Source organism: Pelobates fuscus, chromosome 3 (assembly GCF_036172605.1).
Source record: "Pelobates fuscus isolate aPelFus1 chromosome 3, aPelFus1.pri, whole genome shotgun sequence".
Classification (NCBI taxonomy): Eukaryota; Metazoa; Chordata; class Amphibia; order Anura; family Pelobatidae; genus Pelobates; species Pelobates fuscus.
In genome coordinates this window covers 334,248,884-334,367,100 of record NC_086319.1, presented here as the reverse complement: position 1 = coordinate 334,367,100, position 118,217 = coordinate 334,248,884, and the positions used below count along the sequence as shown (strand labels likewise).

The 118,217-nt window shown below is 41.6% G+C and overlaps 1 protein-coding gene across 2 annotated transcripts; it reads left to right on the top strand.

Moving 5' to 3' along the window:
- Window positions 1–19,987: 19,987 nt before the first annotated feature.
- Window positions 19,988–101,525, top strand: LOC134603254 (tropomodulin-2-like). Of its 2 annotated transcripts, XM_063449044.1 has the most exons (10): window positions 19,988–20,049; window positions 39,728–39,888; window positions 51,287–51,443; window positions 86,238–86,360; window positions 88,680–88,766; window positions 91,200–91,330; window positions 91,765–91,872; window positions 94,762–94,905; window positions 94,989–95,133; window positions 100,426–100,540. In XM_063449044.1, the coding sequence occupies exons 2-10, from the start codon at window positions 39,769–39,771 to the stop codon at window positions 100,458–100,460; spliced, it is 1,050 nt and encodes a 349-aa protein (XP_063305114.1). In that variant the 5' UTR covers window positions 19,988–20,049; window positions 39,728–39,768; the 3' UTR covers window positions 100,461–100,540. The 2 variants fall into 2 exon arrangements, with proteins under 2 accessions (XP_063305114.1, XP_063305115.1); XM_063449045.1 differs by lacking the exons at window positions 94,762–94,905; window positions 94,989–95,133 and having other exon boundaries at window positions 100,426–101,525.
- The last annotated feature ends 16,692 nt before the right edge of the window (window positions 101,526–118,217 follow it).

The following is a 118,217-nucleotide window of genomic DNA, read 5'->3' as shown; positions in this document are numbered from 1 at the left end:
TCATGCTTGGGGCAAGGTCTGAGCACATACCCACTCAAACAGCAAAACAGAAAAATAAGCTTGTGACACTAGTCACCTCAGCTGGCACCATATAAACTCTGCCCTTCTCTTTGGCAGCTATTTTAGTAAAGGTTGGCCTCCATTTTCCCCCAGAGTTGCACCACCTTGGTCTAGGTAGATTTTGAGCGGAGAGGTAGCTTGGGAACCTTAAAGTTTTGTTCTGCAGGTCCCCTAGACAGCTTCCTCTCAGTTACAGGAAGTACGGAGTGCCGCCAGGCACAGACGCCGCTGATTGACTTAGAGCGGTCAGTAGCCTGTGTAAATAAGATACCTTGTTCTTGTTCTAAATTACATTTTAGTTGTATAAATTGTTATTCGTGAAGCACCTAAACTATCTCAGAATAGCCCCGTCCCTGGTCACATCCCCACTCACACCCTTAAAATAAAAGTGTCCCTCTTTGTTTATGTAAAATGTTGTGATGTATGACAATCCATGGAAGCGGCAGGCAGCAAACTAATTTTTTTTATTGTAATTTTCTACGAGGTACACTTTAGCTGCATTACCGAGAGAGAGGCCCCACGGCAGTAGTCTGTTATGGTAAGCAGTCATCAAGGTTCTAATCTAAGTAACGTCCCCATAGCTCACATGGTAGTGAATGTAATCACATATCATTAAACCTCTAGCTGCTGGGATCTGTGCTGTTTAAAACACACTCTACCTGCGGCTGTGATCGCCTCCTAGATGTTGGCAGCAGATCTGTTACGGAAAGCCTCAGCATGTCTACACCCCTCTTAGGTCTGGCATTTCAGGTGGAGCACAGTGGCTGCCCTGTTACTCCCACCATGAATCCAAGTAACAATGATGTTATGGATACAAGAAAACAAACTGATATCTTCCCTGCTTTCTTAACTAAAGCTCAATAGTTTTTTGTTTGTTTTTTGCGAGATACTATAAATATTTTGAAAACTGATTAAATAAAAGATATTCCGTATATAAAAAAAAATAAAAAAAAAAGAGTAAAGAAGAAAAGTTGCTCAACAAATATGTGCTTACATTAAAGGAACACTCTACAGCTGACTGAAATGCTTTGTGTGACTGGAGTCTGTCACATTTGTGACTGTTTGTAAAAATGCCATTTTCAATAGATATGGGCACTATTATAAATGGGGCGAGAAACACCTCCCTGGCTGGTACTCAGATAGACAGGAAAATTTTCTTCTGCTAACGGAAGCAGCAGCTGCGCTGGGCTAAGATGCACTTGCCATCCCCCCGTTCTCAATTAGCTGTGCTACTGGTCATTGAGAAGCATAGAAAAGCACGCTGGTGGCTCCATCACCGAGGCTTCTCAATTTGAAGCATCTGATTGGAGTTTAGACTAAAAGACTGCAGACAGTGTTAAACTAGAGTCAACGTAGGCGCGCCCCCCTCCCCTTTTCCTTTACCCTCTGATCTCTCTGTACAGCCCACCTGACAAGATTTGTAAATAGTTCTCATCTCCCTTTTTCCTTATAGTCATCCCCACACCACCGTGCCTAACACCCATGACTCCTCCCCCCAAAAATAACCAACACCATGGAAGCATACCCAACATGATTTCTAATTCTCAAGATCTCAGCCATACTAGACCAACTATTCTTATTCTACAATCTCTACATTAAGAGGGTCAACCTTGCCAAATTCCAAACTACCGACGATAGCTCAGAGCACAAAAACACTCTAATTGATATCTTACATAGGCTTTCATTTTAGGTGATTATGACACAAGTTACGATAACTTAGCTAGAATAGTTAATGGGGGAAATATTTTGATATTGACTGATGCTGTGTTCCCTTTTCCCTTATTGTAACACCTTCTTTGTTGATCTATAATTGTATTTGCTTGTATGCAACATACGAAAAAAATGAATAAAATTAAAAAAAATGTCAGCAAATATAATACATTTAGAATTATTTACATATAGACACCCACGGGTGATTGACATTACAGAATTGTTTATTGCAATACGAATAGATTAGGTGATACACAATAATAACAAAATAAATCAGCCTCCTACCACAAAACATCTGTGAGTGATGTATGAAAAATATTTTGGGTGTGGGACTAATAAAGTCAGGATGTGTCTTGAGGCAAAGTCTACAATAAACTTTAAATTTGTAGAGGATTTTAAGAAATTTGGAGTGCTTGTTTTTCCAAGTATTTCTCGTTTGTTTGCACAAATTTAAGAACAAAACCAGATCACAGTGCTGATCATTTTCTACAGTTCATTCTATTTATTACACACTTTATGGTCAATGAAACATAAGAATTGTTTTTAAATGCAATATAATGGATTCTCTGTAGGTGCTTTTGGAACTGAAGGATAATTTCCAGTCTTTTCAATAAAAATAAAAATAATAAAAAGTAAGGATCAAGACACCCATTCTGTATATTGTTAATTTCTCTCAAATACATCCTATGTGCAGTTGGGGCCTTTTGGACCGTATCATCCTTTGTTAGGTTTTACTGGTAATGTGGATTGCTTAGCAGAGCTCAGTGGAATGCCCATAATGAACCCATTTAATTTAAATACAAATTATGGTGTGTATTTTCTGCAGTGAGCAGATTCTAAAGGGGAAATGAAAATGATAAAATACTCTTTCACCATCAGTGCCACCATCTTCTTTCTTTCAAGAGATGTCAGTTTTGTATTTATAAATATTAGAGTTTACAACAGAGAACACTGAAAAATCCCCCAAATCAAAAGGCCCTTCTACAGAAGCACTTGCACATAGATATCCATTGCACATCTATATCACCTGCAACAGGCTGGTTCTGATATGCCTTAACATGTCCCTCATTGCCCCAAAGGCATTTATAAGAACTGAATAGAAGAAATCCCAATGAATAGTATAGCCAGTTTTCAAAAAGATTCTATTATAATTAATTTTGAACATGTTTAAGCATGACTCACAACCTTTCAAACAGCCAAATAAATCTAGGTTTTAATAGGGTGTAACTTGGTCGTGATCAAGAGCAGGGCTATTCTGGACAATTTAGGTAAATGCATAACCTACCCTGATAATCATGTGGAATTTTATCATTACAATTCAGAGGATGATGTCTTTGGTATGTTATGCCCAAAAAGGGAAGTAATCCATTGCTTTAACATCACCTGAAGCAACTTAAGTGGAGTTGGATCATGTGGCAGAGTATTATTTAGCCTTAAAAGGACCTGCCAGAGTGTAAATGTTCACCTTACCTAGAGGATACTATCTTGATCTGATATGTATGATTATTGAGTCAAAGCTTGAGTCAGCAGTATTGACTTGACAAATTATGGTATGCTATGTGCAAACAACAGTCAAACCTGTACAGATACCTTTTTAAGTATTGAGTTTTGCACATGCTTAAAGGAACACTATAGTCACCTAAACAACTTTAGCTTAATGAAGCAGTTTTGGGTGTAGATCATGCCTCTCAGGTTTCATGCTCAATTCAATGCCAATTAGGAGTTAAGTTACTTTCTTTCTGTTTATGCAGCCCTTGTCAGACGCCCCCTGGCTCTGATTGACACAGTCTGCATGAACAAAAAAAACTGGTTTCACTTTCAATCAGATGTAATTTACCTTTTATTATTATTATTATCGCCATTTATATAGCGCCAACAGATTCCGTAGCGCTTTACAATATTATGAGAGGGGGGATTTAACTATAAATAGGACAATTACAAGAAAACTTATAGGAACGATAGGTTGAAGAGGACCCTGCTCAAACGAGCTTACATTCTATAGTTAATCAATTGTATCTCTTTCTCTGTAAATTGAACTTTAATCACATACAGGGGCCTCTTGCAGGGTCTAGCAAGCTATTAACTTAGCAGGATAAGAAAATCTAAATTCAACAGAACTTGCAATAAAGGAAGGATAAACTGTAGATTTCTTTTTACAGGAAGTGTTTAAGGAGGCTGTGCAAGTCTCATGCAAGGAGGTGTGACTACTAGGGTTAATAAACAAAGTGATTTAACTCCTAATGACAGAGAATTGAGCAGTGAGACTTCAGGGGCATGATCTATATACCAAAACTGCTTCATTAAGCTAAAGTTGTTTTGGTGACTATAGTCTCATTTAATGGTAGACTCCACATGTGTGAATAAAATAGTATGTGTAAACCTTCAGTGAAGTGAATGTTTCGGTCACAGCAATGACAAGCAATGCATAGATATCATTGAAGAAACATAATGGATAAAAACAAACAGCTTGATACATGTATCATGTACAGGGCAAGCATACCTATTCTCTTCTATTCTGTCAATTGAGCAGAAACTGCACAAACACCTGGTGATTAGTTCAGGCATATAGAAAACATGCTAGTATGATCTCGTTAAACTGGGTGCATCAGGAGGTAGAAATTGCATGTAAGTGTATAACATTTCTTGAGGGTGTCTGTTTTATGTTACATGGGTGTTGCACATTATGGAGGTGCTGTGACTGTCATATGTTTTCTCTTTGTGAAGTGGCTGTCAAATAGTGTATAATTTTGCTTAGCTCTGTGGGTATAGAATGTGAAGTGGACTCTGAGTAGGTGTTGGATGTGATATAAGATGCGTGCTGTATGACACATGAGCGCTGTATTTTTCAGTATTATGAAACACTTAGCTTTTTTTTTTTTTTTTTTAATAAAAACTGTTGCTTTCAGACAAACACCTTTCTCAGATCTGCCCCAGCAATCGGTGGCTTGGCTACTATTTAAAAAAAATAAAAAAATAAAGGAAACAAAACCCCCATGGACAGAGAACATACAAACAATACACTGAAAGAAAAGTCTTTATCTCAGTTCTAAACGCAGCTGCACATTCCTTTGTATATTGTATCTTCCACACCTACACCCACTCCTCCAGACAACCCATCTGCTGAACCTGCACAACTAATAGCAAGAACAAGCCAAGATACAAGGCAACGTCAGGTCCTCCTTATAGTTCTAATACTACTGTAAGGAAATATTGTATATATTTACCGTACTTATCTAGCCCTAAAAAAATCATATGTGCCTAGTTCTTTGCAATCGAACGCATAAACATTATTTGCAGTTTATATTTTGCAAAACATTGGAATCTAAAGTTATGAAAAGAACACACATTGGCCAGTCACTTTACGCTAAATGAGAAAACCGAGAACTGTGGAGGAACGTAGAGAAAAGATAGGTTGTCTATGAAAGTTGTACATAGAGGTGCAGGAGCATGTACACTAAGTGCAATAAAGGAACACTCCCAGACCCATTAACGTAAGGGACAACTGTCACCTCAATACTAGTTTTATTATAATAATCCTTTCATTACGTTTTCTTTATTTACTTAAGTATATGTAAAAACTAATAAATGAGAAACACTCATCCCTACCTTTATTATATGACAGGCTCCTTTAGCCGTATACAGAGACAGTTAATCTCTATGGTTTTCCCAGCTTCCTTCCCTGTACAGAAGCATGGAAAACCATAGAGACTGACTGTCGGTTTTCAAACACAGTCTAACCCAAGGTGCATGTACACTGATCAGCCACAACATTAAAACCACTGACATTTTAAGTGAATAACATTATTTTGTAACAATGGCACCTGTCAAGGGGTGGGATATACTAGACAGCAAGTGAACAGTCAGTTCTTGAATTTCATATGTTGGAAGCAGAAAATATGGGCAAGCAAAGAGATATGAGTGACTTTGATAAGGGCCAAATAGTGGCTAGATGACTGGATTAGATCATCTCCAAAACCACAAGTCTTGTGAGGTGTTCCTGGCATGCAGTGGTCATTACTTGACAAAAGTGGTATAAGGAAGAACAACCGGTGAACTGGCATTAGGTTCACAGGCGCCTAAGGCTTCTCACACGTGGAAAGCGAGGGCTAATCCATCTGGTCTGATCACACAGAAGAGCTTCTGTAGCTCAAATTGATGAAAAACTTAATGCGGTCCATGATAGAAATGTGTTAGAACACACAGTGCATCTCAGTTTTCTGTTTATGGAGCTGCACAGCTGCAGAACGGTCAGAATACCCATGATGACCCCTATTCACCGCCAAAAGCACCTTCAATGGGGACGTTTGCATCAGAACTGGACCATGGGGGAATGGAAGAATATTGCTTGGTCTGATGAATCACATTTTCTTTTGGATTAGGTGGATCGCAGGTGCGTGTCTGTCATTTACCTTGGGAAGAGATGGCAGCAGGATGCACTATTTAAAGAAGGCAGGCCGGAAGAGGCAGTGTTATGCACTGGGTAATGTCCTGCTGGGAAACCTTGGAATCTGGCATTCATGTGGATGTTACTTTGACACATATCACCTACCTAGAGATTGTTGCAGGCCATGTACATCCCTTGGTGTTCCCTGATACCAGTGGCCTCTTTCAGCAGTATAACCCACCCTGCCACACTGAAAAGAAATGTTCAGGAATTATTTGAGGAACATAACAAAGAGGTCAAGGTTTTGCCTTGGCCTCCAAATTCCCAAGATCTTAATTCGATTGTGCATCTGTGGGATGTGGTGGAAACACAAATCAAATCCATGGAGTCCCCACTTGCAGGACTTAAAGGATCTTCTGATAAGGTCTTGGTGTACGATACCACAGAACACGTTCAGGGGTCTTGTGGAGTCCATGCCTCAACTCATCAGAGCTCTTTTGGCAGCATGAGGGGGACCTACATGAGATTAGGCAGATGGTTTCAATGTTTTGGCTGATCAGGTAGATGGCTACAGGATCCAGTCATATACTAAAGATAGAAATTGATTTTTCTCTTCTTTCCTCTCCGCACTATGAGGATGAGTGAACCGTATGTCTGGTGATAGGGTCTCAGCCTATAAATGGTTGCTTATATATATATATTTATATTAATATAACTATCAATACTAAAATAGTACTATTTCTAGATATATAAATGAAAGTATAAATAATTAAAAGACCCAGGTTTTTTTTAATTGTCAATAAAAACACAGGCACTTGGTAATTCTGCATGCTCTATTGGCTATTATGTCTAAGGGTGCCTTTGCTAAACTATAATATGGTAAAAACCTGTTTGATCAAGGCCCTCATTGCCTGGTCTTCCTCCCTACCTACAGAGAAACAATGAGGTAAAAATGACTACCTATTTTTCATACATTATAAAGTCAATGCATTAAAAATAATGCAAACATTTTTTTTCAATATTTACAGTCCAATATCCTTAAACAGCACAAGAGATAGGCTCCAGCTCCAGGCAGCACAGTCCCTCACCAGGAAGAGGCTGCATCAATTAGGAGCCTCTCTTATTTGACTATGGGGTTTAGTATCGAATAGCAGCACCATACGGGAAGGGTGGAATTGCTCAAACTGATACATTCATCCCAAGACTATCGATTTATGCCTAGCTCAGTTTGTGAACGAGGCTGTGTGGAAGATTGGCTGCACTTACAGCTGTGCATGCACACAGTCCTGGCTCATCCCTCCAGTAGGGAAGAAGAGATCAGTTCAATTTATGCATGCAACTTGGACACAACTGACACAGGCAGCCCAGAAAATAAAATTCCGGCTGCCTAATAGCTCTGGGGGCTGGATTATAGATGCAGATTTTTTAACAAATTCTAAAAAAACAAAAAATGAAAGTGTAGGTACACTGAAAACAGAGATGGGTCTGTTAGTCAATGAAGACCAGGAAAAGGCAGAAATGTTAAATAACAATTTTTCTTCGGTGTATATTAATGAGGATCCTATGGCAAGAGATATGCATATGATTGCTGCAACAAACTTGTAGATAACTTGTGATTGGATAACTCGAGACAAGGTGCTACAGCTATTAAATAAAATTAATGTAAATAAAGTTCCGGGGCCTGACGGTATCCACCCACGAGTACTTAAGGAGCTAAGTGGGGAAATAAGTGAACCTCTGTATTTAATTTTTCAAGATTCTTTTGTTTCAGGTATTGTACCGGAGGATTGGAGGAAGGCAGATGTTGTTCCTATATTTAAAAAGGGTTCAAAATCCTTGCCTGGAAATTATAGACCTGTGAGCTTAACTTCTGTGACTGGGAAATTATTTGAACGGCTATTAAGGGATAATATTCAGGAATTCATTGGGAAGAACTGTGTTAATAGCAATAATCAGCATGGTTTTATGAAACATAGGTCATGTCAAACTAACCTAATTGCATTCTACGAAGAAGTAAGTAGAAATATAGATCAGGGTGTTGCAGTGGATGTGATCTACTTGGATTTTGCCAAGGCACTTGATACGGTTCCTCATAATAGGTTAGTCTTCAAACTAAAAGAAATTGGTCTAGATGAATATTCTTGTTCTTGGGTAGAACATTGGCTTAAGGATAGAGTACAGCGAGTTGTCATAAATGGTAAATTTTCAAGCTGGACAAAAGTGGTAAGTGGTGTCCCTCAGGGTTCTGTTTTGGGACCGCTTCTATTTAACATATTTATAAATGATCTTGAAATGGGCATTGAAAGCCATGTATCAGTGTTTGCAGATGACACAAAACTTTGTAAAGTAATAAAATGTGAGCAGGATATTGCCTTGCTGCGGAGGGATTTGGATAGATTGGGGGACTGGGCACTAAAATGGCAGATGAAATTTAACGTAGAAAAATGCAAAGTTATGCACTTCGGGGTTAAGAATGCACAAGCAATTTACACCCTAAATGGTAGTGAACTAGGGATAACCACACACGAGAAGGATTTGGGAATTGTTATAGACAACAAATTAGGTAGCAATATGTCAATCTGCCGTTGCTAAGGCCAGTAAGGTTTTGTCATGTATAAATAGGGGCATAAATTCTCGAGATGAAAATATAATTTTGCCTCTTTATAAATCGCTGGTAAGACCACACCTTGAATATGCTGTGCAATTTTGGGCACCTGTTCTAAAGAAGGATATCATGGCACTAGAAAAAGTGCAGAGACGAGCTACAAAATTGATAAAAGGAATGGAGCATTTTAGTTATGAAGAAAGGTTAAAAAATTTAAATCTCTTCAGTTTGGAAAAACGGTGCCTTAGAGGGGATATGATAACATTATACAAATATATTCGGGGCCAGTACAAACCATTATCTGGAAATCTATTCATAAACAGGGCTATACATAGGACACGAGGTCACACATTTAGGCTTGAAGAAAGGAGATTTCATCTAAGGCAAAGAAAAGGTTTTTTTACAGTAAGAGCAATAAGGATATGGAATTCATTGCCGGAAGAGGTGGTTTTGTCAGAGTCTATACAGATGTTTAAATTGCAATTGGATAAATACTTGCAAAAACATATACAGGGATACAATTTCGAATTAGTGGGCTAATAGCTGCTTGATCCAAGGAGACATCTAACTGCTATTTTGGGGTCAAGAAGGATTTTTTTCCTAGTTTGTTGCAAAATTGGAAGCGCTTCAGACTGGGTTTTTTGCCTTATTTTGGATCAACAGCAAAAGCATATGTGAGGAAGGCTGAACTTGATGGACGCAAGTCTCTTTTCAGCTATGTAACTATGTAACTATGTAACTATGTAACTGAAGTTATAAGTCATTCTCAGAACTAAGAGGGATACAGTATACTCTTTCCATTGACTTTGAAATAATACAAAGTTTCTCTGGTGGTTCAAATGAATCTTTAAAGGATACTGTGAGCACCATAACAACTTTATCACAATTATGTAGTTGTGGTGCGAGGAGGCCCCCGGTGCTGTCTTTCAGGTTAGATAGTCAACGAAAGGTTTATCCACAGAATCTGGAAGATGGTGTTTGATCGCTCTGCCCCTTCACTTCCTCAGGGGCCGCTAATTTTGTAGGACAAAGAATTGATCATTCATGGTAATTCAGTAGGCACCCAGTGGCTGTAACAGGCCACCACAGGCCACCTTCAGAGTTAGTAGAGGAAGAGCGAACCAGTGCCGCTTACAGACTTTGGTGTTAAACCATTATATCGCAGTCCTCCTGGTTTTTGTCAAAATGCTTGAGTAGTTCTCAAATTGTCACCTCAGCTTCCAATGTGATAATGTGAATGTATGGAACTGTGCCACATTCTCAGCCAGGCTCTTCCACTTCTCATGCTGTCAGATCCCCTACCACACTCTCAGCCACACTCCCTCACTTTTCATACTGTTAGTTCTCCCACACTGCTGGTTTCACTCCCAGACTCTCAGCCACACTCCCTCACTTTTCATACTGTTAGTTCTCCCACACTGCTGGTTTCACTCCCAGACTCTCAGCCACACTCCCTCACTTTTCATACTGTTAGTTCTCCCACACGGCTGGTTTCACTCCCAGACTCTCAGCCACACTCCCTCACTTTTCATACTGTTAGTTCTCCCACACTGCTGGTTTCACTCCCAGACTCTCAGCCACACTCCCTCACTTTTCATACTGTTAGTTCTCCCACACTGCTGGTTTCACTTCCAGACTCTCAGCCACACTCCCTCACTTTTCATACTGTTAGTTCTCCCACACTGCTGGTTTCACTCCCAGACTCTCAGCCACACTCCCTCATTTTTCATACTGTTAGATCTCCCACACTGCTGGTTTCACTCCCAGACTCTCAGCCACACTCCCTCACTTTTCATACTGCTTGTTCTCTCACATGGATGGTTTCTCTCCCATACTCTCAGCCATGCACCCTCCCTCGCTCCTCATGCTGCCTGTTTTACTACCTCTCTCTCTGTCAGGATTACTGTTTGATCCAGCACGTAGAACTGTATAGCACGGATGACAAATAAGTAACGTATTACCGGTCCTAGAATGGCCGGATTTAACGTACAAAGAATAGTCAAAAATACTAGCCGAGGTCAGGGAACACAGAAAGGGACACAGCGATGAGGAAAGCCAGGAGTCAGGATACCAGAATATAGAGAAGTCAATAAACAAAGCCAAAGTAAAAAAACAGGTAGAAAACTATAAACAGGCACGCGCTCTCGGACAACCACAAGGGAAACCTCGACAGAGCACTGAGCAGGATGAGAACTGGGCCTAAATACCCCTCCTCTAGATCTGATAGGCTGTAACCGGCCTTTGATCCCAAATTCAGTTACCAGGTTTCATTTGCATAATTGCTGTTTAGCATTAACCCTTCTGTGGATTAGGTTGCTGCTCGGCACAACTTTTCCTGTGTGGACAGTAAATGTCATTAACCATATTTTTATAAGCGGATGAATACGTGACATTACCCCCCATCTGAAAAACGCCCACCGGGCGGGCAGGACCAGGCTTGAGAGGAAATTTGGCGTGAAAAGCGCGGATCTTGCGGCCCGCATGCAGGTCAGGAGCCGAAACCCAAGAACGATCAGCAGGATCGTAACCTTTCCAAACAACCAAGTACTGTAAAGTGCCCCGAGAAAAACTAGAATCCACGATAGAAGATACCTCATACTCCTCCTGACTACCCACCACCACCGGAGGGGGAGGAACACAAGGAACAGTATATCTATTGCAGACAAGAGGTTTGAATAAGGACACATGAAAAGTGTTGGGAACCCCTAAAGATGCAGGAAGAGCCAGAGAGTAAGACACTGGATTGATCCTACGAAGCACTCTATAGGGACCAAGGAATCTGGGGGCAAACTTCATGCTAGGGACCTTAAGCTTGATGTTGCGAGATGACAACCAAACCCGGTCCCCCACTTGGTACACCGGGTTGGCACTCCTACGCTTATCAGCAAAATGTTTGAAGCGTTCAGCAGCAGCCCCTAGAGCAGTTTGAACCTTAACCCAGGTATCCCGAATGGAGGCCAGACGCTCATCCAGAGCAGGAATGGCAGTATCAGAAAATACCGCAGGGAGAACCATAGGATGCCTACCATTATTGACAAAAAATGGACTGTGCCCAGAGGAGTCATGAACAGCATTGTTTCTAGCTAACTCGGCCCACGGGAGTAGTTCGGACCAATTGTTCTGTGTGCTATTAATAAAACAACGCAAATAAACTTCTAATGACTGGTTAGCCCTCTCAGCTGTACCATTGGTCTGTGGATGGTAGGAGGAGGAGAAGGAGAGATCAATCCCCAATTGTTTACTGAACGCCCTCCAGAACCTGGACACAAACTGAGAGCCCCTATCAGACACAACATTGTGAGGGATGCAATGCAAACGGACAATGTCACGGATGAAAATTAGGACCAATTCTTGCGAAGATGGCAACTTCTTGAGAGGAATGAAGTGAGCCATCTTAGAAAATCGGTCTACAACCATGAGAATAGTAGTGAACCCAGCAGAGCTAGGAAGCTCAACAATAAAGTCCATGGATAAGTGGACCATGGAATCTCAGGAACAGGAAGAGGCTGCAACAGGCCACAAGGAAGTGCATAAGTCACCTTAGAAACTGCACACACAGAACATGCCTGCACATACTCCTTTACATCTTTCATGAGTGAATCCCACCAAAATGATTTAGTGATCGCGGCAGTGGACTTATTGATGCCCGGGTGTCCAGCAGTTATATTGTCATGGAACACTTTCATGATATTAACCATTTCACATAGGGGAACGAACAGTTTATCACACGGTTTACCACTGGGCGCCTGAGGCTGGGCCTCCAGTATGGTGCCAAGCAGTGGAGAAGACAGTGAGAGGACAGTAGTATCAATAATACACTCTGGTGGAATAATAGGAAATGTCACCTGTTCTGGAGCTGACTCATTATCAAATTGCCTGGACAAGGCATCAGCCTTGGTATTTTTAGAACCAGGTCTATAAGTAATGAGGAAGTTAAAACGTGAAAGGAACAGTGGCCATCTAGCCTGTCTGGAAGACAAACGTTTGGCATCCCCTATATATGCCAGATTTTTGTGGTCAGTTATGATCAACAGGGGGTCCTTGGAACACTCCAAAATATGTCGCCACTCCTTGAGGGCAAGAATAATGGCCAGCAGTTCTCTATTGCCAATATCGTAGTTGCGCTCAGCAGGAGACATCTTTCTGGAGAAGTAGCCACAAGGATGCAAAGGTGTTCCCTGGCTTTCTCTCTGAGAAACCCCTGTCTCGGATGCATCAACCTCCAATATAAAAGGTTTACTGGTGTCGGGATGTTTTAGTATGTCCGCAGAGGCAAATCGTTGTTTAAGGGTCTCAAAAGCATTCACAGCCTCTTTGGACCATACCGTGCTACTGACCTTGCGAGTCATATTAATGATGGGGGCTATTACAGAAGAAAATCCCTTGATGAATCTTCTGTAATAGTTGGAAAAACCAATAAACCTTTGAATGGCTTTTAAACCAGAGGGTAATGGCCAGTGTAGTACAGCCTCTAGTTTTTTAGGATCCATTTGAAATCCCGATGCAGAGATGTTGTAACCCAAAAAGTGGACTTCAGGCTGGTCAAATATGCACTTTTCTAATTTACAATAAAGTTTATTTTTCAACAACGTCTGCAGAACCTGTTTCACATGGGAGTGGTGAGTTTGAAGATCAGGGGAATACACCAAAATATCGTCCAAATAAACCAAGACAAATAAGTAAATGAATTCCCTGAGTACATCATTTATAAAGTCTTGGAATACGGCTGGGTCGTTGCATAACCCAAATGGCATTACCAGATATTTATAGTGTCCACTACGGGTATTAAATGCCGTCTTCCACTCATGATTCTCTTTAATTCTAACCAAATTGTAAGCGCTCCTAAGGTCAAGCTTAGTAAATACTTTAGCTCCCTGAAGTCTATCGAACAATTCGGAAATGAGTGGGATAGGGTATGCATTTTTTACAGTGATTTTATTAAGTGCCCTGTAGTCTACGCAAGGGCGTAACTCACCACCCTTTTTCTCAACAAAAAAGAATCTTGCACCAGCTGGTGAGGATGACTTTCTTGTGTGCCTTTTGCTCAAGGATTCTGTGATGTATTCCTCCATTATTTTACTCTCCTGGGGAGATAAGGCATAAACTGCCCCCTTAGGTGGCATAGCGCCTGGAAACAGGTTTATAGCACAGTCATATGCTCTGTGGGGAGGCAATACATCGGACTGAGCCTTGTTAAACACCTCCTGAAGTTCTCGGTATTGTATGGGAACTCCAGGAGTTTGGGGAGTGGTAGTCGGAAGGTCAATAGTACCCAATCTCTTTAGTACTGGTTTTATACATCTCCCCATACACTCTTTACCCCATTCTAATATCTCCCCATTAGTCCAGTCAATATAGGGATTGTGCTTACTCAGCCACGGAAACCCTAATATGATAGGACATGATGGAGAAGCAATAACCTGAAACGAGGCCCCATTAGAGATTGTAATAGGGACAGTTTTGTAGGTTATAAGCGGTTGTGTGAGTGGTCTACCATCAATAGCCTCTACAGCTAGCGGCGTAGGTCTCTCCCTGACCGGTATCTCATTACCCCTAATAAAGTGGACATCAATAAAATTTCCAGCAGCACCTGAGTCCATTAGGGCACTGCAAGAACACTTCTTGTTATCAAGGGAAATAGATACCTCAAGGAGGAATCTACTTTTGTTTTTGTTAGAGGACAACTCCATCACACCTAAGATCTGTCCCCTTAAGGTTCTTAGGTGCGGAAGTTTTCCGGACGCACTGGGCAATTAGTTATCATATGTCCCTTTCTACCGCAATATAGGCATAACCCCTCCCTTCTCCTATACTGTTTTTCGGCCTCCGACAGTCTAGTGACCCCCAACTGCATAGGTTCGGGTTCGGACTGTACAGGGAGGTTAGACAAAACAGGTTTAGAGAATCGAGGTGCTAGGGACATAGCCGTACATCTGGTCTTGCTTCTGGTGACATATTTTTTACTAAGACCCTGAAGAAGTTCCTATACTGGAATGAAACGCGTAGGACTTAAAGTTGTATTTTTTACCTTTTAATTTATTGGAAATAAAATAGCTTTTTTTTACCACCTTCCTGATTCCTGCTCAATTTCTATGCTGAATTACGCTGCAAGGAGGATCTCTCTGAGCCCCCCATTGTTATCAGGGAGGCACCCTACAGGCACATATTATCCTGATATCCCGTGAGTGTACTATATTGGCGTGTCACTAAGTGTTTCAAAGGATACTACACTATGTTATTTTGTTTGTATTATACTTTTAGGTTTACAGCTGTATCCCAGTTTTTTTCTACATTCTATATACATATCTATTAGTGACCCATTCGGAAGGGTCACTCTGGGAAAGCTGCCAATTAACTAATGAAGTATTTTTTTTTTCTGTCTCCCACTCTTAACGCTGCTAGTTCTACGCTCAGCCATCCTCTCCCACTCCTCATGCTGCTGGTTCCACTCTCACACTCTCAGCCATCCTCTCCCACTCCTCATGCTGCTGGTTCCACTCTCACACTCTCAGCCATCCTCTCCCACTCCTCATGCTGCTGGTTCCACTCTCACACTCCCAGCCATCCTCTCCTACTCCTCATGCTGCTGGTTCCACTCTCACACTCTCAGCCATCCTTTCCCACTCCTCATGCTGCTGGTTCCACTCTCAAACTCTCAGCCATCCTCTCCCACTCCTCATGCTGATGGTTCCACTCCCACACTCTCAGCTATCTATTTCCACTCCTCATGCTGCTGGTTCCACTCTCACACTCTCAGCCATCCTCTCCCACTCCTCATGCTGCTGGTTCCACTCTCACACTCTCAGCCATCCTCTCCCACTCATCATGCTGCTGGTTCCACTCTCACACTATCATCCATCCTCTCCCACTCCTAATGCTGCTGGTTCCACTCTCACACTCTTAGCCATCCTCTCCCACTAATCATGGTGCTGGTTCCACTACCACACTCTCAGCCATCCTCTCCTACTCCTCATGCTGCTGGTTTCACTCTCAGCCATCCTCTCCCACTCCTCATGCTGCTGGTTCCACTCTCACACTCTTAGCCATCCTCTCCCACTCATCATGCTGCTGGTTCCACTCCCACACTATCATCCATCCTCTCCCACTCCTAATGCTGCTTGTTCCACTCCCACACTCTCAGCCATCCTCTCCCACACCTCATGCTGCTGGTTCCACTACCACACTCTCAGCCATCCTCTCCTACTCCTCATGCTGCTGGTTCCACTCTCACACTCTCAGCCATCCTTTCCCAATCCTCATGCTGATGGTTCCACTCTCAAACTCTCAGCCATCCTCTCCCACTCCTCATGCTGCTGGTTCCACTCTCACACTCTCAGCCATCCACTCCCACTCCTCATGCTGATGGTTCCACTCCCACACTCTCAGCCATCCACTCCCACTCCTCATGCTGCTTGGTCCACTCTCACACTCTCAGCCATCCTCTCCCACTCCTCATGCTGCTGGTTCCACTCTCGCACTCTCAGCCATCCTCTCCCACTCCTCATGCTGCTGGTTCCACTCCCACACTCTCAGCCATCCTCTCCCACTCCTCATGCTGCTGGTTCCACTCACACTCTCAGCCATCCTCTCCCACTCCTCATTCTGCTGGTTCCACTACCACACTCTCAGCCATCCTTTCCCACTCCTCATGCTGATGGTTCCACTCCCACACTCTCAGCCATCCTCTCCCACTCCACATGCTGCTGGTTCCACTCTCACACTCTCAGCCATCCTCTCTCACTCCTCATGCTGCTGGTTCCACTCTCAGCCATCCTCTCCCACTCCTCATGCTGCTGGTTCCACTCTCACACTCTTAGCCATCCTCTCCCACTCCTCATGCTGCTAGTTCCACTCCCACACTATCATCCATCCTCTCCCACTCCTAATGCTGCTGGTCCACTACCACACTCTCAGCCATCCTCTCCCACTTCTCATGCTGCTGGTTCCACTCTCACACTCTCAGCCATCCTTTCCCACTCCTCATGCTGATGGTTCCACTCCCACACTCTCAGCCATCCTCTCCCACTCCTCATGCTGCTGGTTCCACTCTCACACTCTCAGCCATCCTCTCTCACTCCTCATGCTGCTGGTTCCACTCTCAGCCATCCTCTCCCACTCCTCATGCTGCTGGTTCCACTCCCACACTCTCAGCCATCCTCTCCCACTCCTCATGCTGCTGGTTCCACTCTCAAACTCTCAGCCATCCTCTCCCACTCCTCATGCTGCTGGTTCCACTCTCACACTCCCAGCCATCCTCTCCTACTCCTCATGCTGATGGTTCCACTCTCACACTCTCAGCCATCCTTTCCCACTCCTCATGCTGCTGGTTCCACTCTCAAACTCTCAGCCATCCTCTCCCACTCCTCATGCTGCTGGTTCCACTCTCACACTCTCAGCCATCCTTTCCCACTCCTCATGCTGATGGTTCCACTCCCACACTCTCAGCCATCCTCTCCCACTCCTCATGCTGCTGGTTCCACTCTCACACTCTCAGCCATCCTCTCTCACTCCTCATGCTGCTGGTTCCACTCTCAGCCATCCTCTCCCACTCCTCATGCTGCTGGTTCCACTCCCACACTCTCAGCCATCCTCTCCCACTCCTCATGCTGCTGGTTCCACTCTCAAACTCTCAGCCATCCTCTCCCACTCCTCATGCTGCTGGTTCCACTCTCACACTCCCAGCCATCCTCTCCTACTCCTCATGCTGATGGTTCCACTCTCACACTCTCAGCCATCCTTTCCCACTCCTCATGCTGCTGGTTCCACTCTCAAACTCTCAGCCATCCTCTCCCACTCCTCATGCTGCTGGTTCCACTCTCACACTCTCAGCCATCCTTTCCCACTCCTCATGCTGATGGTTCCACTCCCACACTCTCAGCCATCCTCTCCCACTCCTCATGCTGCTGGTTCCACTCTCACACTCTCAGCCATCCTCTCTCACTCCTCATGCTGCTGGTTCCACTCTCAGCCATCCTCTCCCACTCCTCATGCTGCTGGTTCCACTCCCACACTCTCAGCCATCCTCTCCCACTCCTCATGCTGCTGGTTCCACTCTCAAACTCTCAACCATCCTCTCCCACTCCTCATGCTGCTGGTTCCACTCTCACACTCCCAGCCATCCTCTCCTACTCCTCATGCTGATGGTTCCACTCTCACACTCTCAGCCATCCTTTCCCACTCCTCATGCTGCTGGTTCCACTCTCAAACTCTCAGCCATCCTCTCCCACTCCTCATGCTGATGGTTCCACTCCCACACTCTCAGCTATCTATTTCCACTCCTCATGCTGCTGGTTCCACTCTCACACTCTCAGCCATCCTCTCCCACTCCTCATGCTGCTGGTTCCACTCTCACACTCTCAGCCATCCTCTCCCACTCATCATGCTGCTGGTTCCACTCTCACACTCTTAGCCATCCTCTCCCACTCATCATGCTGCTGGTTCCACTCCCACACTATCATCCATCCTCTCCCACTCCTAATGCTGCTGGTTCCACTCTCACACTCTTAGCCATCCTCTCCAACTCATCATGCTGCTGGTTCCACTCCCACACTCTCAGCCATCCTCTCCTACTCCTCATGCTGCTGGTTTCACTCTCAGCCATCCTCTCCCACTCCTCATGCTGCTGGTTCCACTCTCACACTCTTAGCAATCCTCTCCCACTCATCATGCTGCTGGTTCCACTCCCACACTATCATCCATCCTCTCCCACTCCTAATGCTGCTTGTTCCACTCCCACACTCTCAGCCATCCTCTCCCACACCTCATGCTGCTGGTTCCACTACCACACTCTCAGCCATCCTCTCCTACTCCTCATGCTGATGGTTCCACTCTCACACTCTCAGCCATCCTTTCCCAATCCTCATGCTGATGGTTCCACTCTCAAACTCTCAGCCATCCTCTCCCACTCCTCATGCTGCTGGTTCCACTCTCACACTCTCAGCCATCCACTCCCACTCCTCATGCTGATGGTTCCACTCCCACACTCTCAGCCATCCACTCCCACTCCTCATGCTGCTGGTTCCACTCTCGCACTCTCAGCCATCCTCTCCCACTCCTCATGCTGCTGGTTCCACTCCCACACTCTCAGCCCTCCTCTCCCACTCCTCATGCTGCTGGTTCCACTCTCACCCATCCTCTCCCACTCCTCATGCTGCTGGTTCCACTCTCACACTCTCAGCCATCCTCTCCCACTCCTCATTCTGCTGGTTCCACTACCACACTCTCAGCCATCCTTTCCCACTCCTCATGCTGATGGTTCCACTCCCACACTCTCAGCCATCCTCTCCTACTCCACATGCTGCTGGTTCCACTCTCACACTCTCAGCCACCCTCTCTCACTCCTCATGCTGCTGGTTCCACTCCCACGCTATCATCCATCCTCTCCCACTCCTAATGCTGCTGGTTCCACTACCACACTCTCAGCCATCCTCTCCCACTCCTCATGCTGCTGGTTCCACTCTCACACTCTCAGCCATCCTTTCCCACTCCTCATGCTGATGGTTCCACTCCCACACTCTCAGCCATCCTCTCCCACTCCTCATGCTGCTGGTTCCACTCTCACACTCTCAGCCATCCTCTCTCACTCCTCATGCTGCTGGTCCCACTCTCAGCCATCCTCTCCCACTCCTCATGCTGCTGGTTCCACTCCCACACTCTCAGCCATCCTCTCCCACTCCTCATGCTGCTGGTTCCACTACCACACTCTCAGCCATCCTCTCCCACTCCTCATGCTGCTGGTTCCACTCTCACACTCTAGGTCATTTGTTTGTTTTTATTTGCCTGGGTTGGGAATGATAGCAGTGGAACACCACAAACATCCATTGACATGGCTTTTAAACTACACCTCCCATCATACAGTTCACACTAACCAATCATACGACGCCTACCCCTCCGGTGAGCTGTCCCGCTATTAACATAATCTATGAGCCGTACGTCACTCCAGTCTGAATCCTCGGCAGCCATTTTTACCTCTGGCCAACCAGCATTATCCTGTTACGCATATCTAACAACAAAAGAATAGCAACAACCATAGTTACACAGGCAAGACTTATATGTTTACAAAAGTGTAAATAAAATGCAAACATGTACTGGCTAGAGTGCTATTTTCCTAGACTTACAGCCTCTTGCCCTCAACAAAGATGGCGGATAAATCCTTCCAGTCTCTTAGGCAAGCCTCCTCATTGTGCTGTGTGAGGGTAGAGCACCCCCTACCGGCAGGCGGGGCGGATTCGGTACCCTGACTGCGGGACATCACATATAGAAAGAAGATCTGAGGAGGGACACCAGCAGGGTAAGAACCACGATGCCTTAATGTGATTTCACACTGTTGGGGGGCTGATGGCTTGGGGTGAGGGTCAGTGTTTTTAAATCCTACCCTGGCACCCAGGGGGGGGGTCTCTCCCTGTTTACCCCTGAATGCAGGAACCACCTGTATTAAAGGGGGATCAACTGGCCATGGTGCTGCAGGACTGGGCTATTGGTGATGGCTGGTAGAATCAGTGCAGGCTCAGGGTTAAAGGGTTTAAAGAGACCCCATGCCCTGGGTTTGTCTCCCAGCTGGGATTGTGCAGCTGCATGGATACAGATAAGGGATTTAAAGGAGGGATCCTAGTGCAATGCGAAAACTGGGTGTGTTGTGATCATCATCCCTGACTGCCATACACTATATGCACCATCACTACCCTGCTTTATAAACCACACATACAGCCACTATCTTTACATTTCTTAGATCTATGCAAGACAAATAAAATGGTATTTGCATTATATATATATATATATATATATATATATAATGGGTTAATCATTTTTAGAAACTCAATCTTAATCCTGAGCACAATTTCCCAAAAATATATTTTCTATTTGGATACTTTGTAATCTTTCAGTTGAAACTCACTACAGCTCTTTTTTTTAAGATGACTTTGATGTTTAGTATAGCTATATATGTTTAAATGCACTGCAATGCCCAGTGATTGTCAAAGATGAATGTACACAATTATATATAATACATGCACAGCTGGGAGGCTTTTGATGACTTCTTCATGTAAGCACAATTAGTTTATTAAAGTCACCATGTATGTATAATGATGGTTGTTTTAACTAACTATCACCTGTGGATCTGCTCATTAAGACAGTGCTTCATTAGGATCCAGAACTGGACATTTGTGATAATTCAGTGTGCCCCCAATGGTTGTAACAGGCATCATTTGATCAGCCCCCCACCCCCACCCTCCAAACTGCCTGCAGTAAATTAGTTACCTCACTGCCTGGGAGCCCCTCTGACACTGGGAAAAGTTTAATGAAGATGTTTTGCAGAATTAATTTTGTTGCATTATGCATAAGAGTTTAAGAACAGGCCCTAAATGAATTTTAATTAAAATAATGAGTTGTCTAGCTAGTGTCCTATGCAACATGGGGTTTAAATGTTGCAATCTTAATGATACATAATATAAATAAACACAAACAACGTATTTTAGCAAATTGTTTATTTAATAACTTCAATAGTACACTTTGGAGAATGGCTCTGAACCTATTACAGATTTCACAATTCCAATTAAACATCAACAACCATAATAATAATAATAATAATAATAATAAAACCATAACTTTGAACCAAACCAACATATTAACCATAACCACTTTCCAAGGCTCTGCCCCCCCCCCCCCCCCAAAGCCAGAAGCCATAAATATATCTTAAACCAAATACACCCTCCTGTTATGACCAGGAGGGCGACTTATATCCAATAATAGGGTCACAACATAGGTTACTAATGCCTCGTTTCCACTGAGCGGATCGGTTCGGTACGGTACGGTTCGCTATTTTGGGTGTTTCCATTATGAAAGTGGTCCATATAAGCGAACCTTACCGATCCATTCAGGGTCCTGCTTCAGATGTAGGGCCATAGAAAATGGAACGGTTCGGTGAGGGCGGAGCTACTATACAATCCATTGATTGGTGGACAGGAAGAGCATTTTTTCTAAACCCCGCATGGCCCTGAAAGTCTGACTTGCAGTGGAAACGCTCACCAGAATGGGCTGGTCCATTCTAAGCCTTCCAAGCTGTACCGACCCGAACCGATCCGCTCAGTGGAAACGAGGCATAAATGAAAGGGAGGGTGGGTGGGAGCAGCAGCTCAAATATTTTAAACCACCAACCTTCAGATATGTCTGGCACAAGCTGAGGTGCCTTTAAATTTATACTCCCGAGTTTCCCTCCACTGTGAACCTCGTGCAGCGAACTACCATTCAGGGCTCTTGCCCTGGGCGCGAGCTGCCCTGCACCTAAACCCTAGCGTGCGCTGCCCTTACTTACCGACGAACTCCGCTCCATCAAACCTCATGAGGATGCTCCTTATTCAGTACGCATGCCTGACATTTCGAAGCCATGTAACAAAAAGCAAACAAAAACACCTGTGATGTGTGAATTGAGAAGGGACATGCCAAGTTTAGACAAAGAAATTTGACAATATCCCAAACTCGATTGTTGACTCATTTCACTATTTAGTGAAAAGAAAAAAAATATTTTAATGTATTAACTCCAATCTATGCACTTTGATAAGGATGATTAAAACCGCTGCATTATTTTATGATCCTCTGTCATTAAATTCTTTTACTGTCTACGTTCTGCTAGCCTTGTTCGACCAAGGGACCTGCACCACTTTTCAATGCAATGATTTTCTACATGTCATGGGGTTACACTCAGGTGAGGTTGTGGTATAGGACAAGTCATTTTATTTGCTTTATATAACTATAACCTCATGCTCATTTGGGTACCTGAAATTATAAGGGAAAAAAGTTCCTAATCACAGTTTATATTTATATATTTAAATTGTACCTGTCACACCTAACAAGATTTAATCGATGATCCATCTCCGCTCTATTCTTAAAATAGTTTTTATTTTTGCCATTCATATTTTAATTCACTACAGCTAGTTGTTTTATTTTACTGAATAAACAGTTTGTTGCCACTTTAAGGGATGTAGAATTTTATCTGTACATTATGCTAACCAATTTGCTAGTAAAAGTATACATGGAAAGTTACATAGTGTTTTATCATTTGGATCTTGATGTTCCTGCCGTGCCATAGGAACATCTTCCATTAAGCAAAAAGTCTGCCTCACTGTACGTCAAATGGGCAACCAAGGGCGTGTGGGTGGGGAGTTGTTCAGGGGCGAGACTGTCTTGGGACTTTTGGCTGACTTCTTGACCTGGTGACAGGCATCTATGTAATTTTAAAAGTCATTTAGAACAATGCTCAAATATTTATCGCAAATTCATTTATTATGCTTTAAAGGCATATTACTGAGACTTATTGTGTTCTGGGGGGATTTGGTTCCAAATGTAGACTGTTGGTAGGTGTGATAAAGCATAAAATATAGTCTGGTGATAGTCTGCATTGCAAGCAGACTCCTGAGCTTTGTTGCACCTATATAAAGATTGACAGGGATTGGTCAGGACAAGTAAAATACAAGGGGTATCAGAGGGGGATGCAGGGCCGGGGATGCATGAGCAAGTTAAAAAGCTTGTCTAGACTAGAGCACTAAGAACATTGTGGCAAGTCTCATCCTCACATACAAAATGGTATTCATTGATTATGGCTACTACATTACTTCAGTAGTTTTGCAATGTCCCTGCTTCAGTAGGTAGTGTTTGTAAAATATATTTGCATTTATGTATTTGTAACGGATCACCTGGCACCCCGACTTGGTACCTCCGTTAATGGATGCTCCTAGTGCTTCCTGAGGACTCCAAGCACTCTGGCAGACACCACAATCACCGAATCCGAGAAACCTTTAAATTCTCCCAAGCATATGAATGCTGTAGACCATTGAATAGGAACCATACGAATAGGCTTGTACTTCTAGCAGTCAACTGGAACAGCATGCAATAAATCCTTCCCCCAATAATGAGACGACACATCACTTTGAGGGTAAAACAGGAACAACAGACTGGCTCATCCAGCCTGGCTTTTATTACAAACAAGTACATACAGGACACTCCCAGGGGGAGGATGAAATTAACCAATCACAGGGATGTACCTCCCACACATTTCCTCCCCTTAGATTAGCACTTAATATAATTATACCGTACACCCTTTTCCCCAATTCCTGGATGTACCCCAAATACATGTGCTACACCTCCAAAACAGGTATCCCCTGATAGCCCTTATTCAGGGGGACAACATATGCAAGAATCAGGTCATTCGGATGAATGGTTCGGGAGATATGAGGTTCCAAAGATTTGACCGACCGCATGGGTAAAGTATCCGAAAACAGTTCCATGCATTTTGGCCCTGCGGTCGGTCACAAACAAGGGAATGAAAACAGACGAATTGCCTGTGTTATAGAGCCTGGAGAGGGTTTGAATGAATTCCCTTGTTTGTGGGGTTCTTTCTACCGAACGGCGGGTCATTCGGTAGTTTCTATACGAATTTCTGGAAGTATGGAGGTCTCAGCGGTGTTTGCCTAGTCAAGTGTCCGATTTTAGTTCCAGACACTCGACGGCAAAACACCGCTGTTCGGTAGTTTAAGATGGCCGCCGCCACGTGTTTGTTTCCCGAATGGCGGCCACCCAGAGGACAAAGACCACACTACACTGATTGCCAATTACCCGTTTGCAACATTGTTGCAAACGGTAATTGGAGGCACACTTAGTCCTGGGTGGTCTGGTTGTTCGGTAGTTTCCTCAATACAATGAATGGAGTGATTCTACCGAACAATCAGATGAATGCTGCATATATATATAACCCAGGTTAACTGCATACAAAAATACATACATGACATTAAAGTATTACAGGCAGGATTACTGTACTACGCTCCACAGTCTTAAAGGTACAGTATCCCAAAAGTCCCCATAGATCCACGGATGGCCCTTAAAGGCCCAGTAGCAGTAATATACATTATTACATGCCCAAATATAGTTTTTCCAGTACAATATGTCCAGGGGCCATAGTCGCAGGGCAGGAGGCTAGCAACCAGGCTTCTCCAGTTCACAGTGGCGAAGTTGGTTTCGCCACAGTATTTAACCCCTTAAGGACACATGACATTTGTGACATGTCATGATTCCCTTTTTCTCCAGAAGTTTGGTCCTTAAGGAGTTAAAGGACCACTATAGTGCCAGGAAAACAAACTTGTTTTCCTGGCACTATAGTATTAATAGGTCCCCCCCACCCTCATGGGCCCCCTCCCGCCAGGCTGAATGGAGAGGAAGGACTCTCTTCCTCCTTTGGTCATCATCGGCTGAATGCGCATGCGCGTTGAGAATGCTTTCCTATGGAAGCTGGTGTCTTCTCACTGTGAAAATCACAGTGAGAAGCGCGGAAGGGCCTCTAGCAGCTGTCAATGAGACAGTCACTAGAGGCTGGGTAAACCCATATGTAAGGCAGGGTTAACCCTAGATGGATCTGGTACCCAGACCACTTCATTAAGCTGAAGTGGTCTGGGTGCCTATAGTGGTCCTTTAAATATGTACAGGTTTGATTAGTTATTTATTAGTTATCACAGTAGTATCAGCAGTATTTTGTATGCGGATTGGTTTCTCAAAGAAAAAAAAATCATCACGTTGATAAAGGGACACACAAGGCTGAAGTGATCGCTCTATTTTCATTTTCAATATACAGAAAATAAATTTAAAAGAAAAATATGCCTTTGCATGTCCATTGTTTGCTGTAAATCCTCAGATCTGCATAAACCAGATCTGCATAAACTGCAAATGTTGGGTGTTAAAAATGTCTGTAAACATGTCAAATAACCTGTAAGATGCTGTGATGTATATATGTTAAAGAGCAACAACAAACAATATACCCCTAACACTGAAACGTAACGTTTACATGGTAACTTATTGGTTATTAATGAGCCTTAAATTTCCCTTTTTTTGTTGATCATTTTTTATTAGTGGTGACAGTAAAGTAGTTTTTTTTTTTTTTTATAAACAACTAAACTTTAACAAAAATCGTCACAAATTTTTTTTTTTGTTCTACTGATAAGCAAACCTATATTATAATATGGTCAAATGTCACACTCTGTATCCCTGACTAGTTAAAGGAAAACTCTATGTCCAAAAATATATAAAACATTTTAATGTATATAATTAATTAATCACTGCAAAAATACAGTATTTTTTGCTCCATAAGACGCACCTGACCATAAGACGCACCTAGTTTTTAGAGGAGGAAAACAAGAAAAAAATATTCTGAATCAAATGGTGTACTAAACTATTTAATAAACTATATCAGAATAATATTTCAACCATGTAAAGTGAACAGCAGTCAACAGTGGCATTAAGAACACTGGTACAATTTACAAACAGATACACACACACACACAGATACACACTGACACTCACAACTACACACACAGATACACACACACACACAGATACACACTGACACTCACAACTACACACACAGATACACACTGACACTCACAACTACACACACAGATACACACACACACACACAGATACACACTGACACTCACAACTACACACACAGATACACACACACACACACAGAGATACACACTGACTCTCACAACTACACACACCGATACACACACACACACACACACACAGATACACACTGACACTCCCAACTACACACACACAGATACGCACTGACACTCCCAACTACACACACACACACAGATACACACTGACACTCCCAACTACACACACAGATACACACTGACACTCCCAACTACACACACACTCCCAACTACACACACATACACACTGACACTCCCAACTATACACACACAGAAACACACTAACACTCCCAACTACACACACAGAGATACACACTGACACTCACAACTACACACACAGATATATACACACACACAGATACACACTGACACTCACAACTGCATACACAGATACACACACACACTGACACAACTACACACACACATAGATACACATACCTACACATATATACACACACTCACATACTAGCACATAGATACAGACACGCATACATACACATTGGCATACACACACACACACACACACAGATACACATACCTAAACATACGCACTGTCACACAGTCACGCAGTTGACATATTATTTACCAACCCCTGTTTCCATACCTTTTGCTGCAGGGAGGTAAATTCCTGGGGCTGGCTGAGGCTGATGGGGTGGGAGTCTGCCTGCAGAGGTCTTTCTCCTCCCTCCTCCTCTCTCAGCGTGCCTTCAGTCCTCCCAGCGGTCAGTAAGCTGGGAGGAAGTAACAGATAGTCACTTCCTCCCAGCACTCTCTGCTCTGGAGGGGCTCGGTATCAGCTCTCTGCAACCTTCCCTCCTCCATGCCGCACAATCTCAGTATGCATTCGCTCCATAAGACACACATACATTTCCCTTTACTTTTAAGGAGGAAAAAAGTGTGTCTTATGGAGCGAAAAATACGGTATATGCATTTATTAACATATGCACAAATGTTTCCTAACCTAGCTTTGACACTATGTGTATCTCATCTAGCTGTGGACAATAACAAGGTCGTTCCTTTAATCGCTACACCAAAAAATGGCCAACATGAAAAATTTGAATGTATAACATAGACAATGTCTATTGGAAGATATCCTATACGTTAATAAAGGGAAGCAAAGCAATATCTCCAGATGGTAATAGTGCTTTAACCCCTTAAGGACACATGACATGTGTGACATGTCATGATTCCCTTTTATTGCAGAAGTTTGGTCCTTAAGGGGTTAAAGACCTTGCTAATGCATAACGGATGCGTCAAAGAACTAATGCATTATTACTATTTTAGGAAAATCAATATCTATATGTCAAAGCCTTTCTGACATGGCTACGTTATCCCAGCATGAGCAGCATTTAAAGAATCAATATGATTATATATTGATATAGAACATGTGCACAGCACATTTTTTGACTAATCAGTTGGAAGTAAAAAAACTCCATGTGTAAATGGTACCTACAGATTACAATCTGTTTTAAATAATTACCTTTTGAAAAGGATATGTGTTGTTCTGCGAGAAAGCAGCGTGATTGCGTTTATTGACATTCATTTGAGCTATTTGTGTTTGCAGACTGTAGGAATTGCAATGCAAGCTTTTATAAGATAAAAATGCAAAAATGTACTCTGCTGTATCTATATTGGTAACAGACTTACTGATAGGATTGTTACTAAACTCAGTAGAGAGAGTTTGTAATCATTATAGAAGTATTTGATGACCCTGGAAGAAGAATGCTGTGATTGTTCCTAAAATTGGTTGCAAACTTGCAATTATACAAAATAACTGTTTCACATTTGGCATTGATAAAGCGTTTGATACAGAGCAGTATTCCTAACACTAAATTGTTCATTGACTCCCCAACTCCCCTTTGTCCCCCCACCCGCAAATAAAGGGTTAAAATCCCGTTTTACACTTACCAAATTCCAGCACCGGGGTCCCTTGAAATATCAGTGCTGAAAGTGAACCTAATGGCCAATGCTGTTAGTATGTATTGTACTTATATTCAGTGATTATTATTGAATAACTAGACAATAAACCCCTAAATTGATATGGTTATTTTAATTGGGTTCTTTGAAAAGCAACATAACAAATACATAGTTATTTACCAAAGGGGAAATTGTCAGGAATTCAAATTGAAATTCAAATTTAAAGGAACACTATAGTGTCAGGAATACAAACATATTCCTGACAATATAGACCTGATGTGGCATTTTAGGTAACCAGCCGGCCCCAATCGCACTGAAAAGATTATTTTTCTCACCTTTTATTCTATGCCGTGCCGGTCTCACTGCGGCTGACCCCGCCTGGCTCTGCCTCCAATCTTGATGATTTCAACCAATTCAGTTCTTTCACCTAGGAATGCTACACTGCGCCAGTCAGCATCTCCTAATTGTTATGCTTTGAATCGATGCATCTCTATGGGAAGCTGAGCATGAGTGCTGCACGCTGTGAGTGACTGCCACTAAAACTGTTTGCATTGAAAAGCCTGGATGGACAGGGTATAGTCACCAGAACACTGCATTAAGCTGTACTGGTTCTGGTTACTATAGTGTCCCTTTAAGGCCAAAGAAGCTGTACTGGAAACTTATTTAAGTCAGGTTTAATTCAAGTTTGGCTTCTTTGACTTTAAATTTAAAGGGACGCTATAGTCACCAGAATCATTACAGCTTAATGTAGTGGATCTGGTGTCTATAACATTTCCCTGCAGGCTTTTTAATATAAAAATAAAGGCAGTGTATACATTGGTGCCTGTAGTGGCAGTCACTAAGGAGGCCGCTTGAGGTGCTTCCTAGTCCAGTGTTGCACAGTGTGCTGCACAGGGCTGGCCTTAGTCCATTAGGCGCCCTGTGCGAAAAGTATTCACAGCCCTCCTCCCCCGTTTCCTGTATTAAGTCACACACACAGGTACAGGCAGACAGTCACACAAACAGTTACAAGCAGACAGTTAGACATATTTAGTTACAAGCAGACAGTCAGACACACACACAGTTACAGGCAGACAGTCAGTCACACATGCTCAGTTACAGGCAGTCACAGAGACAAACACACAGATATAGGTAGACAGTCACACACAGTTACAGGCACACAATCACAAACAATTACAGGCACGCAGACCATTATAGGCAGAAAGTCACACACACAGTCACAAGCAGACAGTCACCCATACTCCGTTACAAGCAGTCACACACACTCGGTTACAGGCAGGCAGACACTCTCGCACGCTGATAGGCACACAGACACTCCGTTAAAGGCAGATAGTCACACACACAGTTGCAGTCACACATACAGTCACAGATACACACAGTTACAGTCACACACTTAGGCAGAAAGTCACACTCACACACACACACACACATAGGCAGAAAGTCACACACACACACACACACACACACACACACACAGGCAGGCAGTCACACACAGGCAGGCAGTCACACACAGGCAGGCAGTCACACACAGGCAGGCAGTCACACACAGGCAGGCAGACAGACAGTCACACACAGGCAGGCAGTCACACACACAATCACACACAAACACTAACCTATTTCCATTATAGCTGGAACAGGGAGTGAAGGCAGTTGGTTGTTGGGGAAGCAGGGATTCCTTCCTGCTTCCGCCTTCCTGTGCAGCAGTTACCAGGGGCTTCTGATAGGTATTAGCCCCACCTCCGCTGCCATTTTACCCCACCTCTGCCTCGCGATAAGCACCGCCCTGCTGCTCGGTAAGCCCCGTCCCCGCTGCCTCAATATTTTTTTTCATAGACCCAGGTGGAGAATAATGAGCTTTAGCTCCCCTGCACTCCTGTCACCCAGCCATGTGTAAGCTGTGTCGGCCACATGATGGCGTCCCCTTCTCCATGGCGCCCCGTGTGGCCGCACAGCTTGCACACCCCTAAGGCCGTCCCTTGTGCAGCATCTATGTTCAGCATTCAGTATTTCCTAATAGAGACGCAGTGAATCAATGCATATCTATGGGGAACGCTCAGCACATTCATGCAGAGCATGGAGGCACTGAATGTTCCCCATAGAGATGAATTGATTCAATGCATCTCTATGAGGAGATGCTGATTGGCGCCCAGATTTATTGCATGCGCAATAGCCTCCGAATACTTTCCTTTGGGAAAGCATTGGATTAGCTGAGAGCATCAAGATTGATGTCAGCCATGGCAAGACCTACGAGCCGTGGAACAAAAGGTAAGCAAAACCACCTTTTCAATGCATTTAGAGTGGTGCTGGTCACCTAAAATGCCACATAAGGACTATAGTTTTAGGCCTAACACCAGGGCCGGTGCGTCCATAAGGCGGCACAGGCGCCGCCTTAGGGCGCACCGGCTCTGGGGGCGCAAAAGTGGAAGTGCTCCCTCCTGCCAGGTCACCTCCTGGATCCCCGGAGCGGTGCAGCGTGCGACTGAATTGGATTCCGAGGTGGCGAGGGAGCTCTGATCTCTCTGATCTGCTCCCTCACGTGCCTTTTGCTGATGCTGCGGGAGCCGGAATATGACGTCATATTCCGGCTCCCGCGGCATAAGTAAACAGCCTGTGTGTGTGTCTGTCAGTGTGTGTTTGTCAATGAGTCTGTCAGTATTTGTGTGTCTGTCAATGAATGAGTGTGTCAGATAACGTCTGTGTGTTTGTCATTGAGTGTGTGTGACTGTCAGTGTTTATACACCCCTGACTGTAGCGTGGCCAAGCGGAGTGTACCGTGGTACAGGAACTTCTGTTTCCTGTACCTGGCAGGACTGACAGGAAAAGCTCACTGTACCGGGATTTGCTCCACTCAGCCATGCTACAAGAAAGGTAGGAGGCACACCAGGAAGGGGAGGGGACCACTATGGGGGTGGGTGGTGCACCAAGGGACAGGGAGAGGAGGGGAGAGATACCCTGAGGTACAGGAAAAGGAGGGAAGGGGGAGAGGAACACTAAGCGACAGGGAACAGAGGGGGGAGGGGAGAGGAACACTAAGGGACAGGGAAAGGAGGAGAGTGGGGAGAGGAACAGTAAGGGTCAGAGAAGGGAGGGGACCATTAAGGGACGGGGAGAGGGGCTGGATGTGAAAGAAACACACAGCGGGGCTTGAGAAGGAAAGAGACACACACAAAGGAGCTGGGAAGAGTAAAAGACACAAAGGGGCTGGGAGTAAAGGAGTCACACAAAGGGTCTGGGAGGAGTAAGACACAAAATGTGGGAGGTTGTAAGAGTCATACAAAGAGGAGAGATAGAAGACACACAAAGGCAAAAATAGGAGATAAAATACACTAAAGGGAGTCAGATATTTAAAGACGGGATAAGAAACACAAAAGGGAGGTTAAGAGGCACACAGGTGAAGATAGTTTTGGAGGGGCGGAAAAATGCATCTTCGCCTATGTACCCAAAATTCTTTGCACTGGCCCTGCCTGACACTATAATGTTCGTTTAAAATTTACTTTAAAAATCACAACGGTCCCGATTTAGACAGGACAGTACCTAATTAGTTACATGGTGTCCAGCATCCATATACAGCCAAATACAGTCAGATTCAGTCGTTCTGAACGAATCTGCTGGAATTGCCCATATGCATTCAGTGTCTGGACTAAAAATAGTGCTTTTCACATCCAAACCCTGTACAAAGTATAGGATTCGCAAGATTAACAAAGCACCTTTTTACAAACATGCCTTCGGCAGGATGCACATGTGCAAATTATCATTCACTTGCTTTTTGCAAGTGAATGATCATTTAAAGTACTACTTGCCCTCTTAGAGGAGGGAGAGGAGGGAGGTTCATGCCAGTAAGGGTTACTGTAACCGAAAACAATTTTATTATTGGTTTTTCGTAAACCATTAGGTATAAATTTGACTAGCACATTATATATTTAAAACATTTTCTAAGTCCACCGTACAATTTGGCCTAAAATTATCAATTAACTTTCTCTACATTCCTGGTTTAGTGAATAACTCCATACAAAGAGACACACAGAAGGCTGTAGGTACAAAGAGACAGACCGGGGGGCTGGGGAGACAAAGAGACACACACAGGGTCTGGGGACACACAGAGATACACAGAAGGAGTGTGGGGGACAAAGACATACAGGGCTGGGGGGGGGACAAACAGACATACAGAGGGCTGGGAGGAAAAGGAGACACATAGAGGGCCTGGGAGCACAAAGAGACATAAAAAGGGTTTGGTGGAGAAATACATGCAAAAAGAGGTTGGAAAGAGAGAGAGACACACACAAAAATACAAAGGAGTTAGGGAAGAAAGAGACACACAAAGGCAATGGGGCAGTAGGAGAAAGAGAAACACAAATATGACAATTTTGTTTGGGATGGTGCAAGTAGCTGGTCTTGCTTTGGGCACAAAATAGTCTAGCACCGGCCCTGCCTCTGTGAATTCATATTTCGAAATATTAAAGCAAGTGCATGGATTACCTATGGGGGTCACAGAAGGTTGTAATAAATCTCTTAATCCATGTCTGTCTTTGAAGAAAAGAGTAGGTGGTATTAACAAGGATTTCATTGCTCTGTATTGTACATGTCACACTAAACGCATTGTCTTGTATGGTTAATATGACAAACTATTTCTTAAATATTAGCCAAAAAACTAATAAAAGAAAATACTCTACCTCAGCTAAATTTCCAACTTGGCTATGCTGACCAAATATTTTCTGTTCTCTTCAATTCTCAGTATTCTGTGTTTAGTGAATAAATTCCTATTTATCAAATACTCTTGAATTGAGAAGCACTGCAATATCAAGTTTTCTTTTTTAGAATAGCCCCTTGTTTTGGTCCCAAATCCTTTTTTTAGGACCTGCAAAATTTTAATGTGTATAAATACATGGCAGAGCTCCACAGCAATAAAACTTACGTTAATGTGTATTTAAACTAAAATACATTTGTTCATAAAACAGTAAGATACATTGGCCTTCTAAATGTTATTTTATAGAAATAGCTCTAAATGGGTTGCAAAATGTTTCAATTAGCCACACCCAAGCTGTACCCCCTTAAAGGAAAATACCCCTCTTTAGCAATCTGCAAGGCTAGAATTTATTTATTGAGGCCCTAACAGCCAGTGACTTTTCCAATAGTTGGACTTTATGGCTGTTTGCCTGTGGGATCTATGGACAGTGATTGTACAAAATGCGCTGTTTATAGCCCAAGACATTGATTGCTAAAGTTTTATATGTGTCGTATAATTTGGAGTTCTAGAAATGTCAATGCATGCTGGGAAGTTGTCTAATAGCCAAGCAAGTGACATTCAAATATTGTCTTCTGTTCCACTAACAGAAACAGAATTGTCCTATTTTAAGTAGGAAACACAAAGGGCGTACTTGACTATTTTACTGACATGGCTGATGTGTCTGATGATGTATAACAACATGTGTTGTGTTTATCTCAGTCCTCATTACATTTTCTGTTCTCTTATATATGATAATAAACCACTTAAATGTGCAGCTTTCTCATGACATATGCATAGTCGCCTTCTTGGCATATGCTTTACAAAACCCCCTAAGAATACTTGGACACCTTATTTTGGGGAAATTATCACAGGTTTAATAATGTAAATAAACACATAACATTTGAAGGTCATTGACAACATACATTAAACATTACATATTAGCAAGGAGGGTAAATCTGACTCTGTTTGCAGCATTAGGACAGCAGCGGCAAATAACTTCTGCAGTTGCTTGAGAAATCACTTTAAATAGTCCAATAGTCCAACAGAACACTGTGATTCAGACATAGTGTAAACTGATAGCAGCTGGCTTCTATTGGCTTATGGAGACGTTTAGCTCATCCTATGTAAGGGATAGAATTGCAGCTGGATTAAAATCACTTCTCCCATAAACTCTGCTGGACTGGACATTATGGGATGATAATAAACCCCATAGACCAGAGTCAAAGAGGAGTTGCGTAGCTGCTGACACTGTACATATGTCGCAAACATATTATTTTAATATATGAAAGACGGTTGCCAGTCTTACTTATCATGTCCCTTTAATTGAGAGCCATATAGGTTAGATGTTACAAACTTTTCTGTTTTGTTTTTTTCAGTCATAGTAACAAACATTGATTTTCCACTAGATGAAATAATACCTACTCGACTTTGCAGTAGAAAATTCATTAATTTCAAAAAGATGTGGGCACAAAACCAGATACAGTCTATTTTAAAGAGACACTCAGAGCTGGGGCGCAAAAAAATATCTATATGTAATTTCTGAAAAGAGACTACTTTCAAAGCTAATAGGAGATGCAGCTTTGTAATCTCTTAATTGAAGTGATGCCCTGAATAAAGCTGTGTGTGTGTGTGTGTGTATGTGTATGTATCAGGATCTCTTAGGTAGTTATAAGAGGGTTGAAACATTATGTAGGACCTGTTAGATGTGCTCAACTTGTACAAGATAAAACCTAACATAACTTCCCCCTGTGATGTCACAAAATATGGGGTGGGCTTTATAACTGCGGAGATTTTTGCTACAGCTACATTGAACCAAATTAAAGGAGACCGGGACAGTGAAACCTCATAACCTGCCAAATACACACAGTTAGTTATAGTGTATGCACTGGGTATTTAAGTCTGGCAGATTTACAACAAATTGCTATGTGAGTAATATCTGTGTAAACATCCAATATCCAAAGCATGAACGCGAGCTTCCAGTTTCCTTCCAGTCGGATTAGATATGATGTATTGATAACTCCAATGAAAGGCCTGCTTTGTTCATAACAGGTCTCCTGTCACACAGATCAAAGTATTGCCATGATCACACACTGGTACTCTTGTTTCTACCCATTTATTAGTGCCTTGGATAGAAATACGTTGGTAGTTCAAATATAAAGGAAAATAATGTATGATGTATTACTTATTTAAATATTGTAACACATTAATTTAAAATACTTTAAACAGTATTTTTGTACTCAATGCTATAAACCGACAACCACAGTTGGGCAATAAAGACAAATGGCTCCATTAAACACGATGGGCTATTGTAATCCTGCCAACCAGCCATGGGAAGAGTAACATTTTCTTGAAATAGTCCATTCACCATGGTTACTCTAAACGAAAAAAGGCTTCGACAAATGGCCTTCTATTCCTGAAATAATGTGTGATTTACTTTAAGAATTGCTTAGTGTACATGCTGACAATCTAATTCTATTGCTTTAACTCTCAGCCAGTTCACTATTAGGTGCTGCTTTCATATATGTAGAAAATAAGCAACACATTGTATTTTGGAATTGCCGATACAATTGCTGAATTTGTGTTTATCCAAATTGTGAATAGTATGTGTCATTTCCAATGTTATCTGTTAATGCAGACCAAAAATCTAAATGCGAATTAACTACTGAAACAGTTAAAATGACAAATTGTCATTATTAAAGGGACACTTCAAGTTTCACAGTCAGTAATGTGTCTGTCTCCATCCAAGTCAACGGCGCTACTATCACCTCTACCTCGCAGGCTCGCTGCCAAGGGGTTCATTTTGATTCTGACCTCTCTTTTACTCCCCATGTCCAATCGATAGTCAAATCCTGTCGCTTCCAACTCAAGAACATATCGCGCATCCGCCCATATCTAACGCCGGACGCGGCTAAGGTACTGGTTCATGCTGTTGTTCTCTCTCTCGCCTCGACTACTGCAATCCCCTTCTCACCAGTCTTACATGTTCCCAGCTTGCACCGCTCCAATCTATAATGAATGCGGCTGCGAGGCTTATTTTCCTGTCCGGTTGCACCTCCCATGCCTCCACGCTCTGTCAGTCCCTGCATTGGCTTCCAGTTAGATATAGGGCTCAATTCAAAATTCTGGCGCTTGCTTACAAATCCCTATATAATGCTGCTCCAACATACCTATCCTCCCTCATGCACAAGTATGTCCCGTCGAGCATAGGCGTGCGCACGGGGTGTGCCGGGTGTGCCTGGGCACACCCTAATCACACCTCCGTGCTGCACTGCCTCTGGGCAGACTGACATGTCGGGTCCTCGGTCTATGACCGAGGACCCGACACAGGAGGGGGCCCGGCGGCTTGCCCACAATGCCGCCGGGTGAGAGGCCCCTCCTGTCCGTCTGCCCTGATGGAGATTCAGCCTCAGTCTGCAGCTCCGCCGGGAGTGAGCTGCAGACTGAGGTGTCTCGCGATCTCCAGCCTGTCAGAGCGTTGCCGCGGCAACGCTCTGCCTGGAGATCGCGAGACTCACCGTGTGGTCTGCAGCTCACTCAGGGCGGAGCTGCAGACTGAAGAGAGAGGGCGCCCACTGGACCACCAGGGCAGGTATTTAAACCCCCTCTGTCCCCTGTCACTCACTGCCCCCCCACCCTGCCTCTGCCCCCATACCCCCCCTAACCCCTGTCCCTAGCCCTCTAAGCCCTGTCACTACCCCCCTAACCCCTGTCACTACCCCTCTAACCCCTGTCACTACCCCTCTAACCCCCTAACCCCTGTCACTACCCCCTAACCCCTGTCACTACCCCCCTAACCCCTGTCACTACCCCCCTAACCCCTGTCACTACCCCTCTAACCCCTGTCACTACCCCCCTAACCCCTGTCATTACCCCTCTAACCCCTGTCACTACCCCTCTAACCCCCTAACCCCTGTCACTACCCCCTAACCCCTGTCACTACCCCCTAACCCCTGTCACTACACCCTAACCCCTGTCACTACACCCTAACCCCTGTCACTACACCCTAACCCCTGTCACTACACCCTAACCCCTGTCACTACCCCCCTAACCCCTGTCACTACCCCCCTAACCCCTGTCACTACCCCCCTAACCCCTGTCACTACCCCCCTAACCCCTGTCACTACCCCCCTAACCCCTGTCACTACCCCTCAACCCCCCTAACCCCTCTCACTGCCCCTCTACACCCTAACCCATGTCACTGCCTCTCCACCCCCCAACCCCTGTCACTGCCTCTCCACTCCCCCCCACCCCCTGTCACTGCCCCTCTACCACCCTAACTCCTGTCACTACCCCCCTAACCCCTGTCACTACCCCTCTATCCCCTGTCACTACCCCTCTACCCCTAACACCTGTCACTGCCCCTCTACCTCCCTAACCCATGTCACTGCCTCTCCACCCCCTTAACCCGTTACTGCCCTTCCACTCCCCCACCCCCTGTCACTACCCCTCTATCCCCCTAACCCCTGTCACTACTCCTCTATCCCCCTAACCCGTTACTCCCCCTCTACCCCCTAACCCCTGTCACTAACCGTCTACTCCCGCTACCTCCTGTCACTGCCTCTCCACCCCCCTACCTCCTGTCCCTCTACCCCCAACCCCTGTCTTTGCCCCTCCACCCTCCTAACCCCTGTCGCCCACACAGTGCACCCCTCACAATCATACACACTGTACCCCACACACACTGAATCCCTCACAATTACACAAACTGTACCCCTTACAATTACATACACTGTACCCCTCACAATCACACACTGCACCCTTCACAATTACACCACACTGTACTCCTCGCAATCACACACACTGCACCCCTTACACGCTGCACCGCTCACAATCACACACTGCACCTATGTATATTTGTATATATATATATATATATATATATATATATATAAATATATATATATATATATATGTGTGTGTGTGTATGTATGAATGAATGTATGTGTGTGTGTATGTGTATATAAAAATACATATACACGCGGCGTGTGTGTTTGTGCTTTATGGTGCACACCCTAATGCAACAGGCTGCGCACGCCTATGCTGTCGAGACTCCTGCGCTCAGCCCAAGACCTACACCTATCCTCTGCCCGGATCCCCACGTCTGATGCTTGCCTTCAAGACTTCTCCAGGGCTGCACCTATTCTGTGGAACTCCCTTCCCTCCTCAATCAGACTTTAACCCAGCCTCCACTCCTTCAAAAAATCTTTGAAAACTCACTTCTTCATTAAAGCGTATCAATTAAACTGTCAGCAGGTTTCTCATCCCCCACCCCATGACTCCTTTCCTGCAACTGTCAAAAATGACCTACCAAGCACTCAATAAACCCTTCTCTAACAAACTATTTAATTCCCCTACTTTAACCCTTTGTGTCACTATACCCTACTCCCTCTAGCATGTAAGCTCATTGAGCAGGGCCCTCAACCCCCTCTGTTCCTGTACGTCCAGTGGTCTGATCTCAATTATGTGTCTGTTAGTCCACCTATTGTACAGCGCTACAGAATTTGTTGGCGCTATATAAATAATAAAATAATAATAATAATATTCCCTGTGTAACAAACAATGAGACAATTACTATCGGCTACACTGAAGAGAACTGAGCTGCATGAAAGTGATTTCCTGTAACAAATTTGCACTTTAATGAATAGACGTACATTGCAACATACATATTAGTTTACTTTAATGTACGTATGTGGTTATGGTGACTGGAGACTCCTAATGCCACCCCACTTTTCAATGTTAAACCATTTTTAAATGCTTAACAAGGTCAATGCCATTTCTTTGTATAAAACAGTGTCTTTGCATCACTTCGCACATGTGCCCTCCTTCTTGCCAACTGTCTATTTTGCAGTGAATAGGAGTCTGAGCGTCTCCTGCTGTGCGTGAGAAGTATATGCATTTGCCCGTACACAAAAAGTGTACTAACTGTTAAGAGAATGTTTGATTATTTTTTTTATTCCACCAATACAAAAAAATTGGCAGCAGAGCCGTATCAATAATGATCCATTTTATTTGCCCTTTCTGTTATTTTCCACTTCAATAAACCGTATCATTGAACCAAAGCTGCTTGCTCACTGAAGCATCCTGGATGTAATAATTATTAAAGTGCATATCTTACAGTGTAGTAGATATGGATTTCAACTTGCATGTGAGAGAAGAAACATTAATTTTTGCACATGGATCCTACAATCAGTTTACATGTAATCTGAACCCATGTCAGTGAACTATTTGAAATAGGAAAGTGTATGTTCGGTCTATGCCTTATTATATTGTGATCAATGGTGATTGATAAAGTTTAAGGATGGTGGGCAGCTAGACTGCACCTCTAGAATTGGCTCTGCTCCCTGACTTGTTCAGAACTGCCCATTTAACCCCATGTACCAAACCCCTAACCTAAAGAGAGGCCATGCCCTGTAAACATATAGAACCACTTAATTGATAAACAGCAACCACTTTAAAGAGGTCATATTCCACTCTTATTGCTATTACTCAAAGACAACCCTAGAACACAGGACAATACAAAAGCATGTCTTTTAGGACGTCCACCATCCAATGGCCCAAAGGGGTGACATAAAAAAATTCTGTTAAAGCAGACTAACAACCATGTCTGAAGGGTCTATACTTAAAGAATGGGGACACAACAATGTTGTTTTTTTCATGCACAATGTTATCATTTTTAACACACCAATTGAGTTGATTTTTATTGCAACAAAACCCGAGGGCCACAATGTGACCTGTCCGTATGGACCATCATCCATTGCTTGTTATAAAGTGACAATTCTTCTATAAATAAAACTAAACATTGTCCTTCCATTCTAAATATACACTACTTGCTTTTTACACATTAACAGGGGCTCGCAGAGTGGAACCGGGTATCAAGGATTTTCAAATCATGTCATTTCGAAAGGAATTTGATAAGTACAAGAATATAAATGAAGATGAAATTCTTAGCAAACTCTCGGAAGATGAATTAAAACAGCTGGAGAACGTTCTAGAGGAGCTTGATCCTGAAGTAAGTTTAATGAAGAGTCATTTTCAGTATTGTTTAGAAACCACAAACATTTAACATCCTTCAGCCATTTAAGTAATCTCTGTTTAGTGTTCTGGCTTCAGGGTGCTGTTCTATCAGAATTCTGGAACAATTAAAGATTCAAGTAAAATACACATTTTCCTAAAAGCTTTGTCTGTTTAATTAATATACATATATATGTACAGTGAGGGGAAAAAGTATTTAAACGTTTGCCCACTGACAAAGAAATGATCAGTCTATAATTTTAGTGAGAGACAGAATAACAACAAACTAAATCCAGAAAAATGCATGTCAAAACACCTACCATTAAAATTATAGACTGATCATTTCTTTGTCAGTGGGCAAACGTTCAAAATCAGTAGAGGACCGAATACTTTTTCCCCTCACTGTATATACTCTAGTACAGAAGTAAACAACCTTCAGCACTCCAGATGTTGTGGACTACATCCCCCATAATGCTCTTACACACATAATGCTGGCAAAGCATCATGGGTGGTGTAGTCCAAAACATCTGGAGTGCCGAAGGTTGCCTACGCCTGATCTAGTGCAATACAATATAATCTGATGTACTCAGTAGTACAGTCCAATATAAAAGCAGAAAAGTCCTCCCATCAAATAAAAGACCTTGTAAAAATGTGTAATTTGCTCACATATAGGGATAACTTACAAAAAGAAGAAGGAGGGGGGATTAAAAAAACAATGACGTGTGAAATGATAAAAAGCTAAAATGTTTATTTTAAATATATTAAAACTTGAATAACAATTATAACAACATACTCATAAGAGTTAAAAAGGTTAAAAAGTACCCACATATAGAAGTGCAGCAAGTATAAGCTCAGGGACTGTGTCTCTCTGGTGAGTGAATTAGAGGCAGCCAAGCACAGAAAGAGGTTTTTTTTTTTTTTTTTTTTTTTTTTTATATATTGGACTGAACTGAGTACATTGGACTATATTTTATTGCACTAGCTTATATATATATTGGGATTTTATCTTTCATTATTGTCATGTGGCTTTAAGGAGCTATTTTAGGTCTATTTATACAATTTGTTCTGCTTGATTTTCATCCTTTTTTTTTTATATTATTTCAAATATTTCAAATATTTTTTCAAATATTTTCCCTGATTGTGCAGCCTCACTATATTACTATTTTGTCGGCAAATATCAAGTAGGTTTAAGGTTATTTCCTACAGACGACTGCTGCCTCCATAGGGAGTATAATATATACTACGCATGAAATATATATATATATATATTGATCGTTATTTGAAAATTTGGAAATAAAATACTAATGGACTTTTTATGAAGACCGGAGAGTGCTTCCCTTATTTTTGCATATATATCTTCTACACGTGGGATAGCACCAAGGCATCTATAACTTGATTTTTGAGATAGGGTGAGTGCCAAGCATATTTGTTTTTTGTATATATATATATATATATATATATATTTTTTTTTTTTAAATTTTCTTTCCCTCTCTGCTTTGCGCTCTAACCCCATTCTTTTACTTGCATATAAGTTATTTTGTTTTAAACTTTGCCATCTTTAGCTGTAGTTAAAAGCACCACTTACCCAGAGTTCATTTAAGAGGTACCCTGTAAATTATGTCAGGATATGTGAATTCAGATGAGTTATTGCTTACCTGCACAGGTTATGGTCAAACTTACTGGAGCACTATCGAGTTAAGAATACAAATGGTATTCATAAAGCTATAGTGCCCTTGTCATCCTTTAGGTGACTGAGCCTTACTTCCTGATTTAAAATAGTGAGTTTTACTTACCTTTTCTCTCTTGCAACACAGGTCTCCAGTGTTCCATTCTACCTCTTTGGCTGAGATCATCGAGATCGATGATCTCAGTCAAACCAATGATTTTCCATAGGAAAGCATTGGGAGGCTAGTGGACATGCGTGGCAAAATGCAGGCCTGCACCAATCAAATGGTCTCCATGAGGCTATCTGACTGAAATAGTTTTAGTCCACTATTTCACAGAAGTGCTTCTAGTGGCTGTCAGTATGATAGTGTCAAGATTACTGTTTGATCCAGCACGTAGAACTGTATAGCACGGATAACAAATAAGTAACGTATTACCGGTCCTTAGAATGGCCGGATTTAACGTACATAGAATAGTCAAAAATACTGTCCGAGGTCAGGGAAAATAGAAAGGGACGCAGCGATGAGGAAAGCCAGGAGTCAGGATACCAGAATATAGAGACGTCAATAATCAAAGCCAAAGTCAAAAAACAGGTAGAAAACTAATAACAGGAACGCGCTCTCGGACAACCACAAGGGAAACCACGACAGGGCACTGAGCAGGATGAGAACTGGGCCTAAATACCCCTCCTCTAGATCTGATAGGCTGTAACTGGCCTTTGACCCCAAATTCAGTTACCATGCTTCATTTGCATAATTGCTGCTCAGCATTAACCCTTCTGTGGATTAGGTTGCTGCTCGGCACAACTTTTCCAGTGTGGACAGTAAATGTCATTAACCACATTTCTATAAGCGGATGAATACGTGACACCAGGTTTTATTTGCATAATTGCTGCTCAGCATTAACCCTTCTGTGGATTAGGTTGCTGCTCGGCACAACTTTTCCTGTGTGGACAGTAAATGTCATTAACCACATTTCTATAAGCGGATGAATACATGACACCAGGTTTTATTTGCATAATTGCTGCTCAGCATTAACCCTTCTGTGGATTAGGTTGCTGCTCGGCACAACTTTTCCTGTGTGGACAGTAAATGTCATTAACCACATTTCTATAAGCGGATGAATACATGACAGCCACTAGAGGCAGGTTAACTCTGCACTGCAAACATTGCCGTTCATGCAGAAAGGCAATGTTTTCAGCTGCAGGGTCAAAAGAGGGGGAACATGGCACCTAGACCATGTCATTGATATGACGTAGACTGGGTGCCTATAGAGTCCCTTTAATGGGACACTGTAGGCACTGTAACCTCTTCCTCTCGTGAAGTCGTTGTAGTGTCTGAAGTCTCCTGGCACTGTCGCTCAAATCAACATTCAACCATTTTTAATGCTAAACAAAATTCCCCTGCAACCCATTTCCTCTGTGCTGCTTGGGTTAATGAAAGAAGCATTGCCTGAGTAGCAATGGAAGGCAGTGCTTGGATGAGTGTCAGCTGACCATTTTCAGCCTATCACAGCACCCATTGTATAGTATGAATTGGTATGGTTAGAATGAAGTACCTCGAGTGGGACTCTGGAGGAACTTGGTAGGTGGCCCGGGACTCTTATTTAGTGTTAAACTGCTCAGAAATTGTATAACATTGAATGGAGTGACAGTGCTAGTGGACTGTATGCAGTATAACCAATCAACCAATAACCATGCCCCTTTTAGTAATGGCTGTTTCCACAGAGCAAGGGTATGAAATAATATGAACAAAAAAATAAGGTATTTAGTTATATATATGCATTACAAAATAATATACATATAGACTGTAATGCACGTCATCTAACATATTAAATTATAATAATTTCCCTAAAGATTGCTTTCATCATTGACCTGTATATTAACAGAGGGAACTAATACCACAGATAGATAAAAACAAAGCACAGCATTGTTTTCAACCTCAATTATCTGCATGGCACAAGAGAGTCGGAGAGTACATGATCTCATTATGACTCAAAGAACAAAGGATGATTTTACTGCTAATAACCTTGTTATAACCCTACTATCAGACATTTATTTCAATAATGTGAACTCTTTGCAAATTGCCTTTGCAATCGTAGAGTTATAGAGCACCAGTAAACACCACTAACGCACTTCATTCAAAGAGCCCAGTGGAGGTATGACTTACCACTGCAGCACTTACAAATGCAGGCAATGTCATGTAAAATAATTATTTCATGTAAAATAATTTGTCCTCATTCTAGTAAAATTACTCACTTTCATTATAAAATGTAACAATCAGACATGTAAATTTCTTATTTAAAAACAAAAACAAAAAACCTTCAGATTTATTCTACTTAAAGAAAAGAAAATTATGTTTATACGTCATAAATCGATGGCCTTCTTCTTTCAGTGCAGTATGATTAATTTGCCCTAATGGCACCCGTGAGCATGGTACCTTGCAAACTATCTCTCTATCTCTATCTCTATCTCTATCCAAAAAAAAAAACTGTTTTCCTGGCACTATAGACTCTTGGAGTGCCCCCCTCCCTCGGCTGTGAAGGGGTTAAAACCCCGTCAGCCACTTACCTTAATCCAGCACCGGGCGAGCGCATTCAAACCCGCCCATAGGAAAGCATTACTCAATTTGCATATGCCCACCCAGAATCCTATGCGGTAGAAACATCACTGCAGATTTGTGATTTCTGTGGGAAAAGCAAGTCTTATGGCTTAACTGATGTGCAGATTTTTGTTTAACATTGTAATACCTATCCACAGACTTCAGGTGGAAGGGGTTTTCAATCACAATTTTTTCCCTACCATAACTTATAGCTTGGTTGCTTCGTCTAAGTGTTGCTTCTAAGTGTGTGTGGTTGGAGATATTCTGGAGAGTTTTACAGAAGCTTCAACTGTCTAAGGTTTGTGCTAAGAGCTTTCTTTTTTACTGTTACAGGTAAGATTCATCTGTAGGAAAATGTTACTGATTGCACAAGGTTTGATTTCCTGTTGGTAATTATAAGGCATTTGATTAGTTAGCTACTTGCTATTGATTGCTGTTTAAATTAGCTATTGTTTGCAAATAAGCAGAGGCCTACCCAGGTGTTAAACATTCCTAGTGGGTGGTGATTTTAGGAGTATATAAGGGTTGTTGTCATTAGCTTGGCTGATATAGCTTGGTTGCTTAATCTAAGTGTTGCTTCTAAGTGTGTGTGGTTGGAGATATTCTGGAGAGTTTTACAGAAGCTTCAACTGTCTCAGAGTTGTGCTAAGAGTTTTCTTTTTTACTGTTACAGGTAAGATTCATCTGTAGGAAAATGTTACTGATTGCACAAGGTTTGATTTCCTGTTGGTAATTATAAGGCATTTGATTAGTCAGCTACTTGCTATTGATTGCTGTTTAAATTAGCTATTGTTTGCAAAAAAGCAGAGGACTACCCAGTTAAACATTCCTAGTGGGTGGTGATTTTAGGAGTATATAAGGGTTGTTGTCATTAGCTTGGCTAATATAGCTTGGTTGCTTCATATAAGTGTTGCTTCTAAGTGTGTGTGGTTGGAGATATTCTGGAGAGTGTTGCTTCTAAGTGTGTGTGTGGTTGGAGATATTCTGGAGAGTGTTGCTTCTAAGTGTGTTCTCTATCTTGCGGCAGGAGATTGTATTTTTGAAGTCTGAGATTTGTACATTTTCTGGTAAACAAACTCAGGCTGGAACTGCTGCAAAGCCACTGCCGCAGAGACATACTAGGAATGGCAGATGGATCACTGTAGGATCTGGTAGACTTAGAGTTGTGGATAAAAGGCATATTGCAAAGTCTGTTGCTCTACATAATTCATTTTCTGCACTTTCAGAGTGTAATGGTGTTATGGAGACAGGCACTGAGGCTAGTGGTGTTGTGGAGAGAGGAACTGAGGCTAGTGGTGTTGTGGAGAGAGGCACTGAGGCTAGTGGTGTTGTGGAGAGAGGCACTGAGGCTAGTGGTGTTGTGGAGAGAGGCACTGAGGCTAGTGGTGTTGTGGAGAGAGGCACTGAGGCTAGTGGTGTTGTGGAGAGAGGCTTGGAGACTATGGTGAGGCCTAATAGAAAGCAGTTGTTGGGGGATTCCATCATAAGAGGTGTGGAGATGGACAATGGTGGTCTTGTGAGGTGTCTTCCCAGAGCTACTGCTCACAGAGACAGGAGACGTATCTGTAATATTGTTAAGCGAGCAAAGCAGGAAGGCAAATTGGATGTACTTGTCCATCTAGGGACAAATGACTTGGCTTGCAATGAGGTTTCAGAGGTTAAGGACGTTTTTAGTGTTTTTGCCAATGATATACGGCAGGTTGCTTCCACACTGTCGTTCTCTGAAGTTCTGCCTGTGCATAACACTCAGAACGACAGGCGGATGCGTATTAGGGACTTTAACTTGTGGCTTGGTGAATGGTGTCGGGAGCAAGGATTTGGCTTTATCTGTCATTATAACTCTGTTTGGAATGGAAATAAACTATACAAAAAAGATGGTTTGCATCTTTCTCAAAAGGGAACAAATGTTCTCAGTGAGCAGTTCAGAGGTTTTGCTAGGATGTATTTAAACTAGGAGGGGGGGCAAAAGGGTGATAAAACATCAATCCAATTGTCCCCCAAAACAAGGACAGAAGGTGCCTGTAGCAAGTGGGTTAAAAAATGATAAGCTTGATAAGCTCATGTCTACAAATGCTTGCAGTTTAGGGAATAAGATCCATGAACTTGTTGCAATAATGGCAACTGATAGTGTAGATTTAGTCGCTGTTACTGAGACATGGTATAATGAGAAAAATGACTGGGACATAGCAATACCAGGGTACTCTTTATATAGAAAAGACAGGGAAGGCAGGAAAGGGGGAGGGGTGGCCCTGTATGTGAAGGATAGCATAAAATCTAGCCTAATAAAACTAGTGAGGCGAACATAGAGTCCGTTTGGGTTACGTTAGAATTTGGTAATCACACAGTAATTCGTGTAGGTGTGATTTATAGGCCCCCAGGACAAATTGAAGAGTTAGATAATCTACTAGTTGAGGAAATAGCTAAAATGACAATGAAGGGGGAAGTTATCATCATGGGTGACTTTAATCTTCCTGATGTGAATTGGAAAACAAAAATAGCTGCTTGTGCCAGGAGCACACATATTCTAAACTCCCTACTGGGATTGTCTCTAAAACAAGTCGTTGAGGAGCCAACTCGTAAAGAGGCCATACTAGATTTAGTGTTAACAAATGGAGATTTGGTATCCGATATTACTGTAGGTGAAAGTTTAGGATCCAGTGATCATCAGTCAGTGTGGTTTAATATAAGAACAGTGACTGAGTCACACCACACAAAAAACAAAATATTTAGACTTTAGAAAAACAGACTTTTCTAAAATTAGAATATGTGTAAAGGAGTTATTATCAGACTGGAGCAATTTAAATGGCGTCCAAGAGAAATGGGATTATTTAAAAGTTGCACTACTGAAGGCAACAGAAAATTGCATTAGGCTTGTCAGTAAAAGCAAAAGATTTAAGAAACCACTGTGGTACTCCGCAGATGTGGCCGAAATAGTAAAAAACAAAAAGTTAGCATTTAGTAATTATAAAAAAAAACAGAGTGAGGAAGACAGAATGATCTATAAGATTAGGCAGAAAGAGGCTAAGCAAGTTATAAGAGCTTCCAAAACACACACAGAAGAGAAAATAGCACAGTCAGTAAAAAAGAGGGACAACTTTTTTTAGATACATAAATGAGAAAAGAAAGTAAAACAAGGATTAGTTAGATTAAAAAGAAGAAAGGTATGTAGAAGAGGATAAAGGTCTAGCTGACTGCCTCAATGAATATTTTTGTTCGGTATTTACAGATGAAAATGAAGGAGAGGGACCTCAGTTAAGAAAAAGGATAAATGAGTTATTTATGACACGTGAGTTTACAGAGGAAGAGGTTCTATTTCAACTGTCAAAATGAAAGACAAATAAGTCAATGGGACCTGTTGGAATACACCCAAAGCTATTAAAAGAGCTTAGTGGTGTACTAGCAAAACCATTAACATATTTATTTAACCAATCATTGATAACAGGAGTAGTCCCAGAAGACTGGAAGTTGGCGAATGTTGTGCCCATTCACAAGAAAGGTAATAGGGAGGAGTCGGGCAACTATAGGCCAGTAAGCCTTACTTCAGTAGTGGGGAAAGTGATGGAAACTATGTTAAAGGATAGGATTGTTGAACATCTAAAATCACATGGATTTCAAGATCAGAGACAACATGGGTTTACTTCAAGGAGATCATGCCAAACTAATCTTGTAGATTTTTTTGATTGGGTAACGAAAATTATAGATCAGGGTGGTGCAGTAGACATTGCTTACCTAGATTTCAGTAAGGCTTTTGACACTGTTGCACATAGAAGGCTTATCAATAAACTGCAATATTTAAGTTTGGATTCCAATATTGTTGAATGGGTGAGGCAGTGGCTGAGTGACAGGCAACAGAGGGTTGTAGTCAATGGAGTATATTCGAAGCTTGGGCTTGTCACCAGTGGGATACCTCAGTGATCTGTACTTGGACCCATTCTCTAATATTTTTATTAGTGATATTGCAGAAGGTCTTGATGGTAAGGTGTGTCTTTTTGCTGATGATACTAAGATATGTAACAGGGTTGATGTTCCAGGAGGAATAAGCCAAATGGCTAATGATTTAGGTAAACTAGAAAAATGGTCAGAGTTGTGGCAACTGACATTTAATGTGGATAAGTGCAAGATAATGCATCTTGGACGTAAAAACCCATGGGCAGAGTACAGAATATTTGATAGAGTCCTAACCTCAACATCTAAGGAAAGGGATTTATGGGTGATTATTTCTGATGACTTAAAGCTAGGCAGACAATGTAACAGAGCAGCAGGAAATGCTAGCAGAATGCTTGGTTGTATAGGGAGAGGTATTAGCAGTAGAAAGACGGAAGTGCTCATGCCATTGTACAGAACACTGGTGAGACCTCACTTGAAATATTGTACGCAGTACTGGAGACCGTATCTTCAGAAGGATATTGATACCTTAGAGAGAGTTCAGAGAAGGGCTACTAAACTGGTTCATGGATTGCAGGATAAAACTTACCAGGAAAGGTTAAAGGATCTTAACATGTATAGCTTGGAGGAAAGACGAGACAGGGGGGATATGATAGAAACATTTAAATACATAAAGGGACTCAACACAGTAAAGGAGGAGACTATATTTAAAAGAAGAAAAACTACCACAACAAGAGGACATAGTCTTAAATTAGAGGGACAAAGGTTTAAAAATAATACCAGGAAGTATTACTTTACCGAGAGGGTAGTGGATGAATGGAATAGCCTTCCAGCTGAAGTGGTAGAGGTTAACACAGTAAAGGAGTTTAAGCATGCGTGGGATAGGCATAAGGCTATCCTAACTATAAGATAAGGCCAGAGACTAATGAAAGTGTTTAGAAAATTGGGCAGACTAGATGGGCCGAATGGTTCTTATCTGCCGTCACATTCTATGTTTCGATAACCTTTTTGGCTTTTGATTATATATATATATATATATATATATATATATATATATAGATCAATCGAGAGAAAGATTGTAGTCGTATTAGTTCAGTGATGTAGATGTAAAAAATAGATAAAATTCGTATCTTGTAATACCTTTTTTATTGGACTAACAGAATCTTTTAATGACAAGCTTTCGGGAGAACCTCCATTTCTCAAGTCTGAAGCATTTCTGAGCAAGACAACACATATAATTCAAAGTTGAGTTGTGATACCGGGGTTAAAGCGACATGAGTGCAGATAAAACACAGGTTTGATAGAAAATAGACAACATTCTTGCAGAGGGTCATAAATATCTTTCTGAAGATCAGAGTGAGGGGGGAGAGGGAGGAAGAAAAAAAAAACCCAAACAGACACTGCAGAAGATGGTACACTTTATACATACACACAAATATATATATATATATATATATATATATATGCAAACACATAAACACATGAACACATATACATACATGCAAATGAACTCATATACACAAATATAAGTGCACAGTCACATATATAAGCATGCATCCCCTCTGATCTCTATAACAGTCTCTAGATATTGAATTCTCTCTATCAGTGTTAATCTATATTGGGATTCTATACAAAAGATGAGAATATGTGGATATATTTTATCCTAATCAAATTTATATATTGTATAAGCTTTATATGAATGTCTTTGTAAAAAAATGGAAAATTGGATATCTAACTAAATAAAATAAATATTTTTATTTAGAATGTTTTTATTGCATTCAGCAAAATCTTCCTCATGTTGTCTATACATCACTCCCTTGATCCCTGTTATCCCTGTTAGAATTAATAAATGTATAGTAAGTGGCAAACACCGGCCCATCATCAACATGTCTAGCTGACACCACAAAGGAAATAAGGGTATACACTCTGCAAAGAGTTAATGAATCTGACTTTGCACTAATTAATAACAGTCAAGTTACTTACGAGATCTTAATTATGTGGCTTAGGTTTTGTATTTTCTTGGCTGTCTCAATGCGCTCTCCTGGCAGCAGGTCTCCCTACAGAAGCCAATAAAAATAAAGAAAAACTCCTTATTGACTTCAAAGTCACCTTAACTGGGAACAAATGACCGCTTCCATGCAGCTAGATATTAAACACGTTCTCTCTTTAGAGGAAGAAAATGTACTGAAATTTTCATCTCATCGGTTGAATTTGTAACGTTAGCTCACCTTAATGTGTTGCCCCCAATTACAACAGTGGGCTTGGTTTATGGCGATTGTATCAGTGGAACATTTTGTAAGGTATTCTTGTCAGCAGAAAAATAAAAATGTGGTTTCAATTAGCAAAATTAACAAAAATGTTTTTTTTGTGTTCAGTAACATAATAACTACAACAATAAGAAATTGCTGGCATCTCCCAGTTCTTTCACTGTTTCTCCCTATACCTCTGGTGTAAAGCCAAGCTGACCATTATATCCCTATTACTTAGTTTCTATGTATTTCCTATTGGTTGTAACCTTTCAGACAGTGAGACGTATCCTGTTGGCTATGTTTGATTAAGTAGACAGGCGCTCATCCAGCCAGCATTCTGAGCAGGATCCCTACCCAAATAAACCTAAAAGCAATACATTAAATAAAGCTCTGCTGCACTGTATAACTATATTTGGATGTTTATTAAGTGACCATGAGGACTTGGCAACATCTCAACCCTGTTAATGTCAAAATATTGCCAGGTTCTTATGGTGACTGAAAAAAACAGTGTGGCGTGTCCTGTTGACTGTCCTGACTGATGCCCCAAGTCATACCTCGTGAAAACTGTGCAGATTGGTGGGGGATCATTGTTTTCTGCAAAATGGTCATCTAAGATGTAGCTGTGTGTTATATCTTTGTAACTTACATATTATTCATCTGTTTGTATTATTTTTTAACATTTGCACAACTCCTCAGGTTCTTAAAAGAAAACAAAATCCCCATATACTTTGTTCTTTAAATTTTTTTTTTTTAAATCTAAGAAATAACAAGGTATACCACATTGACATAACATGTAGAATTTCTTATGTAATTAGGTTTAGTAGTCCTAACAACAACCTGTATAAAATTATTTTTTATTGCATTCAGCAAAATCTTCTTCGTGTTGTATATACGTCACTCCTTTGATCCCCCTGAGAATTAATAAATGTATAGTAAATTGCAAACACCGGCCATCATCAACATGTCTATCTGACACCTCCTACCTCCTGTGTTTTAGAATGCACTGTTACCCGCTGGTTTCCGACAGAAGGACCAAACAACTAAAGAGGCATCTGGGACTTTTGACCGAGAACATCTTCTGGCTTATCTCCAGAAAGAAGCTATGGAGCATAAGGACATAGAAGACTCTGTTCCTTTTACTGGAGAGAAGAAAGGTAATATTGACCAGTCATGTGCATTAAAATATAACGATGGGTGATATTTTCACCTATGCTAGTCAACATAAACATGTAGCAAAGATCAGTGTATTTGTCATTGTATTTTTTTATTTAAAGAAATACCACAAACTTTTGTGTGTCTTAGTTAACCTACTGTTGTTATATTTGCATCAATTGTACACCACACCTTATGAGATAATGAAGTTAAAGAAGCACTGTCACCATCTTGCAGAAGTCGCAAAGACCCCCGATGGTGACATCACCGCTTGGGGTCTGATGGCCAGGAGGACAGGTAAAGGTAAGTTCTACTTACCTGAACCTGCCCCTTGCTGGCGTGGTCATCTTCCTCTTCTAATAATACCTCCTCCCTTCGTCTTGTCTCTGTTGGAGTCCCCCAAGGCTTTGTATTTCTATTTTCTCTTTATACTGCCTCTCTAGGCAAACTTATTACTTCATTTGAATTCCACTACCACCTGTACGCTGATGACACTCAGATATATCTCTCCTCCCCGGACCTCTTCCCTAGTGTCCTGCAACGTGTCACTGCTTGCCTTTCTTCCATCTCTGACTGGATGTCCTCCCGCTTTCTGAAACTCAATCTCTCTAAAATTGAACTTCTTGTCTTTCCTCCTCCTAATACTGATCCTCCTCCTTCACTCTCCCTTCAAGTTAGTGGTACCTACATTAGTCCATCCTTCACTTTCCCTCCTAATTTTCCCTTTATTGGTCAAAATAGAATCACTTTGTGGCTGCCCCCTAACCATCAAACATCTTTTTTATTTTTTATTTTATGCCATGGACGGAACTCCGAATCCCAAAGCAAATTGATTTGTCTATTGTACGTCATGATTTGACCACACAGCAGTTTTGCAAGCAAATGTATAGTTTGGGAGAAAAAACTATTTACAAATAAGTGTTCCTCCCACTTCTTATAATTGACATATATTCTTTGCCATTTATTTGACTGACAATGAAGAGAAAAAAAGACCTACCAGAGGAGGTCATTCTGCCTTCCCAACCATAGCAACCCGGTTTATCTCTGCTGATGTAATCAGGCTTCTCGTAGAATTTTGTATGAGAAGCAATGAATGAAGATAGTGAATGGCAAGACTTGAGTCAAAATCCTCTCTGGACGAAGAAACACCATCTAGTGGCTGCCAGGGTAGCAGTCACTGGAGGTGTGTTTAACCCTGCAATCAGGGCTCGAGTCCTGCAGGAACGCGTGGGAACGGCGTTCCTGCACTTTTTTTAGAGCAGGAACGCCGTTCCCGTTTGTGGTCCTGCAGGCACTCAGGGGGCGGCAAAAAATGCCGCCCCCAAATGCCCCTGTCATGGGGGGCCCAAGAGGTGGCCTGATGGCCATCTGAAGGATCCCCCCCGGCCGGCTCTTGTCTCTCGCTGTCAGCCGCGGCGAGGGAGCTGTGTTCTCTCTGCTCCCTCTCGCCGCGCCGTTTGCTGATGCCGGGAGCCGGAATATGACGTCATTTCCGGCTCCCGGCATCAGCAGACAGCCCACGCGGCGAGAGGGAGCAGACAGGACATATCTCCCTCGCCGCGGCTGACAGCGAGAGACAAGAGCCGGCCGCACTGAAGCCCCACTGGACCCCAGGGACAGGTCCACGCCAGCTCTCCAGGTAGGGAGGCTGGGTGGACATTATTTTTTTCATTATTTTCACTTTTATTGCACAAACTCCTCAGGAGCTGTTTAACACTAAAAAATATTAACAACATTAGTTTAACAACATTGACTTGCATGCTTACCCTTTATAAATACAACAGTGACATAAAACCTGGATAATAATAATAATTTAACATTCAATAACTGTGAGAGATCCATTTGAATACTTTGATAAGTGACGTAACCCTGGTGAGCGAACTGCACACGTCAGGTTTTTTCTTAGAAAGTAAGAGAGTTTGCATATACTAAGCACTCATTAAACTTTTCTGGAAAATGATCAAGAATTTTACATGAAAATCTTGGTGTTCACCATGAATTCTAGAAATGCAAATTCTGTTAACTTTGCTTAATGACAATTATCTGTAATGTTTCCATTTTTGGAAATTATTTGGAAGCTAAGAACATACAGCTGGAACATGGGTGGACATTTTTAATTTAAAAAAAAATATATATCTATAAAATAATTTTTGTGTATATGTGTGTGTGTTGTGTGTATGTGAGTGAGTGTGTCTGGGAGTGTATGTGTGTGTTGGTGTGTGTATGTGTATGTGTCTGGGAGTGTGTATGTGAGTGTGTGTGTCTGTGAGTGTATGTGTATGTGTCTGGGAGTGAGTGTGTGTGTCTGTGTCTGTGAGTGTATCTATGTGTATTTGTGTGTGTGTGTGTGTGTGTCTGTGAGTGTATGTATGTGTGTGTGTGTATGTGTCTGGGAGTGTGTGTATGTGTGTCTCTGTGAATTTGTGTGTGCCTGTGTTTGTGTTTGTGTGTGTCTTTGTGTGTCTGTGAGTGTACGTGTGTGTCTGTAAGTGTATGTGTGCACCTGAGTGTGTGTGTACGTGTTTATATATGCATAGTTTTTTTTTTTTTTTTGGTGGTGGGGTGTGGGTGGAACTCGAGTGAGTTCCCACACTTTATTCCCCAGGACTTGACCCCTGCCTGCAATGTAAACATAATCTCTAAAACGGTCATGTTTTACATTGCGGGAGCAAAACTTACCGTATATACTCGAGTATAAGCCGACCCGAATATAAGCCGAGGCCCCTAATTTTATCCCAAAAAACTGGGAAAACTTATTGACTCGAGTATAAGACTAGGGTGGGAAATGCAGCAGCTACTGGTAAATTTCTAAATAAAATTAGATCCTAAAAAAAATATATTAATTGAATATTTATTTACAGTGTGTGTATAATGAATGCAGTGTGTGCGTATGTGTGTGTGTATGAGTGCAGCGTGTGTGTATGAGTGCAGTGTGTGTATGAGTGCAGTGTGTGTGTGCATGAATGCAGTGTGTGTGTGCATGAATGCAGTGTGTGTGTGTATGAATGCAGTGTGTGAATGCAGTGTGTGCAGGGCCGGTGCAAGGATATTTGCCGCCGTAGGCAAAAAAAAATTTGCCGCTCCCTCCCCCCCCCCATATGTCCTGACTTCCCCTCCTCCTCCCTCAGTGGTCCTTACCTCCCCACCCCCGTGTTCCTTCACCCCCCCCCAGTGGTCCTGACTCACCCCTCCCCTAGTGGTCCTTACCCTCCCCTCCCCTAGTGGTCCTTACTTCCCCCTCCCCTCCCATAGTGGTCCTTATCCCACTCCCTCCCTCTCATAGTGGTCCTTATCCCCCTTCTCCCTCCCATAGTGTTCCTTATCCCCCCCATCCCTCCCATAGTGGTCCATATACCCCCCCTCCCTCCCATAGTGGTCCTTATACCCCCCTCCCTCCCATAGTGGTCCTTATCCCACCCCGTCCCATAGTGGTCCTTATACCCCCCCTCCCTCCCATAGTGGTCCTTATACCCCCCTCCCTCCCATAGTGGTCCTTATCCCCCCCCCTCCCTCCCATAGTGGTCCTTATACCCCCCTCCCTCCAATAGTGGTCCTTATCCCCCCCTCCCTCCCATAGTGGTCCTTATCCCCCCCTCCCTCCCATAGTGGTCCTTATACCCCCCTCCCTCCCATAGCGGTCCTTATACCCCCTCCCTCCCATAGTGGTCCTTATCCCCCCCCTCCCTCCCATAGTGGTCCTTATCCCCCCCTCCCTCCCATAGTGGTCCTTATACCCCCCTCCCTCCCATAGTGGTCCTTATCCCCCCCCTCCCTCCCATAGTGGTCCTTATCCCCCCCTCCCTCCCATAGTGGTCCTTATACCCCCCCTCCCTCCCATAGCGGTCCTTATACCCCCCTCCCTCCCATAGTGGTCCTTAACCCACCCCCTCCCTCCCATAGTGGTCCTTATACCCCCCCCTCCCATAGTGGTCCTTATACCCCTTTTTTTTGTTATTATTAATTTTTTTTTATTATTATTATTTTTTTATTATTATTTCTTATTTTATTTATATATATTTTTTTTTCGTCCCCCCTCCCTGCTTGATATATGGCAGGGAGGGGGGCTCTCCTTCCCTGGTGGTCCAGTGGCAGTTCAGTGGGGGGGAGAGGGGGGCTGGCAGAGCTGTAACTTACCTGTCCTGCAGCTCCTGTCAGCTCTCTCCTCCTCTGCGCCGTCCGTTCTGCTCTTCTGTCAGCTCCCAGTGTAAATCTCGCGAGAGCCGCGGCTCTCGCGAGATTTACACTGGGAGCTGACCGAGGTGCTGACCGGACGGCGCAGAGGAGGAGAGAGCTGACAGGAGCTGCAGGACAGGTAAGTTACAGCTCTGCCAGCCCCCCTCTCCCCCCAGTCTGTATTATGGCAATGCAAATTGCCATAATACAGACCTTGACTCGAGTATAAGCCGAGTTGGGGTTTTTCAGCCCAAAAAATGGGCTGAAAAACTCGGCTTATACTCGAGTATATACGGTACTTATTTTACCCACCACTGTGACATGTTAAAAGAGCTAAACTGGCTATCATTGGAATCCTGCTGCACTCTTCATCTTTCCAGCCTTGTGCTTTTTTTTTTTTCCTACCTGAGTAGAATGCTCTCCCGAGCTATTCCGCAATACAAAAATAAAGTGGCTCGATCCTCATTTTCCTACAGAGCATCGCAATTATGGAATAACCTCAGGGACACAGTCAACTCTTCATTCAATCTAAAATCTTTTAAAGGATCTATGGCAACGTACCTCAATACAGAATGCACCTGTCATGGTTGAATATATTATTACCTATTATGTGTTACATTTATATGTGTCTATGTATGTATGTATGTATGTATACAGGGAGTGCAGAATTATTAGGCAAGTTGTATTTTTGAGGATTAATTTTATTATTGAACAACAACCATGTTCTCAATGAACCCCAAAAACTCATTAATATCAAAGCTGAATATTTTTGGAAGTAGTTTTTAGTTTGTTTTTAGTTATAGCTATTTTAGGGGGATATCTGTGTGTGCAGGTGACTATTACTGTGCATAATTATTAGGCAACTTAACAAAAAACAAATATATACCCATTTCAATTATTTATTTTTACCAGTGAAACCAATATAACATCTCAACATTCACAAATATACATTTCTGACATTCAAAAACATAACAAAAACAAATCAGTGACCAATATAGCCACCTTTCTTTGCAAGGACACTCAAAAGCCTGCCATCCATGGATTCTGTCAGTGTTTTGATCTGTTCACCATCAACATTGCGTGCAGCAGCAACCACAGCCTCCCAGACACTGTTCAGAGAGGTGTACTGTTTTCCCTCCTTGTAAATCTCACATTTGATGATGGACCACAGGTTCTCAATGGGGTTCAGATCAGGTGAACAAGGAGGCCATGTCATTAGATTTTCTTCTTTTATACCCTTTCTTGCCAGCCACGCTGTGGAGTACTTGGACGCGTGTGATGGAGCATTGCCCTGCATGAAAATCATGTTTTTCTTGAAGGATGCAGAAGAAGGTGTCTTCCAGAAACTGGCAGTAGGACTGGGAGTTGAGCTTGACTCCATCCTCAACCCGCAAAGGCCCCACAAGCTCATCTTTGATGATACCAGCCCAAACCAGTACTCCACCTCCACCTTGCTGGCGTCTGAGTCGGACTGGAGCTCTCTGCCCTTTACCAATCCATCCATCTGGCCCATCAAGACTCACTCTCATTTCATCAGTCCATAAAACCTTAGAAAAATCAGTCTTGAGATATTTCTTGGCCCAGTCTTGACGTTTCAGCTTGTGTGTCTTGTTCAGTGGTGGTCGTCTTTCAGCCTTTCTTACCTTGGCCATGTCTCTGAGTATTGCACACCTGGTGCTTTTGGGCACTCCAGGGATGTTGCAAACCAAACTGGTGGCAAGTGGCATCTTGGCAGCTGCACGCTTGACTTTTCTCAGTTCATGGGCAGTTATTTTGCGCCTTGGTTTCTCCACACGCTTCTTGCGACCCTGTTGACTATTTTGAATGAAACGCTTGATTGTTCGATGATCACGCTTCAGAAGCTTTGCAATTTTAAGAGTGCTGCATCCCTCTGCAAGATATCTCACTATTTTTGACTTTTCTGAGCCTGTCAAGTCCTTCTTTTGACCCATTTTGCCAAAGGAAAGGAAGTTGCCTAATAATTATGCACACCTGATATAGGGTGTTGATGTCATTAGACCACACCCCTTCTCATTACAGAGCTGCACATCACCTAATATGCTTAATTGGTAGTAGGCTTTCGAGCCTATACAGCTTGGAGTAAGACAACATGCATAAAGAGGATGATGTGGCCAAAATACTCATTTGCCTAATAATTCTGCACTCCCTGTATATATATATATATATATATATATATATATATATAGTTTGTATATTGTTTTTTTGTAATAATGTATGCTATTGTAACAAAGCAATGTTTTGTAGACACACGACAAGCTTGAAAACAAGAGAAATCTCAATGTATCCATCCTGGTAAAATGTTTTATAAATAAATAAATAAAACGCCAGGGGCATTAGCACACACAGACCACTTCATTGCGATGAGGCTGTCTGGATGCTTATAGTGCCACTTTTATGCCTGTGTCGTGACCCATATACAGTCCCTATGCTATTTCAGAAGGTCCTCAGTGGAAATGACACATCAATATCATAACCGCCCATAGTAAGTTCTTTACTAAGGCGGGATTGCTTTCTCCAGTGTCAGACCCATTTGACACGGGGGTGGGTTAAATTTAGGTGTTCTGTAAAATGCATTTTAATGGTAAATTACAATTGAAGAATGGGCTGCCAAGCTAATAGCATATTTCTAATTTGTTTCCCTGTCAAAAAAGAGTTAAACTGGTCCTACTTACAAAATAAATAAATATGTTTTTCATCTGTGTAGGGGGCATGCGCTGCTATGCATGCTCTGTGGGCCCTGGGTTTATTTATGAAGTTTATTGGTGAGGCTTGCTGGTTTGTACTGATCTTTAGTGCATTGAAAAGGACATGTGTTTTCTATTATGATGTAAGAAAATACTAAATGTTTCCCATCTGATAAATTAGCAGGAGAAAAGGCTGTTCTGGTCACCATCCAAATACTCTAATGCTTATATCCATTGCTATAATGTACTTTTTGTTTTGAATTATTATGTAAATTTAGCCAAAATTAATTTTTATAGGAACATTTGTAGCTCTTAAAGAACAGCATGTTAATTTATAGTTAAAAAAGGAATAGTATACTCTAACGCACAGGTTATAGCAGTGGTTATGATGCAGGGAGTTTTCAGGCACAGACAGTCCCTCTGATTTCCATAAAACACTGTTTTCAAGTCATCCACTTTTTGCATTATTCTTACAAAATTGAACAGCAGTTATAAAATCTTTGGGCCATGCATGATCTATTGCATACATTTGTTAAATCAAGAAACAAGAGAGGAAATATTAGAGGTGGACCAGGTCCACATCAAAATTCCTAAAGGGTTACAGAGATATCAGAAGGGCATGAACCCCATACAATATTTAAAGCAAAAGAAAAGACTAGAGTGAAATGGTTGTTCCACTAGAGATGGAAAAATTGGACACCCATCCCACCAGAAGATATCTCTAGGGTATTGAAAATAATTATATGGTATAACCTTTATTAAGCCGCTAACGGGCAAAACAAAACAAAGTGTAAATAACAGTGACACACTCGTGAAAATTCAAGTGAATTAAAAGCTGGGTAGATGCAATGTGGGTATCGTCTAGAGGTAGTGAAAGTGGCAACGGTATCAAAGATGAAGTTAAAGTACAAAGTACAGTATATAGTACAGTATAGACTAAATCAGATATCGCGTAGCCCACATTCCTCTAGACTTAGATACTCACAGTCTGTAGGACTTTTTAGGTAACTCGGCTATAGAGGTGGGACTAGACCTGTTACATAGACTCCAGTGTATTTTTTGATTATAATAAATACATCAGTACTAGATCTATCGTGCAGTATTCATCTAACTATGCACATAGAAACACGAGTCTGAAGTAAACTGAAGGAGAGTGTATACCAATAATATCACTCTTTGCTTAAGTCGAGTGATAATACATAGGGCGCTGTTTTATCAATAAAAAACGTAATAGCGACATCTATGCATATATATGTATACACAATATAGGCTAGTGGGTACTATTTCTGATATCCATAAGTCTCCTTATATTGAAAATAGTATCCTGGAGATAATTATGATAGCAGACAAATAGTAATACACTTAATGAGTAGAGCAGTGGAGGAAATATCGCAGTATATCAAAAACAGAAGCAAGTGCATAGGTATAGATTGGAGATGTGAGTGAGGAGATTGGTATAGCAGAGTGAACCATATATAGAATGGCCAGGGCCGGCCTTAGGGGTGTGCAAGCTGTGCGGTCGCACAGGGCGCCATGGCAACAGGGGCGCCCTGGCAGCAGACACAATTCAATGTCTGCAGCATTCATGAGCTGGCTGGGGAGATCAGATCTCCCCAGCCAGCCCACCGAATTTAACTAAGCAGTACTTACTGCATGGTAAGCAGGCAGGCAGCAGGGACCCACACTCACTCATTCAATGCTGACCGAGCAGCACTTCCACTCCCTGTACTCAGTGTGACACCTTAGCCCCGCCCCCTCCTCACACAGAACAAGCAGTGTGGGAAGGCAGGGACAGACAGCAGGCACAGCATGGTAAGACCAAAGGGACAGGAGGTGGAGTAAGAGAAAAATGGACAAGTGGGGTTAGAAGGATAAACCTTTCTAGGAGTGTGGGAGAAAAAAAAAAGAGGTTTGGTAGAGGGAGAGAGGTGAAGTTTATGGAAGAGGGAGAAGCCTAATATGGGGTAGTTTGTGCAATATTCTTGTATGTGAAGGACTCAAGTCAATGTGTATCAGAGAGTGTGCATACTGTCAGTGAATGTCCAGGTTAATGTAGTGTGTGTGTATTTTTTTTTATTTTTTTTTTAATGGGCAGATGCTCAATGCACATGTCTGCTTTTACAGAAGAACTACATATTGCAAGTCTAAGGTGTTTTGAACAAGAACCTACAAACTAGCACCAGCACCTACATTGCCCTGCTTTGGGAAGTGTCCCAAAGCAGGGTAAATCAATCTAGATCTGCAGCTATTGCAAACAGATTTCACACATCCACAAAGAAAACATGCACAAAGAATTGCATGCACATATTTTCCTTTGGGGGCACATCTACTAAATTGTTAGAAACAATAAACAGCCAGTTCCTTTAATGGGACACTATAGTCAGCAGAACCAGTGGTGTATCCTGGTTTTGTGCTGCCCTAGGCAGGACAAAACTCAGGCGCCCCCCCTCCCCCTGCGCCACCCCCACCCAACCTTTCCCCCCGCCCGCATTCTAAATACACACACACACATTCACTGACAGATACGCATACACTAGCTAACAGAAACACACACACACACTAACAGACACACTCACACACACTAACAGACACACTCACACTCAGTAACAGACAAACTCACTCACTAGCAGACACAAACTAGCAGACACACACACTCACTAACATACACACACACTCACAGGCAAACACACACTAACAGACACACACATTAACAGACACACACACTAACAGACACACACACTAACAGACACACACACTAACAGACACACACACTAACAGACACAGATACAAACACTAACAGACACAGACACACACACACTAACAGACACAGACAGAAACACTGACACACACTGACACACACACACTGACAGACACACACACTCACAGACACACACACTCACAGACACACACACTCACCCACCCACATTAACACATTTTTTTTTATTTTTTTTAAGACATTTTTTTTTATTTTTTTTAAGACATTTTTTTTAATTTTTTTGAAGACATTTTTTTTATTTATTTTTAAGACTTTTTTTTATTTATTTTTAACACATTTTATTTTTATTTATTTTTAACACTTTTTTTTTTATTTAACACCCCCCCCCCCCCAGCCTCCTTACCTTTGGGAATGCTGGGGAGGGGGGTGGCTCTTCCTCCCTGGTGGTCCAGTGGCTGCTGGGCGATCGGGCGGCACTGCCTGGCGGGCGGGCGGGCGGGCGGCCGGCGAGGGAGCACTTCCCCTGAGCTGTCTGCTCAGCTCCCTCGCCAGCCTCAGAGTGAGGCTGGGAGCCGGAATATGACGTCATATTCCGGCTCCGCCTCCCAGCCTCACTCTGCGGCTGGCGAGGGAGCTGAGCAGACAGCTCAGGGGAAGTGCTCCCTCGCCAGCCGCCCGCCCGCCCGCCAGGCAGTGCCGCCCGATCGCCCAGCAGCCAGGCATGTCTGTTAGCCGCAAGGCTAACAAGACATTTGCCTTGGGCATTTGGGGGCGGCTTTTTTTGCCGCCCTCTGGAAAATGCCGCCCAAGGCAAATGCCTTGTTTGCCTCGCGGCTAATACGCCCCTGAGCAGAACAACTACAGCTTTAATGTAGTTGTTCTGGTGAGTATAATCATTTACTTCAGGCATTTTCATGCAAACACTGCCATTTACATTGCCCCCTAGGGACACCTCCAAGTGGCCACTGGAGGTGCTTCCTGGGGCAGTGCTGCACAGTAGGCAGCACTGCCGTTTAGTGTCTCCATGCTCTGCATGGAGACGCTGACATTTTCTAATAGAGATGCATTGAGTCAATGCATCTCTATGAGGAGGTACAGATTGGCCCAAACTGCTTTTGGCCCCACCTCTTTGCCAACTTTAGCCAATCCAGTGCTTTCCCTGGGAAAGTTGCAAATTTGCACTATTCTAAAAACTTTTTATGACCAGGAAGGGGCGCGGTGAAGATTTTTCGCACAGGGCGCCTAAAGCCCTAAGGCCGGCACTGAGAATGGCACCCGCCAACCTCACTAGTCTCTCCCAAAAACAGAGGCCACTAAAGGAAATATACTGCTAATGCATATTAATGATAGAGTCAAAAGGTCTAACTCATAGATATATTCCCTACACACTGCTGCTTCAAGGCAGCCTATCACTAATTGGAATAAATAAACTTGCTAACTGGCTGAAAGGAGTAGCTACTTGCAATGCAGCCTAGCACTGGAACGCCCTGGTAAGCTATCAAGCTGGCTGAAGAAAATATAACTCAGTCTATCTCCTGTTGCTGTAAATAGCTGCTGCTGCTATTGCCATCCTGCAGACAGTCTGATATTCCAAATCCCTGAACGTTGGGTTCAATAATCTCCTTCGATACTAATTCCCCCAATATAACATAGCCGGCTGCAGCTATTTACAGCAACAGGAGATAGACTGAGTTATATTTTTTATTGTTATAATTTTTATTGTTATATTTTTATTGTTATAATGCAGAACCTATAGAGGTACAACCTCTCCCCCCCATACTGTTAAAATTACACTTCGGTTTGAACACTAACTTCTATCACATATGTTGCAGTGGTAATTCTGCCCCTCTCAGCCTGCCATTTAGATGAATGCTGTAAAATACTACAGCACATGAAGCTGTGATTTCTGGGAGTTGCAGTTCATCGGTTTGCTTTTGTAAGGTAGAGCATGGAAAATTGTCCCTGAAATTCTTGATATACTCGTAAAGCTCCGCTTATTTAAAAAGTTCAACGGAGCTAAAGAATTTTAAGTGCGCATCAGTCAATTCCTTCTTTAGTGAGCTCTCATTGCAGTAGCTGTACGGCATTGAGATTTACAGCAAATGCTGGAACTTCTAACTTGTGCGTAATTTAATGTTTTATAAGAAGAAAGGATCAGGTTCAGCCTGGACTGTCCCTTAAAGGCAGCAACTTGATAGACACTGCTTTACTGGTTGTTAAAAAGGGGTAGCCAACAGGTGTCAGGCTAGCAGCAGCTATCTAGTTATCTACAAGGTAAGAGTGGTATACAGATATGTCACTGCAGTCAATGGTGTATAGGATAATATTCATTATAGCTTGCAATATGAAGGTAAGGCCTGCTAACTGATACAAATGTAAATGCTTCCAAGCATAATGTGGCCCATTCACAAACTGTAGATTGTACAGTAGATAGGAAGTGACAGGTGGCGTTGGGGCTTAGGGTGCTATAGGAGAGGTACCAGATGGCAACCAGGGCTGGAGATAGAATAGTTGCACTGTATAGGTGGAGGGGGCTTGTATTCTATCTATTGTATTGGGTGGCAGTAAAGGAGGTTAATGAAATAGGACAGGAATTCCAAAACGTCAATCCGCTGGTGTTGCAAAACTACAAGTCCACAAAGCATTATGGGAGTTGTAGTTTTTTTTTATTATTAATATGTTTTACTATAGCTCTACTAAAGTGCTATGATTTAGGTGTAGCAGGATATGATCTGATATGAATCTGGAAAATATTACAAGCACACAGACACACTGATTACGTAAGTCAACTACTTTCCAAGTATATAAATAAATAACTTGCTGATGGTGTGTAATTGATCATACAATCCATTAAATACAATTCCTGTATTAGTGATTGAAATAATATATCCCAGCTGTTACTCTTGTGGAGGGAACATGTAGGACACAGCATCAGCAATATAGATAATGGCAAAATACATCCATAGGGAATAAAGTAATGGTCTAATGTACCTTTCATCAGCAGTGAATGAGGAGGTTGTAGTAATAACTCGAAAACTTGTATAAAAGATTCAAAAGCACTTGCTGTGTTAAATATGCCCATTTTAAGCCACTACGGTAAAGACATATTACATTAACTTAGTTACCTGTGTGTTGAATGCTAGACATGCACAGCTGAAATCTCTCATGCTTGCCTTCATACGATGATGCTGGGAATGTGATTGATTCCCTAAACATAGCATTAGGTGTTGCAGTGATGTCATACCCTAACGCCAGATACACTGTATGTAATAAGTTCACATTGCCTGCCACTTTACAACTGTGCAGTTATAAGATTTGTAATTGTGGAAGTTATTATTAGGAGAAGAAAAGGAATGTGTGGCACTGGCTTACATTAGAGGGAATGTGTTGCAGGGAACCAAAAGGGGCAAAAGGGTCCTGTGTGTTACAGGTAACAGGAGGAGGGGTGATGGAAAAGGATTGTGCAGCATGGTGAGGGGGTTGTGTGGTGCAAACATGGATAAAGTGTGTTGTAAGTGATACCGGAGAAACTGACGGAAGCCAAGCACAGAGAGATGGACACAGGTTTCTTCAGGAAGGAAGAGATTCTTTATTGGATCACCGATCGGGACTCAGAGGGACTAGCGTCACCAAAATACAGCAAAGTCTGAGTACTGAATACATAGAGTACATTCCTTATATAGCACTGTAGCTCCTCCCACAATTAACTACACCCACACATACCCTTAACCTATTTAATAAATAGAGTCTAAACTCATCCATCCGGTCTAACCACGTGGCTCATCTGATACAAAGGAGAGGGACGCGTAATTCCAGTTCTTACATTCCTGCACCTGGTCAGTACAGTGATAACAGTATCTTAGCTACGTGTAATTAACTAACTGATACTACAAACACATATACATACATATGCCTTGTGGCAATCTTAGCCTGCTAAACTTGTATTTTACTGGAATTACATCACATTCCCCCCTTTGATGCCTCTGATATTTCACAATTACTTGAGGCATCACTTAACCTTGGTTTGCATATACCTCAGGTTACCATGAACCAGACCAGACTTATCTTATGATGTGAATCTTTTAACACTCATCTTCCTGCATTGGTTCTCCTTGATCTAGAGCCTTATACTTATATATCGCCATTATCTGTGCAGCAGCCTTCCTCTCTGCTATACTTCCTATCAGGCTTTGCACAGACCTAACTACTAAGGGTATAAGACACGGTAGGAGTAGACACAACAGTAAAATCAGTAGGACTCCACCTACCACTGCCTTAAGCCCTCCAAACCACTCATACCAGCTACCAAACCAACTACTTGGATTGTACCCTTTCCATACCTGAGTAGGCACATGCACTAGTTTAACCATATGGCTAGTAAGCTCAGCTATTGCTTGCCCTTCGTCATCTATTTGAAGACAGCAATTGCTCAGGTTAAACTTCCCACATACACCTCCCTCTACTGCCAAAAGGTAATCCAAGGCTAATCTATTTTGGTACACTGCTGTCCTCATCCTGGTATTATGCTTCGCTAGAAGATTGAGTGCTTGTGAGGTCTCATTAGTAATAATCTCAACCACCGCCTGTAATCTTATAATACGGTTGAGCATATAAATTGGGGTTCTATAACCAAAGGTACCATCTTCTGCCCACGTGGCTGGCCCATAATAATCTATGATACGCTGGGGAGGCCATTCATTATCTTCCCAGGTGCCTATCTCTAAGGGTCCCCTTTTCTTCCTATGATTCACATCATACACTTTAACACCTAAAGTCTCACCTGTTTCAATCGGTAACAAGAAGAAGGATGGTTTGAGCATACCCAACACACATGCCCCTTCCCAGTCCTGTGGCAACTCCGAATAGGCTTTCTTACCACAGATCCAGTACAAATTTGCTGGGGCTCTCCAGGTAGATGTGATGGATAAATCAAACCACACATCCTTTAAACTGGCATATCTAGCAAACGGGTTAGATGGTTCTGAGACATTTGAAGCCGACCACCAAGTTGTATTTTTAGTATCATCATCATAAGCTTTTTGCCCTAGACAAGTTAATTCTCCTACAGAAGTATTATACATTATTCCTTTCCTTGCTATGCAAACATAACCTATGATGGAGGTCTTTAATCTCCACTCAGATTTACCTCTAACACTCAAATGATAATCGGCTTGTGTAGATATTAGTTGGTCAACTGCCTCAGAACCGGACATTACCTCCTTTGCTTCCCAAGGCCATTGGTCTCCCATGTTAGTACCTCCACACACATAGCAGTTGGTAACATTAAGACTACCGGCAATACTTTCAGCTAGGTCAATGAACAGGTTTTTAGCGTTATGGGGGATCTTATTATCTATACTCATCTCTTCATAAAAGGAATGGTATACTTGATGAGTCTGGGAGGATACCGTATCAGTCTCTATTCCTATAAACAATAATGTCCCAGGATCTAAACCCGTCCCGTATATCTGAAACCCAAATAAATTTCCATACTTATCTAGGAACTTGTCGGGGTTATTAATAAGTATATGGACTGGGTTGCATTCCATAGACTTACAATAAGGGCTAGTCGGCAACTTAGTCACTATCATGTCTTTATCTACTGTCTGTCCCCAAGTCGCCCACCCCACACAAGACCAATATGGACAAAAGTTATAGTCTTTATTTGGGCATCTAGGACTCACATATTTATTTTTACTACTGGGACAAATATATTTATCATTAGACCCATACGTCCTCTCCCATCTAAGATCCCCACATACATTCCACATTTTCTACCACTTGATATCGCCTTACATGCATCAAATAGCAGAACACCCGAAGAATGTACGGATTCTAACACCGTCTTATTAATTAGGGTCCCCTGAGGATCTCCATTCCTGAGAGTCAACCAAATTGTACGAGGTTGATACTCTGGACTGAAGCACTTAGGTTCTCCTACTCCTAAATGGCACACACTATAGTCTATATTTAGGTATCTACATCTTGATACCTCTCCTTTACATTCGTATTGTGAATGCCAAATTAGGGTTTGGGAAATATGGTTACCTGTTCTCGTAGTCTTAATGCATACCTCACAGCTAGGAGTGTCGGTACCTCTACCTTCCTGAATATAAAAACACATATAAATAAACACAATCAAAAGCACATCTTTCGCCGTCATCCTCAGTCTTCGTCCGTGCGATGGAACCTCAGCTTCCAGGATGTGAGGGCTGCAGGGAATGGAGTTCTGCTCGTCTTCACAGGTGTCCCTTCGAGACTTTCCTGGCTTATACACTATGTGTTGGTAAGCGGACAGGCTTTATTATGGCCTTCTCACTCACACCTGTAACAATAAAATTTGTAATCCACAATAATTCCTCGTTACTCCGACTGAGTAGTGCGTTTCAACCGGATCTTGCAGGGATTCTCTGGATCTGCTGTAATTTGCCAAGAATCGACTGCTGCTGGTTTAACCCTGGAGTGATGTATCCACGGAGTTACTTCGGCTACTTTTATCGCTGTAGGGGTAGACAAAAGAACAACATAAGGACCTCTCCACTTGGGCCCTAACGGTACATTATTCCACTCTTTAATCCACACTTGGTCTCCTGGATGATAACTATGAACAGGGGGATAAATATTCACAGGTAATCTATCTTGTACCCATTTCTGTACCTCCTCCATAGTCTTACCCAACTCTACAACCTGCTGCCGGGTAATTCCTTCTCCCAACTGACTCAAGTCCCCCCTTAAGTTACCAAGTACGGGAGGTGGTCGCCCATACATGATTTCAAAAGGAGAGAGGCCCATCCTTCTGGTAGGGGTACTGCGGATTCGCAATAAAGCTATGGGTAAGAGAACGTTCCACTTAAGTTGGGTTTCCTGACACATTTTAGCCAACTGGTTCTTTATAGTTCTATTCATTCTCTCTACCTTACCAGAACTCTGGGGTCTATATGCAGTATGAAGCCTCCACTTTATACCAAGCATATGAGTCAGTTGTTGTAGGCACTGATGAACAAAAGCTGGACCATTGTCCGATCCTATAGAACAGGGTAGTCCATATCGGGGTATTATTTCTCGTAGCAGGAATCTTACAACTTCTCCTGCTTTCTCTGTACGAGTAGGACATGCTTCTACCCAGCCTGAATAGGTGCACACAATTACCAACAGGTAACGATGTCCACCCGATTTAGGCATTACTGTAAAGTCTATTTGTAGATCGGACATGGGGAGTCCCCCCATAAACTGGACTCCTGGTGGCTTTACTGGTCCTTGTCTTGCATTATTCTTAGCACACGTTACACATCTGCGTACAATGGCCTGAGTCAAGTTGGACAATCTTGGTATGTAGAAATGTTTCCTGAGAGATTCTTCAGTACTGTCTCTCCCAGAATGTGTCCCGTTGTGATAATTTTGGACAATTTCTACCGCTAGTGATGCTGGTATGACTATTCTTCCATCTTCTAGCTGATACCACTTGTTCTCCAAATACTTTCCCGGTTCAGTCTTTAACCACTCCTCTTCCTGAGCTGTATAAACTGGAGTCCATTGGGACAGTGGAGTTGGTATAAGAGCAGCTATATGCCCCACATACTCCTGTCTTCCTGATTCAGCAGCACGCTTAGCTGCACTATCTGCCATCCGATTTCCCTTGGTTACATCACCATCTCCTCTCAGATGCGCTCGACAATGTATGATACCGACTTCTTTCGGCTCCCACACTGCTTCCAATAGTTGTAGGATTTCAGCTGCGTACTTGATTTCTTTGCCTTCTGAATTCAGTAGTCCTCTTTCTTTATACAAAGCTCCGTGGGCATGAGTGGTTAAAAACGCATACTTAGAGTCCGTATAGATATTTACTCTTAAACCTTCAGCCAATTGTAACGCTCGTGTTAGTGCTATTAATTCTGCCTTTTGTGCTGATGTTCCTTTCGCCAGTGGCCGAGCTTCTATCACCTTGTCTATTGTTGTCACTGCATATCCTGCATAGCGGATCCCTTCTTTCACATAACTACTGCCGTCGGTGTAATATTGAACATCGGGGTTCTGGATGGGAAAATCACGAAGATCTGGTCTACTTGAAAATACTTCATCCATTACTTCCAAACAATCATGTTGACTTTCAGTAGGTTGCGGCAAAAGGGTAGCTGGATTTAAGGTGTTTACAGTCTCTAAATGCACTCTTGGGTTTTCACACAACATTGCTTGATACTTGGTCATACGGCTGTTACTAAACCAATGATTTCCTTTGTAATCCAACAACGTCTGTACTGCATGTGGGACTCGTACATAAAGTTCTTGACCCAGAGTGAGTTTATCGGCTTCAGCTACTAGCAGGGCGGCTGCAGCTACGGCTCTTAGACAAGGTGGAAGTCCGCTGGCCACTGCATCCAGTTGCTTAGACATGTAGGCAACAGGTCTTTGCCATGATCCCAAGTACTGTGTCAATACTCCCACAGCCATTCTTCTTTGCTCGTGTACATATAAGTAGAATGGTCGTGTGTGATCAGGTAGACCTAATGCTGGGGCACTCATCAAAGCCTTCTTCACATCTTCAAATGCCGTTTGCTGTTCTTGGGTCCATAAGAAGGGGTCGTGCTCTGTACCTTTGATGGCTGCGTACAGAGGTTTTGCCAGTATCGCATAGCTGGGAATCCATATCCTACAGAAGCCTGCTGCCCCCAAGAATTCTCGCACTTGTCTTCTATTCTTGGGTATTGGTATTTGGCAGACAGCTTCTTTTCTCTCTGGCCCCATAATCCTTTGACCTTCAGAGATATGGAATCCCAGATACTTGACAGTTGGCAAACACAACTGAGCCTTCTTCCTGGACACCTTGTATCCTGCCTTCCAGAGAATATGTAGTAGATCGTGCGTTGCTTGCTGACATTTTTCTTTTGTAACTGCTGCTATCAACAAGTCATCTACATATTGTAACAATACACATTCTCCTGGGATAGACTCGAAATCCAGTAGATCTTGACTTAGAGCTGAACCAAATAGGGTAGGTGAATTTTTAAACCCTTGGGGCAGTCTTGTCCAAGTCATTTGGCGTTTTGAGCCCGTTACAGCGTTCTCCCATTGGAAAGCGAAAATACATTGGCTTTCTGCGGCAATTCGGAGGCAAAAGAAGGCATCTTTGAGATCTAAGACTGTGAAGTAAGTAGCCCCGCCCGGAATTAAAGCAAGCAGGTTATATGGATTGGGTACAACTGGATGTATGCTAACAACCGCATCATTGACTGCTCTTAAGTCCTGTACAGGTCGATACTCATCTGTACCGGGCTTTTGAACAGGCAGCAATGGGGTGTTCCAGGGGGAAGTACAGAATTTTAGGATACCATACCGTATGAACTTATCCAGATAGGATTGGATGTTCTTCTTAGCCTTCTGCGGAATGTGATATTGTCTTAGGCTCACTGGATAAACCCCATGTTTCAGTTCAATTTTTATTGGTGGAATATTGCGGGCCAGTCCTGGTGGGTTGTTCTCTGCCCAAACTCCTGGTATGTTAAACAATGTCTCATCACTCCTAGGGTTTTGGCTAGTCAACACTGTCCAATCACCACATATATAGCGAGCTAGAGAACCGAATTTACACAGGCGCCTCTTAGTCGCACTATCAAAAGTCTAGTGGGTTCCAAATTTACACGCCTTCCCACTTAGCCCAGATAGGATGAGAACTAGCGAACCGAATTTACACAGGCGCCGCTTAGTCTCCCGGTCCCTCCGACCTAGCGAACGTAATATACACCCTAGAACGCTAGTCTAGACAAGACACCGGTGTCCGGCTAGGGCTATTTACACCAGGACCCCGCCTGACTAACCAAATCAAACGGTCTGACTAAAGAGCGTTCGATCGAGCGGTGCGCCTTCGCTCCTTCCCTCCGACAGAGGGGGCAGATACACAGATTCAAAACCCCTTTGGGCCTACCGCACAATCGGTATACCCCTAGTGGGTCCTGCCGTCTAAAACAGCAGTTGTCTTACCTCCTCGTTCCTGAACCTGAGTTCACACTCATCGACGGGGACACCCCAGCACTTCTCACGTAGAGGCCGATGATCTCCTGGACAACAGACCAGTGGCGCCGAGACGAAGGGAGGTCCACGCAGAAGTTCAGGGGTGCAGCCGTAGAGAACGTGGGCAAAGATAGACCGTCTCACGCCTCTGCCTCTCAGCTACCGTTGAACGATGAGCTTCCCGGCCAATGCACCAAATGATACCGGAGAAACTGACGGAAGCCAAGCACAGAGAGATGGACACAGGTTTCTTCAGGAAGGAAGAGATTCTTTATTGGATCACCGATCGGGACTCAGAGGGACTAGCGTCACCAAAATACAGCAAAGTCTGAGTACTGAATACATAGAGTACATTCCTTATATAGCACTGTAGCTCCTCCCACAATTAACTACACCCACACATACCCTTAACCTATTTAATAAATAGAGTCTAAACTCATCCATCCGGTCTAACCACGTGGCTCATCTGATACAAAGGAGAGGGACGCGTAATTCCAGTTCTTACATTCCTGCACCTGGTCAGTACAGTGATAACAGTATCTTAGCTACGTGTAATTAACTAACTGATACTACAAACACATATACATACATATGCCTTGTGGCAATCTTAGCCTGCTAAACTTGTATTTTACTGGAATTACATCACATAAGTATTTTGTGGGATATCGTTTTCTGAGTAGATGGACAGAGAATTGTATTTTCATCTTAATGTGGCTTTATAAGACACAAAAGGAATGTCAGGTTTAAATAGGAGCCGAGGGATTATATCACACTAAATATTGTGATACCCATACCATGGTTACTGTATGTGATGCACCAATCTCTTCCCATCACACAATCTCCTGAACTCTAGTAAACTGAAGTGAATGACAGACATCATTAACATGGTGTGCGGTGGTGCCTGTAAGACTGGGACATATGGACACAGGATTGTTAAATTTCCCTTAATAATATTGTAAAGCACTTAGGAATAAGTTGGCACTGTACAAATGCCAAAAATAATAATAATATATGCCTGTAATGGAGCGCCACTGCCTGCTCATGGTGATGTCATGTATTATGCTGGGTGCATTTTTTTTTTTTTTTTTTTTTTTTTTAATAATTCTTTATTTTTTTCATGCACAAAAAATACAGAGAGGCAAGCAATGCCTCAACAGTTATTGCCAGCTCATCGGTCAACATTCAAAAACAATTGTTTGGCAGCTGGGTGCATTTTTAATCTGGTGTGGCTTTGAAAATGGAACAAGATACCTCTCAATGTATAAAAAAGCATTGGAATGACAATTATGACTTACAATTTGCCCACCTGCAGACTTACCAAAACTAGATTTATTCTACTTGCTTTCTAGCTTTAGTGATGGCAAATGCTTGACAGCTGATGGTATTTGCCAAACTTTCAGAGTGTAGGATAGGATGTTTTGTGTCTTAGTGTCTCATCTTGCATACACTATACAGATTGCAAAATTGCCATATATACAATTCCTCAAATATCACACATGGGAAAGCCCTAAACACATCTCAGCAAGACAAACCCGTAGTTTTTCTGCTTTTTAGACTTAAAAGGATAACTTGATGCATTGGTTTTGGTGCAAATAAACTGTACCCGGAGTCTGATAATTGTAAACACTGACTTTTCTGAGAAAAGGTAGTACTAATATTTGTCTTTAACCCCTTAAGGACACATGACATGTGTGACATGTCATGATTCCCTTTTATTCCAGAAGTTTGGTCCTTAAGGGGTTAAAGGGTCAAGTCGGACCCCTAAATCATTCAGCTTGCTAAAGTGCTTTATGTGTGAATAGTGTGTCTTCTTTTTTCACTTTACAAAAAGTAAATTGGCACTTTTATAAATGTAACTTTGTTACATCCCCCCTTCCCTATGTCCAATAAAAAAAAATTCAAAATCAAATGCATGCATGTTTTCATCATGGGGTATATCTACTAAACAGTGAATTCATACATTTTTGGATATGGGTAGTGAAGTGTCCCTTTAACGAGACTGCTAGTGACTATAATTCAGACAGTCTGTAGAGGTGCTTCCTGTTGCAGTCCTTCAGACATGGCAGACGCTGAACACTCCCTACGGAGATGCTGATTGCTGCAGTGTGGCACTTGCTTTATATGTGCAGCAGTCCCCCTAAATCCACATAGGCAGTGAATCATTCTAATGTTAGAAAGCCATGTTTGTATTGCAATATTAGAGTGATCCTTTAACTATCAGCTGTACAAGTTCAATAATAATAATTTACACCAATTTTTGAGAATAAAGATAAATAAAAAGTGACATTGAAACAATTTAACAGGCTTTGCAAACAGAAAATGCTAGAAAACGTAAACAGACCTTTTTTTATCGTTCCAAACGGAATTTAAAGAGATTACTCCAGAACAGAACATTTCAGTTTTATATTTATGTGTTTGCTGGTCTAGTGTAAATAAATTAGTTGCAATAGCTAACAGAGATCAACGTTCTGTACAATGAAGAAAAATAGCTAATCCTGGATATTTTGACTCTTATCTCATAACGGATGTTTGTCTAAAAATAAACAAATAAAAACACGTTCCACATGGTCTGAGTATTGTCAAGAAAGCGGTTTGTGTGAATGAATTGTTTGGTTTTAGGCTAAATGTGAAAAGTGGAACCAGAAACACATGCCAATAATTATTGTGCGCATTTAGAGGGAAACTATGATTAAAGTAAAATGGTATATACATTATGTATTTGCTATTAGGAACATCCTTTTAATAATCACAGGGGATCACATGTAACTGTTTTGTGGAAGTGATCATGAGAATCAGATTTCATGGTTGCTTCTTCTGTGATCTTGACAATACTATTTCTATATTTCTGAGTTCTATATCCTATTGGCTCTTTGGTCCTAAAATGTAGAATAACACAGTATGGCGTTATGAATACAAACCTGTCCAAGTTGCAGATAAGGTTTAGTGCCCCCCCCTCCCTTCAGTAAAAACCTGGAAAAAAGGTATTTATTTGCCTTTTATCCGTTGCCCAAACTCCTTTCGCACAGCCACACATCCCTCCTACCATGATGTCATCTCTTTCTTGCTGTGATAGTCAGTCTAATGCTTTTCATAGTGCAGCATTGGACACTGATGTGCATGTGAGTCGAGTACCGTGCATGTATCCAAATGCTTTAATTCATTACTTTCCTACGAGCTTCAACCTCACGTGTCCGCTGACAGGAAGATATGAAGTGGTCTAAGTGATTTAAGTGGTCCTTTAAAATGCCTTAGTCAGTTCCCAACAACACACAGTTCAGTGACTAAAAACACACAATTATATAGTTCCACTTCTCAATCACAGGAAGGTTGAGACATCCAAGATGGAGCTGCTACTGCAACCAAGATGAAGTATAAAAAGAGCAGAATTGGATCCTTTCTCCTCTACTGAGGATATCCCAATACTTGTAATTCTAATGGATGTCCTGGTGAATTATGGAAAATAATTCACAGGTATGGCATCTTTCTATTAAATTATTGGATTGCAAATATCTGCTTTTTAACGTAACACAGCTCTAATTATATATATCTGAGCTGTTTCAGAAAATATTACATTTATTTTTTGCTTCTCCTTACTTCTATAGACTTAAAACTAGATAATGCCTACTTAACATACCTTTGATTCTACAAATACATTGTACATGTATATTCCATAGGACCGATACAGATTGACAAAATCGGGCAATGATATCCTACCCATACTATTGGCTTTTAAGGCTTGCTTTAAAAGCCAGTTGTATGGGTAGGATATCATTGCCCGACTTTTCAGAAAATTCAGGTAGGAGTGCCTTCTGAATGCTGATGTGAGCACTAAAATTACTCTATTGACACCAAAAATCATATTAAAGCGGCACTGCCAAACTTACCTTTCCTCAATCGCTTCCTCTTCTCTCTATCTCTCAGGATCTGTTCTTCATTTCTTCCTGTCTGGTCTAGTGTTCTTTAAAACATAAGACAAAGTAGGGACTACACAAATAATTTAAACGGGAACAGTAGAATAGCAAATAGTAGAAAAATATAATAGGATGATTGGTTGTAAAGGAAGAGGCACAATCATCTGAAAGATCGCTTAATGTCCTGTTATCAAAAACAAGTAACATTTAATTCAGAATATGATGTCCAATTATGGAAAAAATTAACCAAAATTACAGAAGTAATGGAGAATATTATTATAATATTATACAAATAAGGCAACTAAAAAGGTGTTATCACATCATATCAGGAAAGCCTAACACACCTTAATATGCACAAACTGAAGGAGAAAAAGAAGACAGGTCATAGAAACCATCATATTTTGAGATTAAAGTACGTCTGTCACCTTCTTGGGTCTTTGCATATTTTTGGGCGAGTAATGTTAGAATCTTTAGAAGGATTGTTGGGGGCTGGATTTTAAAAGTTGCAAGCTTCATTGTAGGGTGGAACGTTCTGGATGTCTTGATATAAAGTTATTAATGGTTACGGTATTCTGTATGTGTGTGAGATGATCCAAAACAGATCCTGTGCACTCCTCTGGCTCTTGGTAGTCACCAGAGCACACATAGAGTGGTTCATGGGAAACCAAAGTCAAACTATAGGTCTGCAAAGTCAGAGGGAGCAAGCAGTTCTAAAGTATTGTCAATAATACAGGTCAGTTACTGTGTGCCGGAATCAAGAATCAGACATAGTATGCTTATTATAGGCTACGTTTGTGTCACATGTGAGAAATAATCTGTTACTGTCCATCCTGCTACTGAGCTATAATATTATTTAGTTTATGTGCTATATACAAAATGGTAGACATAAAGACGCATGCCACATGCTCAACTTGGACTGGGCCCTCGTTCCTCCCTGGAGTGAGAGGTGAGCTGTGCGTGCATGGACTGCGGCTCTGCAAAACGTTTACAGGGCTGTGTGTAAACAGATAGCAGCCATGGTACATCGAATGGCAGTACATGGTAGGGATAGCTGCCATCTACGTCCGGAGCATTTCTACTCATTTTAAGTGATGAATTGATGTTCTTGGGAATAAACTACCTATCCTGCAATATGGGATATGAGTTTATTTCTGATGTGAGAGGGATCTGTCTGCAGTGCTGGGTAGACTCACCAAACAGTGTACCGAGACAAGGTTTAAAGCAGAATCCACTTGTGTTTTATTTGTTAAATGTTTTGCTTTTTTTTTAATGCAATATTTTTGTAATGCCTTAAAACAGGGGTTCTCAACCTTGTCCTCAAGGACCCCCTACCAGTCCAGGGTTTAGGGATTACCTGGGTGTGTCTAAGGTGTTTAGAAAAATAAAAAAGAAACACCTTAGAGTCTAAGGTGTTTTTTCCCCCTTTTTCTAAACACCTTAGACACACCCAGGTAATCCCCAAATCCTGGACTGGTAGGGGGTCCTTGAGGACTGGGTTGAGAACCCCTGCCTTAAAACATTAAGTTAATTTTTACCCCGTAGTTTCCCTTTAAGATATTTTTCCTAGCCGTGTTCATTAAATATGGAATGTGATGAACTAATCGGGTAATGGCAAATGTTACGCAGAAATATCTGAAAGTACATGAGTTTGAGAATCCCCCTCTGAAATTTGCAACGCACTGCTAAATTCCTGGCAATTCCCAGTTCAGTGAATAACCCTGATATAATGATTCATTCACAGCATTATGTCACTGTTTCCAAATAAAGGAGCGGAGATCTAGGTTACCATGTGGAGAGCAGTGTTTTAATTGCACACAAATAAACAGTTTAATCAAGCTGGCGCTATCGCAAATAAACTGTTACACTTTCCCATTGCATAACTGTGCTAAATAATGCATAAAATTCATTTCCAGGGATTCTTTCCCTTTAAGAATTACGTCAGTGATATACCTAGGGAATGGTACGTTAAGGTTGACCTGTCAAAGCTCTTATTCACTAGTAGTAACCTCAATTACAAACATCTGGAAATAATGTCAAACATAGTCTGAATATATATGGACTTGCATCATGCACATTTGATGTATTTAAAAATTTTAACAGTTTTAGTCAATACACATTTATTTAATGTATTCACTCACTACAAAAGCTATTTACCATAATTTAGTAAGTAATTCTGCTTAGATTTATGGTGTATCATGATGACCATCTTAATGCAGATAAACATGTTTAACCCCTTAAGGACCAATCTTCTGGAATAAAAGGGAATCATGACTTGTCACACATGTCATGTGTCCTTAAGGGGTTAAAGTGATAGTCTTTTATTATACTCCATCCTGTATTCACATGCAAATGTAACTATGTACTGATTTTCACTGTACTCCAATGTGGATCTATTTTTATAAAGGATGTTTAATTGTGTATAAAACTATTTTGCATCTCCCAGTTGGTACTTCATTATGATATTAACCCGTTATTAATATGCAGCATACAATAGGGGGTCAGAATTTTAATTAAACTGTGTAAACATTTATCTCAATGTTGAAAGCCGAATTACGTATACTACTATGCTATACTATAATATACCAGACAGATGGACCAGACGGCAAGTGATAAACTCTATAAATATTAACCAACTCTAATGGGTAAAATTTACAAAAAGCCTAATATTTTCCAAAATATATGTTTATGGTATAACATGCACTCTGCACAAAGATTACATACAAAAGAAAAATTAAAAATAGATGTAAAAGAATAATAAAAAAATTTCAGTAACAGATACTTATTCCCTCCTATTGCCAGCCCTCCGCAACCCCTGAAAGGGGATATGAAATTTGTATATGGCACCACTTATGATATCAGATATATTATCCTTTATTTGGAGTGAGTTCTAGATGAGAGGTAGGTATAAAATAAACTTACCACCGCAGATATGAGCACTTGGATATATTTTCCTATGATGCCATGGGTGTATAAGAATGGCCAGCATTCTCTCAGTGATTAAATGCGTGCTCATATGCATTCTGACGCCATGGATTTCAGTGGATTCGCAATCTATTCCATGCTGTGATTTGGCTGCTTTACATAATAAATAATAAAAAACTGGGTACAATGGCAAAACCCTTATAAAGAATTTGGTTGGCTATTGAGTTATGTAAAATTTCCAGAGATGACCGTACCTCTTCTATCATGTTTCTATTACTGTCTGGTGTTAGTAAAATAATAAAAAATGTAATCTGAATTTGTGTTTTGCAGTACTTGGCGTCCTATAATATTTTAGTCGCTGCATTGAAAAGAATGAAGTGTGTTCTTTGTATGTTCTTACAGAACCTCTAAGCCAGGCTTCCCCAAACCCCCGCCCTCCAGATGTTCCTGAACTACAACTCCCATGATTCTATGAATAAAATAGATAGGCTGAGAACAGGGGAGGGCTGGCAGCCTTAGGCCTGGGGGGCAAAACCAGTCAAGTGGCCCATTGCGCCACCAAATCAGTTCACCATCCATGCCCACCTTTTCCTGGTTTTATAACGGATATTGATGTTATGGTAATACCCGCTCCTTCACGGCTCTGACTTTCAATGTTGTCAGAGCACAGGCTGAGAATCTCTGAGCCTGTGCTCCGACTCACTAACTGAGCACTGGAACCACGAGGGAGAGGATATGATCTGACTGCACCTACTGCTGGTGCGCACCAGTGGACCACCAGCGAATCGTTTAAATTAAATATGCTGGTGTACCCAACTTGTGAGCTGTGTTGGCCGCCGGGTGCCTCTGTTGTCATGGCACCCTGCGTGACCGCACAGCTTGCCCACCCCAACGGCTGGCCCTGCTGACACACACTGACGTTACTACTTAGACATCCCTCAATATTAATACAGACATCAGAGTAAACACCAATAAACAGAGCTGATCCCCCCAAATTTATAAAGGTTTGCTTAGAGGATTTATTGTAAGATTAAATCATGTCTCCTCCTCTCTCTCCCCCATGCGCTGCTCTGTAGGCTGGGAGGAAGTGAAGAGTAATCACAGTCTCCCAGCACAACGCCACCTGTGGCCTGCATGGGGAATAGCTGTTTAATGTAATGCTTGCAGGACAGCCAGCTGCCGCAGAACCTCTTTGTTCCCGTCTCTGCAAAGGGCTGCAGGCACTGCTTGTTGTGAGTGTGAGCCACTGTAAATTAGGGGCAGAGGGCAGAGGGCACTTGCACTGCGGTCAAGACGGGTCTGGGCAGGAGGAGAGTGCAGTGCAATCAGTTAACTCCCCTCCTGTGGGTCACCAGTAGACTGGTGCACCTGCCCAGGATCAGAGCCGGTGCAAGGATTTTTGCCGCCCTAGACAAAATATAAATTTGCCGCCCCCCCATGTGACATCACAATGCCCCACCCATATGATCTGCCATATGAACTAACGCCAGTGCTGCACACAGTGTGTGTTTACATTAAAAAGCCTGCAGGGACCAGCTATAGACACCACAACCACTTCATTAAGCTATAGTGTCCCTTTAATGTGAGGTAAATTATAGATTAGTGTCACTAATAATATACTAGATTGCCTACTTACAATTAGATGAGGATGATGATGGGCTGCAGTTTGGCTCCACTGATCTGGTGTAGAACAGGATCTCTGGAGGCTGTTTGCAACTGTGGTCACAAAATTCAATGTTCTGGGAGAATTAGAAGCAGCTCCATTTTTGGGGGGCCTCTTACACAGCTCAAGGTCTGGGCCCCAGGGCCTGACGGTGGGTATGCCCATAAGGCCCACTCATAAGTCCACTTATATGTTCCACCCACCCATGAGTTCGCTCACAGGGAGTGGAGTGTGTAGGGGATGTGTTATGAGTTATTGTAGAGGATCTAATATGTGTGCTTATGGTATGTAGTGTATAGGGATACCAGTTTGTGCAGGTGATGCAGTGTGTTTGTGTGTAGTGGAAGCAGTGTGCATATGTGTATAAGGGATGTATTATGTGTTTCTGGTTGTGTGTAAGGGATGCATTGTGTGAATCTGTGTTTGTATGCGTAAGGGATGCAAGGTGTGTGTCTGTATGTGTGTGCATTGAGTGTAAGAGATGCATTGTGTTTCTGTGTGTATGTAAGAAGAGCAGTGTGTGTGTGTTTGCATTGTCTGTTTCTGTGTATGTGTGCAAAGGATGCATTGTCTTTGTGTGTAAGGGTTGCATTGTGTGTGTGTGTAATGGATGCATTGTGTGTTTCTCTGTGTGTAAGGGAAGCATGTTGTGTTTCTGTGTATGTATAGGGATGCATTGTGTGTGTGTGTGTGTGCGCGCATAGTGTGAAAGAGCTCCCTGTCTTGCCCCCTGTCCTATAGAGCTGTCCCTTCTGTCCCTTAGAGCTTCTTAACCCTCCTACTTCTTCTTACTCCCCCTTCTTCTTCTTACCCCCTCTTCTTCTTCTTCTTACATCCCCCCTTCTTCTTACCCCCCCTTCTTCTTACTCCCCCCCTCTTCTTCTTACTTCCCCCTCTTCTTCTTACTTCCCCCTCTCCTTCTTACTCCCCCTTCTTCTTCTTACTCCCCACTCTTCTTACTCCCCACTCTTTTTCTTATCTCCCCTCCTTCTTACTCCCCCCTCTTCTTACTCACCCCCTTATTTTTCTTATCTCCCCTCCTTCTTACTCCTCCCTCCCCCTCTTCTTACTCACCCCCTTATTTTTCTTATCTCCCCTCCTTCTTACTCCTCCCTCCCCCTCTTCTTATTCCCCCTCTCCCTCTTCTTACTCCACCTCCCCCTCTTCTTCGCCCTTTTTCTTATCTCCCCTCCTTCTTACTGCCCCCTCTTCTTACTCCCCCCTCCCCCTCTACCTCTTCTTACTCCCCCTCCCTCTCTTCTTCTTACTCCCCCCTCTTACTCCCCCTCCCCTCTTCTTACTCCTCCCTCCCCTCTTACTCCCCCCTCCCTCCCCTCTTCTTACTCCCCCTCCCTTCTTCTTACTCCCCCCTTCCCTCTAACTCCCCCCTCCCCTCTTACTCTCCCCCTCCCCTCTTCTTACTCCCCCTTCTTCTTACTACCCCTCCCCTCTTCTTACTCCCCACCTCCTCTTACTCCTCCCTCCCCACCTCACTCTCCACTTCCCCTCTAACTCCCCCCTCCCCTCTTACTCACTCCCCCTCCCCTCTTCTTACTCCCCATCCCCTCTTCTTACTCCCCCCTCCCCTCTTCTTACTCCCCCCCTCCCCTCTTCTTACTCCCCCCTCCCCTCTTCTTACTCCCCCCTCCCCTCTTCTTACTCCCCCCCTCCTCTTCTTACTCCCCCTCCCCTCTTCTTACTCCCCCTCCCCTCTTCTTACTCCCCCCTCCCCTCTTCTTACTCCCCCCTCCCCTCTTACTCCCCCCTCCCCTCTTACTCCCCCCTCACTCTCCCCTTCTTACTCCCCCCTCCTCTTACTCCCCCCTCCCCTCTTACTCCCCCCTCCCCCCTCACTCTCCCCCTCTTCTTACTCTCCCCCTCCCCTCTTCTTACTCCCCCCTCTTCTTATTCCCCCCTCCCCTCTTCTTATCCCCCTCTCCCCTCTTCTTATTCCCCCCTCCCCTCTTCTTATTCCCCCCTCCCCTCTTCTTATTCCCCCCTCCCCTCTTCTTATTCCCCCCCTCCCCTCTTTTTATCGCCCCCTTCCCCTCTTCTTACCCCCCCACCCCCTCTTCTTATTCCCCCCACCCCCTCTTCTTATCCCCCTCCCCTCTTCTTATTCCCCCCTCCCTTCTTCTTACCCCCTCCCCTGTAGCGTGGCCGAGCTGCTTTCCGGTCCGCGGTGCCCGGCCAGAGTGATAGGAAGGTGCACACTGAGTATGCACCTTCCTGTCAGTCCGGCCGGTTACAGGAAACAGAAACTCCTGTTCCCTCCGGCCGAGCACTGCGGACCGGAAAGCAGCTCGGCCACGCTACAGGGAAGGGGAGGGAGGGAAAAGCTGCTGCAGCCGTCTGAGCGCTCTTTACAGAGCGCTCGGCGGCTGCAGCATTTAAAGGGCCGGCCTGCCCCTGGCTGAGAATCATGGGAGTTGTAGTTCAGCAACATCTGAAGAGCCAGAGTTTGGGGAAGCCTGCTCTAAACTGTAGCAGAATTGACTTTATTTCTGCCCAAAGATGCCTATAATTTATTTCAGACTTACTGCAGATTTGGAATCCTGAATTGGCTGTAAGAATTGGCTTGAGTCAATATATGTTCTACAGTGATCCAATCTCTGTTGGTCCACTCCCTGTCAAACAGTAACATACACAAGGGTGTTTGCAATTTTCATCTGTAGCAAGAACGCAGATGATTTTTTGTGTTTCTTCTAGTATCGCCCTTTATTCAAAAATATTGCTAGAAAAATAAAGGGATACAAATGTAAAGGCTTGGCCTGCAGTTGTGGGAGGGGCATGGTACCTATTTAAACCCCCCTACTCACCTTCCTCCGTCCCGTACGTTTTCTTAGTGACTCGCATGTCGTCGTTACCTCCCCCTCTTACCTGGTCCTCGTGGCTTCATTGCCTGGCCTGCTGCTTCCCTGCTGCTCGTTTTTATTCGCGGTCCTCCTGGGCTCTGCACTGCCATTATCTTCCTGCTTGCTGGTGTCTCGGGGTGCAGGTGGAGATGTATTTGCAGGTACTGCTTGTCGTCGGTCCAGCACCGTCGCGGTAGCATGGTGTGGGTGTTTGGGGCTTGCTGTCTGGAGGGATTGTGTCTCTCCTACCGTGTCGCTCCCATCTGCCGTGACTCTGGGGTGGGGGGGGGGGGTCGGCCCTGCTGCTGCTGTTGCGCTGCTGCCTCCGCGGACGGCTCGACTTGCTGTACGTCTCTTTCCGGCATTCTTGGCTGACGGCCCCCCTTGCTGCCCGCAGTGCTGTCGCTCGTGCACTTATGCACTCACATGCGGTCGCGCGTCCATGTGGCCATACTAATGTGTGTTGGGTGCAGTTAGGAGAACAGGTAGGAACCCATATATAGGTCAAACTATTCAGTACCCGTATACAATATATATTGCTTAACTTCATTTTGCACAGGATTGCGCAGCAGCCCCTTTACCTATACTGGTGCATGGTTCATGGGTCACACCTTGCCCTAGATCACCTCCCAGGAACTTTTAGCTGTTTTTTTTTTTTTTTTTTAATATCATGTGCTTAAATGGCGACTGCCTACCACTATATAAGTGCTATTTTAATTTTACTATAGTTCACAGTTTAGTGAATAATCCCCTTGGTGTCTCCACTGCCTTTTCCTTTTAACACTGTATGTTTAAGAACAGTATGCTCGGACTCTGATATTATTATTTATAGTACGCCATACAAATGCCTAACCTAGTTTTTCATTGTTTCGCCTTTTTGGCTTTAGCTAGTATGCCAGCACTCCCGCACACGATCACATACACACGCTCGCACTGGGTCTGGTGACCCCTGTGGGGTTTACACCACCACGGTTTCTGTTACCTACTGCCGAGCTCACTCCTTTCAGCCTGTCCGCTTGAACTCTGACATGCTTACTCTGCTTTCTGTTACGATCGGCCCTGCGGTATTTCCTCGTTCACCCTCACGTTTTTTGATACATGTTCAGCACATCGGTCCTCTCTCTCACTACCTTACCTCCCCTCTTAGTTAGCTGTGGCTGGCTGTCAGGGTCCTAGGGTCCACTAGTTGGTAATTACCCCCTGGCTTCTTCGCCTTAGATTAGTGGTCCCGCGAGGCCAACACCCATCCTCATACTCTGAGGTACTACGCCCCTCGGGCCAAATCATAGTTAGTCGCCTTGCATAGGGAGGGCCTCACCTGTCACTCCCATTCTATCTTATGTCTACCTGTCACCGAGAGGCCAACACCCTGCCACAAAGTTCAGTGGCCACGTTATCCCCTCGCGCCAACTCATAGATAGAGCCTCTCATGCCGCTTGGCATCTAGCAGGGCACTTGTCACCAAACCTAGTTTTTAATTGCTTTGCCTTTTGGCATTAACTAGTATGCCAGCACACATACACACACACACATTGGGTCACTTATGCGCTGCCTATTCGTCTCATTTTCTAGCAGGTCTCCGCTGCTAGGCGTTGGCGTGGTATTGTCCGCCCGAGCTCTCTGGTTTGGTCTGGTACCCATCACGCTGTGGTGCTTGCGGCTACTCTGTTTCGCCTCCTCGTTGTCTTCGCTGCTGTCGTCTATGGGACGTATCGGATGGCAGTTTGGGGTAACTGGCATCTGCCACTTTGGCTGGTTCCGATCCAGACTTCCTGCACCTTTCGGGGGCCCAACCACGGGCTTCCAGCCTGGTAAGCTCGTGGTCATCATCTTTCACGTCTGGCTTTTTCCACTGCTCGCGGTTCATGTGTTCGGGCCTTCTTCCCCTTTGAGGCTCCTTTTTCGCATATACCGATACTGTTTCTGTAGCTATGTTGTCTGCATTTTGGTTTCATTTTTTTTTTTTTTTTTGCCACCTCTACTTGCATCAACTCTACATATCCGGTACACAACTCCACATGTTGTACTGGTTTACCATTCATACGCAGTTTCATGTCCTCAAACCAGACTATTTAGCATTCTCAAGGCGTTTCAGGTTCCAGGAAATTTCAAATTTACAGATTTCACTTCGTCATCCAAGTATCTCATTCACTATCAGACTTAAATGCCTGTCACTACGAACCGGGCATCAACCTTTAATGTAGGGCAATAACTGCTTGATCCAAGGAAAATCTGACTACCATTCTGGGGTCAAGAAGGAATTTTTTCCCAGCTTGTTGCAAATTGGCAGCGCTTCAAACTGTGTTTTTCGCCTTCTTTTGCATCAACACAAATGTGAGGAAGGCTGTATTTGATGGGCACTAGTCACTTTAACTTTGTAATCTAGTTGTTGAGCCGTTATTCCAGCTTCCAAAGTTTCTTGGGTCTCACATACTTTCCCCCAGCCACCACGTCCTCCTTGCAGCATTATCTTAGGAAGTCTCACCTATTCATGCAGTCTATTGATCACCTTCTCTCCCCCACATTTAGTCTACCCTAGGTGCCGGTTAAAGTGCTGGGCAACTATTTCCTCGCTCGGCATTTATCATACAGCTAGGCAATTAGGTTTTGTTGATTGTTTTCATTTCTGACCCATTTTTTGCCCTCTTTTATAACAGGCCTACCACGTCGTCGGTTCCGGCACACCTCAACCGACTTATTTCCCTTTTACTTCCTATACGGCCTTATTTGCCCCTCACACAAATGTAAAGGCTTGGCCTGCAGTTGTGGGAGGGGCATGGTACCTATTTAAACCCCCCTACTCGCCTTCCTCCATCCCGTACGTTTTCTTAGCGACTCGCATGTCCCCACCTTCCACTCCCTCTATCTATTTCATTACACCTCATGGGTGGGCCCTCTTTTATAACAGGCCTACCACGTCGTCGGTTCCGGCACACCTCAACCGACTTATTTCCCTTTTACTTCCTATACGGCCTTATTTGCCCCTCACACAACTATATGTGTAAATGGATTTTAAAATGCAAATATGTATCCAGATTGTTATATAGCCATAGGTAAGAAATGAAATCCACACTGTTAAATCAAGTAATTGTGATAATCTTTTTAGGGAGTAAACATTCACTATGGACCAGTTAGTTTAGTAAAAAAAATTATCTAGGTAGGGCAATGCCATCTGCTAACATTTATTTATACACGTTAAACATTATACGTAATTGGGTTTAGCTTTGAAAGACTTTGTTAAAGAAACTCTATAGTGTTACAAATACAAACATGGACTTCTAACGCTATAATATTCGGCAGGCTATAAAACATAGATTTACTTACCTTTTAGTCCTTTAGGCTGTTGCCACCCCTCTTCTTTGGCTGAAATCATCAGTTTTGATGATCTCCGCCATTACAATGCTTCCTCATTGGAAAGCATTGGGAGGCTTGTGTGCATGTGCAGAAAATGTATTCACTGAGCCATTCACCATCTCCTCATCGAAATGCATTGAGTCAATGCATCTCTATGGGGAATCTTCAGTGTTAACATGCAGAACGCAGAGATACTGAACGCTGGTCCTGCAATATTTGCAGGACTGAACCCAGGAAGTCTAGTGACAGCCACAAGAGGGGGTCATAGAAAAGGCAGTGTTTGCACTGCTGACCCTGCAAGGACAAGCTCTAGAGCCAGATCAATTAAAAGCATGTCCCTATAATACTCAAGTTTCTAATTAAACTGTGTATCTGAAACCACTTTTTTTAAAATGCTGTTTTTATTGTCATTGTTGGATATTTGATGAGCTTTGATCATGTTATTGTTTTGAAATCCAAATAATATTGTGTTTGATTTCTCACTTCTTGCAGGGAAAGTATTTGTTCCCAAGTGTATGCCCTTAAAAAGCCAACCAGAAGAAAAGGTTACCCTGGAGCCAGAACTGGAAGAAGCTCTCGCAAGCGCCACTGATACTGAACTCAGCGATCTTGCAAGTAAGCAGCAGTTTGCAGTCCACATGCTGTTTAAGAAACCGTGTTAATTTTATCGATTTTAGTCGACTACAATTTTTTATATTTAGCAGACTAAAACCATTCAGTTGACTAAAATACAACTAAAACTAAAATGGCTTTTTAGTCAAAAGACTATGAATAAAACTAAATGAATATTTGCAGCAAAAGTTAACACTGCACAGAGGGGCTGTGGAAGGGGCAAAAGAGACATACCAGTCCTTGCCAGAGAGACACACTTAGAGGTGCTGGGAGGACCCAAAGCGACACAGAGGGGCTGGGGGAGGGGCAACAGCGGGGTAACCGACAGATAAAGACTTTAACTAAACCCTGTAGATGTAGTCAACTAAAACTAGACTAAAACAATTAAGATGACTAAAATATGACTAAAACTAAAATGGCTTTTTAGTCAAAAGACTATGAATAAAACTAAATGAATATTTGCAGCAAAAGTTAACACTGCACAGAGGGGCTGTGGAAGGGGCAAAAGAGACATACCAGTCCTTGCCAGAGAGACACACCTAGAGGTGCTTGGAGGACCCAAAGCGACACAGAGGGGCTGGGGGAGGGGCAACAGAGGGGTAACCGACAGATAAAGACTTTAACTAAACCCTGTAGATGTAGTCAACTAGACTAAAACAATTAAGATGACTAAAATATGACTAAAACTAAAATGGCTTTTTAGTCAGAAGACTATGGCTAAAACTAAATTGAATTTTGCCAAAATGAACACTGCTAAGACATGTGTGCTGGATGTTTATGACTTTAAGAGTTGGCCGCATAATAATTATAGGAGCTGTAGTTAAAACCATTTGGAGAGACTGGGTTTTATTCAACACTGGTTGACAACTACACTAAATCCTTTAGAATGTTTGAAGAGTCTGCAATCACCGAAAAAACGAATTCTGTTACATATATAACAGTGATGACCTTAGATCTCTCCAATCTTCTAAAGTAAGTGGAGCCTGTGTCACACTATGGTTTATGTGGAGTTGGCACAGTCCCGGGGAATTATCTGTATACAAAGCAGAGTCTGCTACTCTCTCAGGGTTATTCTCTGAAGTGTCCATTTTAAAGAATTCAGAGTGATGTAACATTTTAGGTGCCTCCCCTTTGTTAAAAAGGTAATAGTTAAGTAATGACTTAATACCAGCGGGCTACCCTGCACTGCTCCCCATCTCCATCACAGCTCGAGGAATGCTGGAAGGTCACTGTCTGAGGTAAGTGCATCAGTGCAGGGCTCCGCTCATTGGCTGTGAGTGGTCAGCTGATGATCAGCTCAGGAGAGCTAATGGAAGCTCCTAAGCAGGCTCTCTCGTAGCTCTCCAACTCTCTTATAGGTGTAGTGGAGGCAGGGAGCAGCAACTAACGGACCCCTAGGTAAAAAGTCAAATTTGGCACGACATTAATTAACATTACTACAGCACACTGTAATAGTTATGGTGTTTAGAGTATTTCTTTAAATGAACTGAAGTGTGTAAAATCATTCAATGGGAGGTGTAGTTAAAATGATTGGACAAAAGGATGCATCCGATTGTTAAGTACAATTCTACAAAGGTTCTCATCTTATTCTGAGCAACACAAAATAGGTTCTTCCTGGTGCCTCATGCCATAAGTGGATGTGTGAAAGTTAATAATGGAACAGGTTGACAGCTGTGAGGACTCACCCACTCATTCCTCCGTTACCTATGTTGTGGGACGGTGAATTCAATTATTAATATTTCTGATATTACAGCAGAAGAGCTGTGTGATTGGTTTGTTTAACCCCTTAAGGACCAAGCTTCTGGAATAAAAAGGAATCATGACATGTCACACATGTCATGTGTCCTTAAGGGGTTAAATAAAATCACATTGGCCTTTTGCTGCACGCTACTACTGGGCAGAAGAGCCCAAGCTTCATCACTAAATTTTGTTCATTCGATTTATTTTGATTATTCCCATTTCTAAGAACAGAAAATACCGAAAGTTGTTTTTAAGTAGATTTAAAAAAAAAAAAACGTGTTGTAGAAATGCAATGTTTATGATGTATTGCCAAGCTGGCTACACATTGTGATAGTTGTAGTTCTGTCCATCTTTGGCTTGAAGGTACTATCACCTGTCAACATATATTTAGGGGAATGGGAGGGAACTTGCAGTTGGATTGTTGTTCTGTGTAGTGTCAAGGAGACTGGGCTGAAACACTAAACATGGGAGAGCAGATAAGACCCAGAAAACAGAATGCGTCAGCAAATAAACAAACTAATTTGATTTGAAATAAAAATGTCCTAAAAATATAAGATTTTTTGTTGATCTGCTCTGTTTCAGCCGTCCTTGGAGTGCAACATTTTTCAAGTCGACCACAGGGTAACGACGAATTAAACCAAGATGGTACAGAAAGAACTGATTTAAGACGTAAGAAAACCCACGTTTATGTTGCACATATGTTCTACTTTTGCTTGTACACTTATTGAAAAGAGAACCCTGCAGTCGCCAAGGGCAGACAGTTAGCAATGGCATAATACAGTATCAAACAGCAGGTTTTGGTACCATAGCATTGCCCTTTCTTATATAACAAGATATGTGTTAGAGAGGGACTGTTCACATTTTGGCTGCAAGCATGTAACTCCGTGAACTTTGATACAATGTGTCTGCCAGATTTCTGTTTATAGTAAGTGTTCCAGATTTTCACTTGCCTAAGGATACATACAATGTTATGCTAATTACATTCTTTAGAACTCAACATCAGTTCACATGTTCTTTTACTTCCTGAGCATCAGTCAGCAATACAGCAGGGGGGATACAGTATAGGTGAGGGGTTAATTTGGCCAGTGTATCTTTTAGCATTGGCTAACCGTTATAATATTTTCATAATCATTTGATATATTCTGAGATAAGTGACTGTAAAAAATTAGTTTGGAATGTATTATGTTAAATGATATTCTTTAAAGGGACACTACAGTCACCAGAACAACTGCAGCTTATTGAATTTGTCCTGGTGAGTAGAATCATTCCCTTCAGGCTTTTTACTGTAAACACTGTCTTTTCAGAGAAAATGCAGTGTTTACATTACAGCCTAGTGATAACTTCACTGGCCACTCCTCAGATGGCTGTTAGAGATCCTTCCTGGGCCATGGCTGCCTAAAATGCATCCAAACATTCAGTGTCTCCTCCCTCTGCATGCGGACACTGAACTGTCCTCATAGAGATTCATTGATTCAATTCATCTCTATGAGGAGATGCTGATTGGCCAGGGCTGTGTTTGAATCATGCTGGCTCTGCCCCTGATCTGCCTCTTTGTCAGTCTCAGCCAATCCTATGGGGAAGCATTGTGATTGGGTCAGGCCACCACTTCTAATGATGTCTGCAGACTGCTTGTTTTTTTTAGGCAAACAGCATGCGAATCTACAGCTTCTGGCTTGAAAACAGTAAGATTTTTGCTATATTTATGGAGGCATGAGGGGCCCAGGGGGGGTTCCTGACCCTATAATGATCCTTTAACTAACTTCACAATACAACAGTAAATCCAACTGGTCCTTTCTCCAGGCATATTATGCAGTAGAATAACCTACATGATGTTATCAGTCATAGTACTGATTAGAAAGACCATCCTGATCTCTTATTCAAGCTTGTTATAGAGTAAATGATCTTACACTTCTTTTGGTGGATATTTATCAGTGTTCTGAAAAATGAAGAAAAACATGTATATTTTTTTTATTTCTCCTAACAAATGGTGTAAATTCGGAAATGACAGCTAGGTTGCAAAAGAAAGATTTAATAAATTGCACCAAATATTCACTGTAAAGTAGACATAAATGTATCAGTGACACTTTGATAAATCTCCCCCCTTGTGTTTTATATAAAGAAGTGATCTAAAAGGTCTTTGTTTTCAAGATAATAATACATAACATTTAAAAAAAGCTTAGGCCACAATATATTACCAGGTTATTCATTAAAGTGAGATTTCAAAGTGAATTTCAAATTTAAGACCACAGCAGACAAACTGAAAACTGATTTAAAGATTTATTTTCCAGTTTGAATAGAGTGACTTTAAATTTGAAATTCACTTTGAATTCTTGCTTAAGTAAAAAAGAAACCTGTATGTGTTTATTAATATTTCTAAAAATTGCAACTAGCCACCAAAACAACTTTAGCTTAATGAAGCAGTTTTGGTGTATTGATCATGCCCCTACAGTCTCACTGCTCAATTCTGTGCCATTTAGAAGTTAAATCACTTTGTTTATGAAACCGTAGTCACACTTCCCTGTAAGTGACTTACACAGCCTTCCTAAACACTTCCTGTAAAGTGAGATCTAATGTTTACACTTCCTTTACAGCACATTCTGTAAGAATTCATTTTCTCCTACCCTGTTAATAGCTTGCTAGACCTCGACGGGTCCTCCTGTATGTAATAAAAGTTCAATTTACGGAGCAGGAGATAAAAACTTATAAAGTAAGTTAAGATATGATTGAAGTTTTTTTTTTTTTTACTGCAGGCTGTGCGAGTGACAGTCAGGGAAGGTGGGTCTAGGGCTGCATAAACAGAAACAAAAGTAATTTAATGACTACATGGCAAAGAATTGAACAGTGATACTTCAGAGGCACAATCTATACACAAAAACTGATTAATTAAACCAACTTTTTTTTTAGTGACCTTTAAATACAGATTACAGTTAAACTAGATTGCATTACATAATTTTATGTTAAAATATATAAACCAATAATGAGTGAATAGAATACAGGTCCACCATAAGTCATCCTACATTCTATAAGAAAACTAACTATTATTATAAATACAGTATCACACGTAATGAATGTATCAATGAATACAACATTTGTATATGCCAGATGTTGTAAAAGCCGAAAAGGTGAAGCCCACGTTTGAAGACCCTCCGAATCCCACTAACGTGGAAGATAGTTTGCAAAGGATAAAAGCTAACGATCCTTTCCTTGTGGATGTCAACTTGAACAACATCAAGGTATCAAAGTACTACTCATTACCTGACTCTTTATACTGACCTTATGCAGGTGGTGTGTGGCTGTATATGAATTCTACCATCACTCCTCAAGTTATTCCCGAAACCTAACCGAACGGATTTCTTATATCATTAACAAGTGGCCTACACTTCCAATGTAGTAGAAAATAATATTGCCCAAAGTGTACAAGTGGAGAGTTATTGATAGATCACATAGAATAATGGCAGGAGTGCCTCACATTTATAATTTTACATAACATGCCACATTGATGCATGACTACATGATTAACAGACATGTAAAAAAAACAAAGATGTTTTGAGGTGTAAATAGTTATTAAAAATGCTTTTTACCTCTGCAAGTTAAGTTGGTTTTATTTATATATAATATTTTTCATGTGATAAAATGTTTGTTTTCCACCTTTTTCTTTAACATGTAGAACATACCAATCCCAACACTCAGGGATTTTGCAAAGGCTTTGGAAACAAACACCCATGTAAAAGGATTTAGCCTGGCAGCCACGAGGAGCAATGACCCAGTAGCCATTGTAAGTAGTCACATGAATGATGTCAATGAAATAAACCCATATGTTAATGCTTAGAATTCATTTCTGTGGAATATATGTTGGAGGTTTTTCTTGGTTGACATACTGGAAGTTTTGTGAGTGGCTTCTCTTCCTTGTAATTGCCTTTGTCATACGTCGCCTCATCTCTTGCCTTATATGAAAACCATAGTGAGTGTAGTGTGCACTGTATTCACCATCAAGAGCTATGGAAAAGGAGAGTTTTAGGTCATTTAAAATGGTCATGTAATAATACATTGATTTTTCATCATTTAAAATACAGTACATCATTTCCTAGATAATAAAGAAATAGATAATAGTATTAGTATATGACTGAATCCTTGGTCATACAGTGTTTGAATTCTGACCATTCGTCTCTATAGTCTTCCCTTCTTCACTCCCTGCACAGAAACAGAGAAGACCACAGAGACGGTCAATTTTCAAACAATGTCAGACCCAAGGTGTATGTATATGGCTGAAGGTTCCTGCATATACTAAAGAGAGGGATGAGATTTTCCTATTTTTTACATATACTTAATAAAAAAAAAAATTAAAAAAAAATTATTTCAAAACTTGATGAAAGTTTTACATTAAAACATATTTTTACGGTGATAGTTGTCCTTCACACTTTTCTAAAATATACTTTCATGTTAAAAGAAAACTAAATAAATCTTTGATTTTTGGATATAAAATCAAATGATTCAACATGCAAAATGTTTTAGCTATATGAAACTGATCAAATAAAAACATAGCTTAAAGGAACACTATAGTCACCTAAATTACTTTAGCTAAATAAAGCTGTTTTAGTGTATAGATCATTCCCCTGCAATTTCACTGCTCAATTCACTGTCATTTAGGAGTTAAATCACTTTGTTTCTGTTTATGCAGCCCTAGCCACACCTCCCCTGGCTATGATTGACAGAGCCTGCATGAAAAAATAACTGGTTTCACTTTCAAACAGATGTAATTTACCTTAAATAATTGTATCTCAATCTCTCAATTGAAATTTAATCACATACAGGAGGCTCTTGCAGGGTCTAGCAAGCTATTAACATAGCAGGGGATAAGAAAGCCTAAATAGGGCTCTCTTTACAGGAAGTGTTTATGGAAGGCTGTGCAAGTCACATGCAGGGAGGTGTGACTAGGGTTCATAAACATAGGGATTTAACTCCTAAATGGCAGAGGATTGAGCAGTGATGCTGCAGGGGCATGTTCTATACACCAAAACTGCTTCATTAAGCTAAAGTTGTTCAGGTGACTATAGTGTCCCTTTAACTTTTCATTGTTTAAGGTTCTTCATGGCATTTCTTAAATATGTAACTTACAGAGTCTAACTTCAGACCTATTCCTGATGTAACCCATTCTTGATGACCTTGTCTCCCATGGGTATATGGATAGCCTGAAATTGCTCACATAGTTCAAGTCAGTCTCGATCACACACGATCACACATGCAATTCTCTGACCCACTCAAAGCGCAGTACTTATTCCGTAAAATATATATGGATGGCTAAATGAACAAGCTAGATTTCTCATGTGATGTCATTAGGTAGTTGGGTAGAGCCTGTGCAGTGTAGATCAAAATGAAAGTTAAGAAACTAGGAATTAAAATATATATTTTCAGGGACATCTTTTTTTAGTAATCTTACCGTTAACTGATCCAAAAGTGATATAAACCGCTTTATAGCCCCTTTTACCTGGATGCCATGGTTCGATAAATCCAAAATACCAGGTTATCATGGTGACACAAAATTATTTTCCTTATGGCCAGAGGAGATCAAAATATCTCCATTGAACAGCCCATAGCATGCTAAGGAGTCATCATCTGGGATAACTTTCCTATTTTGAGTCACATGCTGAGTAGTGATGGGAAGTGATATGACATCACATCCTGTCTAGCACTGGGAAGTGATATGACATCACATTCTGCTAGCACTGTCAGTCACACAGTGAAAATGCCCCGCAGGTTGAACCCTGAATCTTTCTCTGTTACATCAGAATGAAAAGACAAACTTGTGTCCACCAAGCACCAACGTCCGTGCTGATCTCAAGAACTCCTTTCTCTCTTCCATACCAGCAGTAGTGAGCAAAATGAGGAGGAGAGGAGCAATTCATTCTACGGCAAATGTGTACGACTCATTAATGTTTGGATTTCTGTATATATGTGTATCATTGGCCTTTATTGTAATAAGTCGCTTATTGTATGTCTATATATGTATATGTGTGGTTAATTAGGTAGGTGTGAGAGAGTGGCTCGGAGGGATACTTCAGACTGGAATTGGTCTTTATTTATTTAATTTATTATAAATATGCCAAATAATTCCACGTGCTTTCTGCAATTGCTCATTGAGCTTTAATCCTCAATCCCACACATTTGCTGCAAGTACTCGGTGATAGTACCAAACCTGGAAGCGGCTCGGCCAATCATTGTGCATTTGTTCAAATGAAACAGAGCATGTCTAATAAAACCCTGCCCAGGAATTTAGGGGACATGTAGTTCAGTGCTTTGCAGCTGCTAACTTCCTTAAGTTGTTAATAAATATTAGCACTGTCTCCTATATTTTAGGGAAAATCTCCAGCCCTGGTATAGGCCATCTAATGTTATGTTTATAGAAGGAACGGACCTTTGTTATATTGGTGAGATGCTATGTATGGCGTGACTTGTGTAATATAGAAGGTAGCAAAGTTGAGAAGAAGCCAGAAAACATGAATCAGTGAGCATATCTTATGCAGTAAATCTAAAGTGATGATAAAATCTATTTTTTAAACCAGTCCGCATGTCTGCTTTTTTTTTTAGGAATTAAAAGAATTGTATATTTATCATTTTATGTCTGACGTCCTTGTAATTCACTTCAAATATGATTTGCCTTCCGAAGGCCTTTGCAGATATGCTGAAAGTGAACAAAACATTGAGGAGCCTTAATGTAGAATCAAACTTTATAACTGGAATTGGAATAATGGCCCTTGTCGACGCTCTTAAAGAGAACAGGACCATCACAGAGATCAAGATTGCCAACCAGGTAAATGTGGAGTAAAGTTTCCAGCATTTTATGGATCGGAGAACCACAGAGATAAAATCCTATATACATTTTTGTTTCACCAGAGGCAGCAGCTGGGGACCGTCGTGGAGATGGAAATAGCTCAGATGCTGGAGGAGAACTCTGCAATTCTTAAATTTGGATATCAATTTACGCAACAGGGTCCCAGGACTAGGGTAGCAACAGCAATCACAAAGAATAATGACTTAGGTGAGAGATAACTGCTAACCAAATACATAAATTCCTTGATTTGTTTTATCATCACCACTATGCTGTGATAGAATGTTTCTGTGAATCATTCAATACCACAACATAGATAAGCTTGACAAATAATTGTGATCTTAAATTACCCATTACTACACCGCAAAGTGGAACAAAAATGTATAAACTTTATTATTTGATAGAGAAAGTTTGTTTGTCTGTGGTCTCCTCTTATACATCTCATTCCTAACACTATAGTGCCCTCTGGTTCCCGTTCCCTTGCGACCCCACAGCACATAATGGGTTAAAAAACCCTTTATTTACTCACCCGATTCCAGCGCCGATGTCCCTCGGCCCTGGGTCAGCGATCCGCCTCTTCCGATGTCATCCGACTGGGCGACCTATTGCGCATGCGCAGCAAGCGCATTAGGCCCTCCCCATAGGAAAGCATTTAATCAACGCTTCCTATTGGGGATTTTACTGTTCCTGGATGTCTTCATGCAGAGCATGAGGACTTCCAGCGTCCGTTACCGGACCAAACATCCGTTAACAGCCAGCAAAAGTCAGTTAACAGTCATTTAGGCGACCTAAATTCGTTGGACTCTCGGAGGCGGCTCTAGTGACTGTCTGGTAGACAGCCACTAGAGGCTGTCTTAGTACTGCAATGTAAACATTGCATTTTCTCGAAAACTGCAATGTTTTACTTTGCAGGATTAAGGGGACAGGGATATTGCACCCAGTCCACTTCAATGAGCTGAAGTGGTCTGGGTGCCTATAGTATCCCTTTAAAAGTCATAAACCTCCAAAATACATGTACGGGGCTTTATCTCACATTAATTTTACCATTGTTGTTATGTAATAGTCCCAAGCATGTAACATGTGTTATATAGGTGCACCTGCTAATCTATTGTTCAATGGAAATTTAGCTAGTACCTGATTTTGACTCACTTTGCTTAATATCGCAGACATATTTGGAAAAAAAAGAGAAATCTCAATGTTTCCTTCCTGGTAAAATATATTATAAATAAATAAAATTTTAAAAGTGGGAACTCACAGGTACTTATTAAAATAATGCGTGTATATCGCCCGAGTGTCTTGAACAGCCATAGGTCGGTACAGAAACAGTCATTCACTGACTGACCAGATCAGTATTACAGCACACAGTCTGCTATATTGAGACTTAGCAGAGATTATTAAACTGTCTTTTTGGCATATGCTAATTCTCCTGTTCTTGGCCAAAAATTGTAACCTCAGCCCTATGTGACTCAGCTGCAATATATTTCTAGATTGTGTAAGAGGGAAGAAGTGAATATTCCCTCTCTAATCGTTCCAAATCTAATTTTAGTGAAGAGCACAGAACCATATCTTCTCTTTCTTAATTATATTTGGCAGTTATTTGACACTCATGGAATGGATAATCTGTTTTACGGAGAAAGCAAACAAGATTGACCGTTGCATAATACTGAAATACAAAATGTTAATAGAATACATCATTTTTGTTCTAGTATTTGCACTTAATGGCAAACTATAGTGCCAGGAAAACAAAGTTGCTTTCCTGGAGCCATAGCTCCCTACTATACCCCCCTCCATCAGGTTCCTCCCCCTCCCCCACCATGGTGCGGAAGGGGTTAAAATGCTTTCCTATGGGACTTTACATAATGCTGGATGTCCTCATGCATAGCTTGAGAACGTCCAGCGTCACATAGGCAACCAATAGTTGCTTAACGACCCAGAAGTCCCGCTAGTGGCTGTCTGGTAAGCAGCCATTAGAGGTGGCATTAACCCTCAAAGGTAATTATTGCAGTTTGTTAAAAACTGCAGTAATTACCTTTGTAGGGTTAAGGGACCTGGGGCACTGCACCCAGACAACTTCTATAAGCTGAAGTGGTTTGGGTGCCTATAGTGTCCCTTTAATCCACTATTATACTAGTTATAGTAAAGTTTTTGAGTTCAATTCTTCTCTCACCATTGGATCACGTGTTGTTGTAAAAGTACCATAAAAAGTCATATACAAATTGTACCACGTTGTTGCCATGATGCTCGAGTACCATACCAGCAGTAACTAGTTCTCAGAGTGTGCATAACCACAGTATTGAAAAGATAAAATAAGGCTCGGACAGTCTGCTTTTGATTATGTAGCAAGCACAAACCACATGCTGTAGGGCTTCATTGTGTGAGTGACGTTGGATTAGTAATTACAACTTTCCATTATGAGCTCCGATGGGCAGGGAGTAATATAGCTGGTACTTGTTTATTATACTCCCTCTGCTGACGTTGAATCTATTCAAAGTGCAGTGATGAGAGAGAGCAACCATTAATTAATTAAAACGGAAGTTATACCCCCAACACTGCTTACTGGTCTATAATAAGCACATAAGCTGCAGGGAGAAGAGAATTAGACTGTGTTTAGGGCTAGGCTGTGTTTATTAACAGTGAGTGTTTAGGGATAAGGTAAGAGGTGCCTAGAGTTAGGGGATGCTTAGGGTTAAGGTTAACAATTCTCACTTTAGTAAATAACTCTGTCAGTGAATTATATACCCTCGTGAAGCTGCTCTGCTCATAACTCTGATTCGTAGGTATGTCCCTACTCGGTCTCTCCACTCTGGAGGTGACCTTTATGCCCTCCCTATTATGTCCTTATTCTCTACTCCAATAGACTGTAAGCTCATCTTAGCAGGGTCCTCATCTACCTATTTTTCCTGTATCATTTTGTAGTTGTCCCTCATATTGTTAAATTTCCCCCTTCCATAATATTGTAAAGCGCTGCGGAATAAGTTGGCGCTATATAAATACCAATAATAATAATAATAACATATGGTGAGGCAGTGGCATGATTGTCTGTAAAAACAGCATTTCTATTCATTAATATAACTATTTGAGGGCTGATGTGTTTTTCATGTAAAAGTATTTTATAGCATAGATCTGAAGGAGTAATGCTGCTGTTAGAAACCACAGGTATCATTTGATAACATACAGTAGCTATGATAAACAATAAATCACGCAAAACTGCCATACATGATACATCATGGATTTATAAGGAAGACTGACATTTTTAGGAATCTGCAAAATACCAGTCGAAAATTAGCTTTTTGTCTGTATGTCAAAAGACATAGCCGGCTGCCATTACAATCTGTACATACACCACACTATGTACTTAATATGCTCCCTTTGTTTTCGCCATCCTGGGTGCTACTCAATGGCCCTGAACACATTAATCAATGCACACTCCTGCGCAATGTGGGAGGACAGGCGATGACTTCATTTATCACCCCTCTGCACAAATTCTGACGGAGAAATTAATTTTTCCGTCAAGTCATGAATAGCTCTAGAGCAGAAAGGAAGGTTACTAGGGAATATACTAATGGAAACATGTTTTGAAGAGTCTATTTGTAATGGTTTGGAGATGACATGAGCATTTTTGTTTAAACCATTTCAATGTCAGAACATGGAATTATGGCACTGATCATCTTACTTGGCACTGATAGGGTTACATTTTATTCCAGTCTCTGTGGGTAGTGGAGGCTGTAAGAGATTTGGCTAGTGGGTTGCAGAACAAGAGTTGCTCGTTCCTCCTTGTGTACTGTGAGCTGACATTTTTCTTGTGTATAGATTAATTAATTTATGCAAATTGCTGTTTTATATGTATTACATGGTTTAAAAAAAGTTAGCAGATATAGGAGGTGAGAAAGCAGAGAAATGACTGAGTAAAAGGTACGTCCTCAAAGAGGGGGACATTTATAGGGGTTTGTTTATCAAACAATGATCAATCATTTCAATGGAATAGCAACAATTAGACCAAAATTCTTTATTTTGTAGTTTAAGTAATCCTCATGTGAATGTTGCCATTCACATTGGCCTTCTGGTAATAGTCTTTAAATAAAACGTGTCTTAAATGTGCTTTTTTTAAAGTAATACTTCAAGCACCATAACCACTACAGCCAAGGGTGCATTTGTATAAATTGGTTACTGATAAGCTGCTCTCATGAGAGTGGGTGCAAAGTACTCTATGTACCATCACCACTGCAATTTTACAAAGCTGCTATGGTATTCGCGGTTACTCTTTAAACTTGTGTTAGATTGCTGCTTTGTTTAATATTGGTCTTCTAATCAAGATGTTTAAATGAACACTTCCTTCCAAGCCTGCTGGAAAATAATAGTGACATTATGTGTTTGGTAATATAACTTACTGATGCAAAACCAGAGCAAACTGTATTTTTATGATAGTTTAAATAAAAGGAAAACTTTAACTTATCAGTGCTAACGGTATATAAACAGGGTTCGGCTTGATGGGCATGCTGCCCGTACTGATTCTGTTTATTTTTATATTATGCTACTACCACAGAGACTTGCGAGTCTCATTGACACATGCTAGTTGTATTCATATTTGAGGTACTCTCTGCTTACACTGTGATGCCCCAAGAGGAGAGGGGAAAGATAGATGTACTTACCACAACCAAACCTTTTTCATGGCTTCACCTCCTGGTTCACCATTCAGGACTCAGTCACCATTACATGCCCAAAATGCAAAATGGGGACTATGGAAGATAGATTTTTGGAATAAAGTGGAATCTGTAGAAGGTAGTGTCACAGAGGAAGCTTTTGCACGACCAATAAGTACTGTCTACTCCCCCCTGGTGCTCCAACGTCACCTAGCAGGCAGAGCCAATGTGAGTTCCCAATATCCCATTTGCTCGGGATTATATGGTATGTGGAGTTCTGTTTTGGAAGGGTCCTGGCTGGAAGGGGTGGTAACTGTTATCAGCCCCACACCTGTTGGCATTACCCAGATTAGCTCTTAATTTTCTCTTCTGATCAAAGCCAATTCTAAAAAACAGAACTTCAATCCTTCTTTATAGCAGCTCTGTTTATAATTATTATTGTTAATTGTTCTAGGTTTATTGATTTTTGATCATATCCAGTCCCATGTAATGCATTTACTCGATTCTTTACCTATCCAGTAGCACGCAACAGTTATGTCCATAGTCTACTCTACACCAATATTTTGGAGACCATATATTTTCCTAATTGCTATAATTCTGTGCCAGCTAATGGCAAGCAGGAAATCACTAGGGACATTACTGAGGGGGTTATTTACCTAATAGTGAATTGAGTTACAAACTATAATCTGAAATAGTCATGCTGCGTTGACTATTCAATTTTGTTGGAGAAAATGTTCCCAGTCAGTTATTTTAGCATAAACGTTTCAAACTTATTCTCAGTTCTCTACAATTTGATTATCGATGAATAAGCAGTGTTGCCAGTCTATAATTATACCCTATTGCTTTCTCTTTCTTTCTACAGTTCGTCAAAGGCGAATTGAAAGAGATCACCAATAGATCAATGGGAACTGCCAAACATCAGGTAGAGCAGGTGAAATGCACTACACCTGACTGTGAAAGATGCACTAATACAAATGCAGTTTTTCCAGACGTCTCTTCTTGTACTCCAAATACTTTACCCTTGGACAAGCCAAGGACTGGGAAACTCTGAGGAAAATAATGTTTCCCTAAAACCTGCATTGATCCTTGTCACGTTTAAAGAGTAACTGTTTTCTTGTGATGTCAGATGCATGGTCCCCTACAGAAATCAGTGACTCACAGATTCCCTCCCGTCACTTTACTGATGTTAATGTTGCCAAGTGATGTCATATGACCTTGATTTTTATTAATGGAAGAAGTAGTTGAACACTTGACACTTGAGGGTTATGTACTAAAAGTATCACGTTCACTCATGTTTGCGCACGTTCCATTTTCTTATGTATAAAACTGCTACACTATACCGTCTTTTTTTCCCCCCCCTCTTTTTTTGTAGTATACCAAAATATTATTTCTTTTCTACTTTTTAATACCTCTGTTGGAATTTTTTTCCTGTTGATTTTAACATTGTTTACGTTTTATGAATGAGTATTATTACGAGCAGGAAAAAAGGCGTATTCGCAACTTGAAGGACTTTTTATACATCATTGAATGAAAAAGGACAAAGGTGAAAGATCCTTACCGTTACAGAAAACCCGCCACTCTGACAATGGTGGATAAACGTGTTTTAAATGGAAGAGATCCAGTAAGGAATATTGAGGCTTAATAAATGTTGAATAAATAGGGCTTAAATAGGGAAAGTGCCAGAAAACAGACTAAAAAGTGAACCTGATGCTTTTTATACATAACCCTCTTTGTCTTACATGCATCTCCGCATCATGTTAGCATGCTAACGACTTTGTACATGAATTTGTATGTAATAGGACACATATATACAGGAAATATTTGCTAGCAAGGCTTAAATGTAAAATGAAAGCATTAATACATTTTACATACCTGATGCCTGTGGAAGTTGAAAATCCTGAGGAGGCTTGGCGTGAAGTCTTAACCTCCAGATACTGATCAATCAAATGAATTGCCAGATGCCAAAAATAAGTCTCTGCTCATTATTCAATTTATATATACCTTTATTTTACTCCTCTAAAAGGAATACAAAATCATGAGCATCCGGGAGGAAGGGAAAATTCGGCTTTGGATCCATCCTTTTGGAGTCTGGCGATTTCCATTTGATTTATTTGTATGTTGCAGGATAATGCTGTTCCTAAAACAAATGACCTGCAGTTTGCTAAACCAATTACAGCTTGGCTGTCTTATGATGACCCTGGCCGAGTTCAATGTATCAGTTAGTATTGCTGATATTAAATTAAAAACCAAATTGCAAAAGTTAGGCTAAAGTAGCCAAGTGTTGAATTTAGGAGAGATTGAGAATTTTTCCAGCTCTGCTACTTTTGACTACATATTACAATTTGGTTTTCATTCACTACAGTTTGGTGTTTAGTGAATAATCCACAAGGGGTTTTATTCATGTTTAAAACACCTTCGAGTTGTCATAAGCTTACATAGTTACATAGGCTAAAAATAGTCATGGGTCCGTCAAGTTACCTTCTGTATTTACTGTCGATCGAAAAGAAGGCAAAAATCCAGTTTGAAGTGTGTCTGGAAAGAATAAGCATTATTTGGGGACAGGGGGGAGCAAAGAGCGTGTGGCTAGCATGAAACTCAGGATTATTCAAAAGGTTCATATTTGGTGTGGATGGACAGCATTTGACTAAAATAATCAAAGAAGATTTGCAGCTCTTATATTTAACAAAGGCAAATTCTTTTGAGCAAGTATCATTTAGTATAATCTGGTGTCTAAAATCAGTCATTTTCATTTGTGAATCCTATATAAAAGATATGATCTTGTGAACAATTTCTGGATTTTCCATCCGAATGCCCCCAGACATTACCATACTATTTTTGCTAATCCGGCCAGTGGCATTTAGATTTGAATCCATAATGCTGACTGTGTTTTGTGAAAGATATATTGCAGCCTCAAATGATCCCTATCTCAGCAGCTCAAGCTAGTTATATTCCATCATCCTCTCCTTCTCACACATGATTGATCTGTAGAAAAGTCTGTCATTACCCGTAGGTACTGATTGATGGATTAGGATAGCAGAAGTAAATAAAACCCAGATGAACATCATAAATCAATATATGTTTTTTCCCCTGTCTCCTAAACTGAACGTAACACTAAAAATATGTAATCTGGATACACCGTTTTTGTTGGATTCGCATAATACATATCACATGTTCTGCCCAAGTAGTATATAGCAGGTATGTGCTAAAATTCTTTTGGAATACTTCCTTGATTAAAACCTTTACTTCCTTCCAGTATCATATGAATTGTACATACTCGAGGGCAGTGCTTTTCATGCACTCATCATTAGCATGTGTCCAGGAAAGCATCAATACATTGCAACACAATGAAATGAGATTAGCTGGGTTATTCTAGATAGGTGTGCACTATTTATCAATTTATTATTGTATGGTCCATTTTCTTTATATCTTAGAGGCTCCCTAAAAACTACCTTGCCGAAAGTTTCTGACTGATTCATTACGGAACAAAAATCTTGGTTGGTATCTAGGTGAACTGTGTGATTTACATATGTTCCCAAATGTTTCCTTGTGTAGAATGCAAAGAAAAAGTCTTTATTTAATCCAAATTGAATTGTAAATTTTATCTAATCTATACTGATTGTCCGATTCTTAACTAGGAAGAATTAAATCATGTGTTAACAGACATCAACACTCCAAAAATATTACTGTGAAGGTGAAACCTTTAACTGCAACGCAAATTTTATTTTGGAATGATAACTGTCTATCGGATTCTGATATAGACTCCCTACCATGATGTTTTTTTTTAATGGCATAACCGTTCAGGCATTAACCCCTTCACTACCGAAGTAATATCATATCCTGAGATGATTTACTCGGAGTGACCTTTAATACAAACCAGGATTGACAAACTCCAACATACAAACTACAATTCTCATAATTCTATGCCTATCTATTTCATTTAAGGAATTTGGGGATTTGTATTTCACCACCATCTGGTAGACTGGAGTTTGACAACCGTGATAAAAACAGTTATTGACTACCAAGATTTTCTTAATAATAACTTTTTTTCCCCTACCATACAAAACATACCATACAAAGTAGGGATATGGCTGGACTGTAGAACTTACGTTGTTTTGTTTTTTTTCATCTCACTATCCTTTTGCACACACTGAATAAGAATATATAATCTGCATGAAAAATATATTAATAACAATAACAGCGTTATTGTGAATAGCAAACGGTTATGTAATATTTGGGATCATTAATGGTGTCACGGTTTGTGGCCATGCTTATAAACCGTTATTTTTCACTTGTATAACAGGGTACAAACAAACATTGGTGCTAGGGTTTTCATTGCCATATTAAGTGTATATGTCTACAATTTCTATTTATCTAAAGGATATGTTACTAATGGATACACAGCATATATTATACTTTCCTAACCTGTAATACATGTAACCAGTTGGATACGAAAATTATTCCGTACCTGTTAAGTTAATATTGTTTGGTGCTACAAAGTTCATTGTTTATGGGAACATTTCCACGTAAAAGTCAATATTTGATGTATATGGTTGGGGAAATCTGTGCTCTGTAAGATAAAAGGCTGAACAATATGTCATTTCTACACACATTTTGAAATCTTGTTTTGAGGTTGAGGTCACAGATTAGGTGACTTTCTGTCTCTATATATTACAATTTTAAAGAACCCGGCATTTAAACTAGAGACTGGTCATCAAGAACTTCATTTGCAAAACAATGATACATTGATACAATATATGTATGACGGCTTTTAAATTGCGATGCTCAGAGCATCAGACTTTGTATGTATTGGAGGTGTCCATATGTGTGTTATAAAACATATTTCCTGCTGCAAATTTATAAACCCCAACCTTTTATTATCATCTTGAAGAACATTAGCTTGCTTTGTAATGTACTGTACACAACCAGCTGGAGCAATGCATGTTAAACGAAATTCAGATTCATATTTCATAATTGGTCAGTAACGCATGAAGAAGCATTGATCATCAGTGCAAGAATATAACGATCTTTCCTTTATTGATCACCTCTCACGGTAAATCATGTCAGGAAGAAAAGGGAGAGAATAATTTGGTACTATAGTTTTTAAAAGAAGCAGTATTTTCCTTGTTCAGATCTCCCATCTAATTAAAAAAACTTATAAAAATTATCCTAGTGCTTTGAGTGCTTTGATAAGCATTAAACATACATTAAATGGAGAAAACATTTTCAAATACAAGTTACGCCTAAATAAAATGACTGCAGAATTAAAGTGACTATATGTAGAAGTGACAATTACATGCAGAATTAAATCGGAATCGGAAATTTCAAATATTTGAAGTTTTGTCAGAGGGGTTATTAAATAAATCAGGGAGAAATGGCACATTTTATGTCAAAATGATGAGAAATAGCTAAGTTGGCAATGTCTCCAATTGGCCTATACGTTCAGGCTCCAATTTAGCAGAAAGCTTTGAAGGTGTGTAAACACTTATAAACATATTTAATTGTTACAAAGTATTCTTTCCTATAATAAAACATGACTTTTAGGTTACCTAATTATCCCAATGGACCTATTATACTTGTTAAGGATATTCATTAGGAAACCATTGCTATTTTATTAAGAGGAAATACAAGGCTCTGGTAATTTCTTACAAGTGATAATTAATTAAAATGGTTGACAAATGCGGTTTTATATCAGGAGCCATTGCATTTTAAAAAACAAATAGTCCAGATATTAAAAAAAAATAGTTGACCTATCAGTTTTCCAAAAGGCAAGCTAATGTTTTAATTTGCGGAGAGGTTCCATGTAAGTAATTATAGTGTACTTTAAAAATTGCTGGCTAACCATTCAGGTTGTGTTATATAATTACTTTTGGCAGAGAAAATAATAAACAGTTTAAATGTAGCAGAAAATCTAAAAAATCAATACCAGTGATATTGCGTTGCAAAGAAAATGAAATAAAATATCCCCATATTATAATGAATATGTGCTGGCAATATAATACACACATTGGCACAACGCTGCAATGCTGCACATATTGTGGGGCTCTCCCGGGATCCAAACACTGAGGACATAAATGACTTTGGAAAATTCAGAAGTTTTTAGCATTCCATTAAAACCAAGCCCAGATGTGGTTTTACTGTGTAATTGTGTTAACACTTTATTAACAATTAGAGCAAAAGAAAATATATTTTTTATTGCCATAGAGATCACAGAAGCAAAATCGATAGATAATTAAACACTAACAGGGTTATTTACTTAAAGGGAAACTATAGTGCCAGGAAAACAAAGTTGTTCCGTCACGCCCCCTCCCTCCCATGGTGCAGAAGGGGTTAAAATTCCTCCTGTCATTTATATGAGTCCAGCTCCAATGTCCCTCTGCGTTGGTTCAGGCTCTGCCAACACCCCTGCATATGCTTTCCTATGGGGTTTTACACAATGCTGGATGTCCTCCTGCATAGCGACCTAACGCCCCAGGAAGTACCTGTAGTGGCTGGCTGGTAGACAGCAACTAGAGGTGGAGTTAACCCTCAAAGGCAATTATTGCAATTTACTAAACACTGCAGTACCTTTGCAGGGTTAAGGGATCTGGGGCTATGCACCCAGATCACTTCAATGAGCTGAAGTGGTCTGGGTGCCTAGAATGTCCCTTTTAAGTGAGCATTCAGAGTAAATTGAAAGTGAATTTCAAATGTAAAGGGACACTATAGTCACCAGAATAACTACATCTTATTATATTTGTTCTGGTGAGTAGAATCATTCCGTCAGGCTTTTTGCATAAACACTGTGGTTTCAGAGAAAATGCAGTGTTTACATTACAGCCTAGTGATAACTCCACTGGCCACTCCTCAGATGGCTACTAAATGTGCTTCCTGGGGCAGCACTGCCATTCAGCTTATCCACCCTCTGCATGGAGACACTGAACTTTCCTCATAGAGATGCATTGATTCAGTGCATCTCTATGAGGAAACGGTGATTGGCCAGGGCTGTGTTTGACTTGTGCTGGTTCTGCCCCTGATCTGCCTCCTTGACAGTCTCAGCCAATCCTATGGTAAAGCATTGTGATTGGCTCTGAGAATGACTTCTGATGATGTCAGCCAAGTACCCAGATTAGAGGCAGCTGCTGCAGACTAGAATAAAAGTAAGATTTTACTAGATTTAGGGAGGCACGGGCAGGTGGGGGGCATAGGGGGCTAGACGGTGGCTTTAACACTACAGGGACAGGAAGACATGTTTGTGATCCTGACCCTATAGTGACCACTATAGGCACCAAGACCACTTCAGCTCAATGAATGGGTCTGGGTGCCTAGTCCCCCTATTTTTAACCCTGCAGTTGAAGGGTTAATCCAGCCTCTAGTGGCTGTCTCTCTCTCCCCCCCCCCCCCCCCCCCCAATATGTTGTGTGCGTATATATATATCAAACTAGTTTTAATTATGAAAATTACTTAGAAATTAGTTAAAGTGAATAAAGACCACTAACAATGTCTCCTTATGTCCTTCCTGTCAATTCATTTGAATGCTGGAAAAGCATAGCTGTATTCTGAGATTAACTTGTGTTTCTACATTATGATTAGCTGCTCTGAACAAACCGGTATTAAACTTAGAATTACAATGTGCTTGATAAATAAACATTTTTTATATTTAATGACTTATTATCTTGCATAGTAAAATGGTATCATTCTTGTATTTTACACTGTAAGCTGTGATGTCAAATATTCAGTTTTTTTAATTTTTTAGCAATGCGTTGTTTTCACATTTTACAATAGATATGAATGCATTGTATACATTGCCTTTGTATGCAGAAACAATATAATGCAATTTGTTTCCAGTCATCATGACTCCTTTCAAAATAAATATTTCATTTTTGTAGCATTTATTGGGTTGTCTCTGACTCTTGACTTGGATTATCTTGGCTATGTATAATCATTGGGTTAACCGTAATTAAAGGTTTATTCCAAGCACCATAACCACTTCTCTGATATGAAGTCATGGTGCCTGGACTCTGTGTGTGTGTGTGTGTGTGTGTGTACTGTTTTTGCTCATGCAGCACATACAGAGTTTAATCACTCTGCTGCCAGATGTGTAACTCAGCGTCGTTGGGGCGTCGTTAGCCAGCCTCGAATAAAAGTTCCAGGCTGGCTAATGTGAATTCTTTGCTTATTTGACATTTGTCATTAGCATGCCCAATGAATGCACTCCCCCCACCCCAAATGTTTCCCTTGTCTTCCTCTGACTTCCATCCCACTCCAGCAAGGTGGAGTTATGTCAGAAGAGGAGGATCAAGCTGTGGGAGAAATTGGCCTCAGTCCGTGGAAGAAAGGAGAATTTTAGCTATTATTCCTTTTTCCTTTTTTTTTTTTTTTTGAGCCAAAAATATCTTCTTCCTAAAACACAGTTTTTTTGTTTGAGTAAACTTTTAACAGTAATTATTGTTACGGTCATTTACGTGATACAGGTATATGCCTTTCACACATCCCTTAAGTTGCTGCTGTCGCTAAATAAAGCAATAATAACACACTGAAGTAGTTTACAATTTGGCTACAAAAAGAGATTAATATTTTCTGGCTCATGAAGGAAAAATATATTTTAATGTCCATATTGAATGTTATAGCACTGTCTGAAGAAAATAATTCAGTTCAATCCTACTGGCACAGAATTCCATGTTGCAATACATTTTACTTTAACCCCTTAAGGACACATGACATGTGTGACATGTCATGATTCCCTTTTATTCCAGAACTTTGGTCCTTAAGGGGTTAAAGATCACTTTGTGCTGTTGTAAGTGAAATCTCATTTTCTCCATTCACATTGCATGACCTTTTTTGATGTCTTTTATACAACTCTTTTAAAGAACAGATCAATAGAGAACTTGTATTACTAGCCTGCATACACTGATCAGCCACAACATTAAAACCACCTGCCTAATATCATGCAGGTCTCTCTCTTGTTTCCAAGAAAGCTCTGATTGACTTCACAAGACCTCTGAACATGTTCTGTAGTATCTGGCACCAAGAAATTAGCAACAGATCCTTTAAGTCCTGCAAGTTGAGATGTGGGCCTCCATGGACCGGATTTGTTGTTCCAGCATCTCCCACGATGCTCAATCGGATTGAGCTCTTGGGAATTTGTAGGCCAATTCAGCACCTTGAACTCTTTGTCATGTTCCTCAAACCATTTCTAAACCATTTTTGGAGGGTGGCAGATTTTATTATTCTCCTGAAGGAAGCCACTGCTATCAGGGAACACCATTGCCATGAAAGGGTGTATGTGGTTTGCAACAATCTCTAGGTAGGTGGGACATGTCAAACTTATATCCACATGGTTTCCCAGCAGTACATTGCCTGGAGGATAACAAAGCCTTCGCTGGCCTACCTTCTTCCCATAGTGCATCCTGCTGCCACTTCTTACCCGGGTAAACAATGCACATGCACCTGCCCATCAACCTTATTCCATTGCTCCATGGTGCAGTTCTGACACTCACGTCTGCACTGAAAGCGGTGGACATGGGTCATCATGGGAACTCTGACTGGTCTGTGGCTATGCAGCCCCATACCCAGCAAGCTATCATGGCCAGCATAACGTTTTTCAGCAATTTGAGCTACAGTAGCTCTGTGTGATGAGACCATACCGCCAGTTTTTTCTGCTTCCAACACATGAAATTCAAGAACTGACTGTTCACTTACTGCCTAATATATCCCACCCCTTGACAGGTGTCATATTAACAATATAATCAATGCTATTCCCTTCAACTACCAATGGTTTTAATGCTGTGGCTGATCAGTGCATATTTTCATATCATCCTTTTGCTTTTAAAATAAACTCTTCTATAGTAAGAAATTGCAACCTTTAAATCTTTCCTTTATAACCAAGGTCTGTACTTCTTTTATAAATTTTGCAACCTGCCTCTGTAATTTGCCCAGTCAGCGATAGGACAGACAACCCAGACATCTGGCCAGGAGTGCCAGCTCAAGAGAGCTTTCGCATTTGCGTGTATTTTAATGTTAAACAAATTACAGTCAGACTCCTGTGCCAATTGGTCAATACTCTTCTGGTGGAAGGGGGTGTGAAATTATCACACCATTTAGCGTCTGCCATTAGACGTATAGAGTGCTACATCACGACAGAGCATTGCATCTCCTCAATGTGGCTGGATCACCAAGGAAGGATCCTATTCTGTTATGATGGGTAGGCAAGCTGGAGACGTGTCTCATTAAAGAATTTGTGGAACCAAGGTAAAGGGAAAAAAGTGTGAAGAAATAAGCGGCTGGGATTGGGGGTGTGGGAGAGACAGCATCCAAAAGCAAATTTAGGATCCTGGAAAACTAAATTAAACTAAATATGGATAGGGCAAATTAAAAAAAGAATCAAATATATTGTTATCTTCTTTATTTCCTGTGTCATCCATCACTCCATCTATATGCATTATAAAGGCTTTATATGCACTTCAATCACTTACATTAAAAATGGCATCAATCCCAGATGTGCAGAATCGTTACATGTGCCCATATTGTTTAAGCATGTTATTTCCAGTATCTTATTAGGTACAGCTGTTTAGGGTTTATGTAGATGTATACACATATCTTTGCAACGTTGAGTCAGTCTGACGTATGGATGCCACATTCAGATATCAATACTTAATATCAATAGATGTAAATTGATTGCAGGAACTAATCACTAGTGTTTGCAGCATTACTGTGTATCCTTGCCATATTAAAGTTAAATTTGTAGTCGTGGGTGTACTGGAAGTTCATTATCCCTATCCCTTTATTACAGATCAGTTGATGGTATATGGCAGAGTAATGTACATAAACTGATTGCAGTGAGCCAACATGCATTGGAGGACAGATATCACACCTGACTTGACTTGGAATTTGACAGGAGTCCATGTAATTGGCATCTTCAACCACTGGGGGGCACTGAAGTTCTTACTATGACTTAAAAAGTACATGTAATTAAGGGACGGACTAAAACCTTAGTATAGTTTAAGCTGCTGTGTCACTTTTGAACTTTCCGTATATATAGAAGCATTACAATCGAAAGGAAGTATATTAATAATGCAAAGAGGTGTGTAACGTCAAGCTATATATGGCACCAGTATATAAATATTCAAGTAAGTAAACCTTTTTAACCCCTTAAGGACCAAACGTATGGAATAAAAGGGAATCATGACGTGTCAGACATGTCATGTGTCCTTAAGGGGTTAAAGTGAAATCACCAAATGTCTTGGAATGGAATCTGGTATACACAATAACCAGGAGCTTCGAAGCCACACTTACATCAAGCCACAATATTACACATGGTCAACTCAACGTGAGCACGGTCAGCATAGATGTATGGTCAATGTAGATAAGAAAGGAAAGTGTAGAGGAATTCTGTAAGAGGAATGAAAGAGCAGTGATAGATTTAGAGCTAGCAACTTTTGGCACTCCAGATGTGGATTACATCTCCCATAATGCTCTTACAACCAACATGATGGCAAACATCAGGGAAGATGGAGTCCACAACATCTGGAGTGCTAAAGAATGCCTATCCCTAGACTAAAGGGTACAGTTAGAGACCCTTACTAAAAAGGGCAAAGTAGAGACTTGGGGAACCCTTCTATGAGTCATTCATCTGGCAGCAATGGGGACATTCATTAAATCCATCATATATTTGAGCTGGCCATGGCTTCTCATAATGTTGGTAGTGTGAAATAGTTTAGAAGTTTTCAGAGAGAGAAACGAAAGAAGAGGAACAGAAATGTAAAAGAGCTAAAAATAACAGGGCAGGAAGAAAACCCCTAGGGGCCAGATTATCATGTATAAAGAAATGTTAGAAGGAAAGAATGAGACAACCCCTGGGAGGTGGACCGTCTTAATCCTACACAGAGGGGGTGAAGAGAATTGTGTGTGTGTGTGTGTGTGTGTGTGTGCCTGTCAAGTAACAAAAACTCTAAACTGGGTGGATATATACCAAACTAAGTAATGGGAAACGAAGTTCAGAAGAAAGTGTTGCTGAGAGGCTGTCTCATATTCTTTTATCCTCACAGTCCTTCCAATACCACTGCTGGTCAGCACATTTCTCAAGCACAAAATTTCTGCGTACTCCCACTCCATAGAACAAGGATATGACATCTTCTGAGAGATATTAAATTGGGTGATAGTAACAACCCCTGGATGTTGGGCTAAGGTAACATCCCCAGGACGTACTTGGAAACCAGAGTAATCTGAATGTACCTTTCCTGGTTTAATACTTTGTTATTATTATTATATAATCGAACTTCCTCCAGGGTGGCACAAGTGGTCTTCACCATCTGGTATGCCCCAGTAGCAAGTAATAGTCAAGGTCAATCAAGCAAGTGTGCAGTGGCGGAACTACCGCAGTCGCATGGGTGGCAGCTGCGACCATGCCCGTCACTCCAGGGGGCCCGGCAGCCCTGCGGACCACTGCGAACGGGTGCCTGCCGGCCATGTGTTCCGGCCCGCGCAGTATAATCAGGGGGCCCGGTCAGTGTTGCAGCGCTTTAACAGAGTGACCGGCCCCCTGTGATGACATAACAGCGCAGGGAGGAAGTGACTGCCCCTGTCACTTTCTCCCTTCAATCACAGAGCCCGCGCGGGAGGAAGAGAGGAGGGAGTCAGAGTGAGAACTGACTCCCTCCTAGTTTCTAGTTACGCCTCTGCAAGTGTGGTATTTGAGAATTGCAAAGTAGGCACTGCACACAAGTGGTACGGCTGCCAAGACATCCATAGTGTTTTGTTAGGTTTGCCCTAGTGTGCATTAGCCAGGGGGTCCAGAGTGGTGCTTATGTGCAGTGCTATGTTCCACAGGGGACTCAATTCCTTTCTCTGAGATCAACTGTCTGAACCAGTTGTGCTGCAAACACAGCTGTATTTCTTGCCCAAGCCATTCACCACAAAATCTCTATTATCTTGGTTAACTTGGCAGCAAATCACTTCTATTTAGACATTTTGCCTATTGGGGTACAAATATAAAGTAAAATGGCATTTTGTTTGGTGAGCAGCCTGTGGTCACCCTATCAACCGAAGAGGATGGAGTAATCTGTACTACAGAGAAAGCTGTGAGATTTATACACAATAATAACCATGGATAGGTAATAAACTCAGAACGGTAAAAAGTAAGGTCTGATATTAAACCAACCTGTTATAAGTAAATCAATATTTACTGCATCTGAGATTCCATAAAGCCAGCCATAAACACATGTAAATACAACGTAACACAGTAGAGCTAGGCCCAACGCACCCCTATTACTGGCAATATGACAGCGGAATCCTAGCTACAATCTGGATGTTTATTTCACCCTTACACCTGGCTGAATGGAATACTAGGTAATCCAGGCATTGAAAGGACCCCCATATGGCCCCACACATGATAACCTGCCCACTGGCCACCGAGAACTAGTGCTCTCTCTCTGAAATGTCTTAGGGTAATGGCAGCGTCTCACTCTTCCTTTTGTAATGCAGAGACAAATGCTGAGATCAGCAATATGTGATCGCTTCCATTAGGAAGATATAACTAAGCAAGCTCTGTGAAATGGTGACTGCTCAGTGACGCAGCCCAGCCCAGCTCCCTTGACTGTATCGCTTGCAATATATTTGTTATATCTGTATCAATTTACCTTCAGTCTGGATTCCCCGTGTAGTATATTAGGCAGACATTTATGAGATATGTAATTCAGCACTAAACAGCATATGCAGTCCTGTAATGTCATGAGTTAAACTGCTGAGCGAAATAATAAAAGCCATGAGAGATACTGTCGTAGGAGGGGATTGGTTTAGTGTATTCACACCATGCAATCATACAGAATAAAGGTACCTTTACAGTCTGGTTATAGCCCCCTGTGCTGATTTTGATAAAGTTATTACATTTATAGATGTAATATTTTTCTTACAGGAACGGAGGTCTCCTTTCCCCATAACCTATACAAGGAGCACAGTGCTTGGATTATCCGATTAAATAGTTATTTCCTTTCACTTACAATAAACATCTACACCATAAGTATCCCAGAACCCTATATGTACTAAGTATCAAACAAGTACACAATGTTCACTTAGTAAATTAAGAGCCATATGTCTGCTGATAATCACAGGGTAGTCTGAGGTCAGATTGCGTCAAACGCACGGTCAAGATCCTTCTTATAATTAGAGTTTAATCGAGGAGAACTGAACTTCGGCTTAGGCTACGTATTCTCACCTGGTCCCTAATATTCATTAAATTAATATATCTTGTTTGCAGCTTTTCACAGTGCAGTCATGGGTGAAAGCATGATAGGCATGCAGCAATAATTCCAATGCTAATTACAAAGTGCATTTTCTCTACATATCTCAACCTAGTTGCCAGTAGGAAAAAAGTTTTGTAGAGAAATTAAAATTTTGTACATTATACCAACCACTAACACGTGACGTAGGTAACATTGATTATATTGTTACAATGGCACCTGTCAAGGGGTGGTATATATTAGGCAGCAAGTAAATTTCAGGTGTTGGAAGCAGGGAAAATGGGCAAGCAAAAATGTCTGAGTGACTTTGACAAGGGCAAAATAGTGATGGATAGACAACTGGGTCAGAGCATCTACAAAACGGCAAGTCTTGTGGTAAATTCCCAGAATGCATTGGTTACTACCTACCAAGAGTGTTGCAAGGACGGACAACTGGTGAATTGGAGTTAGAGTCATTGATGCATACGTGGAACGAAGGTTATCCCATCTGGTCTGATCTCACAGAAGAGCTACTGTAACTCAAATTGCTGAAAAAACACTTGATGCCGTGATAGGGAGGTGTCAGAACATACAGTGCTTTGCGGTTTACTGCATAGCCGCAGACTGGTCAGAGTGCCTTCAATCGAGATGTGAGAATCAGAAATGGACCATGGAGCAATGGAAGAAGGTTGCCTGGCTGGATGAATCACATTTTCTTTTACGTCAGGTGGATGGTTGGGTGCTTATGCTTTGTTTACTTTGGGAAGACATGGCAGCAGGATGCACTATGGGAAGAAGGCACACCGGCGGGGGCAGTGTTATGCTCTGGGCAATGTTCTGCTGGGAAACCCCTTGGTCCTGTCATTCAAGTGGATGCTACTTCGACACATACCACCTACCTAGAGATTGTTGCAGACCATGTACACCCCTTCAAAGCTATTCTGTTCCCTGAAAACAGAAAATAACAATGGTGTTGGCCTCAAAATTCTCCAGAGATCAATCTGATTGAGCACCTGTGGGATATGCTGTAACAACTAATCTAGTCCATGGTGGTTCCACCTCGAGGCTTGAAGGATTTAAAGGATCTGCTGCTAATGTCTCGGTGCCAGGTACTACAAGACATGTTCAGAGGTCTTGTGGAGTCCATGCATTGACATGTCAGAGCTGTTTTGGCAGCACAAGTGGAACCTACATGAAATTAGCCATGTGGTTTTAATGTTGTGGTTGATCAGTGTATCTTCACATAAAGCAGTTAGCGTAATAACTACATTTCCATTTATTCCAAAATCCGGAATGCAATGAAAGTATCATTAGTTTATTGGGCAAACTCATATATGCGTGTTCAGGGCAATAGAGGTGTAGATAAAACTGACATTTATCCCATGGTTGAATGGTTGAAACTAATGCTTCAGGTGAGAATGCGACTTTGCACATCTGTCTGTTACTGATCGCTGCAAGGAAGCATTAAAATAAAAGTAAATTGACTAACTCATTAACAACTCACAAAGATGACTTTTCTTAAATCACCATTGACTGAAGGAAGTATTAACACTCCTGTTACAAGCGATGTTTTCAAATTTAGGTATATTTATTATATTTAAATAACACATTCTAAAATAATATCACACTATTGCCTCGCCTTTCTTTCTATTCTTGTTGATAAGAAGAGGATGATATCTACCAGAACCATCAATCGGGGAATATCTTCCTAAAAGGACATGAGCCTTTTTTACATCAGAGCCAGACACAAGATTCATTAAAAAGTAAATAACATTATTTATCTGATGGCATTCCATGATTTACATGCTATCAAACGGGATGCAGAAATTAGAAGCCAGGTTTACATTATTAAGTATCTCCCTATTTATATTTGCCCTACATTATGGTTTTCTTCCTGATTCAAGCCCAGGACTGTGGCCGATGTTCGTGGGCAGACCGAATCAGGTGTTTAACTCAACATAGAGTAAAGAAAATAAGGAATTTTCTCCTCAGAGTACTAATACGTAGTAGGCTGATAAAAGGGGAGAGCAACATATAACACTTAACGAGGAAGTGAACACTTAATAGTGGAGGATAGGTGTATAAATTATCCAATTGGTAAACCAGCAGGCGTTATTTGTGTTACCTAAAATGTATTTTCCATAATTGATCCTATCAATTTAATATTAAAATAGTGGTAGTATTTTTCTCGGTAGCTTAGAGTCTCTCAATTGTCCAATGTGAATAAGTACATCGGTTTGAATAAATAGATTCCCAAGTAACTTATGGTCTAATTTCAAACCGTGGTGCTCTAGGGTTAATAGGGGAGAGTACAACTAAGCTGTTGACTGGCTTAAAGCTACATCAAGGGGTGTACAGTTAGAATCCTAAAAAATTGAATCAGCGGTTGGAAATGGAGTGTGCCCTGACAAAGATGCTCTCTAAGCACCGAAACGCGCGTCAGGATATTTTTTTCACATCACCTAACACCATAGTACCCAAGAGGAGAAAATTCCTTATTTTCTTTACTCTACATTATGTTTCTAGGGTTCATGCCCAGAGTGGGTGGGTACCACTTATACTGACCACCTCAGTTGGGAATATTTCTAATACAGGCGATATTAGGCATTTTTTTTATTGTTAAACTCAACACTTTTGGGTGAAACCATTCATTAACGGTTTAACCCCTCCTGACACCATAAAAAAACTTAATTCAATAAAGATGTTTTGGTGACCGAAATGTCCCATTAAATACTGCATAGAAATTAGTATTTTAAACATTTGGCCACAATGGATGACTTTAGAAATGCAAGTATACAATATAATAAAATATTGTCATCAACAATGTTAAATGTTTTGATCTTTTTATGTTTGTTTCAGTGGTAGTACAAAGTGTACTGATAAACATTAGTATACAGTTGTGCTCAAAAGTTTGCATACCCTTGGAGAATTGGTAATGTATGTACCATTTTTAAAGAAAACATGAGTGAGCAGGCAAAACACATTTCTTTTATTTCTAATGGGATTCATATTCAACTGTAGGCTATAACAGAATGGCGCAATCATAAACAAAACATGGCAACTAAGAACAAAATTAAATGACCCCTGTTCAAAAGTTTGCATACCCTTAGTTTTTAATACTGTGTAATGCCCCCTTTAGCATCAATGACAAGGAGCAGTCTTTTGTAATAGTTGTCTAAGAGGCCCCTAATTCTTGCTTGTGCTATAGCTGCCCATTTGTCTTGGCCTTGTGCTTAGGGTCATTGTCATGCTGGAAAGTCCAAGAGCGTCCCATGCGCAGCCTTTGTGCAGGATAATGCAAATTGTCTGCCAGTATATTCTGATAACATGATGCATTCATCTTGCCATCAATTTTCAAAAGATCAACCGTGCCTTTAGAGCTCACCCCCCCCCCCTTCCCCCAAAACATCAGTGAGCTACCACCATGCTTCACAGTGGGAATGGTATTCTTTTCACTATAGGTCTTGTTGACCCCTGTTCAAACATAGCGCTTATGGTTGTGAGCCTATTTTGGTCTTGTCACTCCAAATTCTGTGTGCCAGAAGCTGTAAAGCGTGTCAAAGTGTTATCGGGCATATTGTAACCGGGCTTTTTTGTGGCATTGGCGCCACAAAAAAAGCCTGGTTACAATATGCCCAGAAGGTCATTTTTGTTCAAGTATCGTCGTATTGTGCTCCTTGAAACAACCACAACGTCTTTTCCAGAGCAGCCTGTATTACTCCTGATTACTGGTTACCTGTTGCTTTTCTTTGTATCTCGAACAATTCTTCTGGCAGTTGTGGCTGAAATCTTTCTTCGTCTACCTGACCTTGGCTTGTTATCAAGAGATCCCCGAATTTTCCACTTCTTAATAAGAGATTGAACAGAACTGACTGTCATTTTCAATGTTTTGCATATGTTTTTATATCCCTTTTCATCTGTTTATAGTTCTAATACCTTGTTATGCAGGCCTTTTGACAGTTCTTTTCTGCTCCCCATGGCTCAGTATCTAGCCTGCTCAGTGCATCCACGTGGGAGCTAACAAACCCATTGACTATTTAAACACAGACACTAATTGCAATTTAAAAAGGAAATTAACCATTAATTTCCATTTTAACCTTGTGTGTCACCTTGTGTGTCTGTAACAATGCCAAACATTCAAGGATATGTAAACTTTGATCAGGGCCATTTGGGTGATTTCTGTTATCATTATGATTTAAAAAGGAGCCAAACAACGATGTGATAATAAATGGCTTCATATGATCACTATCCTTCGATAGAAGACATTTTTTGCATGATCAGTCATATTTTCAAAATCAAAGCCAAAATTGTACAATTTCTGCCAGGGTATGCAAACTTTTTTTTTTTTTTAATTCTTTATTTTTGGTGCATATAAGAAAATACAAGCTGACCTGTATTGCCACAACAGCAAAATCAGGCCTCTGCAGGCATGTTAAATCAACACACTGTCATGGCATAAAAT

Bases quoted from the DNA above. Each gene is read 5' to 3' on its own strand.
- LOC134603254 (XM_063449044.1), top strand. From the start codon at position 39,769: ATGTCATTTCGAAAGGAATTTGATAAGTACAAGAATATAAATGAAGAT. The intron at 86,361-88,679 runs GTAAGCAGCAGT...GCTCTGTTTCAG, and splicing joins TGAACTCAGCGATCTTGCAA to CCGTCCTTGGAGTGCAACAT. The intron at 91,331-91,764 runs GTATCAAAGTAC...TTTAACATGTAG, and splicing joins TCAACTTGAACAACATCAAG to AACATACCAATCCCAACACT.